This window comes from Pinus tabuliformis, chromosome 7 (assembly GCF_031772625.1).
Source record: "Pinus tabuliformis cultivar Carrire ecotype Pingquan chromosome 7, CPIR1, whole genome shotgun sequence".
Lineage (NCBI taxonomy): Eukaryota > Viridiplantae > Streptophyta > Pinopsida > Pinales > Pinaceae > Pinus > Pinus tabuliformis.
In genome coordinates, this window is record NC_142293.1 from 407,790,457 (window position 1) to 407,934,635 (window position 144,179).

The following is a 144,179-nucleotide window of genomic DNA, read 5'->3' on the forward strand; positions in this document are numbered from 1 at the left end:
GTGTGCAGTCACGTGATCACAGTATTATGGATTTAAACTTTGCACCCGGGGACTTGAGGGAAAGCGGGTTTATCCAGGGTTTTGGAGGAAAACAGAGATAGCGAAGGCTATGAGAGTATAAGGAAAACAAAGGAAAAGAAGGAAACAGACTACTACTAGCTCCTTTTCTGCATAAACACACGGCCAAGCTAGTATTTGGTCCTCCAAATGCTGAAGTATGTAGCAGAGCTAATAGGTATGAGAATAAATAGAGACAGGAAGAATCGCAAATTAACATTGTCTCAAAGTGAGTACATAGAAAAGGTGTTGAAAATGTTTAATATGCAGAATGAAAAACCATTTAGTATACCTTTGGCTAGTCATTTCAAATTAAGTAAGGAGGCGTGTCCCAAGACTCAGGAAGAAATGGCTTATATGTCTAAAGTTCCATATGCATCAGCAGTTGGAAGCTTAATGTATGCAATGGTCTGCACAAGGTCTGATATTGCACATGCAGTGGGAGTTCTAAGCAAGTACATGAACAATCTAGGAAAATAACATTAGATGGTGGTTTCTCAGGTATTTGAGAGGCACCACAAATCAAACACTATGCTTCGGTGGTTCAAACGTTGCTCTACAGGGATATGTTGATGCAGATATGGCAGGTGATTGAGATAATAGGAGGAGCACTACAGGATATGTGTTTACTGTAGGTGGAACAACTGTCAGTTGGGTTTCAAAAATCCAAAGTGTTGTTGCACTTTCAACAACAGAAGTAGAGTATGTTGTTGCTACAGAGGCTAGTAAAGAAATGATTTGAATACAAAGGTTTCTAGGTGAATTGGGTAAGAAGCAAGAGTTGGGAAAGTTATACAATGACAGTCAAAGTGCCATACATGTTGCAAAGAACTCTGCATTTCATTCCAAGACTAAGCATATACAGCGCAAGTACCATTTCATATGGTCAGTGTTGGAAGATGGACAGTTGAAGCTGGAAAAGATACACACTAGCCAGAATCCTGCAGATATGTTAACAAAAGTTGTAACCAGGGAGAAACTAAGAATCCGCTCAGCTTCAATTGGTCTTCAAGTATGATGAAGAATATGAGAAACAGCCAGGTCCAAAGTGGAGTCATTGTCCAACAAATGAAGCAGCGATGGATTTGTTATAATCAGTCTCCAAGTGGGAGATTGTTGGGTGTGGAGCTTGATTATCTTCTATATTCAAAGGTATCGGCACATTGGACCCCATCGCTGCAGGGGGGGTCTAGGGGGACCGCTGCGACCTTTTGGGAGCGCCCCCCCCCCTGGTGGGGAGATTGGGGGTAGTGCCCCCGAAGCTTAGAATAGATGTAAAATTGCCTTGTAAAAGTATAATAATTTCTAGCCAATCTAGATCGTTCATTAGGTGGATGATCTGACGGTAGAAGTTATGTTTAATTTAGGGTTTTTTGCGCTAGAAGGCAACCCCTCGCTATATATGAGGGAATTGTATTGTGTCTATGTATATCTGAGTATCTGTATTCTGAGTGAGGAAGAGACAGGAGATTAAGAGCAAAGAGGGAGTTACAATGGATCTGTTGTAGGTTGTATCTCTCCAGTTTGCTGGATAATATAATAAAAGAAGGACTGGTTGTTTCTCCATGGACGTAGCCCAAACTAGGTGAACCACGTATATCTATGTCTCTCTTTTTTTATGTGTTTTCTTTGTTTATATTTCTGCAATATTTTATGTGTTCCATTGCTCCGTAATATATAATTTTTTAACATTGACCGCAGACATCAAAAGCAAGGTTTTGGTTATTAGCTTTGTTAGGTTTATCTTATGGATATTGTTTAGATGGTTTTCTTGGATAGGTCTATGATTGAAGATATGGATCATTTTACTCTCTTTTACTGAATCATTAAATAACAATCTAATAAGAAGAAGAATTTTAAAGGGTTTTCCCCAAAGTGGGTTTTGGCAAACTGGTCTCTGACCAATCTTGGTGTCTCTATGTGTGAATGTTTTTCTTCTATTTTTCCTTTATGTTTCATTGTATTGATGGTGATGTTGTTCTTTCTACATAATTGCATATGTTGTTGAATAATTTCATAAATCTAAATAATGATATGATGCTATCGAGTAAATTTAATATGGAAATAATGAAATGCAATTATCAAAGCAAAGAATAATATAGCCCTAAGAAAAATTAGCAATGCTATAGTACCCTATCATGTGCTAATGGATTCATAGCTCCTATGGACATGTATGTTTTCATATTTGCAAACTCATTCTTATAATGGCCCTCCTTGCATATAGTGCACCAAAATTATTCACACTTCTCTTTTCCTTTTGTTAGGTCCTCCAACTATATAGTTAAAGCTTCTAGTTGCAAGTAGAATTGCACCATCATTACGTTATTTTCACTACCTGTCAAGGATGCTTCTAACTTCATAGTATTTCATAAAGCTTCAAGTTGTGCAACAAATTTGTATTTAGTTAACGAAACACATGTACGCAACAATAGACATACAATAAACTATTCCCTATGCTACATGTCTAGAGTTGGAAACAATAACAAATCCAAGAAAACTTTAAACCATTGATCATACTCCCATACTAACTCTCTAACATCACGCTAAATCTTCTTGACTTTTGCAATACACTTAGACTCCACATTTGGTTTTTGGAACTCCTTTAGCAAATCCTACATGATGTCTCCCAATGATATCCCTGTCCTCCTATCATGATATTCTTGAATTTCATATACCAGGTTAACATGTACTCCCTAAAAGTGGTCTCCAACTATGCTACATTTTTCCCATTCATCTTGCACCTACTTGACAATGTATGTTTCCTTGAACACAAGAAGATGTTTCTGAGGGTCCTTTGACCTGACATTGTTAGAATATGGCATTCACATGGAAGGATGAATGTCCATCATGGTTCTTTACAAAAATATTATATGTGATATTTTTGGCTAATTCAAAGGTACCTTGGGTTCTATATGACTACTTCCATTATCTTGACCATATTTACTATTCTTCTCACTAACTACAACAACTTACTGGATGATCTTACTTCTTAGTTTGGTGATGTGTGCAGGTTCATGGGTTTGATGCAGGACATGGCCTACACAAGGTTACTATGATAAATTGTTTCTTCTCATTCTAAGCTGAGTCAAGGGCTTCCTTCCTTGTTCATTCTTATTTTGTTGCATAATTCTTCTCTATATTCTATGTATGAAACACAACTCAGTAGGTGTTCTACACTTATTCCTTATTCCCAATATTTATTGTGTTGCCTTCTTGTTCCTTTTCTAAACTCTCTTACTATCATTCTTTCTATCTCAGGTTCTAATGCAAGTCTATCTCTTAAATCACTACAGTGTGAAAATATCGCTCCATTGCAAAACACTCTGTAGGCTTCTTCCATTATGCTTTCATCCTATGTCACTGTATGTTCTCTAACCCTTCATTTATCTTTTCTGCTTTTAGATATTTGATGTATCGACATGTTAAGATCATCTTGTGCGTTACTCAGTCTATTGTATACCTCACCCTCATTCCCTCAGGCTACCCACTCATCAACCCCTAGTCTCCCCATCGCATGCTAAGAAAAATAGCCACTCTTGGTCTTGGATTTCAGTTACATTACTCCTTTTTCATACATTAACATATTTATCTAGGTGAATAATGATCTCAAGAAACTTCATCATTATCTCTTGAAAATTTCTCTCTAAGCTGCTTTATATGAATGAGTGCCTTCTATTGAAAAGTCAAGAAACTCTCGATAGTGTTCTTGTATACTTGCAGTTTTTAATTGAGTGGCATACATGATTACAAAGATTGCGATGCATTTTAACAAAGTTTTACAACTTGTCATTTTTAAATATGAGTCCTGCATAACATTACATCATTATTTAATGAATAACTTTGTTGTACCCATCATGGTTGTTCCTATAAGTTGAGCAATGCGTCTTCACCATCCTGTGATAGCCTAGTCACTACATGTACAAACTCATCTCTGATGCTAATTTTGTTGTTAATCTGGATGGCTCCCAGAGTCCCAAGTGAATTCAGGATAACCATAGTCACATATTCTTCCCAAATAGTGTAAGAACCTAGCTGATGAATAATTGCATAAACTTGAAAGAATTGAAAAGGAAAATTGGAAGAGAGAATGAGTTCGATATCTCAATATTGATGAGAGAATCAATACATAAATCAATTATGTTAAGCTTAACTACATGCAAACACTAACGTTGACTAAATCTAAGTGTGATTTATGCTCTCTTAATGTGCATGTACACCACATACAAACATTAAAGCTAACTAATGTGTGTCACGAAGAATGTCGGCTCTCAAGCTAACTAATGTGCATGTACACAAACATGTGCCCTTAAGCATAACTTAGTTGAGTATGATGCGAGATTGATGAGTCCCAACAACAAGGCCATTTTAGGTACCCATTTAATATGCATGAAACATGAAAGACGGAAAACCTAGGGGAAAGGAAATTCCCCCCTCAACATATAATGAAAAACTAAAAGAAAAGACATTTTTTATACATTTGTGTCATTCACGTCAAGATGATCTCACAAAAAGTGAAACTTTTGCTCAATCAAAGTCTTGGCGAAGAAGTTGGTAGTCTGCTCAGAATTGGAATAGTACTGCAAATCAACGACCTCATCGTGAATCAATCCTTTGATGTAGTGAATGTGGATCTCAATATTCTTAGTTCATTGTCACTGCACTGGATCTTTGTAAAACTTTAGTGTACTCTAATTACCATATGACAGTTGGATGATGGACAATGATACCAAGATCAAAAAGGAAATGCTTTAGCCAAATGGCTTGAATAGCAGCATTGACTTCTCCTCTATACTCGGCCTCTGATGATGATAAAGAAATGGCAACCTACTTCTTTCTTGACCAAAAAATGGGGTTGGATCCTAAACTAAGTACATAGATGGAGGTGGACTTGCAATCAAGGTTGTTGCCAACCCAGTCTAAATTTGTGAACCCAATGAGATCTAAAGAATAATTTGGTGCATAATGAGTCCCATAGGTGGTTTCCACCTTGACATATCAAAGATGCACTTTTCAACTTTCTAGTGTAACTCATATGGCTTCTGCATGTATCGGGAAACTACTCTTACAACATATGAGAGATCAGGAGAGGAGTGCGTGAGATAAAGAAGATTCCCCACAAGCTAACAATACAATGTGTAATCAATCAATGGTGTGTATTTCCCATCCTCAAGATTTATCCCTAATAAAAAAGGTGTGGTTGTTGTCTTGCAATCACTCGTGTGAAATCGTGACAAAAGATCTTTAGCATACTTTGTATGAGAAATGGTAATTCTAGAACCATTCTAATTGATCTATAGTCCAAGGAAGAAATTGAGCAAGCCCATCTCTATCATAAAAAAATTCTTATGCAATACAATTTTAATCTCAACAATGGAAAAAATTGAACTCCCTATTATCAAAAGAATATCTACATATAGTATTATGATTAACATAGAGTCAATTTTCTTTAGAAAATAAACTTTGAAATTAGATTTACAGTGTACATAATTTTGATACAACAAATAGATATCCATCTTTGCATACTAGGATCTAGGTTTTTGCTTGAGGCCATAGAGATATTTCTTTAGTTTACGTATAAGAGATGAATATTGCATGTATCCTTGCTATTGCTCCATGTAGATTTCCTCCTAGAAATCACAGTGAAGAAAGGAATTCTTCACATTGATATGATGCACCTTCCACTGACTTGTTGTTGCAACGTAGAGAGCGAAATAGAATCCATTTTTCCCACTAGAGAAAAAGTTTTAACATAGTCAACATCATGTAACTGCTGAAAACCTTTGGCCACCAAACATGATTTATATTGACAAACTTGGCCATCTACTACTTGATTATTTTAGTAAACCCACTTGCATCTAACAAGTTTATGATTGGAAGGTAGGGGAACTAGGTCCCAATTCTAGTTCTCAATGAGAGTTGTATTTACCATCCATAGTTGGTTCCCACATAGGATGCCCAGTTACTTTCACATAAGTTTGTGGATCAAATGCATGCATGGATCTCGTTGTGGAGCTTCCTCAAACTAAGGTCTAGTAGCAAGATCATCTAATAAATCACTCATGTTGTATCATTTTTGCGCTGAAGGTTGTGGAGAATCTTTCAAACTGTATGAGACAGTATTATCTTGATGTTTAAAAATTAGTGGTCCAATAGGCATCGCAGGAAAAGGCTTATCTACATTAGAAATCTTATTCAAATATTATTTTCATATTCATCAACTTGTGGTGAGGGTAACTTTCTAACAAGTTCATCTACTGGTGCATGCAAAGGATCTTCTTCAAACTTTATGCTCCTTTCGAAGCTCTTCAGCGTTGATATCAAGCAATTTGTACCCTTTGAAATCATTGGAACATCCAATTAACATGCAATCCTTGCTCTAAGGCTCCAAAGCCTTTCACTTCTCTTAGGAATGTGGCCCATGCTCAAGATCTAAAAATGCGAAAATGACTGATTTCACATTGCATGCTAGTCCAAGCCTCAAAAGGTGTTTTTCTAGTAACATATTTATAAGGATATAATTTTTGGATGTATGAAGAATAGTTTATAGCTTCATCCCACAATTTTGATGGAAGAAATCTTGCATGCAACATGCAACTAGCCATCTCTTTCAAAGATTTGTTCTTCCTCTCATCCACCCTGTTTTACTATGGAGTGCAAGGAACCACGTGTTACAATCATATCCCTGCTTCATTACAAAGATTATGGATATATTTATTGACATATATATATATCAATAAATATATATGTCAACTTCCAACTTCCAAATTTGTCATTCCTCTTAACTGATTCCTTTGAACTGCCATGCATTATATCACATCTGTAAGCACAACCTGTTTATACCTTTAACAAGTAGATCAACAGAAAACTTATCAAGTAGGATTCCATTTCATCAAATAGGTTGTCATCAAGGACAACTCATCAAGTAGGTTATCATCAAGGACAACACCTAATTCATAATTCCAACAATTTTTCGTATCAAGCTTCTGATTCTGATTTGTAAGCCTTTGACCCATCATTCTGGTATTATGTTGCATTCATTATGTCACCTCTGAACTAACATGTGAATTTTGTTATAAGTGAGTTTGCATCAAGGACAACACATGCATCATAATTCCAAAAAAATTATCCTATTTGTGTTTGATAAGTGTGCTCTTTAGTAGCTATCGTCTACACCATCTATCCCTTTTTCTCATGCAACTTCACAATAAGTTGAGGACAGTCTTCAGTAGCGTAGTCCAATTTTTTGCAATAGGTACAGGTTATGCAAGGGTTAGAGCAGTCTCATGTAATGTATCCCAGTTTCCTATAGCTATAACAAATTACCAGGCCCTTTCCTCTTCCAAATCCTCTTCTACCTCTACCTTGAAATCCCTATCCTCGTCCCTGCATCCCTTGATATATTCCTAGATTATATATTCTAGGTGTGTTATAGATTGGTGTTGCAACTTCAGATCCTTCTACCTCTTGTACCTATTGCATATATGTGGTGTGCTATCTCATTAAACTTAATGCGTGAAAAGTATGTATATCATGTCCTACTAACTTGCAAAAGTCACAGAATAGTCTCTTAACCAAACTTTGATACTTCTACATCATCGGATAAGAAGTTGCTATATGTCCCTAAACTTTACAAACCTCATTCATATTAATTTGGTAGCTTAGTGAGAAATTCCAACCATGGGACAATATTACCCTTTTCGAGGGGACCAATTTTGACTATTGAAGCGCTCAATTTGGACAAGGGAAAGTATGTTTTTGATTTAAAATTCCACATGTCCATATTTGATCAAGATGGCCCTAAAAAAAACTGGACACCCTCAGAAGGCTATAAATACAAGTGACCTCGACCTCATTTGGAAAAAAATCTTGGATAATTGTTCTATTCTCTTTCTTATTTTTGGCTCACATAGGCTTGAGGCATGTCCATGGAGGAATGGGTTCACACGAAGGTGAAATTGCAGGATATGAAGCTCACATCTCTATTTTAGGGTTTTGGGTCTCATCCAAAGACATGTCACAGAGAAATATTGACTACAACCGCACGCAGGTTGGCTTATTTCTGTGGTTGTATCCTTTGAGTTACACACACTTCACATCATCCGTGTGGTTGGGACATAGGGTTTGGTTTTTCATATGACCAAAGTTTTCGTCAGTTGACCATAGTGTTTGGCAGTTGACCAGAGATAGTTATAGTTGACCACAAGCATCTAAAGCAAGGTTTTGGTTATTATCTTTGTTAGGTTTATCTTATGGATATTGTTTAGATGATTTTGTTGGATAGGTCTACGATAAGAAGAAGAATTTAAAAGGGTTTTCCCCAAAGTGGGTTTTTCCAGATTGGTCTCTAACCAATATTGGTGTCTCTATGTGTGAATGTTTTTCTTCTATTGTTCCTTTATGTTTTGTTGTATGGATGATGATGTTTTTCTTTCTACATAATTGCATATGTTGTTAAATATTTTTCTAATTCTGAATGATGATATGATGTTATGGGGTAAATTTAATATGGAAATAATGAAATGCAATTATCAAAGCAAAGAACAATATAGCCCTAAGAAAAATTAACAATGTCATGGTACCCTATCATGTGCTAATGGAATCATAGCTCCTATGGAAATGTATGTTGCATATTTGCAAATTCATTCTTATAATGGCCCTCCTTGCATATAGTGCACCAAAATTCTTCACACTTCTCTTTTCCTTTTGTTAGGTTCCCCAACTATATATTTAAAGCTTCTAGTTGTAAATGGAATTTCACCATCATTACGTTATTTTCACTACCTGTCATGGATGCTTCTAACGTGATAGTATTTCATAAAGCTTCAAGTTGTGTAAAAAATTGTATTTAGTTAACGGAACACATGTATGCAACAACAAACATACAATAAAATATTCTCTACACTACATGTCTAGAGTTGGAAACAATAACCAATCCAATAAAACTTTAAACCATTGATCGTACTCCCATAATAACTCGCTAACATTCGCTAAATCTCATTGAATTTTGCAATACACTTAGACTCCACATTTGGTTTTTGGAACTCCTTTAGAAAATCGTACATGATGTCTCCCAATGATATACCTTGTCCTCCTAGCATGAAAGTCTTGAATTTCATATACTAGGTTAACATGTGATCCCTAAAAGTGGTCTCCAACTATTCTACAATTTCCCTATTCATCTTGCACCTACTTGACATTGTATGTTTCCTTGAACACAAGAAGATGTTTCTGAGGGTCCTTTGACCTGACATCATTAAAATATGGCATTCACATGGAAGGATCAACATCCATCATGGTTCTTTACACACTTATTATATGTGATACTTTTGGTTAATTCAAAGGTACCTTGGGTTCTATATGACTACTTCCATTATCTTGACCATATTTAGTATTCTTCTCACTAACTACAACAACTTACTTGATTATCTTACTTCTTGGTTTGGTGATGTGTGTGGGGTCATGGGTTTGATGCAGGACATGACCTACACAAGGTTAATATGATCCATTGTTTCTTATCATTCTAAGCTGATTCAAGTGCTTCCTTCCTTGGTCATTCTTATTTTTTTTGCATAATTCTTCATTATATTCTATGTATGAAACACAACTGGGTAGGTGTTTTGCACTTATTCCTTCTTCCCAATCTTTAGTGTGTGGCCTTCTTTTTCCTTTTCTAAACTCTCTTACTATCCTTCTATCTATCTTAGGTTCCAACACAAACCTATATGTTACTTCACTACTGTGTGAAAATATCAACACTCTATTGTCTTCTTCCATTGTGCTTTCATCCTATGTCGATGTATGTGCTCTAACCCTTCATTTACCTTTCGTGATTTTAGATATTTGATGTATCGATATCCTAAGCTAATATTGTGCTTCACTTACTCTATTGTATACCTCACCCTCATTCCCTCAGGCTACCCACTCATCAACCCCTAGTCTCCCCATTGCGTGCAAAGCAAAACAACCACTCTTTGTCTTGGATTTCAGTTACATTACTCCTTTTTCATACAATAACAGCTTTAGCTAGGTGAATAATGATCTCAAGAAATTTCATCAATATCTCTTTAAAATTTCTCTCTTAGTTTCATTATATGAATGAGTGCCTTCAATTGAAAAATCAACGATGTAACCCTCTAATATGCTATCTAACTAGAAATTAATTACACGTGGGAATTTTTTACTCACAAAATTTACTTTTCATATTATTTCTCGATTCCATTACTATGGTGCAATAGAGCACCAATTTCCAACCTTTTTTGATAGTCTTAGCAACCACTCAACTAGAATAACAAAGAATTCAACAATGAAAATTTTGTGTAAGTTTGTAAAGGCATACTTTTGCATCCATTCTTTCGAATTTATTTTTTGGTTTCTCATATGTTTTGTTGCAAATTCATGTTCCTTCATATTTACCCACTATTTTATTTCTTCTTTAGTTTTCCTCCACATCTCGTTCAATCATGGATCCTGGTTCTAGCAAAAAAGCCATTTGTTGGAGCATATATGGCAGACTTGTGTTCAATGTGAAATAGCCAACAAAACCCCTCATACACTAGTCCTTTCAGCATCACCCATTAGCAGGTGAAGTCTCACCCAAGGCATATATGAGGGATTATAGGACCCTAGATAGATATGTAGTAAAGAAGGATATTTATGTTCTGCATTTTTCTTTAGTCTTTGCCCAATATCGTAGTCATTTAAAACCAAAACTTTAGGTATACACCTTTTTGCACAGTAAATCCATTATGTTCATCAGAAATATAAAGCATAAACAAAATTAGTTCAATACATTATGCACAGACATAGGAATAAAAAAAGATATTCATTAATATTGCAATCTCTCCATTACATTGCAATTGTCATGCCTCACAAGCTTAATAGATTAATTGTTATAGTGTGAAACCTTTACAGAAAATCAACTACATGATTAGAATAATAAATTATTTATGTCTATCACATATGCATGGCTCCTTATTACATTGTGGATTTATCTATTTATAGTTTTACATTAGGGTGCAAAGTTGACGAACAACCTACTTTCACTATGGGCAATAACTATTACCATGGGGAAAAATCTACAACCTAAGCCTGTCATCTTTCCTTCTTTCTCACATTTCATGCATTGACCCTTCCCTAAGTTTTCTACATATTATCCTTCTCTGTGGTGTGCCTATGCACAGATAAAAAAATCTTTCCTCAAAATACTTCTCCAAAATAGATCCATGATGCTAATGGGTTGGCCCATGCCGACATGCACTCCATTAAATGCAAAAATATTCTTGCTACTATGCTGAAGATAGAGTTGAGGATAACTTATGATAAAGTGGACTGGTCATTTCTCACGACGATCTTGCTTCAGATTGGTTTGAAGTTTGATGTGGTTTCCTAGATAATGGGTTGTGTGAGAACAACCAATTATGTTGTTCTAGTTAATGATGAGCCATTATATTTTTCTAGAGTTTCACATGGCACTCATCTAGGCAATCCCTTATCACCTTTTCTATTTTTACTCATCATTAAAGGATTGAGTATATTAATTATGGAGGAAAAATTAGAGCGTAAATTTAAAGGAGTAGACTTTGGTTAGGAGATGGAGATAAATCAAACTAATGTTTTTCTTTCCAGATTGGGTATTGTTGAGGAAAGGAAAATATTCAAAGGGATTTTGCATTGTTTTTCTACGACATTAGGCAGGGAGTAAAGCTTGGAAAAATCATTTTGTTTGAACAAAAACTTGGTTGAAGCCCAAGTGAATTTGATCCACGAAGTCTTTCCTCTCAGGTTTGGCTCTTTAAATGACAACTTTAAATATCTTGCTTTCTTCATAAATCCTAACAATTATCGAACTGCAAATTTGTCATAGTTTGTTAAAGAGGTGGAAAAACACACTTTTCATTGGTGCAATTAATGGCTTTCATTAGGAGGCCATATGATCGTTAATAAATTCGGCCTTGGAAAGAATATTAGTCTTTTGGTTGACTTTAGAAAAAATTCATAAAAATATTTTAGGTGCTATAAAAAAGTTATGTATTTATTTTCTTTGGAATTGAAAGAAGCATGCGAGACGAATGACACTAGTGTCTTGGAACAATTTGTTTCTTTTAAAGTCTTTGGGGTGTTGGGGCTTACATAATATGGAGAGATTTGGCCTAGCTCTTGTAGTCAAGAGTTGTTGGAGTATGTTTTTTCACAATAGATATGATGCGCTTATTTAAGATAATCCTCTTGCTTCTTCAAAATGGTGGCACATATTACTATGGAAGGGACAACGCCCCCTTAAATGTAGGTTGTTCCTTTGGTTGTTGTTGGAAGGAAAAATATTGACTTGGTATATTCTTGTTAAGCAAGGTTGGGTAGGCCCTGGATTATTTGTACTATGTCAAATGAAAGATTAGTCTACTGTTCATTTATTTATTCATTGTCCTTTTGTAGTTTATGTTTGGAAGATCCTTTTCTCATGTTTTAACCATGATTATTGTTGGAATGGAAGCTCGGTTAAAGAGTGTCTCTGAACTTGGAATCAAAGGTTTATTTCCTCTTTCCTTGAATTCCTTCCAATCTTTGTATTGTGGGGAATTTGGTTAGGGAAAAACAATTGTCTATTTTAAGACTCTGCAGTTTTATTTGAATTTATTGCAAATAATGCAAAATTGTCTTATCTTGAGCAAGTGAAACTGTTGAAAGGGAAGAAGATCAGGCTTATCAATTATATGGAGCTTCCAATTTGTATAGCATGGGGATTCTTTGATTGAGCTAGTCAAACAGGTGTTTGTGATGTAGGTATAGTCATTTTCTTCTCCCATAATCTAATGATTTAATACAAACTAGGCATAGGCCATGACCCAATTTCATAGTTCAAATCCTTGCCATGTTATGTGCCATGAGGATTTCCCTTTGGACATATATGGAAGTATTCAAATTGTATGGGGATTCCAAAGTCCTTGTGGACTAGTTCATTGGAAGAGTTTCCTTAATGGTCCTTCATTTAGAATCATGATAAAGGAAAATCTGCTAGCTACAAGAGCAATATGATGATGTGCAAGTTCTTCATACATATAGTGGAAATAATGCAATGATGTGCAAGCTCTTCATACATATGGGAAAATAATGCCATGGCGGATATGTTATCTGAGGAAGCTCTGCTATTAGATATTGGGTTAGTTTCCATACTAGAGGTGTCTAATGGTATTGCATGGTATGTTTTGTCCTTTAATTTGTTTGACCATATTCAAATATGATTTAGTTAAGTTTCAATATATTGTAAAGATCTAAGATATATCTAAGAGTTTATTTTCAACCAAGTTATTCAAGTATCAAATGTGCTACTATACAACCAAGGGATTGTACTTTTTGATCTCCCATGGAAAGTACGTTTTTTCTAAACAAAATAAATAAATGAAAATCCATAACTTGTTTGAATAATTTGTTTGAGGCTCAAGATCAAAGTAGTTTGGGTGGAGGCCTAAGATCAAATTACCATGCCAATTGGAGTAAATACATAGCTACATGGATTAATTTGGGTGAGGGCCAAGATCTAATTACCATGGTGATTGGAGTAATTTGAGCGAGACTCAAAATCAAACCTATTGAGTGACACCAAAGAGTATATGGAACAACTCGACAGTTAGTGAGCAAAATATACAATTCTAAGAAGCTTTATATCCATTGTAAAAATCCTAACAATTATTTGTAACCCATAATACTTGACATATTGTTTGTCTAATATTCAAACCTATAGGCTGCACTTTACGGGCCCATGAAAAAATTGTCAGCGAGATTGAGTTCTCGAAGCTATGTGAAGCTGGCTATGTGACCAACAACCATCCTGTATAACATATTGTTGGAAAGGTCGACTTTCCCAAGGCAACGATATTGCCTATTTCATTGAAAAGTTGACTAGACATGACTTTATATGGTAGGAGAAATCGATGTAACCCGCATTCCATAACTGCTACAGTGGACACCTTCCCAACTACACGGATTGACTTCTTAAAAGGTTGTCCTTTCTATAGTTTGGAAGAACATTCAAAGAAGCTACAAAAATTAATTGATTTCTGAACACCCGATTCCATCCTATGATAGAGAGTTTAACATTGCAAATCACAGGTAATCGGCCAAAATAGTTGACATCAGCCTAGAACATTAAACATTATTTGGCATTGAGGTTTATATCCTTACATTCTCTTCTTCCCTTCTTTTTTGTTTCGTTCAAGAAACTTGATGAACACCATGACCAATTTGGCTGAGTCTTGGGTAAATACAGTGTGAGTGACTCCAATAGTTGGCGACCAAAAAAACTTGGTAATTCTACCCTCTTTGACAATAAAATTCATCATACTATTCGGGCATCTCACTATAGGAGTGAGAATGGTCATCATACTATTCAAACATCTCACTATAGCAGTGAGAATGGTGAATCATGAGAGACCAGGACCCTGTCGTCTTTGACCAGACCACTTTCCACAACCTTGATACCAGATTATCAGAAACCATGATGTCTTCGATAAGAGTCATATTCATACCACACATAAAAGTACTAATAACACAGACCCTTTCAATAATATCAGTAGTTTCCATACAATTCTCGCCCCAAGACTAGGTGGAGTCTTTGTCGTTTTTCTCAATAACGAACCTTCACAGAACATTCGTTTATAACGAAATTCGAAATCTAAACATCAGCTTGTGCCTTTAGTCATCGAGAATGGTGACCCATGAGAGACCACGGGGGATTCACTCAATGAACCTCTGACCTATCATGTGCGTTCATGGCATATTAAACAATACCCCTAATTTGACTACATATTGGAAAATGCCCCTAACAATCATATTATTTAACCCCCTACCAATACAAACCCAATATGCCTTCCCAATTTAAAAAACCCCTACTTCCACTAGATATTTTGGTTATCCATTTTTTGTTTAACATTTTTTATACCCCTTTATATTTTTTCATTGACTTTGAGCTCCATTTTCTATACCTACCAATATAAAAGCCCTTTACCCCCTCTATACCCCAATATATTATGCCATTTTATCTTCAATATATATCCCCCAATATGAACCCACGTGGTATGGTATTGCTCCCACAGTGAAGCCCCCATGTGAGAGACCAGAACCCTATCGTCCTTGACCAGACCACTTTCCACAACCTTGATACTAGATTATCATAAACCATGCCGTCTTCGACAAGAGTAATATTCCTACCACACATAAAAGTATTGATAACACTGACTCTTTTGATCAGATCAGTGGTTTCCATACAATTCTTGCCCAAAGACTAGGTGGAGTCTTTTCCATTTTTTTCAAAAATTAACCTTCACAAAACATTCGTTTATAATGAAATTCGAACGCTAAACATCAACTTGTGCCTTTAGTCATCGATATGTGTTATGCGACAGTTACATGCCATTACAATGGATTTCACTTGAAAATGGTAGTATTTTCTATCCAATTTTTTGGGCCTGGTTGTTTTCTAGGAAATTGCACAAGATTTAAGTCTAATAATTTTTGTTGGACCAGAGTTCATTTTTACAACGATTTCCAATTAAGCTACTCCCATCAGACTATTTATTGACATATAATTAATAAATTAAAAAAAAAAAAAATTATAAGATATATATATATATCTATATATATATATATATATATATATATATATATATATATATATATATATATATATATATATATATATATATATATATATATATATATATATATAGATCTATATATATGTATATGTATATGTATATACACACACAGACTAAAAAAAACTTTAAAAAATTAATTAATAACATATAATCTATTTTTTATATATATCCCTGGGTGCAAGCTAGGACAAACCACCATGGGATTCTTGTTGCCATGGTTACAAGATCAAGGGCAACAAAGGATGGGGATGGCGTGGCCACCCTATCCCATGTGTAAAGATTTAGAGATGTACGCATGAGTAATGCAGGTGAGATCTCTCATGAGGAAAAATATTGAAAGTTGGAAAACATTGGCAACCTAGTATCATTTTTGGTGCAATATAGAAATAATTTTAATCCTTTTTGAGAGGAGGGATGCAGGCAGAACACCGGGATCAGAGAAGGAATGACATCCATCTTGTTCCAGGATGACCAAGGTCAGGCATCACAAAATGAATTCCTATGGGTATGTCATGTTTCCTTTTCCCCTCCCTTCGATTCTTATGTGTCACCCGGATGATGACAAGTTTTGTGAACAGTTCATTTCCTAGCCTCAGTACCAGCTAGTGATTTTGGGGTATGTATGGAATTGGGTTTATATGAATTTTTATTTCTGCCTCAAGGCTCTTTATCACCCTCAGTCTGTGTTTATTTATTTAGCTTGGAGAAAGGCTCGCAGTTGGAATTATGGTCCCATCCCATGCCCGACAGGTCCAATATGAGATGCTTACAATAGGGAAGATGGGATTTTATGGACTCTTTTATATGGCCCTAAGAATCATTTAGCCATGGTCGGATGGCTTATGGAACCTAGCCTTATGGAACCTAGCCAAAGGCTAGGAATCACATTGGGCAAGAATCTCTCCTTACTTTCCTGACTAAGATTGTAGAGGCCTTATTACAACACCTCCCTCCAATTCTATGTTAATTATCTTGTTTATGGCATGCTTCCCTAATAATTTACTGTACGTGGACCATCTTGGAGAAAATGTTTGGTTAATGAGATCTCCTATCATAGTAGGTTTAAGCTATCACAATTTGTTGTTTGTCGTCCTGCTAGTATAATGTTTACATCGTTAGCACTTGTTGAAGATAATTCTAAGAATTCATATTAAGGTATAGGATCTGGTGGTCAGTCTTGCTGAGAGGTGGAGGCCTGGCAGGAACAAAAGACAAAATAACCTCAATAATTAAATCAACAGAAAACGAGGAGCAACAAGCTGAAGAAGACAGGGAGCAAACTGATAATAGGCAAGGAAAGCCAGAAAAGGAGGGGGAGACAAGCACAAGTCCCAATATACACTCTGCATCAAATGGGGTCTGCAAACCAAAAAAGACCAATAACCTTAGGGTAGTAATAACTGACCCAGAGATTCAGGCATACAGAGAGCACATGGCAGAACATGTTGTCATTTGCAAATTTATGGGCATCTGGCCATCGGAAAGGACTCTTTGTCATTGGATTAGACAAAAATGGAAGCCGAGGGGGGATGTTAAGCTTTATCTGGGAACCAAGGGTTTCCTCACAGTTGTATTCTCCAACCTAGAAGACAAGGATAGAATTTTTTAGGGTGGTCCATACTTTTTGGCTTCAGCTGGTCTGTACATGCGACCATGGAAACCAAACTTCGCCCCAGAAAAAGAATCTTTCACCCAAGTCCCAGTCTGGATACGTTTGTTCTCTCTCCCAATAGATTATTGGGGTCTCAATGCCTTGAAACAAATTGGAGACCAGTTGGGAACATTTATCCAGGCCTCAGAAGCAACATTGCAAAAGAGATATACATCTTACGCCAAAATATGTGTTGAAATGGACGTTTCCGGGGCACTGCATGAGGGGCTCTGGCTGGAATACAGGGACGAGGATTACTTTCAGGCCATAGATTATGAGTAGACCCCCTTTCAGTGCCGCAAATTTCATGAACATGGGCATTTTATGAGAGATTGTCCTCTGATTCGGAAGGAAGTAGAAACCGAAACAACACAAGCCAACAAAGACAAAGAAACCTTCATAAAACCTAAGTCTAGACAGAGAGCAAATAGAAGGAAGAACATTAAAGGTAATACAGATAGAAACAACCACAGCAACTCTTTTGTGATCTTAGATCTTGAAATAGATTCGGAGGACAAGCACAAAATCCTAGCATCAGATGCAGGGCAGGATGAAAAGGAAGAACCAACCAGGGAAGGAACGGATGAAGGGGACCTCAACAATGAAGTTCAAATGCAGGAGAGAACAGAGGAAACAGAAGAAGAAACTGACATGCTCACGAGTGATGGCGGAAGTGAGGATCAAGAATGGGAAGAGGCGCTAGCTAGGGAGGGGATGAACCTACCAGTAATTGCTGAGAACTGGGAGGCCCGAGGAATAGAGAATGCACTGAAAGAAGAAATCAGGAAGGTAAACGACCTGTTCATAGCAAGGCAAAAAGCAGAATTAGAAAAGCAGAACAGGAAGCTAGGTATAGTAAAAGGCAATAGCTTCCATTCGAAAAGTCTCTTATGGAAATCATCCAGCTCGAAGCAGAAGAAAAGAAGAGGCCGTAGAACTAGTGGTGAAGTTCTACAGGAGCTAGGCATGATAATGATAAACTCAGGGAAGATGAAGGCGCTTAGCGCCTTCCAGTCCTTCCAATGAAAACTAGTTAAATATGAAGATCATCTCGTGGAATGCAAGAGGGCTTAACAACCCGGCAAAACACAGGATCTTAAAGCGGAAAATCCAGAAATACAGACCAGAGATTATGTTTTTACAAGAAACCAAATGCAGCAGCTCTAGTATCAACAGTATTTGTAGGAAGCTTGGAAGAAATTTAGAAGTTTTAGAGATTGAGAGCCAGGGACGAGAAGGAGGCCTTGCAACTATTTGGGATACAAGGGAAATCCAGATTTTATCAGCTGAGGCGAACAAACACTTGATAGCGGTGGTTTTTCAACCCACAGGTAATCCTGGTTCTTTCCTTTGTATCAACATCTATGGTCCTCAGAAATTAGAAGATAAAATTAATTTTCTTAATTCAATAACCAAACTTATTGAAAGATATCCAAGGTCTAAGTGTATATTGGGGGGTGATTTCAATATGATAACCACCCTTCTGGAAAAAAAAGGGGGTCTTAGGAAACTTAATAGGGACGCGGAAGCCTTTACAAGTTTCATTGAAATTGTCAAAATGGTAGACATATATCCCAAGAGTGGCATGTTTACCTGGAACAATAGAAGGGGGGTAGAAAGGCTGATAGCTTCTCGCTTAGATAGATTTCTAATCTCAAAAATCATTATAATGGATGGCATAACAGCAGAATCAGATATCCTTCCTAGTGGTGGGTCGAATCATTGGCCGATCTCGCTTATTGTTGAAGTTCAGGGTACTCCAAGGAATAAACCTTTCAGATTTGAAAAATTCTGGTTAGACCACCCTAACTTCCTCAAGATGGTTGAGAAATGGTGGGCTGAACCTTTGGAGGCAAGAGGATCCAAAATGTTTAATCTACAAAAGAGGTTGAAAGCAACCAAAGAAAAGATAAAAGAATGGAACCGAACAGTTTTTGGAAATATATTCCAGGAGAAAGCCATTCTAGAGAACAAACTGGAACAGATTCACAGAGATGGTGCAGCAGGCAACCACAGTGTCGAAGCGTTTGAACAGGAAAAAGTTCTTTCTCAGCAATGGCACAGAAGATGTATTCAAGAAGAGATACTTTGGAAACAGAAATCTAGAGTCCAGTGGCTTAAAGAGGGGGAGCAAAATACGAAATTTTTTCACAGGTCGGCTCTAGACCATAGAAGTGCTAACAGGATTCTTGAGTTGAAAAACAATGTAGGGGAGATATTAAAGAATCACAATGATATATCTGCTCTGCTCTCAGATCATTTCAGCTCAATTACACATGAACCGCCCACAAATAGAGAGGAGGCCATCAAGGAACTTACAACAACCATTCCTAAATCCATCACCTCAGATCAAAATTGAGCCCTTTGCAGAGAAATTTCTCTGGAGGAGGTGGAGGAAGCAATCCAGAGTATGCCTAATGATAAAGCACCAGGTCCAGATGGATTCACCATCAACTTCTACAAGGCATGTTGGAACACTGTTAAGTAGGAGGTATGGGAGGTAGTTGAGGATTCCAGACGATCAGGAACTATTCTAAAATCCCTCAACTCCACATTTTTAGCGCTCATTCCTAAGGTTGAAGAAGCAAAGACACCTGATAAATTCAGACCTATTGCCCTATGTAATGTTATCTATAAAATTATTTCAAAAGTCATAGCTAACAGACTAAAGTCGATTCTTCCTGGTATCGTTTCGGAAGAGCAGTCGGGTTACGTTGAGGGTAGACAAATTCTAGATAACATCTTGTTAGCGCAGGAGATGATTCACTCACTTCATTTGAGAAAAGAAGCAGGAATGCTAATGCAATTAGATTTATCAAAAGCTTATGACAAAGTAAGCTGGAATTACCTTGAAGCTGTTTTGGAGGCATTCGGTTTCTGCAGGACCTGGATCAAATGGATACTTGCTCTCATCAAATCTCCAAGATATTCAATCCTTGTCAATGGTGCTCCCTCAACTCCTTTTACTCCTTCGCGGGGAATAAGACAGGGGGATCCCCTATCCCCTTTCCTATTCGTAATCCTAATGGAGGGACTAAGCAGAATCATAGCCAAGAAAAAAGCAGAAGGATCTATAAAAGGTCTGCAACCGATAAGATCGTTACCGGCCACAACACATCAACAGTTCATGGACGATACCATGTTACATGGTACCCCCACAGTGAAGGAGGCTATGGCTTATAGGGGTATCCTTGATCTCTTTAGTCGAGCCTCTAGCATGGAGATTAATTTTTCCAAATCCACAATTTTCTTTTTCAACACTCATCCGGCAGTTCAAGCTCACTTATCCCAGCTTCTTGGATTCAGGATTGGCTCCCTGCCTTCGAAATATCTAGGGGCCCCCCTGACTTTGAAACCTTGGCAGAAAAATCACTGGGAGAAGGTTCTTGCCAACATGGAGAAAAAGTGCAGGCACTGGATGCACAGAGCCCTAAACCTGGTGCGTAGACTTATCTTAACCAAGGCAGTTCTGCAGGAAATTCCGCAATATCTACTTTCTATTCTTCCAGCTCCCAAGGGTATTCTGCAACAAATGAGAAACATACAAAGATCCTTTTTATGGAATGGGAATGGGGATAAGAAGAAATGGGCGTTGGTAGCGTGGAATAAGCTTTGCCAGCCAAAATCCAAAGGGGGGGCTGAACTTAGTTGATCCTTCAGTGGTCAATAGAACCTGTGGAGCTAAGATATGGTGGAAATGGATCAAAGAACCCAATTTACCTTGGGCGAGGCATTGGAAGGAAAAATACATTCCAGACTGTGATACTCAGGATATCATAAGACTACAGGAAGTCTCAGAAGGATCGTCAATATGGAACCATGCCAGAAATAACAGGAGCTTAGTACAGGAGCACAACTTTTGGGAGATTCGCAATGGAAGGCTTGCCATGTTCTGGGAAGATGTGTGGCATCAATTCCCTAAACTGGATACCCCAGAGCTTACTTTCCCCAAGAGAATAAGTCAAAACGAGGGTCGATACAGAGTCAATCAATATTGGACTCAAAGCAGTAGGGATCCGATATGGAGGGATTGGATCAATTTAAATCTTGGGAGTACAGAGGAGAACAACGAAAGCTTTCAGCAATTCAATGAGAGAATCCTCAAAAGAAAGATTCGAAAAACTGAGGAGGATGATAAGCTAAGATGGGGTTTAAAAGGTAATGGTAATTTTTCATTAAAAGAAGCTAGGGATATAATAGAAAAGGAAGAACAGGTAGAAGTCGTGCCATGGTGCAGCAAAGTTTGGGACAGCCTATTCTGGCCGAAAGTCAGGACCTTCCTTTGGCTTTTAATGAGAAACAAGACTTTAACTTGGGACAACTTGTGCAAGAAAGGTTTCAGGGGACCCTCAAGATGCCCTATGTGCCTCGTCGAAGAGGAATCTATAAACCACCTGTTTAATGCTTGTGAATGGGCAAATCAGTTGTGGAGCTGGATGGAAGGAATTCTCAGTAGTTATGACCGGGATAGAGAATCCATTCACAGAACCATTCTGAACTGGAGAAAAGACTTCTCCAATACTCTCAGAGTCAACAGCATATGGAATTCTATTCCAGGCTTCCTACTATGGTTAATTTGGAAGGAACGTAACCGCAGAATATTTCAAGACGAACACAGGAACATAGAGTTCTCTAAAGACAACATATTAGCTAAAATTCAACAGTTAATTCAAACGAAATGCAGAAAGGACTGTAACGAGAAACCTTCAACTCAGGACTTACGCATTTTGAAGTGTTTTCATCTAGAAGCCACCAGCAGCACCACAGCTTCAAGACATAGGACGCAACCATCCTCACAGATCGACAAATGGCAGAGTCCGCCGGAAGGTGGATTCAAGCTAAATTTTGATGGGGCCTCGAGAGGCAATCCCGACATGGCAGGAATTGGAGGTGCATTATGTAACCAGCATGGAGAAATTCTTCACATATATTACAGAGCGCTTGGGGAAAGGACAAATAATGAGATGGAATTTGCAGCGCTCGAGCATGGTCTGAGGATTTTAAAATCCCTACGAATTAGCAATTTAATTGTGGAAGGGGATTCATCACTGGTTATATCAATAGCTAAGAGAATTCAGGGAGGAACTAAGGCGAACAAAGCCACAAAACACTGGCGGCTCGCCAAGGTGACGAATAATATCGTAGAACTAATGGCTGGAATGAAAGTTTTAGTATTTCATGCGATAAGGCGTAAGGCGAACGGGTTGGCGGACTACCTCGCGAATTGTGGTGTGGAAAATCAGGACAGGGGGTGGGACAGCTATTGGGAGGAAGTGGACTGCCTGAACCTGAAGATGAGATGCTTACAGCTAGCACAGCAAGATCTACACGAAACCGACCGAGCTTGACCGGCGTCGGTTTCTGTTTCCGCGACCGCATTCCTGGTGTTACCAGTAACAGCTTGGGATTTCATCACGGGAGCTGGACGACTAGACAGATGCGGCGGTAGTCATTATGGCAAGAGAAGGCCAAATATGGAAATTATCAATATGGTCCATGCCACGAGAGACTCCGTAGAGTCCGCTTGCGAGGAAGGGACAGCTGGCTCAACCGTGACGAGAAGGAATGCAACTACATTTATGTTAGGTCAGGAAGGAGATGTGGGTTTTGTGCGGATATCTTTCGTATTAATAACAAAATTACATCCACTCTGCAACGAAGGGAAGAGAAAATTATGGGAAACTCCATGGACAACAGCTATTTAACGGAGAGTCGTAGCTCTGGTTCCTTCACCTCTGTTCATAGCACTGCGAGAGACTACCACTTTCCTGCCCGTAGAAGGATTCACAGCGATAAGTTTAGAGGGTATAGTATGGAGGCGGGGAGCTGTAGATGTTCGGTAGCCCATCACGAACTTCGAACTGTGCAGAACATGTATGAGACCCGAGCAGCAGCCAGGAGCAAACACAAGATCGCGGAACTAGAAGCTGTTGTGAAAGAGGAAGAAGAGCAGCGACCGGGGGGATCATTGCGGAGGAGGTTGATTGGTTACATGACCTGGGCACTCCGTCCAAAAGAGCCACTCAATATGTTCGGACGAAAGCGGAGAGTTGGAGAATCAAAAATCTCCTTGCGAAAGCCCTGGATTCAAAGGAGGACGGGAAGCAGCAATCTGGGAAGGGGAACTCCACTTCGGAGGAGCAGTTAGCAAAATTTCATGAAATCCATGAATCGCTGGATCGAAGAATTTCCACAGTGCATGATGCTGTGGAAACTGTCAACAAGAAACTGACTCTGCTCATCAGGCTTCTTCGGCAAACTCTGAGCCCGGACCCCCTGATACAGGAGCAAAAGATGAAGGAGGCACAGAATTTCCAATCCATGCAAGACATGCAGGCCAGAGTTGACAAGCATGTTCTGGATGTGGGCTTAGACACAGTCAGTCGCATTGGCGGTTCTCCTCGCCCCGGCGCGTTTCCTTAGTCTCTTTTATGGATGTCTTATGTCTTTTGTCATGGCCTCGGCTTTATGCTAGATAGCTTTGTTACTCTATTACTCTGTTCCTATCATGGATTCGGCCTTATGCTTGTTAGTAATGTTACTCTGTCTCTGTCCAAGTATTGATAGTGTCGTGGTGTTAATTAACAGGTCTAAGAGTAAGCCGCCCTGCGTGGTGTGCAACTTAGTTTTGAAAGCTTAGGGTTGGTTGTCAGCACGGTTTAAATGGTCCATCTAAGGTTCGTTCTACTTCGGCAGACTTTTTTGTAACATATTTTGTTCTATAATATACATATCTGACTTACAAAAAAAAAAAATTGTGAGTTTAGTTAGTTAATGCATGCTTGTAGATAACTGTTGCACTTCAAATAACTGAATATTCTCTCATAAATAACTCATGCATGTCTGTTCAGACAGAGACCTAGTTGAGATTAGATGGAGGGATAGTGTACTATCAATTGCTAGAATATTCCATTGTGAATATTCCTTGCATGCAAAAGGAATTCTTTCCTTGAGGATTGCGTAGTTACTTCTTCCTGTTTAGTGAGTGTGATGAGGCCAATTCACACATGTGGCTTCACTGGACCCCAAGAAAAATTGCGCAAAGAAATAGGAGGCTTAGAGGGCTTGAGGAGGACATATACAGTCTCTATTCAGTCTGTGAGTTGTATTGTTTGATTGCAAGGAGAGAAGGATAGCTTGAGAGCTGATTCTTTTTGTAACTTGAACATATTTCCACTTGTATGATAATACAAAGTTGGGGTTTTAGGCTGAGGCTTTCCCCAGGTTATTTCTTTTGTGTTACATGTGATTAATTTCTCCTTATCAGTTATATGTGTTCTATTGATCTTGCTCATATTCAATTAAGCTTTGGCATAATTGTTTGTAGAAGTAGATCAAGTGTTTTTCTTTAGTATATTGCATTATCAGGTGGTCTACAGTGGGAATTTCTACATGGTATAAGAGAAAAGGTGATCAAGGAAGAACAACATACAAGAAGGGAGAAGGGAGAAGTTTGTGATTCCTGAATATAGAAATCGAGTTCTTATCACATCCCTATTTCACTTATGGCATTCAATGGTTTAAGACTCGAATATGCCCTTGATGGAAATTCAAATTATATAGCCTAGAAGGATTGCGTGGAAGCAATATTAGAGGATAACGGTCTAAAGTAACTCATTGATCAAGAAGTCCCCAAGCCGACTGGTGCTACTAAATTGGCAGAATGGAAGAAATGTGTGGCTAGAGCAAGGAGAATCCTTTTGGAGGGAGTTTGAGACCACATAGTCTTGAGTCTCCATGGGAAGGAGACACCATTTTCAATCTGGAAAACATTGAAAGATCTATAGAAGAATAGCAGCGATCAGAGGAAGTTGGCACAGAAAGACAAGCTTTAGAAAATCAAGTGTGAAAAGGGCGACACAATCTCTACTTTCCTGAACAAGCTCACCACCTGAAAGGATGAGCTTGGAAGTGTGGGGATCACGATCACTGATGATGACATGGTGAGTCTTGCACTCCTCGGTCTTCCTAAGAGTTGGCATAGCTACCAAGACTCGGATAATGGAAGAGAAAAACTACCAGATTGGTAATGACTTTGGTTGGATCTGATGCAGGAGGAGATAAGAAGAAGCACCAGAGATGGATCCTCATCGAAGCAAGATGATGAGGAAAATCTAGGCTTAGCGAGTAAGGCAAGGAAGGGTAAAGGGAAGGTGTCCCAATCCAAATATGGTTCTTCCCATGGTAGGAAGAAGTTTGACAAATCAAAAGTGCAATGCTTTCATTGTCATGATGTGGGCCATTACGCTACGAATTGTCCACACAAGAAATCCAAGAAGGGTTCCTCTAAGGGATCTGATGGTGAGGCACTGGCCTCACAGTTTGAGCTGGATTTCTCTCTTATCACATTCATGGTTTCATCCATGGTGGGATGTGTTTGGTACCTGGACAGTGGGGCTTCATTCCACATGTTAGGTGACAAGAATATTTTCACTACCCTGGAGGAGAAGGATCTCTAGATGCAGATCAAGATGGGAAATGATGGAAAGTATTGTGTCTCAGGTGAAGGTACGATTGTGTTTCAGAGGGAGCATGGTGCTCCCCTCACCCTGACTGATGTAAAGTATGTACCAGGTCTAAAGAATAATCTTGTGTCCATTGCTATGGTAGAAGATAAAGGCTATGGTGTAGTCTTTAGCAAAGGAAAGGTATTCTTGAGGCATGTCGGCATTGGATAGACAAGGTGAATAGGGATTCGAGTTAAGAATCTCTACAAGCTGGAGGTAGATGACTGCGTTACTTTGAGTTCCAAAGCTGAGATGGTGTAAAGCCAAGATGTTGGTGAGCTATGGCATAGAAGAATGGGCCACTTGCACCATGCAGCCCTAAAGATCATGCAACAAATTTCTACCGGATTACCCAAGGGAAAACTAGAGTAGATGAATACATGCAAAGGTTGCACCTTAGGTAAGTATGCGAAATCTTACTTTCTGGATCGAGACATTAGAGTTGGAGCAATCCTAGAGTGAGTTCACTTAGATTTTTGTGGACCATTCTCTACATCCTCCATCGCTAAACAAAGGTACTATGTTATTTTTATTGAATATTTTTCTCGTAGATGTTGGATCTACTTTATGCAAAAGAAGGATCAGACCTTATTGAGGTTTTGTGAGTTTAAAGCCTTGGAAGAGAAAGAATCTGGAAAGAAAATAAAAGCCTTGCATAGTGACAATGGTGGAGAGTATGTCTCCCAACAACTTAAAGACTTATGCACTACAGAAGGAATTAAACGGGAGTTGATGACACCCCATAACCCATAGTAGAATGGGGTGAACAAAAGGAAGAATAGATCAATTGTGGGAGCAACTCGAGCGATGTTGCATGACCAAAGCCTACCACTACATTTGTGGGATGAGGCATGCAATACAACAGTATACTTGTAGAACAGAAGCCCGCACTCTATACTGGGGATGAAGACACTTATGGAGGACTATTTTGGGAAGCAACCTGATGTAAGTCATGGAGGCCTATTCTGGGAAGCAACCTGATGTAAGTCACTTTCGAATCTTTGCATCATCAGTTTACTGTCATGTGACCAAAAATGCTAGGAAGAAGCTAGACCCAACAACTGAGTTGGGAATATTTGTGGGGTACACAAATACACCCCACAACTATTAGGTGTACCTACCTTACACTCAAAGGACTGTGGTACGCAGGGATCTGAAGTTCGACGAGAAGAAAGCCATGAAAGTGTCACTTGAGAGGGAGCTCAAGTTTCATGCGAAGAAGGAACCTTCAGTTCCTAAGGAGGAGGAGCCTTAGATTGATGTGGAGTAGCCGCATGCATAGGATCCGAGAGTGGAGACATCCACTCATGCTGATACTTCCAGAGATGGGAAAAACATTCAAGGGAAGATGACAGGTTAATATTGGATGCGCGGGAAAATATGGGATAGCCATCTTCTCACCGCAGAGAGAGGAGGTCGCCCGAGTGGTACACTAGTTACATGGCCCTGGTTGGGGAGTGTGTAGCTTCTGCGCCTTCTTCATTCGAGGAGGTAGTGCAGCAATCAGTCTGGGTTGATGCAGTGGTGGAGGAGTATGACTCCATCATGCAGAACTGTGTTTGGTATGTTGTCTTAAGACCTCAGGACAAGTCAGTGGTGAGCTCCAGATGGCTTTACAAGGTAAAGCAGGTAGCTGATGGCAGTGTTGAGAAACATAAGGCAAGGTTTGCTTCCCGAGGTTTCTCACAGGTTGAGGGGATCGACTACGATGAGACTTTTTCTCCCATAGCAAGGTACTCATCGATTAGATCGATGTTTTCACTATCAGCTCAGATGGGGTGGAAGATCCACCAGATGGACGTAAAGACAACATTCCTCAATGGGACGATTGAGGAGGAGGTGTACATTGAGCAGTCAGAAGATTTCGAAACCTTCGATCCTGAGTCACATGTGTGCAAACTCAAGAGGGCTCTATATGGGTTGAAGCAAGCATCCCATGCTTGGTACACCAGGATCGACAGCTATTTCACCGGGTTGGGCTTCACCAAGAGTGAAGCAGATGTGAACCTTTACCACATCACGGTAGAAGGTAAGCCATTGATCATTGTTCTTTATGTCAATGATCTGATTTTGACAGGTGATGATCAGCTGATACAGTCTTGCATGGAGGACCTTGCAAGAGAGTTCCAAATGAAAGACATGGGTCTTATGCACTACTTCCTAGGCATGGAAGTGTGGCAGAGAGATGGAGATGTTTTTGTGTCTCAAGGCAAGTATGCCAATGATATCCTCAGTTGGTTCCATATGGAGAAGTGCAAACCCATGCAGACTCCTCTAGCTGGGAAATAGAGGAAGGAGGATGCTACTTCAGGTGAGGTAGTAGCTGCTACTATTTATTAGTAGCTGGTGGGTTCACTTATGTATCTAGTGAACACACAACCCGACTTATGATTTGCAGTGAACCAACTAAGTCAAGCTATGGTTCAGCCTACTAAGTTGTTTTAGAAGGCAGCAAAGCATGTGCTGAGATACCTCCATGGAACATCTTAGTTAGGATTATGGTACAGACAGATAGAGGGAGTGAAGCTTCAGGGCTTCACTGATGTGGATTGGGTAGGGAGTTTATTAGACCGGAAGAGCACTTCTGGAGGAATCTTCAACCTTGGCTCAGCTGAAGTTTCCTAGTACAGCAGGAAACAAAGATCAGTTGCACTTAGCTCAGCAGAGGTTGAATACATGGTTTCTAGTCAGGCTGCATGTGAGGCCATTTGGATGCGGAAGATTCTAGTGGGATTATTTTGTCAGAGGATGGATCCTATAGTGATATGCTGTGATAATCAGAGTTGCATCAAACTCTTTGAGAATCTAGTTTTTCGTGACAGGTCCAAGCACATAGATATCCGGTATCACCATCTTCGGGACTCTGTGGTCAAGAGGATCATTTTGTTGCTGTATGTTTCAAAAGAGGAACAAGATGCATATATTTTGACAAAGGCATTGTCAAAATGTAAGTTCGAGTTCCACAGAGACAGGATTGGGGTTACTGATAATCCCTTTCTTGTTGAGAGGGAGTGTTGAAAATAGAAACAAGAAATGCTAAAAATAGAAATGTTAAAAATAGCACTACTATAAATAGTAGTTCAACCAGTGTTGAACATAGCAAAAACGAATGAAAAAAATGGAAGTGCTAAAAATAACATTACTATAAATAAAATTTCGGGATACCTTCCTATTTTAGTCAGTCCCTAAACTAAAATAGTGAAGTAAAATTTGAATTTGATCTTAAAAACTATTTGTAAAATAATTAATTAATTCACCATGAGTTAATTAGTTGTGAAAAAATAAAAATGAAGTCTATGTGAGGACATGCAACAGTTTCTCCATTGATTGAGGAATTTATCCATCAGTTAAAGAGATAAGGATGAGTTGTAATTTGAGTTGTAATTAGTTGGCTCAGTCAACTGAGTCAAGTCCAGTTAGATTAATTCAAACAGTTTGTTGAATTAATTGTGAGTTCAGTTAGTTAATGCATGCTTGCATATAACTGCTGCACTTCAGATAATTGGATATTCTCTCATAAATAACTCATGCATGTCCGTTTAGATAGAAAACTAATTGAGATAAGATGGAGGCATAGTGTACTATTAGTTTCTAGAATATTCTATTGTGAATATTCCTTGCATGCAGAAGGAATTCTTTCCTTGAGGATTGCACAGTGACTTCTTCCTGTTTAGTGAGTGTGATGAGGCCAATTCACACATGTGGCTTCACTAGACCCCAAGAAAAACTGCAAAAGGAAATAGGAGGCTTAGAGGGCTTGAGGAGGACATATACAGTGTCTATTCAGTCTGTGAGTTGTATTGTTTGATTACAGAGAGAGCAGGATAGCTTGAGAGCTGATTCTTTTTGTAACTTGAACATATTTCCACTTGTATGATAATACAGAGTTGGGGTTTTAGGCTAAGGCTTTCCCCAAGTTATTTCTTCTGTGTTATGTGTGATTGATTTCTCCTTATCAGTTATATGTGTTCTATTGATCTTCCTCATATTCGATTAAGCTTCCGCATAATTATGTGTAGAAGTAAATAAAGCATTTTTCTTTAGTATATTGCATTATTAGGTGATCTATAGTGGGAATTTTTACATATTAGAGAATGATGACCTTGATGGTCAAAGTCACGGAAGTGGCACCAGAAGATCCCTTGTAGACATAAGGAGATTTGGCCTTGCTTCGTCAAGGCATATAACAATAGATTTTTGACACGAATTAAGTGAACAAACGACTAGAGAGAATTGAAAATCACATCCCATGTATTCCCGAGCAGCCAAGCAAAAATCCACTGCAAAGGATCCAACTTCAATCGAGTCATTTGATTATTAGTGTTTTTTATTTTAAGTTAGTAGCCTCTGAGCATTGTAAAGTTAGTGTTAGAGGTCAGCATGATATTTCAGTGTTTTTAATGTTACTATACTTGACCGTGACTTTTAAATTTTGGTCGGGGTATGACTCCACTAGATGGTCAATAAACTTGGTTTTCCTTTGGGCAGGTTGATACCATCTGGTTCTTTTTTGAACATGCATGTTGAATCTGCACTGAATTATAGGTTCAAATCTCATGGGAGGGGTTAACTATGACAACCACCTTTGGGAGATTAAACTATCCCCAAATACATTTGTGTGTGTATCTATATATAGATATATATAAACAAAAAAATATTTAATTAATAAATATATAAGAATTTAATACTATCATGCTCACTTGTGTCTACGAAAAGCGCACATGTAGGCACCTAGAGGTTATAGTGGTAGTGGTTGAAATGGACCACATATCATGCTGAGTATGAGACCTCTACTAAGAAAACAAAAAAACAAAACAAAACATATATAAAATTAATGTTTTACATATCACATTAAAAACTTAAATTACAAAAATTACAAAACATATTAAAGTAACATGAGAAGAATAAGTATATGTAATTATATGCATTATCAAGGTTTTTAATAAAATTAAACATGAGAGTATTTCTATATATAAAAATGTGAAATATATATAAATATAAATATTATAATCAAGAACCAACATATATTTATCTTAACTTCATATCTGCAAAGTGCCTAAAAGAATTAAATCTTTTGAGGTGCAAATTTTTCTTCATGCTTTGCACTCAAAAAGAGGTTTTCATCTTGAGATATTTGATTTCCCTAAACACTTGATGGATCAATGCTAGTTTATTTATTTATAAGAATGGATAACTAGTCACTATTTGGATGAGGTTTAGGTTTAATTTTGATCGGTTGTTATTATGAGGGTCATGTTAGGTTACCGCCAACAACTTGAAAGAAAAAATAACAAATTTTTGACTTATCAAGAACCAATATGTCTAGAAACACACCTTTAAGTGAAGTTCCATTTATCAAAGTCGACCCTCATATTCTTATTTCAAAAATCACATGTGTGGGATAGTTTCATTCACAGCTCATGTTCAAACCTCGTGGTAATGGGCTGAGAGTGAAAGTCACGTGAAATAAAAATAAACTATTTCATGGGACATATAGGCTCTACCAAGTCTTAGACCTAGTTATTTTCAATTCTCATGAGAGTTAGACTACACAGCTTGGAAGCCATAAGACATGTTAACGTACCTTGGAAACCATAGGCATGTTAACATACCTATAGGTAGTTACACCTTAAAAAACTATATTGAAAACACACTTAAGTAAATTAGAACTCACATCATATCCTTGCTTATAAATTCTACATAAACCCATCTCAAAACAATTCACAATCTCAATAATTAAAACTAATAATATTAATGAACCACCTAGATTCAAATCCTAACTATAGTTAAAATCCTAACTAATCTTCAATATGGCGATTTAACATCCCGATGGAGTTAACAATATCAAATATTAAAACTAACGATATTAATTCAACTACCTAAGTTAAAATCCCATCTAGAATCAAATCCCTAACTAATTTTGAATATGGTGGTTTAGTTTTTGGAAGACTGTCAATAAAATTGGAAAGATATATATGTTTAAGTGGACATTTTTCTTAGTGCTGCGAGGGAAGGGTAATCCCGAAATAATAAGGTAACACCGTGTATACAATTTAAGTTCAACGACCAATGCTTATTTCAGTTGTCTATTTGAATCAATGGAGGTAATGTTGGAGGCATGGATAGTCTGAAGTTTTATGCTGAGATATTTCTTAGTTTGGTGATGGAAAGGCAATGCGGAAATAATAAGGTAATACCGTACCCAATAGAGGTAATGTTGAAGACATGGATATTTTTAATTTTTATTGTGTGTTTTGATACTAATTGAAGACCCAATGGAGGTAATGTTGAAGGCATGGACAATTTCAATTTTTATTGTGTTTTTCTTTTATAATAATTGAATGTTTTAGTTTTTTAACTATTTTATATTTTGTTATTACTATTTTTAATATTTTATTATATATATTATTTTTATCCAATGAAAATAGTGTTGAATACATCAATAATTTTAATTTTGATAATGTGTTTAATAATTTGTTTTTGTTTTTTTGTTTTATATATATAATATAATATAATATGGGACATTATTATTTTTAATGGTTTGAAATACATTTACTTAAAAAAAAATTAAAGACCTACATTGTATAGATTATAGATTATATAATTCTAACAAATTTCTTTTGGATTTCAGGGAAAATTGATTAGAAAATATGTCTCATAAATTTCAAAACATAAAAAAATTAGATTATGGCGGATTATTTTACATCTAATCATTTCACACTAATGTCAATAATTAAATTTGTTGTGTGATTTGGTTCTATTTATTGGAAAAATGGAAATATGGTAAACTTGTTGTTTTCATCTAACAAATAAGATAGAAAGATGGTAAACTTATTATTGTCATCTCAATGATCATAAACCTATCATTAACTTAGTGCATGCAAATCTTTGTCATTACAATCCAACAAACAATCAAATTACAATTAGTGAATAATGAGAAAACTTTTGGTAAAAAAATCACATCATAAGTGCTTTATCGATGTGTTTCCAATCATCTAGTGTGGTTCATCGTTAGAACAAGATGAAGAATCACATATTGGCATCTTTGGAACCATCTAGTGTTGTAAGAATCACATCTTGGCATCTTTCGAACCATCTAGTGTTGTTCATCGTCACGACAAGATGAAGAATTAATTCTTTACATCAAATTAAATTAGAGACAATTAAGATGAAGAATCACATCTTGGCATCTTTAGAACCATCTAGTGTTGTTCATCGTCACAACAAGATGAAGAATCAGTTCTTGACATCAGATTAAATTAGAGACAATCAATTCTAAGGCTTATGATGTGAATTTTTACCAAAAGTTTTCTCACTATTCATGATATGGATCACTATTCACTATTCATGAATTCAATTATTAAAATCAATGAGTTTATTAGTAGCATAGCCTTATAAATTACATAGATGAAACACCCATAGGCACTTAAGCACTTTGTCATCATACATCACACTATTAAGACTTGAAAGACATAAAAATTAACTGCTTTATTATTATTATTATTATTAAAAAGAATTGATATACTAGTTGAACATATATACATTTAAGAAAATATATAACAAAATTCTTGACCATAGAGATTAGCCTCCACTTTAACATGGTGATTCTTAACCTATAAATCAACCACGTACGGTTGAATGCCACCGTGTTGAATGCACTATCTAGGTTCAAACAAGAAGTGAAAAGAAACGTGTTTGATTTATGTGCCAACTGGTAGGCAGATTTCAAAGATCACATGGTTGCTCCCTACACCCGCGACTTTGGATGATAATGGAAGTTTAAACTAATATTATTACATCAAAACTAAGATGGATTTAAACTAATATTATTATATTAAATTTGAAATTAAGATAGATCTAAATTAATACTTTTATTTTTCATAATATATTTCTTTAGACTTCATTATTACAAATACTATACTAAAAAATAAATATATTAATTTTATTACACATGTCTCACTATATTAATAAATAACATATACAAATAAGTAACCCATGCATACAAGTCAGTTTTGCTCGATCCCGGAGGGAACCAGTCAACTCAACTGCACATGCAAGAGGCTGCTCAACTGCTAGGAGAAAATGCGCATTTCTGGAAGGGATATGGGCTGGCTACCCAAGATATTTGCATAATTTTTTGGTAGAGGAGCTGACTATTGCCCAGGATTGCATAATTCTTATGCTAAGCAGCCCTGCTAGGAGGAATTGCGCAATTTTCTGGATGAAGCTTAACTCGAAAAATTGCGCAATTTTGGGGCCCATCAGGTTGCCAAACATAATTGCACAATTTCTAGAGGGAAGGTTGGTTTCCCTCCAGAATTGCACAATTTCTTGAGGGAGCTACTCAGCCTACAACTGGACTAAGTCCAAAGAAAAAAGTTGTGAGGGGAATGCAAAAAGCTCTGATGGACACGCTGTCATTCTACAAGAAATCACTGAGGCTTGTGTACTTGACGAAGCAAGACATGCTGCTATGAAAGGTTGGTAGGGAGGCTCCAAAACAAAGCTAAGGCAAAATTTTCCCTGATCAAGAGGCATGGTGTTGGGGCGCTGGTTTTGGAGGATTTGGTCAATGAGGTCATCTTCATAAGGTTGCCTCCCTCCTATAATAATATCAAGGGTACAGATTGTATGGGATCTGGTATGATACACTTCATGTTCCTCCTCCTTTTCCAACCATAGGCGTAAGTCATGCTCCAAGGATGGTTGAGCAGGAGGGTACAATACCAACTGTTTGGGAAAATGCCCATTCTTAATGGACATGTTCATAGCTCTGGAACTTATGTAAGCATCATCATTGGCTAGCCGTGGTCTTCCAAGGATGAGAGTTTATCCATTGAATTTGAAATTGGGCTAGAGAACTAGGAAGTTAGCAAGATACTCCCGAGAATCAATAGAGACCATTACATCCTCAACAACTCCCTCAGGAGCCATTGTGGACCTATCTGCAAGTTGCAACACTGTGGTGGTCTTTATCAAAGATCCTTGGAGGTTTAGTTTGAGCATGGTTTCCTTAGTCATCACATTGATGGCAGCCCTAAGATCAATCAAGGTGTGAGGGACAATGATTCCATCAATGTGTACATCTACCATAAGACTTCCAAGGTCTAGATACTTTGGGAAAATCACTCTCCCTAGCATTAGATCACACAATTGACCAATGACATTGATGATAGGGGTGTATTTCTTTCTTCTCCCATGATGTTTGAATAATTTCTGTTTTATATGCGTTTTGTAGATGGTAACATCCCTGATAGATTGGAGGAATGGGATTTTAACATACAATTTTTTCAATTCTCCCAGAAGTTTAGGCTCTTCTAGGCTATGCTAGTTAGGATGGATCAATATTTTAGGAAAAGGAAGTGGATTTTCTTGAGGAACACTCTCTTCCGTTTCCTCTTCAAGCTCTTCAGGTGGAGATGGGGGTTGGTTATCTAGGAGCACTATTCTAGACCTAAAGTTGATTTCTTGAATCTCCCCAGCATAGGTAGGGTAAGATGTCTCTTCATTGTAGACTTGTTGTTCTTGCTTGTTGTTTAGGTTCAGATTTGGTTGAGCAGGCATTCGAGGTTGCCTAGGTGGAGAAGGATGAATGAGTTGTGTTTGAGATGGAGGTGGAGGAAATAAAGCAGGAGGTTGGTTGAATTAACACCTCCAACCTTGTGATGGGTTATTCCACTAAGGATGTGTAGAATCATATGGTTGAAATGTTTGATCGGAAGTTTGGGGAGGATACTAAGGTGCATAAGGCCAATGAGAAGGTGCAGACCATTAAGGATGAATAGAATAATACCAAGGGGGCAAGGGTGCATTATGGTTCAGATGGTAATAGGAATAGGATGCACCTTACATACCCTGCTAGTATGGCCAAGGTCCTTGAGGCCTCCTTTGATTAACGTAACTTAATTGTTCACCCCCACCTTTGACTCATTGGTATACAAATTTCAATCCCGACAAATAAGGACACTTATCACTGGAATGGTTTTCCTCATAGACCAAGAAGACCTCTATAACATTTAATGGACATTCATTCCTAGGGTGCCTTCTAGTGCATTTAGGGAAAAATATAGCTAAGGCTCTCTCTGCTTCCTCTTGTATCCTTTTGATCTGCATGGTGTCCATTTGCAGAGAAAAGGTATCCATCATTTCACTTTTAAAGTCCTCCAACATTTTTCCAATTTCATTCTTGATAGATGTGGTGGAGGAAGAGGAACTGGCCAAAGCTTGACTAGACCTACCCTTCTTCCTAACAACCCTAGAATGGTTTTTGAATACTGTCTTGATGTTGTCATAGGGTAGTTGATAAATGTCTCCTCCAGACAACATGTTTAGGGTTTCCAGTATGTCCTCCCTAATTCCTCTAAGAAGGACTAACTTGAGTGATTCAGGATCAAGGGTGCATCTAGCCTTTTTCAACTGAGTTGGAACAATTCCTCATAGTCTTCCAGGGATTCATCTGGTCCAAGATTCATTCTAAAGATTTCCTCATTGGTGTATTTGGACCTACAATAGTCCATGTACTTTTTGTTAAAGGATTGTTTCATTTGAGCCCAGATAGTGATGTTATCCCTAGGTAGACCCATAAAATAGCTCAAGGTTGCATCCTTAAGGGTGGATGGGAACAACTTCAACTTCTGGTCATCAGAGGTATAATCATAAGTTCCACAGACAACAACAAACCCAAACAAAAAGGTATTCGGGTCCACTGAGGTTAAGCCATGGAAGTGAGGAAGGGAAGAAGGGCTTATATTTTTCATCCTAGCATCTCTATTAGTCTCTCTGATGGGAAAACCACCCTCGTTTTTGTTTTCAACCATGGTTTAGGTATGTTGAAGGGTTTCTTCTTCTTCTTCCCCAATAGGCTCTTAAAATATCTTAGGTTGTTCACCTAAGGGGTCCTCTAACTCACCTGCAGTTAGAGAGGGAAGTTGACAGACACCGAAGAAAACTGATGGTTGACAGTTAGATGATGTGGGGGTATTTGGAAAGGATTTCCCTAAAGTTTCTCTACTCCTAAGATGCATAAAAGAAAATTCTTCTTTTTAGTTGTTTCTTTTATAAACCAAATGCAAAACAAAAAGGAAAGCAAGAATGGCATCTATCTACTGAATGAAAAATAGAAATAAAAGAAGAAATTACATCTACCTAGACACCTCTTCGACAATAGTGCCAAAACGTGATGAGCCTTAGTATTGCAAGAATAATGCTGCAACTCCCAAGGCTACCAACTTTACTTTATCAACCTAAGGTTTCGTACAAACATATAATTGACAATTCTATATACATAGTAGATGCATCATCCTACTCATGCAATCCTCAACTAGGTCACTTGATCATTAGGGTTCCAGACTATTCCTCTACTAAACTGGAAGGAGTCTAACTACTGAAAGAAAAATGTAAGGGCTAGTCCTAGTGCATAGAAAGTAAATGCTTTTCAACTCATAAAATGAAAGTTTTCAACCTATAAATGCTTAGGAAAGGACACAAATCTTATGCTAATTTGTGGAAAGGAAACTATGTTAACTTGCACTCAATCATCTAGCTATCAGGGTTGCTTGAAAATAGAAGATTATTCTACCATTTCATAATTCAAGAATGCATGCATTGACTATATAATTCACACTTGTAGAGTAAATAAGTTCTACTTGCTAAATTCAGAAATGAAAGAACTAATGCTATATGATCTTGCAGGAAAGGAAAAGGAGTGAAGGGATTGGTCTAGGTGCACTTTTGGTCATGGAATCCAAGCTAAGGGGTCAAACTACTCCTAAACTAAGCTAGGCTATCATTGTAGGTCAAAACAGGGTCAAAACAGACTACTACAGGTATGCTACAAGATGTTGTTACAAGATTCATGTACTGCTACATGATGTCCTAAAATGATACAGGAAGTTGGCTGAGAGGTTTTGGAGGGTAAGGATGGTGAGATGAAGTGTTGGAAAGTTGTATGAAGGTTGTGGGAAATGTGGGGAAGGTGATCAACACCCTTAGCCAAACCCAGTACTTCAAGAAGGTTGGGTTTGGGCTAAGATGGTTTCTCACGGTGACCGGAAAAACAGAGATCTAGAACATGGGTTGGCAAGCATAAAAAGAAGGTGGAGAAGACCTTAATGGGGATGGTGAAAGGGCTCCTTTCCTGCAGATCCAAGAACATTGCAATAACACATGCACCTATTTCTCTTTTCATTTGCAAATTATTACAAGTCAATGTGGAAAAGATTAATTGAATTTGAAAATCTTATCTAACTAATGCTAAGAACTTGATCTATGAAATGAACTACCTTCTAAGCTACAACAATCATATGAATAAAAATAAAAAATGTAAATCTTTCCAAGAAATCATAAACAACTATCTAACCAATGCTAAAACTTGATCTATGCAATGAACATGAAATCACACTCTATTTTTGGGTTGTGATAGTGGGGTCCTCTAATCATGATCCCATGAGGGAGACGAGATAGGGTTCACTATCACAGGATTTTTGATGGAATTTACTCTACGGAACTGCAATAACTAATTTACCCTCTAAGATAAAGGAAACATGCATGAGCAACAACTTAATATATATTCTAAGCTAAAAGAAACATGAATAAACTTTAGCAATTACTCAACATTCTAGACTAATAATATAGATACAAGAGAGGAACTTCTACTACTAGGGTTGGGCCCTAACCCAAGAGCTTCAACCTTTGAGTCAACTTAGTACTGGGTCAAAAAAAAACTTCTCATTATCATTCAAAAAGTGTCAAATACATCATCAAAATAATAGTAGAATGTGCTTCAGCTCAATGGCCTCTTGGCTACAATAAAAATTTGAATCCTAATGAGTCCCTTGGCTTGTTTACTTATACAAAATTGGAGCTACCAACAAATTCTTAGAAAATGGAGATATTTGACTCCCTAACTCGAGAATAGTTGAATCTAACTCTTCTTTGACTTGCATTGGCTCAACTGTCAATGAACTCGGCCTTCTTAGCTGCCATTGCCACCAAGTTGATGAGATAGAGCGGGGGATCTTCAACTGATTGGAGGAGTTAAGGAGGTGGACCACCTCCTAAAATCTCTCTTTCTTGTCTACTCTGAATTCCTACACTCAAATCAAATCAAAATTGCTCAAATTCCTAGATTTAACACACATTAGGCCACAAGACATAACAACACATCTTTAACTCTCACACTAAGCATAATATAACGAAATTTGTAGATAAATGTGAGAAAAAAGATAATTTAATACGCTGGAGGATGGCATTGTGACCCATATAATATACCTATTGATGAGCCTCATCAAATAGTGTAGGTGTGAGCAATGAAACTCAGGTTTGTAAAAATTAAATGAATTGATGTGTGATGGGTTTTCTCCATCGAGTGACCTAACCAATTTTCTCTTATTATTTAGGAATTTCATCATGATTGAGTGACGGGAACGTGAGAACCAGGAAAATGATATCCAAGCCCTTGCTCATCCCCTAATCCTTTATGCTTACAGAGACTATGGTTTTCTTAAATTTTTCAAAACTCAGAGCATGAAGAGCTAGACAGGATTACTACAATGTTTGGTGGAGATGTGGAATTTCCAAAACCAACATTTCATAGTGAAGGGGGGAATTTTGCAGCTAGAGGTAGAAGACATAAGCTTTCTGATAGGTTCACACAGGCAAGGTGCACTAATAGTTCTAGATGGTGTGAGGAGAACTGTAAAGGACAATGTAGGTGAGTATGTGGCTCAATATTGTGGGCCACGTGTGAGAAAAATGAGCAATAAGGTACCCATCAAAGATATCTCATAGCTCGCCCTACAGACTATACTCTTCACTATCCTTCGAATACTTGGGTCATCAACACCACACCTAGCCACCAAGTCTCATATGGATCTGGCTATATGATGTGTGGAGCCAAAACTCTTCAATTGGTGTGAGGGATTACTGGAAAACATGAAATACCAGCACACCTAATGTAAGATGGGATGGCAACAACAATTTTTATATGCCAATATTATTTGTTCTTCCTGGAGTGACTTCTAATTATGAGACCATGGATGTAAGTTTGTTGACATTTGTTTTTTTACTTAAATGGACATAAAGATTGAATCTTAAGAGAATATACTCAAGATATGCTTTGTCTTAGTGCTTCATCAACAACTATCATGTAAGGGAGCGTGAACCATTTGAATTTAAATGAAAGTGAAAATAAATTTAAAGTTAATATAAAGGTCAGTTGACTTATCTATTAAAATATATTTAAATGTGAGTTGCTAAGTGTTGGTGTCGGTAACTTATTGATTAAATAAAATAATGATTGAAGTATTATTGATTTAATATGCATTGATTTAATATGTATTGATTTAAAAAGTATTGAATAATATTTTGATTTGAGAGAAATAAGTATTGGTCATATCAGCAATATTGACTATATTGATTAATTAATTAAATTTATATCAACTATATATTAATCGAATATATATCAGCTATATTGATTAAATATATTAATTAAATATACTAAAAATAATATAAAATATTCTATCTAATTAACAAACCACATATCGCCTAAATGCTTTAGCTCAATGGATTGAATATTATTTATACTTCACATAAAAAAACCATCACAAAATGTACTTGATAAATATAATTAAATTTAAACGTTTACTTTAGACATTTCACTTGCATGGACATTTCAAAAATACAAAGATAAATACAAAATAATTTTACATTGTGAGACATACTACTTAAAAGACACAATCTCCAACCACATCATTAATTTGTACACTTCAACAAGCCTCATTTATGTAGTCCCAATATATTAAATAAAATTTTATACATATGAGATGTAAACTTGCAATATATCAACGTATAAAAGTAGAAGTTAATTAAATGGATAAATTAATTAAATGATTCTTAAATTTAATGATTAATTGAGAATCTATTTATTTGAATTAATTAAATTAAATATTAATTATAAAATAAATATAAAATTTGCAATTCTATATATATAAATTTGATAATCTAATTAGAGAATGTATTGATTTAAATTATATATATAATTGTAATTAAAAGAAAAATATTGGATAAAAAAAAATGAAGAAATATACCAAAATTAAAAAGATAAAGAAAAATAAATAAAAAATATATAAAAATTAAAAAATAAAGAAAATAAAAATGAAGAAAAATGATTTTAAAAAATATTATAAAAAAGAGAGTAAATTTTTACTTGTAATAAAAAACCATTTGATAGAAGAACTTTGATAGTTACTTTTTTGGTTACAAAAGAGTTGGTTTGGTTTCTCTTCCTCTACATCATGGGATAATGGATGTCTAGGGTTTGGGAAATGGATTTATTGGGCCGTGAAATTGTAACAAACACAAGGTATGGATGTGTTAAGGACACATCCAAAGGCAAAGTATGAATGTGTTAAGAAGACATCTAGGAGGAAAGGGATTGATATTCTAATACTCAATTAACAAGATGATAATCTTGTCACATGATATTTACAACTTTTCATCCTCTTGAAACCATAGATTCATTTTTAACTTTGCACCCATTTAGTTTAAAACTATAAAAATAGTAATCGTTAAAAGATTATATAAGATACAAAATTGAATGTTTAACTTTAAAATTTCTACTTGTCCAAAAAATATGAATGTAAAACACCTTGAAGTGAGTTTCTAATTTATTTCTTTTTTTTTATCTAATTCATTCTCCTTCAACCAATAAGATGAAAAACAACGAGACAATCATGGAATTCAATATTTCTCGAAATTTTAACCAATAAGATAAAGAACAATGAGACGATCATTGAATTCAATATTTGTAGAATTTTTCACAGATAAGATGGAAAACATTGTGTGGAATTTCTAAGCACTAGTAAAATCACATTAGCCTCATTTTCTACCATTTAGCATGGTCATTTTCCACCTTTTATAAACAACATATAATTGTGCTATTATTATTATTATAAAACCTAACACATAAAACCTAATATTATTATAATAGTAAACTAACAAAACCTAAAATAAACTAGCATAAACCTAAATAATAAAATCTAAAACTTAATTATTAAAGGTAGAAAACCTAAATAATAAAAAAATAAAACTTAAAATAAAATAAAATAAATAAAGTAAACAAGAACACTGAAGAAAATGGTAATCGTCCATGAAAGAGTTGATAAGATGTTGTCACTTACTAGTTATCAACATCTTTGTGAGGTTTTTTATACTAAATGGAATGAACAAATAATTGAGTTTGCCAAGTTTCTAGTTTCTCTGATCTAGTTAATTGAAAGTTTATGAACATTTTACTCTTGTAACAATCAACAAAGTTGATATAAGGTAGCACTGTTGGAAAATTAGAAGTAGTGGCAATGATCCATCACTAAGTTTAGAAGTAGTGGCAATGATCCATCACTAAGCATTTTTCTCACCAGAGCAGATGAATTTGTTGATTGGAACTACAACCAACTTTTATTTCTTTTATTTTTTAATAAATTATAACAACGACTAGGTTCTTTTTATTTCATTTTTTAACAATTATAATGACAGCCACGTTTTATTAATTATTTTTTAATAAATTAAAGATAAGAATAGACCAAAAAAACTAAAAAACTATTCACATATTTTCTACCAGTAACATTGTCTACCTTTTGAATTTTAGTCGCTTAGAAGTAGAGTCTTTCAATGTTGTTGAATTTTCTTGACACGTGGAAAATACCGTCTTTGTCAATTATAAGTGACTTTTGATGTGCAAGAAAACTTTTCTTGAGTAACATTTGTTTGTTCTCATTGAATTGGTTTAGGCACCGACAAAAAGGGCCTGAGCGTGGTGATTTGTTTAATGTACCTTTTTCTATCCTGAACGACTTTATTGACGCATCGAAAAGGCCAGGTTTGTCTTCGGGTTGAATTTTTATTGCTCAAAAGCTTCACAAAAACTTCCTTGATGCATGGAAAAGACTGCCTTTGTCTATCGTGAGTTACTTTTGATGTGCAAAGCAAACTTTCCCTGAAAAGGATACATTTTTTCTTAGTGATTTGCTTGAGGTGTCGGTGAGAAGGGTCTGAGTTGGGTGATTTGTCTTGTGTACCTTTGTCCTTCCTGAGTGACTTTTCATGATGCACTGCAAACTTTCTAGATGGGTTGAAAAGGCTATGTTTTGACGCGTTGAAAAGGAGACTTTTCTCTATTCTAAGTGACTTTCAATGTGGATGCAAACTTGCTTTAAGGGGTGGAAGAAAAGGCTGTGATCTGGGTGATTTGTCTAGTCCATGTGTGACTATTCATTATGCACACAAACTTTCATGATGCGTCCAAAAAGATACCATTGTCTTTTCTGGGTGACGACCCAAAAGGATATAAGGAGGGTGATTTGTTTAGTCTACCTTTGTTTGTTTGAGTGACTTTTCAAGCATGGTGCAAGAAAAATCATAACATATCAACTTTAACTTGCCATTGCTTATTGGTGCACCAATCAAACCTGTCGCTTTTGAAGCTTACTTACATGTGACATTCAATCGTGCCAAAAACGTAATCAAGATAAGACTTGGGGGAGTCTAGTCTTTGTTTCAATAATTAACTTGCAACAATATTCTTTGTCAACTAAAATATTATTTGGCTATTAAATTAGTCTTTAATAGCCAACTCTCGAGCTCATGTGTTGCACAGTTTTTTAGCATAGTTAGGTTTGCGTAGTTTTTGGGTTGTGTCTCTGGGATGCCTCTCCTAAGAGCGTAGTTTCCCAGCTCAAGGTTGGTTGCTAGTCAGGACTACACATTTTCTGAGCTTAAGGTTTACTGGTAGTCAAGACTGCATAATTCCCAACAACAAGGCTAGTTGCACTCAAGATTTTGCACAGTTTCTAGGGGAAATCCTAGAACTGCTATGGGACCAAGTGAGGAGATTAACTTGTGGGTTAGAAAATCAACTAAGTAAACAAACTCAATCCAAACTAAAAGGATAAGTCTCAATCGAAGCATGAATACTAGGATCAGTGCTAAATGAGTTGTTGCCGTTAAGAAGGGAGGCTCCAAAATCAAAGCATAGGCAAAATATTGGAGGGTGGTTGTAGTTTCTACAACAAACCCTTACTATCTTGGCAATTCTTGGGAAGGCTTGTTAGAATAAAGTAGTTTACTATAGTAGATGAAATATCTCCACTAAAAACTACACTAAGTGGGAAGGCGAGAAAAATTTGTTTCAAGCTCAAGTTTGATGGTGCATTTTTAAGATAAAGGTCGAGGGAGAATTATAGTCCAAACAAGAGGCTCAAGGAAGCACTACACAACCCTAGAGGGACCTATATTTGCAAGAAAAGCTAAGTAAAAACATTTCTTAGAGGGTTACCTTAGGAGGCTAGAAATTAAAAGGCTACTAAGTGGTTCTCTGACTATCCAAGCAAGTTATATTTAGATCATAATTCTTTCTTCAATATCTCAAGATAAATGGGGCAAGTAGAGACCACTGGATAAATTTGGCAACATGATTTATGCATTGATTTCAAAGAGTGCACCCCTTAAATCCCTCCAAGTGAAAGTCATTAAGTGAAATTAAGAAGAGTTATTGTAGCAAATACAATAGGTTCTTTAACTATAATGTCTCTTCTACAATTTTACAGGAGAAAAGAGGAAAAACACAAACAATAGGCTTATAAAATTATCTATGGATTTAATAACCCGAATATGAATTCAATAACTAGAGTATTTTTTAAAAATACCCTTCACACCACCTATAGTATACTTAGGGGGATCATATGGGCCACAGAAGGAGGTACCCAAAGGAATAATGTGATGTAATAATATAATGGGTGATAATTAATAAATAAAGTGGCTAACCCACATTATGCAAGAAATCAGAAGTAGTTAGGGAATAATGTGATAAGCCCATTGTAATGGATGTATGGTATTGAGAGACCCGCGGTAATTACCAATGGTATTGTATGTATGAAGCCTATATAGAGGCTAGAGACTCTTCATTGAGAGATGTCAAGGATTGTTTTGTATTGACAGACATTAGCTTGTGGAGTGATATCCTTCCTTAAGGAGTAGTTGTATGGTGTTACCCTACCTCAAGGGTTTTGATATTAATATAGATCTTAAGTTCTATCATTTATCGTGTTATTTCTTGGGCATATTTTGTATTTTTATATACTTGTAGTCATATCTACTACATCACCACACGATGGTATCTTTCGACAACTCGAGATAGGGGATATGGTGGCTTTGCAAGTGTCGATCTATTTGGTTCTTATCACGATGGTTGTGGTGGCTTTTAAGAAGGTTTTCCATGCCTCCCTTGTTATAGACATTTTTGTGCCTAACAACATGGAGCATGAAATGCCAATAATCTGAGGGATCCAAAGTCCCTAAACATGTTGTTCTTACCCTTAGAGGAACAAGGTCTGCAAACCACAGCATTGAAAATCAGTTCTCCACCTGAAAACACTCAAAAATAGGCTATTTCTGGATCATGTCAGCTGCTCCTCCTTGTACCTGCGCTGAAGGTCAAAACTGATGAAGGCTACCTGCGCTGGGCGAGATTGGCCAAGTGGCACAGTCATTCTGCAAGGTGTCAACTGCCCAGGAAGCTTCCAAACTGACACTTGGGTCAAGGAATTCGCCTAGTGATGAGTAAGAGGGTCTTGATCTCCAAGTGGAAGCAATATTCTCCAAGTGGACTCAAGAACTGAAGATTAACTAAAGTGGGAGAGGACACTAGTCAGCTTTATGCCAGTCTCAAGATGACTCATCCTTTCTCCAAAACCCTATATATAGATCTCTCTCATGAGGTCTACAGAGGCTGGAATTTTGTGCAAGTAAGGAAGTGCTGTTGATTTGAGTATAGAGCTATTGGGTGTTTTGCTTGAAGGAGGTGAAGAGGAGATTTCTTTCAGCTGGGAGGTGTTGCTGGATTGGGCCTACTGTGGTTGTAACTCTCTCAAAACTTTACTTCTATTATCAATAAAGTATTTGAGGTTCTTCTATATGCATGTGTCTTTATGATGAATAGATGCTTGTATATTTGATTTATGCTAATCATATAATCGATTATGGATGTATGCTTCTTGTAGTTTCCTTTTCTTGTGCTTTTACAGGATCTGTGTGTAGCTGGGCCGGTGAAAGGGCAAGGAGCTAGGAGCAAGCGGCAAGGAGTGAAGACTAGATCGACTATTAGCGCAAGATAACGGTTAGTAGATCATCCTTTTCTTCCCTCTCTCATCTCATAAAGAAGAATCCTTGAATAGCTTTGCATTCAGTTGTTGCTGAGGTACTATCACCCTTAGAGTGGGATAGAGGCATTCTGCATTAGATACTTTTCCCCCCAACAAATTGGCGACTCCGCTGGGGATCGTATCTTGTTGGTTGTTTGTGGTTTTTGCTATTCCTTTCATAAACAAAGGGAGTACTGAATCGAACTGTGTTTGAATCCATCAAACACAAAGTAGAGGGCAGCTACTCTAGCTCAGTTTCTGGGCAAGTTTATGATTTGAAGAGCTGATCCACAAGGACTCTAATAAGCTCTTAGTGATAGCTTTTCATCCTCCTTTACATCCCTTAGTGTGTCCTTGACTGATAGCTTCTGATTTGAGAAAAAACTGTGAATTTTTGAGTAATCTGTGACCCGGAAACCAAGACAGACGAAAGTCTCGTTCTTCATTGCAGGCTGTACAAAGGCTGTCTGCATTTCAGCGCAGTTCCCGAAGGGGCTACCTGCACTGAAGGTCAAACAGGCAGTGTTACACCTGCTCTGGACCAGTCTTGGCTTGAGCTACTGGGGTTTCCTGCTGTGTCTTGCCTTGTTTTCACTATTGTTTTTGCTGTTTGTTGCCAGTCAGTGGGCCTATCTGAAACCATCTTCCTTTGTCATTATTCCGCCTCAGTTGTATAAAGAAACTGTATTTGTTCTTTTGTATTTCTTGTGTCATTTACAGTTTCCCATAACGAAAGTGAACCAGTCTTGCATTGACCTCTTAGATCTAGACCTGTGATTAAGTGTCGTTCTGATCTTAAGAGTTAGTTTATTTGTTGTTCATAGCTGATTGAGTTTGTCGCTTTCATTATATGGTTTGGATTTATATATTTCTAAGTGTCGAAACAAGTGAATCGTAAGGTGTCTTTCGATTTTGGACAAACTTGTTTGCTTTCGCTTGAAATTGAATTCAAAGTTATACAACAGCTTTCTTTTTGCATTTCATCAACATTAAGAAAGAGAAAAGAAATACTTGCATTGTGCATGTGCATTATGACAGTTTGCATGCTGATTTAGGAAAGTACATTAGTGTGTGCTCTATGATCTGTGTGAAAAGGTGTTATCTTCCTTCTCCCTCAGTAGTTAAGGTTTTCAAAGTTGAAAGAGTGAAGAGCTTGCTTATCATCTTAGATTGCATTCAGGAGTGTTTCTATACATCTCGTGGTGATCCATAAAGGAAAACTGCTAAACAAGATCAACCTTAAAATAAATTGAATTTACATAACAACGCATTGAAACATAACGCAAACATCTAGAGGTCTAAGCTAGAGACGTGTTCCGGCGTCGTTAAACGTGATATCTTAGCGTTGAGTGGTTGGGTGATTCCTCCACGGTGAAGCGATAAGTATCAATACGGACTTGTGCTCCCACGTACCGTCGCGTATATAATGGGATACCCCTACAGGATCAAAGCCTTTATCCATAGGAAACCATGTCGGCCGCCCTACTGATCGCAATGCAGTGAACACAGCATTCACGAAGATCGACCACTCGTACCGTAAAACGTATTCTGTGGTTTTGCGAAAGGTTTGGCACACCCTCTGCCTAGAACTCTAGAGCAGTTTCTTTTGGCCTTTTTCAAACTCTATAACTGAAAAAGTCCATCCAAGCATTTGTCACTTCGGGCTCGTTAAAACATCGAAGGAGACTAGAGTCATCTTTAGCTTTTTCTCGACTCTTAAAAAGTGAAAAAGCAAGTTGTGTCGAAGCGTCGTTATAAAATTTATTTTAAATGGAACATAATCACCTCCTATTCCTGCGTTGATCTTTAAGTTGAGAACATGGAACGCCCCAACCAAGGAACTCCACATGATGGAAATCCTGGTCCTTTCTCCTCTTGGGGAGAAGTTGGTGCGCCCCACATGGCCACATTGTCGCTTCCAGGACTGACGATTGGCCTGCATGTTTGGCTATTCTCAACTAGTGTAGTTCAGAACACCATGGTTCCTGAGCAGTCGAGTCAACAGTTAGATGAGTCTAGAGCCTCCCACCAGCCTTCTAATTCCTCTAACCCTTCCTCCAATCCTTAATCTTCAAAAGGTGGGGCTGGCAAAAGCCAAGCTCCCATGGAGAAGAAGGAAAAGAAGAAGAAAGAAAAGAAGAAGAAGGAGCCTAAGGCGACTGGGGGCAAGCAAAAGACATCTGACAAAAACCCACACATAGCACAGACCGGGCCTAAATCGCCATGTGTCATATGTAGAGGAGACCACTTCCATAGAGATTGTCCCTGTATTCCTCGGATACTAAGGGACTGGTCCCCTCGTCTGCACAATTCAGGAGCATCAACCTCTGATAGCCATGTTGATTGCTTACCGTCAACCAGCAAAAGTGAAGATTCAAGACAAAGAGGGGGAGCAAGATCCCCCTGCAGACTGTGTGAAGGCGGTCACGCAATCCACCGTTGTCCCTTCTTAGACGAAGCGAAGAGAGTTTTGGAAGATCGTCCGGTTTCTCCGGTAGTACTTCCTCCTGGATACAAAAAACTCGTTCCAAGTCCTTCGTTGGTTGAAAATACAGCTGGCCCGCTCAAGTGGTCAGTTGAAGTGTCAGTCATTGAAAATGAACCTACTGAATCCAGACCAGACGAAAGTCTAAAGGTCGATACGGCAGTTGACCCGGTACTTCCTTCAGAGGTTTCATCCTCAAATGACACCGTCACTGAAGATTCATCTTCAAATGACACCCTCACGGAAGAGAATAAGGATGACACCATCCAGATTCTTTTCATCAACACAGATTCTGATGAGCATCAGGGCAATGCACCCATTCCTTTATCGCAGGAAGGAACATCGTCAGGATCGTATCCGGCCGTGTATTCGGTCCCACCACCAAGCAACATGGTTGTGTCCTTTGATTGGAACCAACTGGGCAGACCCCGGTTACTAGCCAGTATACCATTCAGAATCATAGTCCAAATTTATAGAATGGTGATGGCTGGAACTATCATTGATGAAGGGGCATCTGTGAGTATCCTTTCCTCTGTTGCTTGGAAAGCACTGGGTTCCCCGACGCTTTTGCCTGAGATAAGAAATCTCTCGGGCTTTGATAAAGGAACCAGTCGACCATTAGGGATCCTCCCCAATGTGCCTGTTACATTGAAAGGGAAGACCGTTCAAATGAACATGATGGTCGTTCAAGGACCCTTGGATTATAACCTACTCCTTGGATGTGACTATATATATTGCATGGGAGCTATAGTCTCCTCACTCTTTAGAGTAATGTGTTTTCCACACGAAGGAAGGGTGGTCAAGCTCGTAGACCAACTTTCATTTCCGGGATCACGCATCGCAAATAGTCAAATACCAATCCTCAATGGTCTATTCACCCAAGAAATGTCTCCACCCCCAGTCCTCCTTCCCGATGAATGCGCGTGATTCGGAAAGATAGAACGGGAACCCAGGGGGCATGCATCCTGGTCTGCTTCGGGCAGAGGAAACCTTGGGTATAAAGTAGAATTTCCGCGAAAGAATATGACTAGTCCGTACCCCGTCCGTGGAAGGAAGAGGGGTTGTTCTGGAACAGGATTCTTTTGATAAGGTTACTTGTCTGACAAAGGTCATTCAACTTTGTCTAAACAGGTAGGCTACCAAAGAAAGGGATTCTTTTGCGGCAGCAAATTGTAACCATCTTTGGATAAAAGGCAAGCCTCACCCATTAAAACTAAGGTTTTAGAGGATAAGTAGGGGCAGCCTCCAAAGAAAGAGATTCTTTTGCTGCAGCAAATAGTAACCATCTTTGAGTAACCTAATGATAGACATCGCTGAAGAAAGAGTTTCATTTGCGGCAGCAAATAAAACCATTCTTTGGGTAACCAGAAAGAGGCAAGCCTCACCCTTTAAAACAAATGTTTTATCGGATAAGTAGGGGCAGCTTTGAAATTGTACCTTATACCTGGGGGCATGCAAACCTTTTGGAGTGTAAGCAAAGAGCGGTCATTGATCGTTTCCTAACTTACATAAAGAAAGGATGAGAGGGAGCATAGCTTTGGTAAGGCGCAAGCTCTATAAAAAATGGGATCTTTCAGGAGACATTCTTATCTTATGACTGGTATATCGAGCAGTTTTAGCATAAAGTTCATGCTCGTTAAAAAATAAACGCAAGATCTGAGCATTTTTAGCGTCATAGTTCATGCTCGTTAAAAAATAAACATAAGCTTTTGAGCAGTGTTTTGGCACATTCAAGCTCTTTAAAAAATGAACCCAGTACCAGTAAATAACCATTGTGATCGTAAATTTATTAGCCATAAAAGCCTTGGTCGTGTTTTGCACTTGCCACCTCCATTCCATTTGGCCGATCGTTCACCCCCATATGATTGTTTACCCATTTTGAGGAACAGCTGCGAAGAGTGATTTCACTTAGCCATCCTTGTGACACTGCCGTGATTGGAAAATTCCAACCTGTACCTGGAATCTGTTGCTATCCCTGTTTATCACTCGTTCCTCAAAAGACGAGTCTTCTTTGAGCTCTTTTCAATTGACTCGTAAAACATGAAAAGTTTGCCGAGTTTTGGCCTTCCAGCTCATTAAAAGGACCGGAAGAGCTATCCCTCCTCTAGATTTTAATCTTTTTGGACCTCAGGGATTATTGCACAAAAAGGTCGAGCGCTTGTTTTATTCGGCTCGTTAAAGTTATCGAAAATTCATCCCTTTTGTATTGTTTTATACTTTTTCGGACTTAAGGGATTAGATGACGAAAAAGGAATTTCGGAGTTAACTTTCTGTACCTTTTCAGACTCTCTAAAAATGAAAAGGACCGAGTTGTCTTTGTCGTTAGACTTGTTAAAATGATTAAATAGCGACAAACTTGTCTTTAGACGAGAACGAGTTTCCCTATCGCTAGGCTCGTTAAAACATAGCGATGGGCTTGCCCGAAGGGCAGGTTATAGAACAAGCATATGTTATCCTCCTCAAGCTTGACAAAAATAAAGAGGTACTGGTCAGAAATGACTGGGGAAAAATTGGGAGAACCTCAAAGCTTTTATGGTAGCAAGTCGCTCTTGAACATGACACTTTGTCCTCCGTACCACATCGGGTTGGGTTGTTTCATTCACCGGTCTCATCACCATGGTCTTCGCCAAACCATCCGTATTTGGGGTAATGCTACTGATCCATCACATCAGTGTCGTTATATGTTCAAGAGATGTGTTCAGAAAGAGTCAACCGTGTCCCATCCACTGCCATACATTATCCTTCATCCACCCATGATCGCCACCCTGAATCATATCTCACAGATTGTTCTCGCCTCCACTAAAATCATTAGCTCCGTTCCGTGTCATTGATGTGGGATTCATTAAGGCCCTCCTTTGACGGATCACTTCTTGTCGACTTCAGCTCGTTATCCAAGAAGTTGATCTAGGAACACCCTCCCCAGTACTTTGAAGCTTGCATGCCTCAATGGCAAGTTTCTCACTTCCGGCGACAGGTATACATCAATGACCTTCGACCAGAAGATTTTGCGTGGTGTTCGACGCCAAGTCCTTTATTCACACCACGTGAATTGTACTGCAGTACCTTAAGGATCATTGTCATTATTGGTGACTCCTCTCGCGCTTGTTAACGGTTTACATTATTGACCGGTAATCAAGCGATGTCTTTCCATGTTCGACTTCAGCGCAATTCTCACATGGATCGACTTGTACTTAGAGTGAAGATCGAATGAGATTGAAGACCCCGGATCTAGTTTCATCCATCCGGGTTGCGATATATATTCAAGAAATATAAAGACATTTGATATGTACATTGTTGCAGCAGATGATCATCCTACTCAAAGGATGATAATTTCAGCAGAGAATTATCAGTCTATCATCAGACGGTCGTCTGTCATATGTACCAAAATGAATTTATAAAGTTGAGCATGGGAATGCCCGCCTCAGCTAGATCATGAAAGTAGAATGAAAAATAATGTATTGTATTGTATTTTATTGCAGGGCACCTCTCAGCCGATTGAATGAACTTCGGATCCTCCTAATAAAGCATTTCACCCGATAAACGACCTCATACTTTAGGGGGCAACAGTTATAGACATTTTTGTGCCTAACAGCATGGAGCATGAAATGTCAATAATCTAAGGGATCCAAAGTCCCTAAACATGTTGTTCTTACCCTTAGAGGAACAAGGTCTGCAAACCACAGCACTGAAAATCAGTTCTCCACCTGAAAACACTCAAAAACAGGCTATTTCTGGATCATGTCAGCTGCTCCACTGAGCATCTGCGCTGAATGTCAACTGCTCCTCCTTGTACCTGCGCTGAAGGTCAAAACTGATGAAGGCTACCTGCGCTGGGCGAGATTGGCCAAGTGGCACAGTCATTCTGCAAGGTGTCAACTGCCCAGGAAGCTTCCAAACTGACACTTGGGTCAAGGAATTCACCTAGTGATGAGTAAGAGGGTCTTGATCTCCATGTGGAAGCAAGATTCTCCAAGTGGACTCAAGAACTGAAGATTAACTAAAGTGGGAGAGGACACTAGTTAGCTTTATGCCAATCTCAAGATGACTCATCCTTTCTCCAAAACCCTATATATAGATCTCTCTCATGAGGTCTAGAGAGGCTGGAATTTTGTGCAAGTAAGGAAGTGCTGTTGGTTTGAGTATAGAGCTATTGGGTGTTTTGCTTGAAGGAGGTGAAGAGGAGATTTCTTTCAGCTGGGAGGTGTTGCTGGATTGGGCCTACTGTGGTTGTAACTCTCTCAGAACTTTACTTCTATTATCAATAAAGTATTTGAGGTTCTTCTATATGCATGTGTCTTTATGATGAATAGATGCTTGTATATTTGATTTATGCTAATCATATAATCGATTATGGATGTATGCTTCTTGTAGTTTCCTTTTCTTGTGCTTTTACAGGATCTGTGTGTAGCTGGGCCGGTGAAAGGTCAAGGAGCTAGGAGCAAGCAGCAAGGAGTGAAGACTGGATCGACTATTAGCGCAAGATAACAGTTAATAGATCATCCTTTTCTTCCCTCTCTCATCTCATAAAGAAGAATCCTTGAATAGCTTTGCATTCAGTTGTTGCTGAGGTACTATCACCCTTACAGTGGGATAGAGGCATTCTGCATTAGATACTTTTCCCCCCAACATCCCTCAATGAACAACGATGAATAGAAACTGTGTAAACGACATAACCATGATTTTTTATGGATGTGAGTCTACAAACCCTCAATCCACATTTATACTTTGATTACCGATTGTGTAAAAGTAGCCACTCAATCGTGGCCAAACATTATTAAACATATCTACAGATCAAGGTTAATCATGATAGTCTGACTTCTCCATAGTACGTTGTGTACACTTCAAATTTGGGAACACTTTATTTATTTTTGAGACCTTGAAAATCATGCTAGAAGTCAATTTGACTAGAGTAATATTCATACAACTCAAAAGTCAAGTATTTATGTGGTGTTGGTGAGAATTTCAACCAAAGAAATACGAACCCTTTTGACCATGTCAGAATATTTTATTAACTCTATGCTTGTTTTTCAATAATTAACCTTCATAGAGCATTTGTTGAAAATAAATTCAAACTACAAACAACAGCTTGGTGCCTTTAGTCCATAGTTACCAAGTTTGGTCATATTGGCCAAAAAGGTACAAAAATTCACCAATTCTCTTCGGGATGATAATTCAATCAATTCAAATTCGATACAATGATGAGTGATTTTCATTTGAAATATTATTGTTGTCTTGATGAAGAATGCAGTGTGACTTTGAGTGTGTTTTGACCTGTGCAGTGCATTTTGGAATCTTCGAAACTAAGCAAGAAGGACTCTCGTATGAAGTGCATAAAGAAATAACTGGTGGGAATAATGGAGGGAAGCGCATGAAGAAATAGTTGGTGTAAATAATGCAAGGAAAGCTACAACTAGGGAAATGTTGCGTAGAACTTTGGTAACCCTAAGCCTTCAGTCCATCACGACGCAAAAGAATATTGCAAATGATGTGGCCAATAAGGACACGATACAAGGAAAACCCAACGAGAGCTCATAGGAGGCCATAATAAAGGTCTCAGTGAATCTAAATAACTTTTATATTGAAAAAAAAATAGAAAATGGCAAATTACAGTTGCAAATGGATAATTTTATTAAAAAACAACTTCTATATTTGAAAAAAATATAAAATAGCGAATTGAAATATAAGAAACGAAAAATACTATATTAAAAAGATTTAAAAACAACAAATTGCACTAACAAATCATTAATTCCTGTAAAAAAATAAAAAAAAAATTATATACTAAAAAAATTATAAAATAATAAACTACAATTTCGAATAGATAATTAAAAAAAAAAACTCTTATAACATTGTTTTAACTATAATATAAAATAAACTTCATAAATTTTAAATATAATAATTAATAATAAATTTTCAATATAATAATTAATGATAATTCATTTGAATTTTTAAAAATTTAAAATACAAAGAAGTATACCATCGAATTTTTGCCTTATCCGATTTTACACCATCAAATTTATTTCGTATCGAATCGAGTTCTAATCACAATTCGAATTTGGTAACCATGCTTTAGTCATCGGCATGTGTTACTCGCCACCCCAACGGATTTCACCTAATACTTTATTCATCGGCATGTGGAGCTAGTATTGGGATATTATGCTCCCATATTTTCACCTTGATGAGGGAAATGCTTTGTCAGCTTAACATAAAACCATGAACAAACGACTCCTGCAAAGGGGTTTATTTGCCGGAAAATCCCCACTAGTAAAAATGCAATTAAACTTTTAAGTTTAACTGATATTTTTTTGGCTGGGTCTAAATTCAAATATTGAATGATGTTACTATTAAAATTATGTTAAATTAAGTAATTTTGTGAAAAAGGTTTTATACTTATAATTATCTTCCTTTCAACACCTCGGATATAATATTTGAACCTAAAACCTAATATCGAATGAGAAGTAACTATTTTTATCTCAATCACGTTTTCAATACACAAACCAAACCGTTACGCAGCAAAATCTAAGAGATAATGTTGAATGAATCATTCAAGTTTAACGGGCAGGATGTCAAAAGTGACATGTTTGATTTGCACTCAACGGCCAATATGTCAAAACTGATTGGAGTTGAGGTGGAGGAATTGCTCCAATAATTACAAGTGGTTGGAATTTGGGTTAAAAAATTTCAAATTTTTTTGTAGAAACAGTGTTTGAATCTTATTTTTGATGGTGGAAATGTAAATTAAAGCAGCGATTCTTTAATATGTGGAATTCAAAACTTAAAAGAATCTATAAAATAAAACTCTAATGCCCAAGAATACTTACCTCAAGCCATCGATGTTACTTTTGCTGCAAACCAAACTTTCTGCGCAGTTTGAAACAGTCCCTTCCTCTTATAGATAACCAGTGCTCACAACAACGGATGCAGAAACACGTGATTTTTAGGCTGCACAATCTCAACACTACGCGTCATGGCTCGTGGATTTGCAGCAACCCATCTCTACTTATTCCTCCGCTGCACTACTCTGATGTGTTATAATGAGTAACAGCCTTCAAGTCTAAATTAGATGCGTGAATGTATGGATGAATAGTTGGATCATATATGTAAAACAAAATTTATATGAACAACGTTGTGCACACGGATTTCCTTCTTGTGCAGATCTCCAAACAAGTTTCAATGCAAAGGTTGTATAACAGTAAATTGCAATAGCCACACACTAATCTAAAGACAGAGCTTTCAACGCAGAATTTGTAGAGCTTCCAACAATGGCAGCATACAACAGCTGAAAGCAACAGCCATAAAAATAATGTAACACAATCTTCACGCAAGCAGAAAGAAAAGAATACAGAATATCTGAAGGTACTTCCAAGCTCTGCTTTCTCAACTTGATGGTGTAAAACTGAAGGGGATTGAGATGCAAGCTTGGGGACCAAACAGATAAATATATAGCCAAGCTTCCATCAAGCTTTTGTTAGCTATGTGTCAGGTGTTCCACAGTTCAAGGTAGAGAACTCCAGATGGAGTAATGGACCACTTTAGAAGCTTCAACAAGAAATTAATTACTGCAGTTGGTTTCCAGAAATTAAGGAATGACTGCAGTTTACTTCCATAATTGTAGGCAGCAGTTGGCAAAAATTTAATGGAGCTTAACATTCTCCCACTTGGTCCATACTTCCAAACTTAATGTCTCATATTAAACCCCATTGATAATCTGTATTAAGTAATAGATACATGAATCATGACGATAAGTCCTCTAATGACGAGTATTATCTTCCATTTATTGCTATGTATTTATTCTTATTATAATTTATGTGGCAACAATTTCTTAATGAATAAACCTTATGTTTATTCCTTGTCCTACACAAATGACTTTTCTCAAATCAACTTAAGGTGCACATAAATATGAGAAAAACATCACAATAATTAAGAATTTCATTAAAATAACATTGTCCATACAATGACAAACTACATAATGGAACCAAGTCCCATATTCATTACATGATCCTTGAATTTAAACGGTGGCATGCCCTTAGTCAAAGGATCAGCAATCATCAACTTAGCGCTGATGTGCTCAATGACCACTTTCTTTTCTTTAAAACGTTCCCTTATAGATAAATACTTAATGTCGATGTGTTTATTTCGACCCCCACTTTTGTTGTTTTTAGCCATAAAAATAGCAGTTGAATTATCACAATATATTCTCAATGGCTTAGAGATAGAATCCATAATTCTAAGCCCATAAATGAAACTCTTAAGCCATACACCATGTAAAGTAGCCTCAAAATAGGAGACGAACTCGGCTTTTGTAGTGGAAGTGACAATCAAGGTCTGCTTGGCACTCCTCCATGATACAGCTCCACCGGCCATCATAAAAATGTAATTTGATGTTGATTTGCGTGAATCAACACATCCAGAAAAGTCAGAATCTAAGTAGCCAATTACTTCCAAGTTGTCCGTCCATCTATACATAAGCATGTAGTCTTTGGTTCCTTGAAGGTACCTCATTACTTTCTTTGCAGCTCTCGAGTGGTCTAAACCTGGATCACTCTGATATCATCCCAACATTCCCACAACAAATGCAATGCCAGGTCTTGTGCAGAATTGAGCATACATTAGGCTTCCGACAGCAGAAGCATATGGAATGTTATTCATTTGTTCCCTTTCAAAGTCGTTCTTCAGGCATTGGTTCAAATTGAACCTATCACCCTTCAGAATGGAAGCTACACTTGGTGAACAATCCTTCATTCGAAATCTCTCTAAAATTTTATTAATATAGGTTTCCTGTGACAGACCCAAGATGCCTCGAAATCTGTCTCTATGGATCTTAATGCCAATGACATAAGATGCCTCACCCATATCCTTCATATCAAAATTTTTAGAGAGGAATTGTTTCACCTCATGTAGCAAACCCTTATTATTGGTTGCTAGCAAAATGCCATCCACATATAAAACAAGAAAACAAATTTTACTCCCACTAACTTTCAGGTATATACGTTGATCCATAATGTTTTCTACAAAACCGAAAGAAGAAATTACATTATGGAATTTCAAATACCATTGGCGGGATGCTTGTTCTAAACCATATAATGACTTCTTGAGCTTGCAAACCAATTGCTCACCATCACTAGAGGGGAATCCTTCAAGTTGTTTCATGTAAACCTCCTCCTCTAGATCTCCATTAAGAAAAGTCGTTTTCACATCCATTTGTTGCAACTCCAAGTCAAAATGGGCTACTAATGCCATAATAACGCGCAAGGAATCTTTCTTAGATATAGGTGAAAAAGTCTCCGTGTAGTCGATTCCTTCTTTCTGAGTGAATCCCTTAGCAACAAGTCTTGCCTTGTATCTCTCAATGTTTCCCAATGAGTCTTTCTTTGTCTTAAAGACCCATTTACATCCAACGGCTTTTGCACCATCAGGCAACTCAACAAGATCCCAGACTTCATTACTCTTTATGGAATTCATCTCTTCCTTCATGGCATTGTACCATAGTTCTAATTCTTTGCAACTCATGGCTTGTGAAAATGACTCGGGACCATTTTCGGCTTCAATGTTGTAGTCAGATTCTTGTAGATACACAACATAATCATTAGGAATTGCTGATCTCTTTGGTCTAGTAGATCTTCTTAACGTTGTATCATCATCTTCCTAAGAAGTATGTGGTTCAACTTGTTGTTCAAAAGTTCTTTGCAACTCTTGAACTCCTTGATCTACTGGAATATCGTCAGCAGCTTGTGGAACTTCAACAATTGGTTGTTAAACACCAATTTGTACTTGAGGAGTGCTATGAACAATAACCAATCTATCACTTGAAGTGGAAGGTTGAGATTCTGAATGATCCTTCTCATAAACTATGTTTCTGGTTTGATCGCTCCCACTGATCAAGTCATTTTCAAGAAACTTTGCATTTCTTGATTCCACAATCCTAGTGCTGTGAGATGGACAATAAAATCTGTAACCTTTATACCTTTCAGCATATCCAATGAAATACCCACTAATGGTCCTTGGGTCCAGCTTCTTCTCTTGTGGATTATAAATTCTCACTTCAGACGGGCATCCCCAAACGCGCATATGTCGCAAACTCGGTTTCCAACATTTCCATAATTCAAATGGCGTTTTAGGAACCGCCTTGGTTGGAACTCGATTTAATATATACACTTCCGTCTTAAGTGCTTCAGTCCACAAGGATTTAGGAAGATTGGAGCTGCTAAGCATACTCCACACCATGTCCAATAAAGTTCGGTTTCTTCTTTCTGCTACACCATTCTGGTCGGGTGAACCAGGCATGGTGTATTGGGCAACAATCCCATGCTCTTGAAGAAATTTAGCGAATGGCCCAGGTGCTTGTCCATCTTCTGTGTATCTACCATAATATTCTCCACCTCTATCTGATCTCACGATCTTAATTTGCTTGCCGCATTGTTTCTCTACTTCAGCCTTAAAGATCTTAAAGGCATCTAATGCTTCGCTCTTTTTATGAAGCATGTAGAGATACATATATCGTGAGTAATCATCTATAAAGGAGATGAAGTATCTCTGACCATGTGAGTCCATGTCTGGACTACATATATCAGTATGTATGATCTCTAATATGTCCGAACTCCTATTGGCACCTTTCTTTGACTTGTTGGTCTGCTTTCCCTTTATGCAGTCCACACAAGTCTCAAAATCAGTAAAATCCAGAGTATTAAGTACCCCTTCATTTACCAATCTTTTAATTCTTTCTATGGAGATATGACTTAGTCTCTGGTGCCATAATTTAGAGGAATCTTCATTAATAACACATCTTTTAGTGCCAGTGTGAACATGCATTGAATCATAAGTGACATTGTTTTGTAAATTAATGCAGTAAAGACCATTAGACAAAATACCATTCCCAACATAATCAGATTTATAAAATAGACTGAAGGATTTTTCTAAAAAGTTAAAGGAATATCCAAAAGGTACAAGCCTTGAAACTGAAATCAAGTTTCTAGAAAAACTTGGAACATAAAAGGTCTTCTCTAATCCTAAAACAAAGCCATTACTTAAAGTTAAATAACATGTTCCTATAACTTCCACATGCGAGCCCATCTTGTTTCCTGATTGTTGTAGGGAAAAGTATCCGACTCGGATGACCCTAACCCACTCTAAGGGTGACAGTTCCTTAGCAACAACTGTAAAACAAACTACTGAAGGTTTACTTCTTTATGAAAGCAAAAGAGGATGGAGAGAGCACTAACCGTTGCCTTGCGCTTAATGTCGAATCCAAACTCTCCTCTTTGGCCGCTTGTTCCTAGCTCTTTGTCCTTCTGCTCGCCCAGCTACAATGAGATCATGCACAATGACAAAGAAGGAAACTACAAGAGGCATGCAATCATAACTGGTTCATGGATTAGTGTAAACCAAACATGCAATCATCACAATATATAATTGAACAAAAGCACATAGAAGAACCTCAATAGCTTTTATTAATGAAGAAATAAAGGTTCTGAGAGGATTACAACCATTGCAGGCTCCAACCCAGCAACACCTCCCAGCAGAAAGAATTGCTCTTCTTCACCTCTCTCAAACAATCACCCAATAACTCAATGATGAAACCAACATCATATCATTACTTTGCACAAAATTCCAGCCTCCTGAGCTCATAGGAGAGAGCTCAATATATAGATGAATTGAGAAAGGATGAGTCAGCTTGCAACTGATGTGTAGCTGCCTTGTGTCCTCTCTCTCTTCAGTTAATCTTCAGTTGATCTTCAGTTCTTGAGTCCACTTGGTGAACCTTGCTTCCACTTGGAGAAACAAAGCCTCTGACTCATCACAAGGCGAAATACCTGATCCAAGTGTCATTTTTGGAAGATTCCAAAGCTATGACTCACTCTGCCACATGTCCAAACTCGCCCAACGCAGGTGGGCTTTGTTCTGCCTGCTTTGCAACGCAGGTACACCATGGAGCAGTTGTGTTTCAGCGCAGAAACCCAGTGGAGCACCTGCTTTGATTTCAGGATTGCTTGTTTTTGAGTGTTTTCAGGTGGAGAACTGATCTGAGAGCTGTTGGTTTGCTGACCTTGTTCCTCTAGGGGTAGGAACATCATGTTTAGGGAACTTTGGATCCCTTGGATTATTGACAATTCATGCTTGTTGCTGTAAGGCACAAAATTGTCTATAACAGATGCCCCCTAAAGTATGAGGTCGTTTATCGGGTGAAATGCTTTATTGAGAGGATCCGAAGTTCATTCGATCTGCTGAGAAGTGTCCTGTAATAAGATACAATACAATACATTATTTTTCATACATTTTTCATGATCTAGCTGAGGCGGGCATTCCCATGCTCAGCTTTATAAATACATTTTGGTACATAGAACAGACGATCGTCTGATGCTAGACTGATAATTCTTTGCCGAATTTATCATCCTTCACTGATAATTCTCTGCCGAATTTATCATCTTTGAGAAGGATGATCATCTGTTGAAATGATGTACATATCAAATGTCTTTATGTCCTGAATATATATCGCAGCCCGGATGGATGAAACTAGATCCGGGGTCTTCAATCTCTTCTGATCTTCACTCGATGTACAAGTCGATCCATGTGAGAATTTCTTGAAGTCGAACATGGAAAGACATCGCTTGATTACCGGTCAATAATGTAAACCGTTAACAAGCGCGAGAGGAATCACCGATAAGGATGATGACCCTCAAGGTACGGCAGTACAATCTACATGGTGGGAATAAAGGACTTGGCGTCGACCACCATGCAAAATCTTCTGGTCGAAGGTCATTGATGTATACCTGTCGCCGGAAGTGAGAAACTTGCCATTGAGGCATGCAAGCTTCAAAGTACTGAGGGGGGTGTTCCTAGATCAACTCCTTGGATAATGAGCTGATGTCGACAAGGAGCGATCCGTCAAAGGAGGGCCTTAATGAATCCCACATCAGTGACACGGAACGGAGCTAGTGATTGTGATGAGGCGAAAACAAACTGTGATGTATGATTCAGGGTGGCGGTCATGAAGTGGATGAAGGATAATGTATGGCAGTGGGCGGAACAGGGTTGACTCTTTACAGAACCACATCTCTTGAACATATAACGACACTGATGTGATGGATTGGTAGCATTACCCCAATTGTGGACGGTGTGGCGAGGACCATGGTTCTGCGACCGGTGAATGAAACAACCCAACCCGATGCGGACGGAGGACAAAGTGTCATGTTCAAGAGCGACTTGCTACCATTAATACTGTGAGGTTCTCCCAATTTTTCCCCAGTCATTGCTGACCAGTACCTCTTTATTTTTGTCAAGCTTGAGGAGGATAACATATGCTTGTTCTATAACCTGCCCTTCGGGCAAGCCCATCGCTATGTTTTAACGAGCCTAGCGATAGGGAAACTCGTTCTCGTCTAAAGACAAGTTTGTCGCTATTTAATCATTTTAACGAGTCTAACGACAAGGAAAACTCGGTCCTTTTCATTTTTAGAGAGTCTGAAAAGGTACGAAAAGTTAACTCCAAAATTCCTTTTTCGTCATCTAATCCCTTAAGTCCGAAAAAGTTTAAAACAATACAGAAGGGATGAATTTTCGGTTGCTTTAACGAGCTGAACAAAACAAGCACTCGATCTTTTTGTGCAATAATCCCTCAGGTCCAAAAAGATTAAAATCTAGAGGAGGGATAGCTTTCCAGTCGCTTTAACGAGCTGGAAGGCCAAAACTCGGCAAACTTTTCATATTTTACGAGTCAGTGAAAAGAGCTCAAAGAAGACTCGTCTTTTGAGGAACGAGTGATGAATAGGGATAGCAGCAGATTCCAGGTACAGATTGGAAATCTCCAATCACGGCAGTGTCACAAGGATGGCTAAGTGAAATCACTCTTCGCAGCTGTTCCTCAAAATGGGTAAACAAACATATGGAGGTGAACGATTGGCCAAATGAACGGATGGAGGTGATGGCATATAAAACACGACCAAGGGCTTTTAATATGGCTTTCAAAGGTTACATTTCTCGAGGTTGTTTACCGGTTCATTTTTTATGCATGAGCTTGAACTGCTAGGGAAAGATTGCTCACAAATTACGTTTATTTTTTAACGAGCATGAACTTCTGCACAAAACTGCTCGATTCTTGCGTTTATTTTTTAACGAGCATGAACATTGCTAAAACTGCTCGATATATGGTTTACTTTTGATTTTTACCATAATTAGCTTCTCTTTTTCATTGATAGCACTGCATTTTCCATTTGCTGCAACAAACTAGTTAGAAATGGGTAATATTTACTTGAAAATGAGATTAACTTACAATATCTACCTTGAATTACGTAAGAAAGCAAAATAAAAAAGGGTTTTACCTCTCATTTTACCATTTCATTTGCACTTTGCTTGTTGGAGCTTTGGAGGAGCCTCTTTCCCCTCGATTTTCACCAGCTGATTCCGGAGGATTCTGCGGACGATTTTCGGTGCCGTTCGGACCAGGTAGGAGCTAAACCTTAGCTCTTCATTTTCATGGTTTCCTTTTCCTGTTTTATGCCTGTTTTGCTGCTTTGTTGAGCCTCTAGGGTTTTGCCAGGGCGCCCCCTGATCAACGCAGGCACCCCATTCGAAACCTGCGTTGGGATCCAAGCTGCTTGAAGGCAGCTTGTCCCCCAACGCAGGTAGTACACTGGGCACCTGCTTTGGGGCATAAAAGCAACAATTTTTCACAGTTTTTGATGAAATTTTCGCCAGTTTTTCATCAATTTCAGGAGCTGACTCATCCTCTTGTTTGTTTTGCAGGGATTCTTGAGCAAGATGGCCCTAACATGGCGAGAACGAGAACACGAAGAAGAAGATATGATTGCCCTTCATGATCCTGTTACGGTGGGCGCATTGCGAGACTGTGGTTTACTGAAGTTTTTCCGTATCTCTAGCATGAGAGCACAGATTTCACTACTGCAGTATTTACTTGATGCTTGGGATCTTGTTAACCAAGTATTCCAGATCAGGAACAAACCCATTCCATTGACTGTGACAGATATTTACTTCTTGACTGGCCTGTCAAGGCGGGGTGCTCCCATTTCTTTATCAGGTACAGTTCGGGGGAATGATTCTGTGAGAGATTATGTTCGCCAGTATTGCAGGGAGGGGTCCCAGCCGAGCAGAGACGGCAAGGTGGTTATCCGTGATGTTACTAGCAGGCCTCTCAGGTCCATTCCGTATACTCTTGGTAGGATGGCCGGTAGCGCATCTTTACATGTTGCCAACAGGTCTCACATGCAGCATGCCTTGGAATGTCTCCAACCGAAAATCTTCAACTGGAGTGATGCAGTGCTTAGTCAGATGAAAAATCAATTGAACAAGGTGAAGGACGGGAAGCTGAAGAACTTTGGTTTTGGTTCAATTCTGACTGCCTTTGCCTTGGAGAAGATTCCTCTGATGCAACCTCAGTACATCGATCTCGGAGTGCCTTCTCCTACCGAGCCACGTATGTAGCGATGGGTTGATCACATGTCCAGGCATGCCGGTCAATCCCAGATTTCTTTCAATGCTGCTTTCTTTAGGTGGTTCGACCGCCAGGAGATGGCTTTTTCCGAGTTCCCATATGTTGGTATGGATTTCCGGGGCGATCCGGATATGGTACTGCCAGACGGTGCTCAGTGGGATGCTACTGGTAAGAACTTCAACCATATTACTGTTCATTGTTTTTATTCATAATGTTCTTGTGCTTTATTCTTTCAAGACTTTAATTAAACTCATGTGCGCTTGCAGATGTCGGTCATGTTCGTCCGGCATTTCGTCCGAGGCCACCTGTTACTGTTCCGGCAGAGGAACCTGCTCGGAGAGTTATTATCCGTGATCTTAGCGACACAGAGACCCTTACAGCTATGCAGGGGCAGGTTGAGAACCTTACCCGTGGTCTTCCGGATGTACAGGTTGACGAGTTACCTTTACCGATGCAGCAGCATACTATCGGTGTACCTAGACGATGGACCCGTCTTCTGCGCATGATCGCACATACTGTGGCTTACTATCAGGAGCATCACTAGGCTAGGGTGCCCCCTAGCATTTTGAGTTTTTAGGTCATATGACCAATTTTGTCTTGGTTGCAGAACATCATGTGTGAACTTTATGAACAGTTTATATATATTTTGATTTTCGAGTCTTATTCTGGTTGTTTTGGATGATTCATATGTACACTTTTTATGATGTGTCCTTTATAAATGTTGCAAATGTCTGTCTAACACATAGTTCGCTAATGAGTCTGTTAATGTGTTTAGATTTCTTGAAATATGTTGATATTGAATTGAATCAAATCGTCTTTCCAAGATCTTTACCCTTAGGAACATGCGATAAATAGCTGGATTACGAACAGAATATATACCATTGAGTTGTAGTACTACGAGCTGTGAGTCTAGCCTGACAATTAGTCGGCGTATGCCTCGTGCGATGGCATCAGAGAGTAGTTCAATCAACGCGCTATATTCAGCGATGTTATTCGTTGATTGCCCAATACATATACCTCTGAAACTTACTAACTCGCCATTTGGATTAAAAATGGCCCACGCTGCGGAGGATAGGTTTCGCGAACTACGACTTGCTCCGTCGGCATATCCAACACATGTCTCCATGAGGTTTGACATCTGCAACGAATGCAAAAAGGGAATCACTCAACCAGAGTAAGAACTTTGGCGAAAACAAAATATAACAAAAGCACGCAGGTTACTATTTAAGCATAGTAACGCTTGAGGTACAGCCCGTTCCGGGGCTGTGCCAGTGGAATTCCGTCGTAATCTATTAACTCGTAGGCTCCTTTTGCTAATACTCTTTTAACAATATAGGGGCCCATCCATAAGGAATTGAATTTACCTGCTCCTAATTTATCGGATTCTTGGTCATAAAGCAAGACCAAATCACCTTCTGAGAAGACACGGGGTTTGACATTTTTGTCGAACTGAGCCTTGACTCGTTTCTTATGTGCTTCATTAGCCAAAGTGGCATCACGACGGGTTTCATCCAATTGGATTAATTCCATGAAACGAGCCTCTTCTTCCGAAGTTCCGGGGAGGAGATCAATTGCGAGTTTAAGCGACGAAATTTCACACTGGATCGGTAAGACTGCTTCTAGACCGTACACCAATTGAAAAGGTGTGAAACCGGTCGCGTTTCTTACCGAGGTTCGGTAGGCCCACAAGGCTGCATACAGGATTAGGTGCCATCTTCTTTTATGAACTCTGATCATCCTCTGCAACATACGCTTCAGGACCTTGTTGATTGCTTCAACTTGTCCGTTGGCTTGTGGATAATAGGGAGTAGAGCTGTCGTGAGATAGCCCTAGTTTGGCAGCTAATTCGACCATCATGTGATTGTGGAAGTGCGATCCATGATCTGTAACTATAGCCTGGGGTACACCGAACCTGGCGACTACATGATTGAAAAAGAAAAGGGCAGCTGTTTCACCAGTATTGTCCAATGTAGGCATCGCCTCGGCCCATTTGGTAAAATAGTCAACTGCGACTATAATATACCCATGCCCCCTGGTCGAGGTGGGGTTACATTGCATGAAATCAATGCCCCATTTGGCGAAAGGCCCAACCGCAACTATTGGTTGCAGCGGTGCGGGTGGTCTTCTGGTTTTGCTATCAAAGACTTGGCAGGAATGACAACTTCGGACTGCGATTATGCAATCTTTGAACATTGTTGGCCAAAAATATCCTGCTCTTAATATCTTTTGGGCTGTAGCGAAACCTGATTGATGCCCCCCACACGCGCCTGAATGACACTCATTCAGGGCTTTTTCGGCTTCTTCATGGGTGAGACACCTCCTCAGAATGGTATCGATACCACGACAGTAAAGAGTATCACCGACGATCATGTAGTCTTTTGCTTGGTATCGTATACGTTTCTGTTCGGAGTGAGAGGTGTCAGGCCGAAACTTTTGGGTTTGGAGATAGATAATTATATCTCCATACCATTCATCGCTTGCAGATATCAGAAATAAAGTCTCGTCCACTATAGACTCTTTGGAAGTCTCGTCGTTGGACGATGATGGGAGATCGCATAATAATTCTGCGAATACTAGAGCTTTCTTTGACTTGGATTTCACAAATTCCAGATCAAACTCTTGAAGGATTGCTATCCATTTCGAATATTTGCCCTCCAGCAACTGTCGCGACAGTATATAAGTCATGGGGTTGCAATCTGACAGAATGGTAGTTTTCCTAAAGAGGATATAATGCCGAAATCTCTGTACCGCTTGAACAGCAGCGAGCGCTAGCTTTTCCACGTAAGAATATTTACTTTCTGTATCATTTAAGTTTTTACTTAAATAATATACAGGATGTTCAACTCCATCGACTTCTTGTACTAAAACCATCGCAATGGTTGTATCTGCTGCAGCTAGATACAAGTTAAAATCCCTAAGATAATCTGGGGCGTACATTAATGATGCTTTTACTAGGGACTCTTTCAAAGCGTCAAAGGAAGCTTGCGCAACCTGGTCCAAATCGAAGGGTACATCTTTTTTCAAAAGACGTGTATAACCTTTAGCAAGTTCTGCGTAATTTGGAATGAACCTCCTCAGAAAGTTTGCTTTCCCTTGGAGTTTCTGAATCTGAAGCAAATTCGAAGGTGGAGGCAAATTAATGATTGCCTGAACCTTATAGGGGTCGAGACGAATCCCATCTTTAGAGACTACAAAGCCAAGTAAACATCCAGAACCGACGCAAAACACACATTTGTGAGGATTGAGTCTTATCTTGTAGTGTCGGCAGCGTAAAAATATCGCTCTTAAATGCTGCGGATGATCAGTCCGCTTTCGTGAATGAGCTGGAAGATCGTCGAGATATGGTTGAACAATGCTCTTGATGTCATGGAAGGCGTAATTCATAGCCCTCTAAAAAGTTGCCCCTGCGTTCTTTAAGCCAAAGGGTAATTTTCGATAAGCGAACGTGCCCCACGGACATATAAATGCAGTCTTTGACTGGTCCTGTGGGCGGATATTTATTTGATTATACCCAGAAAATCCATCCATAAAGGAAAAGATTTCACATCCGGCGCATTCATCAATTATCTGGTCGATGAAGGGTGTAGGGTAGTTGTCCTTCGGACAAGCTTGGTTTACATCCCTATAATCGACGCACACTCTTATCGTCCCTTGTTTCTTCATAACAGGGACAATATTCGATACCCAATCGGTTAGAGGAACCGGGTAGATGAATCCAGCATGGAGAAGTTTCTCAACTTCTGCTTAATGGCAGCGGCTTTCTTAGGGTGCACCTGTCGAAGCCGTTGTCGAAGCGGAGTCGCCAGTTTGTTGTAGGGAAAAGTATCCGACTCGGATGACCCTAAGCCACTCTAAGGGTGACAGTTCCTTAGCAACAACTGTAAAACAAACTACTGAAGGTTTACTTCTTTATGAAAGCAAAAGAGGATGGAGAGAGCACTAACCGTTGCCTTGCGCTTAATGTCGAATCCAAACTCTCCTCTTTGGCCGCTTGTTCCTAGCTCTTTGTCCTTCTGCTCGCCCAGCTATAATGAGATCCTGCACAATGACAAAGAAGGAAACTACAAGAGGCATGCAATCATAACTGGTTCATGGATTAGTGTAAACCAAACATGCAATCATCACAATATATAATTGAACAAAAGCACATAGAAGAACCTCAATAGCTTTTATTAATGAAGAAATAAAGGTTCTGAGAGGATTACAACCATTGCAGGCTCCAACCCAGCAACACCTCCCAGCAGAAAGAATTGCTCTTCTTCACCTCTCTCAAACAATCACCCAATAACTCAATGATGAAACCAACAGCATATCATTACTTTGCACAAAATTCCAGCCTCCTGAGCTCATAGGAGAGAGCTCAATATATAGATGAATTGAGAAAGGATGAGTCAGCTTGCAACTGACGTGTAGCTGCCTTGTGTCCTCTCTCTCTTCAGTTAATCTTCAGTTGATCTTCAGTTCTTGAGTCCACTTGGTGAACCTTGCTTCCACTTGGAGAAACAAAGCCTCTGACTCATCACAAGGCGAAATACCTGATCCAAGTGTCATTTTTGGAAGATTCCAAAGCTATGACTCACTCTGCCACATGTCCAAACTCTCCCAACGCAGGTGGGCTTTGTTCTGCCTGCTTTGCAACGCAGGTACACCATGGAGCAGTTGTGTTTCAGCGCAGAAACCCAGTGGAGCACCTGCTTTGATTTCAGGATTGCTTGTTTTTTAGTGTTTTCAGGTGGAGAACTGATCTGAGAGCTGTTGGTTTGCTGACCTTGTTCCTCTAGGGGTAGGAACATCATGTTTAGGGAACTTTGGATCCCTTGGATTATTGACAATTCATGCTTGTTGCTGTAAGGCACAAAATTGTCTATAACACTGATAAGATGCTTTGCTCACTTCCCACTGGCTTCCTTAGGTTTTGTAAACCCTGCAAGGAATTCAAAATGTGAATTGTTGATCCAGAATCAATCCACCATGTGTTAATATTAACATTAACCATATTAGATTCATAACAAACAAATGAGATCAAATTACCTTTGTCCGCAAGCCATTTCTGAAATTTGGTGCATTCCTTCTTCATGTGTCCCTTCTTTTTACAAAAGAAGCACTTGGAATCCTTCTTGATATCAGCTTGGGGAGGTACTTTACCTTTCCTTTCCGATTGACTTTAGATTTTCCCTTTCCACCTGTTGCTAGCATTGCACTTTCTCCTAGTTCCATCACTAGTCTCTCTTCCTCTTGAACACACATGGTCATCAGTTCATTTATTGACCATTTATCCTTATGTGTGTTGTATGAGATTTTGAAAGGTCCGTATTGGTGCAGAAGGGTGTTTAGGATGTAGTGCACCAGGAAGGACTCCGATATTTCAACCTCGAGTTTCTTCAATTGAGCCACAGTGTCCCTCATATGCATGATGTTCTCGCGCACACCTTTCACACTGGTGAGCCTTAGGGATGAGAACTTCATGATTAGGGTGCTTGCTAGTGCCTTGTCTGAAGTGACGAATTGATCATCAATGGCCTTTAGCAAGTCTCGAACCTTTTCATGCTGATCAACGGAACCACGAATACCAGCTAAAATTTTAGTCTTAATGAACATCATGCTTAGACAATTGGATCGCTCCCATCGTTCATAAAGCGTGATGTCCGCTGTAGTGCTGATATTAGTGAGTGCCGGTGGTTCATCTTTCCTAATAGCATAGTCTATGTCCATCCACCACAAATGAAGGAGAATCCTCTCCTTCCAAACCTTATAGTTATCTCCCTTAAGTTCAGGGATATCACAACGAATTTCAGAGAAATTTGCAGGTTGTACAACTGCATCAAAATTAAAAATCACATGCTTATGTTAAAATTGAGGCTTAATAAAATTTCATGTTTTACTAGTGTAAATCATGCTCAAAATTGAATCTAATGACATAAAAAATTGCCTGTGGGCTAAATTTTTAATTCAAGCAGATTCAGTTATTCCTAGTTTTGAACTTTATGATAAAACTATTAATTCATAATTCTTGTGGGTAAATTATCAAATTTTATCCTAATTAATTACATAAATATAATAAAAATTCCCATGGGATAAAATTTATTATATTTAGTATAATTAATTACAATTTAATGTCTAAATAATCTTTATGTGATCATAACCAAACATAATATATAATTTTATTTAATTTGAGATGATGTGGCTATTCTCTAATTAATTAAAATTATATGGATCACTAGACATTATTTCTTATAAATTGCATAAACAAAAATATACACAATAATTCACATTTCATACTAAGTGAAATCGCATATACACATTTTAATATGAAGTAATTTAAAAATGTAAAAAGCCGAAACAATTACCACACTGACGAAACACTTAAAAAATTATAAACAAATCTTAACCAAAGTAAAAATAATGTTTTGTGAAAAGAATAAGTCAAAATGATATTTTAAATAAACTCCATATTACTCCATACTAATATAACCAGAACTATAAGTGACATTCCTTCTTGTTAGCCTAAAGTCTAGAAAGTTTTATGCATGAATGAATAATTTATTTTTTTTTTGTTTTTTTTGAAATATTACGGTCAGACGTTTAAACCGTCCATCCAATGGGGAGAAGAAAGTCCCACGGTTTCCATCACATGTCGACTTGTGTTATATTGACCCAAACAAAATGAAGGTCGGGGTTAACGTAACCTCAGCTACTTTATTGAAATAATTGTAATCCAATTGAGTTTATAACCCAAATAGATGGTCCTCAAAATTTAATCTTGTAAGGGGATGTCAAATACCATCTTGTTTTGACAATAATCAATTTTCTGATCCACATATTGTAATATACTGAAAAGCTTAAAAAATTGTCGATTCCAATAAATATCAGTATTACTGTAAATTAAGGCAATAATTCCTCACAAGATTAAATTTGCACACATCAAGGCAGAGATAAATTAAGGCTCCACTACCAAATGTAAATCAAAGCAGTGATTCTTTAATATGTGGAATTCAACACTTAAAAGAATCTATAAAATAAAACTCTAATGCCCAAGAATACTTACCTCCAGCCATTGATGTTACTTTTGCTGCAAACCAAACTTACTACGAAGTTTGAAACAGTCCCTTCCTCTTATGGATAACCAGTGCTCACAACAACGGATGCAGAAACACGTGATTTTTAGGCTGCACAATCTCAACACTACGCGTCATGGCTGTTGGTGGATTCGCAGCAACCCATCTCTACTTATTCCTCCGCTGCACTACTCTGATGTGTTGTAACGAGTAACAGCCTTCAAGTCTAAATCAGACGCGTGAATGTATGGATGAATAGATGGATCATATATGTAAAACAAAATTTATATGAACAGCGTTGTCCACACGGATTTCCTTCTTGTGCAGATCTCCAAACAAGTTTCAATGCAAAGGTTGTATAACAGTAAATTGCAATAGCCACACACTAATCTAAAGACAGAGCTTTCAACGCAGAATTTGTAGAGCTTCCAACAATGGCAGCATACAACAGCTAAAAGCAACAGTGGTGAAAATAATGTAACACAATCTTCATGGAAGCAGAAAGAAAAGAATACAGAAAATCTGAAGGTACTTCCAAGCTCTGCTTTCTCAACTTGATGGTGTAAAACTGAAGGGGATTGAGATGTAAGCTTGGGGACCAAACAGATAAATATATAGCCAAGCTTCCATCAAGCTTCTGTTGGCTATGTGTCAGGTGTTCCACAATTCAAGGTAGAGAACTCCAGATGGAGTAATGGACCACTTCAGAAGCTTCAACAAGAAATTAATTACTGCAGTTGGTTTCGAGAAATTAAGGAATGACTGCAGTTTACTTCCATAATTGTAGGCAGCAGTTGGTAAAAATTTAATGGAGCTTAACAGGAAATGGTTTTAGCAACATCAAAAACGTTTAAGACAACTAAAATTTTGAAGTTTAACAACTATGACTTAAATTTATAAAATTCTTTACCAAATATTTTCTAAATATAACCAAAATTTCCATAACGTTTCCAGCAACTCCTCTACCTCATTAGGCTAAGGCTATATGATTGAACCCTCCCAATGTCCAACCATTGGACAAATGTTAAAGATCATATGTTTGCAACGTTTGGCGCGTAAGGAAGTTTGCAGGCAGTTTCTAGAAATGAAAGCTCACACCGAACAGAGTTTGACAAATATCCCTGCTCGTAAAGAATCCTTTTGATGAGTCGATAGAGTTTGCGTGCAACTTCTGAGCAATGAAAGTCACACTAAAGAGAGCAGGTAGACAAACGATTATAAGTTTAAATTTGATTTTTTTATTAGTTTAAAATTTTTATTTGATTGTAAAATTTGAAAAAGAGTTTATATCTTAAAAGATTTAATTTCTCTGATCTTTAAGATAAATCTATATTAGTTTTGAATCACAAACCAATAAAATCTTTTAATTATAAGAAAATTTAAATTTGAAAATATATATATATATATATATATATAATTTAAATTTAAATTTTCTTATAGTTAAAATATTTTATTGGTTTGTATATATATATATATATATATATATATATATATATATATATATATATATATTACATGTGAACTGACCATATAATAAATTATATAGAATTATATATTACGTAGGATCAATAATCATATTTTTACTTAACATTTGTTAAATTTATATTTATTAAGTAGTGAATGAATTACATATTTTTTATTAAAAGTAATTTTGTTTTATTATCTTTATATATAAAATAAAATTTGATGCAAAAGTGGAAATTGAAGTAAGTCTTACATATTTTTTATTAAAAGTAATTTTGTTTTATTATCTTTATATATAAAATAAAATTTGATGCAAAAGTGGAAATGGAGGTAAGTCTTTGTTTATAGTGGATATTGATTTTTTTAGTAACTTTAATTTGTTAGTATAAGTATTATTTTATTATTTTTAAATCTAAGGTTATGTGACAACATCCCCTTCATATTGTGTTGTACCACTTGGCACAATAAAAACTTTAATTTCAAAATTTCAGTGATCACTATTACATGAAATACAACTATTTCATTAAATACAACTCAACATGTCTCCAAACACTTGAACCCAAACAATCAATCAATCAAACTAAAAAATCCTTTAACAAGTAAAATTTTTGTATTACCACAACTTACTATAACTAATCAAACTACAACTTACTATAACTAATCAAACTAAAACCCTTTAACAAGTGAAACTTGTGTATTACCACAACTTGCTTTTTTCAATTAATTTTAATCACTTTAAATTTTATTAAAAATTTAATTAATTTGAATATTTGTTTAAATATTCAACATATTTATACACTCAAAAAACAATAATTCTAATCAGAAACCTAGTAACGTCAAATTTGAACACGTCAGAGCTCTTCAAAGGGCCTCTGGCCTCAAAGAAGTAGGAGAAAATTTTACCAAAAAAAAAATAAAAAAATTGAATTTTGTCATTTTAAAAAATAATTGGAATAATATTATAATTTTTTTTAAGAAGGGTTGTTAAGTTGTCAATTTTTTTTTAAATTCCATTTTTTTTTTCCGAAATCCAGACTTTGGAAATTCCAATTTCAACTTTCAGTGCATTCTTTGTGAACTTGTGAATTTCCTTTCTCAACTGATGTTAAATCTCATTTCAGAAACAACAGTTTCCAAATTCCAAGTTGCTCCCATTTCAAAAACAACAATTTCCTTTTGAGTTGTTTTTTCTAGTTGCACATATGATGCAACATAGCGAATTTGCCTACATAAAGCAAGTTTTGATGACGATTTACATTGGAGAGGAGCGTAGATTCATCATTCGGGAGGCACTTGTCAAGCAAGGTTTAAGCACGATTTATTCTTGGAGAGGAGCACATTCAACAAACTTCATAACATACTGGATTTCATAGAATTTCACATTGTCCTCCAATATATACATCTGGGTACTATTGTTTCTACGATATAAAGGAGCAAGACTGAATACATATAGATCTGTAAGTTACTCATTCTGCTTTGATATCTATATTTTTCACTTATCATGATTTGTGTAGAAAGAGTTGGTGTTTTTCAGACGAATTTATATATTCTTCTTAATAGCCGAGAGTTCCTTTCTGGGTTTCTTGGGTAAGTATTTAAATTGTGTTTGGACTCTTTCCACGCGATTTTCCTTTCCTCGCTTCAATACCCACATTTCATTTTTTCTCTTTTCTATGATCCATGCCAGAAAATAACATACAAAAAAGCGGGACCATTTTCCCTGCAATTACTTCAATACCAACATAGGGAACCTTTGCCTTTTCATATTTTAGTAATTAAATGATGAATTTCATATTATGGATTTTGAAATTATTTTAAACAATTGGATTGTTCATAGATGACCGTCACCTGATAGATTTGATTTTTTGGCTCCTCTTCCATACTTGCTTCGATGGTTCAAGCCCAAAACTTCTAATTTTATAATCTAACTAACATAAACCTAAATGTATACAGAGAGCCGCTAACTACTTTCTGTTAATAATATTTTCTCCAACTAAACTCTTTTGGTTGTTTTAGGGCATTCCATGATTCGACCTTTCTGTGTATGCCTTTAATCTTTTTCTGCTCGGACTTCATGGCTCTTGCTGGTATTCTTGCCTATTCCCATTCTTCTTTTTTAAAGTTTTTGATCTCCTCATGCTTAGTAGGACAATCGTTTACCCCATTTAACTTGAAACATGACCCTTTTCACCTGATAAGAAACACCAACAAAAATGAACGTAAAATTGAAAAGCAATGGGCATTCAATTATTCATCTATCATTTTCTTTTTAACTTATATTATAATCACAAAATATTTTAGAAACAAATAAATAAAATCATTAACATGATCTAGGACTCTTTCCAAGTGGTTGAAGGGATCTAAAATTGGCGTACTTTTCGCCTCCCTATATTTTGTAAAAGGTCTATAGGGGATAACTCTCTCATTTGGTTCAATAATGCAGTTTATGCTTGCATAACATTTTTCACATTCATCCCCCTCTTCCCATCCACAATGTTTAGTCAAAAAGAACTGGGCTACTTTCTATATTACATGAGTTGCTAGTTGGAAGACAAACCAAGGAACTTCTCTTAAAGAGTGCTCATGTCCTATGTATTCATGTTCTTCGTATTTAGGCTCTCCACAAATAATAGGAACTAATTTCAAGATCAAGTTTCTGTTTCACCACAATTTCATACATTTCCTTCAGAGACGAATCAAAGGACCTCAAATATAAAAGAATAGTTTTTCCTTTTAAATGGTCAACCCCACAAGAGGTTACCTAAAATGGTCACACCAACAAAGTAAATGAGCACATTAAGAAAAATTAAGATGAAATTTTTGAAATGAAGTAAGAAATTACTTTACACAGAGAGACAAATAGAATTACTGACAAAATTTTCAATTCGGACTATTCAAGTTGATCTTACAATGGTGAACATCAATAAAATAAAGGAGCGCGATGAGTAAAATGAAGTAAAAATTGTTTTATATAAATAGACAAATAGAATGAGTAACAAAAACTCAAAATGTGTGCATACTTGCCCCGATGAATATTTCTTTCCAAAGATGGGATCGTTGTTGTCCTGCATTTTCATAACAAAATATGCATGCATTAGAGAGTGACATGTAGTGAATTTCACAGTTCACACCACAAATCTTATGAAACCAGCTCACAAAAAGAAAGAAAAGATAGTTTAACTCCTTAGAATTCAGCCTCTTCGAGGGGGCAACCTCCTTTACTTTATACAAATGAACAATTCTTGGATGATTCAAATGACAAAACCTTCTTTCTATATATAGGAGTATAAGGAGTCACAATATAACCCAACCGACCTAACAATAATAATATAAGGCCACAAAAATAACAACAGAGGGATTCTATGGGGCATAGTAATAACAATATGGGGACAATAGGGGCACAAAAATATTAATAAGGGATACAACTACAATAGTAATGGGGTAATCACTAGTATTATAGGGACCTAACATGCCCCTCTCCTTCAAAAAAGTGTTTTCCTCAATGCTTGAGTAGTTCTGGATGCTTCTTTATAAAATTCTCATCCTCCCATATCGAATCTTCAGCGGATAAGTTCTTCCACTTGATGAGATACTCTGAAATTGATAGATTTCGTAGCTGTTGAGTTCTTATTTCTGTGACTACTTTGGGTTCCTATATAGTTTTTCCTTCCTCGTCAAGTTCTAGCAATATTGTTTTAACTGGGAGCTTATCACCTATAACCTTCTTTAAGCATGAAAGATGGAAACTGGGTGCACTTGAGAAGCTGCAGGAAGCTCCAATTTGTATGCCATAGTACCAATCTTTTGCAACACCTTGTACGGACCATAATACTTTGGTGATAATTTATTATCCTTCTTATCTTGCTTGAGGTACATTTGTTTATATGGTTGTAGCCGTAGGAATACCCAATCACCTACATCAAAACTTCTTTTACTACGATTTTGATCTACCTGTTGTTTCATTCTATTTTGTGCCAACACAAGGTTATCATTTAAGAGTTGGAGGACTTGTTGTGGATGTTTGATGTGATGTTCCACTGCTTGAACCTTAGAATTTTCTCTTAAATATGATGTGATGGATGGTGGCTGATATCCATAAAGTGCCATAAATGGGGTCATTTTTGTTGTTGTATGGAAGGAAGTGTTATACCAACATTCAGCCAGAGGCAACCACTTGAACCATTGTGTTTGTTTATCAGATACAAAGCAATGAAGATATCCTTCCAAACATTTGTTTACTATCACAATTTTCCCATCAGATTGAGGATGATAAAATGAGCTATGAGCTAACTGAGTATCAAGACAAGAAAATAATTATGTCCAAAAATTTCCAGTGAAAATGGGATCTTTGTCACTTACAATAATCTCTTGATTTCCATGTAGCTTTTGAATTGTTTCCGTAAATGCAGTAGAAATTGTACTAGCTTTAAATGGATGTGATAATGCACAAAAGTGTGAGATACTTGTCAACTACCACCATGATGACACTCTTTCCCTCAGACTTGGGTAAACCTGTGATAAAATCCATTGAAACCTCCTCCCAACATTGGCTTGGAATGGATAAAGGTTGTAATAGACCCGGGGCCTTAATTGTTTCAACTTTATTTTGTTGGCAAACCAAACATTCCACCACAAACTTTTGAATATCCGATTTAAGGCCATCCCAAAAAATTTCCTTCTTAACCCTGTGGTAAGTTTTTAAAAATCCTGAGTGCCCTCCTAAGGGAGAAGTGTGCAATTCCATAAGAATCTTTTGTTTGAGTTGGGAATTCTTACAGAGGTATAAGCGATCTTTGTACCATAATGAATCATTTTGCCAATTAAATGTATCAGATGTACTGGAATCTTGTTGTAACTTTCGAATAAGTTCCCACACTTCTTCATCATTCTTCCATTCCTCCCTTCCTTCGTTTATCCAATCTCGTTGGATAATAGAAATGGCGCACATCGATGCTTCCACATCCTTATCCTTTCTTGACAATGCATCTGCCACCACATTTTGCTTCCCTTTTTTCTAGATGATTTCAAAGTCATAACACAACATCTTTGTGACCCACTTTTGTTGCTCTTCAGAGGATAATATTTGTTCTAAAAATTATTTAAGGCTATCATGATCCGTTTTTACCTTGAAGTGTCTCCCCATTAGGTATGGTCGTCATTTCTTAAGTGCATGTAGTATTTACAACATTTCCTTCTCATAAATAGCTTTGTGTAAAAAGTTTCCCTTGATTGGACGACTTTCAAAAGCAATGGGTCTTTCATCTTGCATTAAAACAACACCAATTCCATTTCTTTAAGCATCACATTCCAAAATAAAGGTTTTTATGAAATCCGTCGTAGCTAAGACCGGTGCTTGGCACGTTGCCTCTTTAAGTTGTTCGAAGGCCTTTGTTGCTTCTGGAGTCCATGAAAATGCATCTTTCTTCAATAATGTTGTTAGAGGTGCTACTATTCTCCCATAATTCTTAACAAACTTGCTATAATAACCTGTTAACCCGAGAAATCCTCGCAGATGCTTTATGGATGTGGAAATTTTCCATTCCTTAATGGCTTTAATTTTGCTAGGGTCTACCTTAACTCCTTCATGAGATACAATATGACCCAAATATTCCACCTCTTGTACTCCAAAGAAACATTTGGATCTTTTTTCATATAATTATTTCTCCTCCAATAGTTGTCACACCCTGTCAACATGTTCAACATGATCCTTCCAAGACTTGTTGTAGATTAGTATATCATAAAAAAATACTAACAAAAATTTTCTAAGGAAGGGTTTGAAAATGGAATTCATCAAACCTTGAAATGTAGAAGGTGCATGGTAAGGCCAAAAGGCATGACCAAAAATTCATAATGACCCTAATGAGTTCTAAATGTTGTTTTTGGAATGTCTTCAGTCTTCATTCTGATTTGATGATATCCTGAACGAAGATCCAACTTGGTGAAGTAAATTGATCTATGCAATTCATCCAGTAATTCATCAATGACAGGAATTGGAAACTTATCTTTAATAGTGAGCTTGTTGAGCTCTCTATAATCTGGACACATGCGCCATGATCCATCCTTCTTATGCACCAATACTACTGGAGCAAAGAAAGATCTTTGACTAGGTTGAATTATACCAGCGTCTAGCATTTCTACAACCATACGTTCAATTTCACTCTTTTGGGCATAGGGATATCTGTATGGCCTGATGTTTGGAGGAACACTTCTTGGAATCAGATGAATAGAATGATCATGATCAAAAATATGTGGGAGACCTTTGGGAGTCTCAAATACCTTGGAATGATTGTCCAAGACTTTTTGGAGATCTGGATAAATAAATGATTCTGATGTGGAAACATCTAGCGAACATAATTGTGCAATTGCACCTCTTTGTTCCTTTTTTAGAAGCTTTGTCATACTGTTAAAGCTGATTATCTCTCCCGGTTTCCCTGCAATACCCCTTAATTCAACTTCCTTTCCTTCCGAAGAAAATTTCATGAAAAGTTCTTGAAAATTAAAAGCTATTGTACCCAAGGATTGTAGCCATTGGACTCCTAGTACAACATTAACACCTCCCATTGGAATGGAAAGAATTGGGCTAGTCAATACATATTCTCCCATGGATAGCTTGATATTATGGAACTTTCCAGAGCAATTTATCATTCCTCCATTTGCAACCATCACTTAACACTCTGGTGCAGGATATAGGAAGAAATTCAATTCTTTTGCTACCTTACAATGAATAAAATTGTGGGTATGTTACACTAAAAAACGTCACCATGACTATTTGCAGTTAGTATGGCTCCATCCACTGTCATACTATCCTCCTTGGCAAGTCTCATGCCTCTGCTCTCCATGTCAAACTCCAAAAATGAGAGAAAAGTCATTTAAAAGTCAATTATCTCTGGTATGCAGTTTCTCTTGGCCTTACCTGCGGGTACGCGACTCATATTCACAATACCTGCGTATTTGTACGCTCTGTATGTAAAGGGGTGGGTGCGTACCCCTGTAAAAGGAAAAAGGCGCGAGTTTCATCTTAAAAAAGTTACTTGTGGTCATTTCTAGAGCATTCTAGAAGATGGTTTGACGTGTATGAAGCGCCTCCAGATGGTTCATGCACCCAAAGAAAGAGGAACTTATCCCATGAAGAGGGGAGCTATCCCATTGAAAGAGGGGCTTATCCCATTCATGGTGGAGCTAATTATCTTCCTCTAGAGCACTATAAATACAGGCATTGGGCCAGAGGGAGGGAGAGGTTGAAAGATGAACATTCCTAAGGGTAGATGTTGCTAGAATTAGGACTTCCTTGTATAAGCTTGTGAGGAGAGATTACCATCTTTACTTGTTGTATTTGGAAGTGGGTGAGCTGATCAGAGTAGAGGAGGACCCTTGTGGACCCTGGGAGGAACTTGCACAACACCAAGGCTCAGGTTGTAATGGTTTCTTTTGTTACCTTTTAATGCAAATAAGTCCATTCTTCTCAATAACTTGTTATTTATGAGTTGTTTCATATACTCGTTGGTCTATATGTTAAATATGTTTTATTTTATGTGATATTCAGGTGCTATTTAATCGTTTGATTGTTAGTGAATGCAGGTTTCGAAGAGAAGGAGGAGCTCATCCGGATCAACGAAGCTGGACTACTACAACAGCGTTGGGTTACACGTAAGATCTAAAACACTTGATTTCTCATAGTATAAATGCATATTTAGAGAAGGATTGTTCCTATTTGTCTTGTTTGTCACTAGAAAGTCTTAGGCTTCTAGGGAGGTGGACTTTGTCCGCAAAGTGCACTCATTCCCCGTGACAAAATGGCGACTCCGCTGGGGAATCCATGAATGTGTTTGAGTTCTTTTTTATTTCATATTTTGATCTGAGAAAAATCGCTTTGTTTTGTGGTTTTTGGCTGTCTGACTGCGTGTTTGGGTGGGTTAGCTTAGGGTTAATTTAGATTTCCATTTTTCTTAGTTTTGCTAGATGTACGCAGGCTCTGAGTTCAGCACAGTGCGTACTTGTACGCACTGCTACTGTGTGCACAGAGCGTACCCGCACCTGTGTAAACAGGTTGCCTGCGTACCCTGTGTAAAATTGAGAAAATTTCAATTTTTGCTTTTTGCTCTTTACTTTTTGCTTTTAATTTGTTTTTCCTGCCCAGATCCATTGGTTTACTGTCAGAGATCTTCACCTGAACTTGTTCCGTTAGTGTCGAGGGTTTTGGTGGAATTCATAGAGTTTTTTGCCTTAGGGTTTGATTTTTAACTGGTCTTGTAGTGACTTTGGCATTAGAGGTTGTCAAACTTTGGATCTCCCTAGTTTTGTTCAACCCTCTTAGGAGTCGGGCCTGTCATAGAATTCGCCCTTGTGAGAGACCTACCTGTTGTGTCTTCTCTTTGCAAATCTCGAAAAAGTTTGTTGCTTGAAGCTATGAATTTCATTCTTGAGAAAAAAGAACAAAAAGATTTCGATTCTGTTTTTTGATCAGTTTATGATTCTGCATAGGCTGATCCTTAGTTAAACTTTGATTGAGTAAAACATCCAGGAATTATCTTTGTACGCTTTTGTCCTCATTAGTTTTACTTTTAGGTAAATTTCCCTTTGATTTGCTTTTGAGTGAATTTGATTTGATTGTCTTAGATTTGTTAAATTTGATTTTTGATAAATAGTTTTTACATGCTTTATTAATATAGAAAAATATAAAAATTCTTTTGGAAAAAAGTTTGCTTTGGTAGCATTTGTAGTCTTTTGAAGAGAAAGGAAATTTCGTGAAGTAACTAGTGGTCATGAGTTGTGCATTTTGAAAAGATAAAGAGAATTGTTTCTTTGATTGTCTTTGCCAAGAAAGTTGTTTTCTATAAAATTTGCATTCTCTCAACTCTCTTAGCTAGGAGTTTCACTGAAAAAGAAAAGTAGTGTAAATCATCTTAGGTGCATCTTTGTAGTGGATTTTGAGTCAAGTCTACACACCATCAGTTTCATCTCCACTACCTTTTGTCTTAAAGAAAAGCCATAAAAATTAACGGTTAAAGTAAAATCAACTTAGTAACTTTTTATTTACTAGGGCTCTGAAACACCAATATAGATCAGGCTAGTGTCTTGGAGTAGGAGAGTAATTAACTCTCCAAGACAGCAAAACCAAACAAGTAGCTCATCTTGTGGTAGGATAAATCCAATTGTTGCATTTATACTCTGGGAAAGCTCCTCTTAAAGGAGAAGCACGAGCTCGTGTCCGAACCAGTGAGGGGATCAATCCTCCCTCGTTGGGAACGACGCCAGACACGCACGTATTACAAACGGTAAACCATGGATTAACCATTGTCGAGGAGCTAGGGGTCACTTGTCGGTAAACCTTGGATTATTGTCAAGGAGCCGGCAAGGGGATTGAGCTTGATACTCTGCCCTTGCGTGCTGTCGGAGGCTAGACTGTTCCCCCAGGTGTATTTGTTGTTGTTGGTAACCTTAGTGACCATTATCTTTAGGATTCTACCGAGGTGACGGTGGAGGGAAGATCCCACTGTACCTGGAGCAGACGTCGGCTAGACTCACTTGGATTTTCTGGGGGGTTCACTTCACTCGAGACGGTTTAAGTGGAGGAACTTGGTCCAGTCTATTAATTAAGCAGGTTGCCGGGGTAACTGTTCCACCCACCCCTTCTGTACTGAATTCGGCAATGTTGGGTTTCATCACCAACTACTGTTTTCGGTCCAGAAGGCTACTGTTTGTGCATGGTTTGATGCCCTAGATTCTTTAGGCGTGTGATTCAAATTTGTTTGGTTCTTTAGAGACTTTAGGTCGTTTGCTTTGAGATTTTATTTTGTTTGCGTGTGCAGTAGTTAAAAGTTTTAACTGTGGCAGAATTACCGAGACAGTTTCGTAGACTTCGGGGCCAGTCTCCTGAGATTGTTACCGTGGCTGATCTGTTGAGGAAATCCCGTAGAATTCGGGGTGAACCTCCTGAAGACATCCCGGAACCTTACGAAGGTTTAAAAGTCCTTGTAACTCCTCCTAGTGGCAGTAAAGTAGGATCACCTGAAGAAGGAGAGTCGTCATTGGTAGTCCATCCAGATTACCAAGGTCTAGAAAGAGGTTATAATCCCGAAGCTATTGCAGTTTCTGAGCTTGCTGGTAGTTTTTCATCTACTAGTGATATAGGCGAAGAACCTGGAATATCTGAACCTGTTACTCCAACTTCTAGTGCTCCTTATTCACCTAGGGTCGAAAGAGTCATCACCGAAGATCTTCCTTCTAGGTTGATAGCTATTGAAGAACTTGCTCCAGAAGAAGAAGTAGGCATCCCTATCCCTGAAGATCAACCTACTATTGATCTAAGGGAGCGTGAATCTATCTTTTACAGTCCTCCTAGAAGTACTACTTGGTATCTTTCGTTAACTAATTATTTGGACAATTCAGGGTCAAGGTTTTCTCCACCTCGTACTCCTTATCCATCCGGAGGCATTTATACTCCTGTAAATATGTCTGGTCAGTCGTCTATGTTTACTCAATCTCCTGAATCTTTCTTGTATGGTGGTCCTTCTGTTCCCTCTGGATATCAGTCACTTTCTGGTACTTTTGCGGGAGCATCTCCTCAACCCATTGAACATGGGTCATTAACTGGAAATAGCGGTAATCAACCATTGGGTGTAGGAGACATTTACATGATGTCAGGTTCAATTCCCGGTTCTCAACCTCAAGGTGGCCAGTTACCGCCTGGGGGGCACCCTCAATTAACGCCTGGGGGGCAACCTCAAGGTACACAAGTTGTGTCTGGGGGGCAACCTCAAGGACAGTATGTACCCATGGTGAAATACATTCCTCAAGGTCAACCCCAGCCTCAATATGTACCCCAGGGTCAACCTCAGTATCAATTCATGCCTCAAGGTAAACCCCAGTATCAGTACTTATCTCAAGGGTTTTCACCCCAAGGTCAGTACTTGAGTCAAGGTTTTCCACCCCAAGGTCAGTACTCAAGTCAAGGGTTTACGCCCCAAGGTCAGTATTCGAGTCAAGGTTATCAACCACCTCAATGTCAATCTTATGTTCAAGGTACGGGAATTTTACCTCTCAATTATCAATCCTATCCTCAATCTGGCTATGGATCTCAATATACTCAACCTGTTATGGGTCAATACCCCGGAATGAATGTAACGTGGGTTCCATCGCAAGTTCAACAAGTGTTGCAGCCAAGCGTACAGTTGTGATCTCCAACTGGAAAACCTTTAGTTTCTGGTTCACCCCAGCAACCAGTCCAGTCTAATGTTCAAACTTCTGTACCTCCGGTAGTTTCTCAGTCTGGGCCAACTGCACCTAGTACTCCATCCCAAACGACTGCAGCAACTGCCACAACATCTGTTCAATCTACCCCACTTACTTCTGGAGTATCGACAGCTCCGGTTTCTACTGTCCCTGTATCTACTCCTCAGACATCTTTACCACCGTCTGGATCCACGATTCAAACTACAGCTCAGATGCCTGTAGGACAACCTGGTTTGAGTACGGTTGTTACAACTCAACAACAATTTGCTTATCAATCGTACCAGCGACAGTACCAATACGGGACTGCTGTCCAGCAACCGGTTTACCAGTATCAACCGTATCCTGGGTACACTTATCAACAACCACAACAACCCTAGTACGGTCTGATTAATCCTGGTTTTCCGGGAGGATATAATATCCCGAACGCGATTCCTATTCCTAGTTATCCCGGATATCCTCCTCCTGGAACTGGTATTGTGACCCAGAGTTCTAGAGATCCTAATCGGCAATTACCGTTTATCGCAACTTTGGATTTACCCGACTTGACGCGCCTAACGAACGATCCAATCAATTATCTTCCGTTCTGGCTGCCAATGCCAAATAAGTTACCTAGTGATATACCCAAGTTCGAAGGTAAGTCTGGAGAGGATCCGTCAAATCATGTGATGACTTACCACCTCTGGTGTGCTTCAAATTCTATCTCGGATGATTCGATCTGCTTACGTCTTTTCCAGCGTACGCTTATTGGTCTCGCGGCCAAGTGGTACATTGAGTTACCACGGTCCTCTTTTTACAATTTCATCCAGTTATCTACCTCCTTCCTAACTCATTTTCAGTTGCCGGTCAGATATGATAATGGTACTGAGTTATTAACTTCGCTAAAACAATCGACGTCCACTTATATTTCGGATCATATTCATGAATGGAGACGTCGAAGACGTTTAGTGAAAGTTTTTATCCCGGACCAAATCTTAGTTGAATGGTTTGTAAAATCATTGTTACCAAAGATTACTAAAGATGTAGCTAAGGCTGGAGTAGTTACTGAGGAGCAAGTCATTGCTCAAGCCCAGTACCTTGACTTAGTTTACACTTAGTCGGGTACGTTGCATGAGAAGATCCCAGATCTTCCTAAATCGAATCAAATCGCAGCTGCTCCTTCGGGGTCTCATGCTGCTGATGGCATGATTGGTACGATGAATACTAAAAGTAAGAAGAAATCCTCAAAGAATTCTTCTCCAATAATAACCTTACCAGACTCCCTGACAGGAGAGTCTTCTCCTGAAATTACCACCGACGTTCACGCTGTAGAGTCATCTACAGCTAAATCAAAAAACGGTGGTAAAAAGAAAGGTAAGAAGAAAGAAAAAGCAGACAAGGCTCCAAAGGAGAAAAAAGAGAAGTCGGAATCTAACGACGAGAAGCGCAAACCTCGCTATCCTTGTTTAATTTGTGAAGAAGATCATTTCACAAGAGATTGCCCTCATCGGGCCGAGGTTGTGAAAATCGTTAAAGGTTCCCCAACTCCTACTATTTTGAAAGATCCATTTCCAAAGCAGGAGAGTAAAATGATAGGTTCTTCCTCGAGTGCCAGTGAAGAACCCATATTGATGATGTCTCATGTACGGATTGCGACTCGATCGCAAGATTACGGTAGTAAGAGTCCTGTTGATGGAAAAGAAGCAGAATCTTCTCATTCTAATCCATCAACCTCAGCTCCCGGTTCCGATCCACTACAGATCGAGAAACCTAACCCGGACTTAGTAATCAAACCGCCCGCCAGGGGTATACTTCGAAGGTCTGCTTCCAATCCACATGCGAGAGCAGCTCAGAATTATAACATTGTTGAGGACTTAGCTGTTTCACCCTTAGCAATGTCGGCTTTGGAAGTGCTGCAATCATGTCCAGCACAGCGCAAGTTACTTTTGTCGGCTATAGGAGCTGTTGATATTCAGGATCCGAACCTGATAATCTTTGATCTAGAAAATAGTACACCGCGTCTCCCTCATCAAATGGCTTTCCAGATTCCTGTGATAGTAAAAAACAGGCCTATTCATCGGACTGTAATTGATGAAGGAGCTTCTACGTGTATTATGTCGATTCAATGTTGGAGATCGCTTGGTTCTCCTTCATTGAACCAATCCCCGACGACTCTTAAGGCCTTTGATGGCCGTGGGTTCCATCCGTTTGGCATTCTACAGGATTTGCCTATAGGGGTTGAAGGAAAAACCGTTAGTCTGGATGTGGAAGTGGTTAATGCCCCTCTAGACTACAACCTTCTCTTGGGTCACAGTTGGTCTTATGCTATGACAGCAGTCGTCTCATCGGTCTTCAGAGTTATAAAATTTCCACATAATGGCAAGATCGTGACAATAGACCAGCTGGCTTACTTTTCATCCGACCCAGCCTCTTCAGAGAGTATCCAGCATGTCGGTAAAACGACTATCCCTTATAAGGATGTTGGTGTAGGATTAGTTAAAGATTTCGGTTTACTAGGAACTTTTCCTTTTCCTCCAATCAACGCAGACCCTTCATTTGCTTTCATTCATATGATTACTTCAGACACTATTATTTACGATGATCCTTGGATTGTCCCATCTGAATCTGAGATAGACTCATTCGGTGATGCTATGCCTTTGAGTCCATATGAAATTGCTTACGAAGCCCTTTAGTCTTTTTCCGACCCGCGTTCAACCCAAACTGACCAAATGAATGTGGTCGGTGAAGAGTCACTTTTCACATCAACCTCAGAACGGATAGCGTTTCCTAAAGTTGTGTGATCTGACGAACAACTTCGCAAAATCCTAAGTGTAGACGATCTACCATGGGAAGATCTCCATCATAGATCTTCATTTTTACCTGAGGATGATGAATTCGAAAATGATTTCTCATCAATCTTTACAGCTGAATATGTCAAGGATGCTCAGAATCCCATGAAACATCCTGATTCAGAGTTGAATTTGGGAAACATTTCCCAAACTATTGCCATTGACATTTCAGTCAAAACCGGAAATGCCTCGTGTACACAGTCTAAACTAAGCACACAGTCTACAGTGTGCTTAGTTTACACTAAAAAATGTCACCATGACTATTTGCAGTTAGTATGGCTCCATCCATTATTATACTATCCTCCTTGGCAAGTCTCATGCCTCTGCTCTCCATGTCAAACTCCAAAAATGAGAGAAAAGTCATTTAAAAGTCAATTATCTCTGGTACGCAGTTTCTCTTGGCCTTACCTGCGGGTACGCGACTCATATTCACAATACCTACGTATTTGTATGCTCTGTATGTAAAGGGGTGGGTGCGTACCCCTGTAAAAGGCAAAAGGCGCGAGTTTCATCTTAAAAAAGTTACTTGTGGTCATTTCTAGAGCATTCTAGAAGATGGTTTGACGTGTATGAAGCGCCTCCAGATGGTTCATGCACACAAAGAAAGAGGAACTTATCCCATGAAGAGGGGAGCTATCCCATTGAAAAAGGGGCTTATCCCATTCATGGTGGATCTAATTATCTTCCTCTAGAGCACTATAAATACAGGCATTATGCCAGAGGGAGGGAGAGGTTGAAAGCTGAACATTCCTAAGGGTAGATGCTGCTGGAATTAGGACTTCCTTGTATAAGCTTGTGAGGAGAGATTACCATCTTTACTTGTTGTATTTGGAAGTGGGTGAGCTGATCAGAGTAGAGGAGGACTCTTGTGGACCCTGGGAGGAACTTGCACAACGCCAAGGCTCAGGTTGTAATGGTTTCTTTTGTTACCTTTTAATGCAAATAAGTCCATTATTCTCAATAACTTGTTATTTATGAGTTGTTTCATATACTCGTTGGTCTATATGTTAAATATGTTTTATTTTATGTGATATTCAGGTGCTATTTAATCATTTGATTGTTAGTGAATGCAGGTTTCGAAGAGAAGGAGGAGCTCATCCGGATCAACGAAGCTGGACTACTACAACAGCGTTGGGTTACTGGTAAGATCTAAAACACTTGATTTCTCATAGTAGAAATGCATATTTAGAGAAGGATTGTTAATATTTGTCTTGTTTGTCACTAGAAAGTCTTAGGCTTCTAAGGAGGTGGACTTTGTCCGCAAAGTGCACTCATTCCGCGTGACAAAATGGCGACTCCACTGGGGAATCCATGAATGTGTTTGAGTTCTTTTTGATTTCATATTTTGATCTGAGAAAAATCGCTTGTTTTTTGGTTTTTGGCTGTCTGACTGTGTGTTTGGGTGGGTTAGCTTAGGGTTAATTTAGATTTCCATTTTTCTTAGTTTTGCTAGAAGTACGCAGGCTCTGAGTTCAGCACAGTGCGTACTTGTACGCACTGCTACTGTGTGCACAGATCGTACCCGCACCTGTGTAAACAGGTTGCCTGCGTACCCTGTGTAAAATTGAGAAAATTTCAATTTTTTCTTTTTGCTCTTTACTTTTTGCTTTTAATTTGTTTTTCCTACCCAGATCCATTAGTTTACTGTCAGAGATCTTCACCTGAACTTGTTCCGTTAGTGTCGAGGGTTTTGGTGGAATTCATAGAGTTTTTTGCCTTAGGGTTTGATTTTTAACTGGTCCTGTAGTGACTTTGGCGTTAGAGGTTGTCAAACTTTGGATCTCCCTGGTTTTGTTCAACCCTCTTAGGAGTCGGGCCTGTCATAGAATTCGCCCTTGTGAGAGACCTACCTGTTGTGTCTTCTCTTTGAAAATCTCAAAAAAGTTTGTTGCTTGAAGCTTTGAATTTCATTCTTGAGAAAAAAGAACAAAAAGATTTCGATTTTGTTTTTTGATCAGTTTATGATTCTGCATAGGTTGATCCTTAGTTACATTTTGACTGAGTAAAACATCCAGGAATTATCTTTGTAGGCTTTTGTCCTCATTAGTTTTACTTTTAGGTAAATTTCCCTTTGATTTGCTTTTGAGTGAATTCGATTTGATTGTCTTAGATTTGTTAATTTTGATTTTTGATAAATAGTTTTTACATGCTTTATTAATATAGAAAAATATAAAAATTATTTTGGAAAAAAGTTTTCTTTGGTAGCATTTGTAGTCTTTTGAAGAGAAAGGAAATTTCATGAAGTAACTAGTGGTCATGAGTTGTGTGTTTTGAAAAGATAAAGAGAATTGTTTCTTTGATTGTCTTTGCCAAGAAAGTTGTTTTCTATAAAATTTCCATTCTCTCAACTCTCTTAGCTAGGAGTTTCATTGAAAAAGAAAAGTAGTGTAAATCATCTTAGGTGCATCTTTGTAGTGGATTTTGAGTCGAGTCGACACACCATCAGTTTCATCTCCTCTACCTTTTGTCTTAAAGAAAAGCCATAAAAATTAACGCTTAAAGTAAAATCAACTTAGTAACTTTTTATTTACTAGGGCTCTGAAACACCAATATAGATCAGGTTAGTGTCTTGGAGTAGGAGAGTAATTAACTCTCCAAGACAGAAAAACCAAACAAGTAGCTCATCTTGTGGTAGGATAAATCCAACTGTTGCATTTATACTCTGGGAAAGCATCTCTTAAAGGAGAAGCACGAGCTCGTGTCCGAACCAGTGAGGGGATCAATCCTCCCTCGTTGGGAACGACGCCAGACACGCACGTATTACAAACGGTAAACCTCGGATTAACCATTGTCGAGGAGCCAGGGGTCACTTGTTGGTAAACCTTGGATTATTGTCAAGGAGCCGGCAAGGGGATTGAGCTTGATACTCTGCCCTTGCATGCTGTCAGAGCCTAGGCTGTTCCCCCAGGTGTATTTGTTGATATTGGTAACCTTAGTGACCATTATCTTTAGGATTCTACCGAGGTGACGGTGGAGGGAAGATCCCACTGTACCTGGAGCAGACGTTGGCTAGACTCACTTGGATTTTCTGGGGGGTTCACTTCACTCGAGACGGTTTAAGTGGAGGAACTTGGTCCAGTCTATTCATTAAGCAGGTTTTCGGGGCAACTGTTCCACCCACCCCTTCTGTACTGAATTCGGCGATGTTGGGCTTCATCACCAACTAGTGTTTTCAGTCCGGAAGGCTACTGTTTTTGCATGGTTTGACGCCCTAAATTCTTTAGGCGTGTGATTCAAATTTGTTTGGTTCTTTAGAGACTTTAGGTGGTTTGCTTTGAGATTTTATTTTGTTTGTGTGTGCAGTAGTTAAAAGTTTTAACTGTGGCGGAATTACCGAGACAGTCCCGTAGACTTCGGGGCCAGTCTCGTGAGATTGTTACCGTGGCTGATCTATTGAGGAAATCCCATAGAATTCTGGGTGAACCTCCTGAAGACATCCCGGAACATTACGAAGGTTTAAAAGTCCTTGTAACTCCTCCTAGTGGCAGTAAAGTAGGATCACCTGAAGAAGGAGAGTCATCATTTGTAGTCCATCTAGATTACCAAGGTCTAGAAACAGGTTATAATCCCGAAGTTGTTGCAGTTTCCAAGCTTGCTGGTAATTTTTTCATCTACTAGTGATATAGGCGAAGAACCTGAAATATCTGAACCTGTTACTCCAACTTCTAGTGCTCCTGATTCACCTAGGGTCGAAAGAGTCATCACCGAAGATCTTCCTTCTAGGTTGATAGCTATTGAAGAACTTGCTCCAGAAGAAGAAGTAGGCGTCCCTATCCCTGAAGATCAACCTACTATTGATCTAAGGGAGCGTGAATCTATCTTTTACAGTCCTCCTAGAAGTACTACTTGGTATCTTTCATTAACTAATTATTTGGACAATTCAGGGTCAAGGTTTTCTCCACCTCGTACTCCTTATCCATCCGGAGGCATTTATACTCCTGTAAATATGTCTGGTCAGTCGTCTATGTTTACTCAATCTCCTGAATCTTTCTTGTATGGTGGTCCTTCTGTTCCCTTTGGATATCAGTCACTTTCTGGTACTTTTGCGGGAGCATCTCCTCAACCCATTGAACATGGGTCATTAACTGGAAATAGCGGTAATCAACCATTGGGTGTAGGAGACATTTACATGATGTCAGGTTCAATTCCCGGTTCTCAACCTCAAGGTGGCCAGTTACCGCCTGGGGGGCACCCTCAATTAACGCCTGGGGGGCAACCTCAAGGTACACAAGTTGTGTCTGGGGGGCAACCTCAAGGACAGTATGTACCCATGGTGAAATACATTCCTCAAGGTCAACCCCAGCCTCAATATGTACCCCAGGGTCAACCTCAGTATCAATTCATGCCTCAAGGTCAACCTCAGTATCAATTCATGCCTCAAGGTCAACCCCAGTATCAGTACTTACCTCAAGGGTTTCCACCCCAAGGTCAGTACTTGAGTCAAGGTTTTCCACCCCAAGGTCAGTACTCGAGTCAAGGGTTTACGCCTCAAGGTTAGTATTCGAGTCAAGGTTATCAACCACCTCAAGGTCAATATTATGTTCAAGGTACGGGAAATGTACCTCTCAATTATCAATCCTACCCTCAATCCGGCTATGGATCTCAATATACTCAACCTGTTATGGGTCAATAGCCCGAAATGAATGTAACGTGGGTTCCATCGCAAGTTCAACAAGTGTTGCAGCCAAGTGTACAGTTGTGATCTCCAACTGGACAACCTTTAGTTTCTGGTTCACCCCAGCAACCAGTCCAGTCTAATGTTCAAACTTTTGTACCTCCAGTAGTTTCTCAGTCTGGGCCAACTGCACCTAGTACTTCATCCCAAACTACTGCAGCAACTGCCGCAACATCTGTTCAATCTACCCCACTTACTTCTGGAGTATCGACAGCTCCGGTTTCTACTGTCCCTGTATCTACTCCTCAGACATCTTTACCACCGTTTGGATCCACGATTCAAACTACGGTTCAGATGCCTGTAGGACAACCTGGTTTGAGTATGGTTGTTACAACTCAACCACAATTTGCTTATCAACCGTACCAGGGACAGTACCAATACGGGCCTGTTGTCCAGCAACTGGTTTACTAGTATCAACCGTATCCTGGGTACACTTATCAACAACCACAGCAACCCCAGTACGGTCCGACTAATCCTGGTTTTCCGAGAGGATATAATATCCCGAACGCGATTCCTATTCCTAGTTATCCCGGATATCCTCCTCCTGGAACTGGTATTGTGACCCAGAGTTCTAGAGATCCTAACCGGCAATTACCGTTTATCGCAACTTTGGATTTACCCGACTTGACGTGCCTAACGAACGATCCAATCAATTATCTTCCGTTCTGGCCGCCAATGCCAAATAAGTTGCCCAGTGATATACCCAAGTTCGAAGGTAAGTCTGGAGAGGATCCGTCAAATCATATGATGACTTACCACCTCTGGTGTGCTTCAAATTCTATCTCGGATGATTCGATCCGCTTACGTCTTTTCCAGCGTACACTTATTGGTCTCGCGGCCAAGTGGTACATTGAGTTACCACGGTCCTCTTTTTACAATCTCAGCCAGTTAGCTACCTCCTTCCTAACTCATTTTCAGTTGCCGGTCAGATACGATAATGGTACTGAGTTATTAACTTTGCTAAAACAATCGACGTCCACTTATATTTCGAATCATATTCATGAATGGAGACGTCAAAGACGTTTACTGAAAGTTTTTATCCCGGACCAAATCTTAGCTGAATGGTTTGTAAAATCATTGTTACCGAAGATTACTGAAGATGTAGCTAAGGCCGGAGTATTTACTAAGGAGCAAGTCATTACTCAAGCCCAGTACCTTGACTTAGTTTACACTTAGTCGGGTACGTTGCATGAGAAGATCCCAGATCTTCCTAAATCGAATCAAATCGCTGCTGCTCCTTCGGGGTCTCATTCTGCTGATGGCATGAATGGTACGGTGAATACTAAAAGTAAGAAGAAATCCTCAAAGAATTCTTCTCCAATAATAACCTTACCAGACTCCCCGACAGGAGAGTCTTCTCCTGAAATTACCGCCGACGTTCACGCTGTAGAGTCATCTACGGCTAAATCAAAAAACGGTGGTAAAAATAAAGGTAAGAAGAAAGAAAAAGCAGACAAGGCTCCAAAGGAGAAAAAAGAGAAGTCGGAATCTAACGACGAGAAGCGCAAACCTCGCTATCCTTGTTTAATTTGTGAAGATCATTTCACAAGAGATTGCCCTCATTGGGCCGAGGTTGTGAAAATTGTTAAAGGTTCCCCAACTCCTGCTGTTTTGAAAGATCCATTTCCAAAGCAGGAGAGTAAAATGATAGGTTCTTCCTCGAGTGCCAGTGAAGAACCCATATTGATGATGTCTCATGTACGGATTGCGACTCGATCGCAAGATTACGGTAGTAAGAGTCATGTTGATGGAAAAGAAGCAGAATCTTATCATTCTAATCCATCAACCTCAGCTCCCGGTTCCGATCCACTACAGATCGAGAAACCTAACCTGGACTTAGTAATCAAACCGCCCGCCAAGGGTATACTTCGAAAGTCTACTTTCAATCCACATGCGAGAGCAGCTTATAATTATAACATTGTTGAGGACTTAGATGTTTCACCCTCAGCAATGTCGGCTTTGGAAGTGCTGCAATCATGTCCAGCACAGCGCAAGTTACTTTTGTCGGCTATAGGAGCTGTTGATATTTAGGATCCGAACGTGATAATCTTTGATCTAGAAAATAGTACACCGCGTCTCCCTCATCAAATGGCTTTCCAGATTCCAGTGATAGTCAAAAACAGGCCTATTCATCGGACTGTAATTGATGAAGGAGCTTCTACGTGTATTATGTCGATTCAATGTTGGAGATCGCTTGGTTCTCCTTCATTGAACCAATCCCCGACGACTCTTAAGGCCTTTGATGGCCGTGGGTTCCATCCGTTTGGCATTCTACAGGATTTGCCTATAGGGGTTGAAGGAAAAACCGTTAGTCTGGATGTGGAAGTGGTTGATGCCCCTCTAGACTACAACCTTCTCTTGGGTCGCAGTTGGTCTTATGCTATGACAGCAGTCGTCTCATCGGTCTTCAAAGTTATAAAATTTCCACATAATGGCAAGATCGTGACAATAGACCAGCTGGCTTACTTTTCATCCGACCCAGCCTCTTCAGAGAGTATCCAGCATGTCGGTAAAACGACTATCCCTTATAAGGATGTTGGTGTAGGATTAGTTAAAGATTCCGGTTTACTGGGAACTTTTCCTTTTCCTCCAATCAATGCAGACCCTTCATTTGCTTTCATTCATATGATTACTTCAGACACTATTATTTACGATGATCCTTGGATTGTCCCATCTGAATCTGAGATAGACTCATTCGGTGATGTTATGCCTTTGAGTCCATATGAAATTGCTTACGAAGCCCTGCAATCTTTTTCCGACCCGCGTTCAACCCAAATTGACCAAATGAATGTGGTCGGTGAAGAGTCGCTTTTCACATCAACCTTAGAATGGATAGCGTTTCCTGAAGTTGTGTCATCTGACGAACAACTTCGCGAAATCCTAAGTGTAGACGATCTACCATGGGAAGATCTCCATCATAGATCTTCATTTTTACCTGAGGATGATGAATTCGAAAATGATTTCTCATCAATCTTTACAGCTGAATATGTCAAGGACGCTCAGAATCCCATGAAACATCCTGATTCAGAGTTGAATTTGGGAAACATTTCCCAAACTATTGCCATTGACATTTCAGTCAAAACCGGAACTATTGAGAACATTCATATAGGTGCCTCGTGTACAGATGATGAAATTCAAACATACAAGGCCCTATTTCAAAAGTTCCATGACGTGTTTGCCTGGTCCTATGAGGAAATGCCAGGAATTGATCCCTCCATTGTTGTTCATGAAATCAAGACTTACCCGGACGCTAAACCCGTTCGACAACTTCTGCGTCAGATACACCCTAGGAAAGCAGGTTTCATTTATCCGATCCCGTTAACGGATTGGGTATTGAATATTGTTCTGGTTAACAAGAAACAAGGAACAATAAGAATATGCATCGACTATAGGGATATCAATCGAGCTTGTCCAAAAAACAACTATCCTACACCCTATATCGATCAAATAATTGATGATTGTGCCGGCAGTGAAATATTTTCCTTTATGGACGGTTTTTCCGGTTACAATCAAATCACTATTCTACCTGCCGATCAACCAAAAATGGCCTTCATTTGTCCTTGGGGGACATTTGCTTACTGCAAATTACCTTTTGGACTTAAGAATGCCGGAGCCACTTTCCAATGGGCAATGTCTTACGCGTTTCACGACATCAAACACATTGTGCAACCGTATCTTGATGATTTGCCTGCTCATTCTTTACGTCGAGCTGACCACCTTATCCATTTACGAGCTATTTTTATGAGGTGTCGGCATTATCGAATTCGGTTGAACCCACACAAATGTGTCTTCTGCATAGAAGTGGGATGATTGCTAGGATTTGTCGTTTCAAAAGCCGGTATCCTTGTCGATCCCTCGAAGGTAGAAGCTATCATCAAATTGCCTCCTCCTTCGAGTTTGCGCCAACTCCAAAGTTTGCAGGGGAAAGAAAACTTTTAACGTCGATTCATTCCTAACTACGCCGAGGTTACAAAGGGTTTCACCCGGTTGTTGAAACAAAATGCTCAATTCTCTTGGGATGAGATAGCTCAGGAATCTTTTGATGCGCTTAAGCACGCGTTGACCCATGCACCGTTGTTGCATCCTCCCAACTACAACCAGGATTATTTTTTGTATCTCGCCGCCTCCCACTCCACCATTGGAATGGTCTTAGTTCAGGAAGACGAATTCAGAATGGAACATGTGATCTATTATCTTAGTCGGACGTTAAATCCAACCGAGCTAAAGTATTCACATGTGGAAAAGTTGGCACTGGCAGCCATTCAAGCTGTCTAGCGATTTCGTCATTACATTCTTCTCCATAAAACTACAGTGATTTCGGATTGCAACCCTATGATCTATATTCTGACTAAACAATTGCTAGGGGGCAAGTACTCCAAATGGATCGTTATCCTGCAGGAGTTCGATTTGGAGTTTGAAAAATCCAAGTCTAAGAAATCCTTAGTTTTCGCTTAATTAATGTGTGATTTCCCACGTGCTGATACGGATACAGTGGCAGAGGAGCCCATTGCGGACGAATCTTTGTTTCTTATCAGCACTTTAGATCCGTGGTATGGGGATATAATTGTCTATCTCCAGACCCAATCCTTTCGGCCCGAAATCTCAAAGTCGGAATGTCGAAAGATTCGATTCCAGTCCCAACAATACAAAATCATTTGGGATACTCTTTATCGTCGTGGGGTGGATCTAATTTTTCGACATTGCTTAACTCATGAGGAAGCTGAGAGGGTTTTGAATGAGTGTCACTCTGGAGCGTGTGGCGGTCATATGTCTGGGTATGCCATAGCCCAAAAGATATTGCGCACTGTTATTTCTGGCCGTCTTTGTTTAAAGATTGTATTATTGCGGTCCGAAAATGCCACAACTGTCAGGTGTTTGATCGAAAGATGCGCGCGCCACCTGCTCCTCTCCACCCTATAATTGCTGTTGGTCCTTTCGCCAAATGGGGCATCGACTTTATTACTTGTAACCCTCACTCGGCCGGGGGGCATGCGTATATCATCCTTGCGGTTGATTATTTTACTAAGTGGGCCGAGGCGATGCCTACATTCGAGGCAGATGGCAAGACAACAACAATTTTCGTATTCAATCCCATTATTGCTAGGTTTGGTGTCCCACAAGTGATAATCACTGACCATGGGCACCATTTTCGAAACATTATGATGACAGAACTTACAGGCTAGCTTGGTTTACGTCATGATAGTTCTACTCCTTATTATCCCCAAGCAAACGGTCTGGTTGAGTCTATCAACAAAGTTCTAGTTATCATGATTCGACGGATCATCGGTATTCATCGGTCGAATTGGTACAACATGTTATTCTCAGCGCTTTGGGCATACCGAACCTCAGTGAAAGCATCAATAGGGTTCACTCCTTTCCAACTAGTTTATCGTTTGGAAGTCGTGCTGCCCATTGAATGCGAAATCCCATCACTGCAAATGGCCATCGAATTTCTCCCAGCTACTTCCGAAGAGGAGAAGTGTCTGTTATACTTAGCTAAATTAGATGAGACTCGACGTGAAGCTGCCTTAGCAATCGAGACTCACGCAAAATGGATGAAAGCTCAGTATGACCAGAATGTGACCCCTCGGAATTTTTCGGAAGGAGACCTAGTGTTGTTATATGATCAAGCTAATGATAAGTTAGGTGCTGGAAAATTCGTTCCTATGTGGCATGGGCCCTACATTGTTAAGAGAAAGCTAGCAAAAGGGGCCTATGAGCTGGTAGAATTTGACGGGGACTCTTTGGGTAAACCCAGAAATGGACTTTACCTAAAGAGGTATTATGCTTAAATGATGGGTATGGAGATTTTAGTTAAGATAGGTTTTGCTTTATAGCTGGTATGTGTGCTTAGTTTAGACTGTGTGCTTAGTTTAGACATTGTTGCCATTGACATTAAGAACATTCATATAGGTGCCTCGTGTACAGATGATGAAATTCAAACATACAAGGCCCTATTTCAAAATTTCCGCGACGTGTTTGCCCGGTCCAATGAGGAAATGCCAGGAATTGATCCCTCCATTGTTGTTCATGAAATCAAGACTTACCCGGACGCTAAACCCGTTCGGCAACGTCTGCTTCAGATACACCCTAGGAAAGCGGCTGCGATTAAAGCAAAAGTCGAGAAGCTTTTGAAAGTAGGTTTCATTTATCCGATCCTGTTAACGGATTGGGTATCGAATATTGTTCCGGTTAACAAGAAAAATGGAACAATAAGAATATGCATCGACTATAGGGATATCAATTGAGCTTGTCCAAAAGACAACTATCCTACCCCCTATATCGATCAAATAATTGATGATTGTGCCGGCAGTGAAATATTTTCCTCTATGGATGGTTTTTCCGGTTACAATCAAATCAATATTCTACCTGCCGATCAACCAAAAACGGCCTTCATTTGTCCTTGGGGGACATTTGCTTACTGCAAATTACCTTTTGGACTTAAGAATGTTGGAGCCACTTTCCAACGAGCAATGTCTTACGCGTTTCACGACATCAAACACATTGTGCAACCGTATCTTGATGATTTGCCTGCTCATTCTTTACGTCGAGCTGACCACCTTGTCCATTTACGAGCTATTTTTATGAGGTGTCGGCATTATCGAATTCGGTTGAACCCAAACAAATGTGTCTTCTGCATAGAAGTGGGACGATTGCTAGGATTTGTCGTTTCAAAAGCCGGTATCCGCGTCGATCCCTCGAAGGTAGAAGCTATCATCAAATTGCCTCCTCCTTCGAGTTTGCGCCAACTCCAAAGTTTGCAGGGGAAAGAAAACGTTTTACGTCGATTCATTCCTAACTACGCCGAGGTTACAAAGGGTTTCACCCGGTTGTTGAAACAAAATGCTCAATTCTCTTGGGATGAGATAGCTCAGGAATCTTTTGATGCGCTTAAGCACGCGTTGACCCATGCACCGTTGTTGCATCCTCCCAACTACAACCAGGATTATTTTTTGTATCTCGCCGCCTCCCACTCCACCATTGGAATGGTCTTAGTTCAGGAAGACGAATTCGGAACGGAACATGTGACCTATTATCTTAGTCAGACGTTAAATCCAACCGAGCTAAAGTATTCACATGTGGAAAAGTTGGCACTGGCATCCGTTCAAGTTGTCTAGCGATTTCGTCATTACATTCTTCTCCGTAAAACTACAGTGATTTCGGATTGCAACCCTATGATCTATATTCTAACTAAACAATTGCTAGGGGGAAAGTACTCCAAATGGATCGTTATCCTGCAGGAGTTCGATTTGGAGTTCGAAAAATCCAAGTCTAAGAAATCCTTAGTTTTCGCTGAATTAATGTGTGATTTCCCGCGTGATGATATGGAAACAATGGCAGAGGAGCCCATTGCAGACGAATCTTTGTTTCTTATCAGCACTTTAGATCCGTGGTATGGGGATATAATTGTCTATCTCCAGACCCAATCCTTTCGGCCCGAAATCTCAAAGTCGGAACGTCGAAAGATTCGATTCCAGTCCCAACAATACAAAATCATTGGGGATGCTCTTTATCTTCGTGGGGCGGATCTAATTTTTCGACGTTGCTTAACTCATGAGGAAGCTGAGAGGGTTTTGAATGACTGTCACTCTGGAGCGTGTGGCGGTCATATGTCTGGGTATGCCACAGCCCAAAAGATATTGCGCACTGGCTATGTGTGGCCGTCTTTGTTTAAAGATTGTATTATTGCGGTCCGAAAATGCCACAACTGTCAGGTGTTTGATCGAAAGATGCGCGCGCCACCTACTCCTCTCCACCCTATAATTTCCATTGGTCCTTTCGCCAAATGGGGTATCGACTTTATTACTTGTAACCCTCACTCGGCCGGGGGGCATGCGTATATCATCCTTGCGGTTGATTATTTTACTAAGTGGGCCGAGGCGATGCCTACATTCGAGGCAGACGGCAAGACAGCAGCAATTTTCATATTCAATCACATTATTGCTAGGTTTGGTGTCCCACAAGCGATAATCACTGACCATGGGCGCCATTTTCGAAACATTATGATGACAGAACTTACAGGCCAGCTTGGTTTACGTCATGATAGTTCTACTCCTTATTATCCCCAAGCAAACGGTCTGGTTGAGTCTATCAACAAAGTTCTAGTTATCATGATCCGACGGATCATCGGTATTCATCGGTCGAATTGGCACAACATGTTATTCTCCATGCTTTGGGCATACCGAACCTCAGTGAAAACATCAACAGGGTTCACTCCTTTCCAACTAGTTTATGGTTTGGAAGCCGTGCTGCCCATTGAATGCGAAATCCCGTCACTGCAAATGGCCATCGAATTTCTCCCAGCTACTTTTGAAGAGGAGAAGCATCTGTTATACTTAGCTAAATTAGATGAGACTCGACGTGAAGCTGCCTTAGGAATCGAGACTCACGCAAAACGGATGAAAGCTCAGTATGACCGGAATGTGACCCCTCGAAATTTTTTGGAAGGAGACCTAGTGTTGTTATATGATCAAGCTAATGATAAGTTAGGTGCTGGAAAATTCGTTCCTATGTGGCATGGGCCCTACATTGTTAAGCGAAAGCTAGCAAAAGGGGCCTATGAGCTGGTAGACTTTGATGGGGACTCTTTGGGTAAACCCAGAAATGGACTTTACCGAGAGAGGTATTATGCTTAAATGATGGGTATGGAGATTTTAGTTAGGATAGGTTTTACTTTCTAGCTGGTATGTGTGCTTAGTTTAGACTGTGTGCTTAGTTTAGACTGTGTGCTTAGTTTAGACAGTGTGCTTAGTTTAGATAGTGTTGCCATTGACATTGAGAACATTCATATAGGTGCCTCGTGTACAGATGATGAAATTCAAACATACAAGGCCCTATTTCAAAAGTTCCGCAACTTGTTTGCCTGGTCCTATGAGGAAATGCTAGGAATTGATCCCTCCATTGTTGTTCATGAAATCAAGACTTACCCAGACGCTAAACCCGTTCGGCAACGTCTGCGTCAGATACACCCTAGGAAAGCGACTGCGATTAAAGCAGACGTCGAGAAGCTTTTGAAACCAGGTTTCATTTATCCGATCCCGTTAACGGATTGGGTATCGAATATTGTTCCGGTTAACAAGAAACAAGGAACAATAAGAATATGCATCGACTATAGGGATATCAATCGAGCTTGTCCAAAAGACAACTATCCTATGCCCTATATCGATCAAATAATTGATGATTGTGCTGGCAGTGAAATATTTTCCTTTATGGACGGTTTTTCTGGTTACAATCAAATCAATATTCTACCTGCCGATCAACCAAAAACGACCTTCATTTGTCCTTGGGGGACATTTTCTTACTGCAAATTACCTTTTGGACTTAAGAATGCCAGAGCCACTTTCCAACGGGCAATGTCTTACGCGTTTCACGACATCAAACACATTGTGCAACCGTATCTTGATGATTTGCCTGCACATTCTTTACGTCGAGCTGACCACCTTGTCCATTTACGAGCTATTTTTATGAGGTGTCGGCATTATCGAGTTGGATTGAACCCACACAAATGTGTCTTCTGCATAGAAGTGGGACGATTGCTAGGATTTGTCGTTTCAAAAGCCGGTATCCGCGCCGATCCCTCGAAGGTAGAAGCTATCATCAAATTGCCTCCTCCTTCGAGTTTGCGCCAAATCCAAAGTTTGCCGGGGAAAGCAAACTTTTTTCATCGATTCATTCCTAACTACGCCGAGGTTACAAAGGGTTTCACCCGTTTGTTGAAACAAAATGCTCAATTCTCTTGGGATGAGATAACTCAGGAATCTTTTGATGCGCTTAAGCACGCGTTGACCCATGCACCGTTGCTGCATCCTCCCAACTACAACCAGGATTATTTTTTGTATCTCGCCGCCTCCCACTCCACCATTGGAATGGTCTTAGTTCAGGAAGACGAATTCGGAACGGAACATGTGATCTATTATCTTAGTCGAACGTTAAATCCAAGCAAGCTAAAGTATTCACATGTGGAAAAGTTGGCACTGGCAGCCGTTCAAGCTGTCCAGCGATTTTGTCATTACATTCTTCTCCGTAAAACTACAGTGATTTCGGATTGCAACCGTATGATCTATATTCTGACTAAACAATTGCTAGGGGGCAAGTACTCCAAATGGATCGTTATCCTGCAGGAGTTCGATTTGGAGTTCGAAAAATCCAAGTCTAAGAAATCCTTAGTTTTCGCTGAATTAATGTGTGATTTCCCACGTGCTGATATGGAAACAGTGGCAGAGGAGCCCATTGCAGACGAATCTTTGTTTCTTATCAGCACTTTAGATCCGTGGTATGGGGATATAATTGTCTATCTCCAGACCCAATCCTTTCGATCCGAAATCTCAAAGTCGGAACGTCGAAAGATTCGATTCCAGTCCCAACAATACAAAATCATTGGGGATACTCTTTATCGTCGTGGGGCAGATCTAATTTTTCGACGTTGCTTAACTCATGAGGAAGCTGAGAGGGTTTTGAATGATTGTCACTCTGGAGCGTGTGGTGGTCATATGTCTGGGTATGCCACAGCCCAAAAGATATTGCGCGCTGGCTATTTCTGGACGTCTTTGTTTAAAGATTGTATTATTGCGGTCTGAAAATGCCACAACTATCAGGTGTTTCATCGAAAGATGTGAGTGCCACCTGCTCCTCTCCACCCTATAATTGTCGTTGGTCCTTTCGCCAAATGGGGTATCGACTTTATTACTTGTAACCCTCACTCGGCCGGGGGGCATGCGTATATCATCCTTGTGGTTGATTATTTTACTAAGTGGGCCGAGGCGATGCCTACATTCGAGGCAGACGGCAAGACAGCAACAATTTTCGTATTCAATCACATTATTTCTAGGTTTGGTGTCCCACAAGCGATAATCACTGACCAAGGGCGCCATTTTCGAAACATTATGATGACAGAACTTACAGGCCAGCTTGGTTTACGTCATGATAGTTCTACTCCTTATTATCCCCAAGCAAACGGTCTGGTTGAGTCTATCAACAAAGTTCTAGTTATCATGATCCGACGGATCATCGGTATTCATCGGTCGAATTGGCACAACATGTTATTCTCAGCGCTTTGGGCATACCGAACCTCAGTGAAAACATCAACAGGGTTCACTCCTTTCCAACTAGTTTACGGTTTGGAAGCCGTACTGCCCATTGAATGCGAAATCCCGTCACTGCAAATGGCCATCGGATTTCTCCCAGTTACTTCCGAAGAGGAGAAGCGTATGTTATACTTAGCTAAATTAGATGAGACTCGACGTGAAGCTACCTTAGCAATCGAGACTCACGCAAAACGGATGAAAGCTCAGTATGACCGGAATGTGACCCCTCGAAATTTTTCGGAAGGAGACCTAGTGTTGTTATATGATGAAGCTAATGATAAGTTAGGTGCTGGAAAATTCATTCCTATGTGGCATGGGCCCTAATTTGTTAAGTGAAAGCTAGCAAAAGGGGCCTATGAGCTGGTAGACTTTGACGGGGACTCTTTGGGTAAACCCAGAAATGGACTTTACCTAAAGAGGTATTATGCTTAAATGATGGGTATGGAGATTTTAGTTAGGATAGGTTTTGCTTTCTAGCTGGTATGTGTGCTTAGTTTAGACTGTGTGCTTAGTTTAGAGAATGTGTTTTTCGTCGTTATTCTGGCTTATCTTGGTTTTACTCTTGATATTGCAGATGTCGATGCCTCTCCAAACGTACATTGGATTTGTTGATGGTGCTTGTCGTAGTACACGGAATATCTCTTCCGCAGCCTGGGTTATCTATTCGCCCTCTGACGAGTTAGTTTCTATGCATGGGGTGAGCCTCGGTCAAACAACAAACAACATTGCAGAATACAGTGCAGTGATTGAGTTATTATCTGAATCTATTTCATTTGGGATTCGGAGTTTGATAGTGAGGTTAGATTCTGAACTCGTTGTATTACAGCTTAATAGAGTCTATGCCATTAGAAATCCAGTGTTATTAAGATTGTTTTTGAGGGTGCGTCTCTTGGAACGTGAATTTGATTACATTGAATATCAACATATTCCAAGGTCTTTAAACACATTAGCAGATGCAATTGCGTCTCGAGTGTTAAATAGATATTTGCAATAATTGTAAATTTATAAACATTCCATCACACATGTTTAACAAAATAAGCCGGTAATAATGATATATATAGATAGAAGTGTGTCAAAAAATATACATCGTCTTCGATCATAGGTTTAAAACACGTTATGATCGGCAAAAATGATAAGTGCAAAAAATCAAAATGTCACATGTGTCTACAAAGTGACCATCCAATCACTCGTGATGCTCTCTATAAGACACCACTGCACGGGCCACTCTACATAAAAACCTCCTAAAAGGTCCCGGGACTGCAACCACATAGCGTTGAAGTCTGATAGGAATATCGTCTATAGTGGTCTCTAGTATACCCGCCGTCAGACGCTCTAGATCCTGCTCCAACTCAGCTAGTGTCTCTGCGGCCACGTCCTGAGGGGCCGGTGCCGGTGCAACTGGTTGTCTCCTCTCAAAAGCCCGGAGATTGGCTGGACGCCGTGGGCCTACATCTGCATTTTGAACATTTTTACTGTCAGTTTGAGACGATATATATAAAAAACAAAAAAAAAATAGATAATTTAAAAACTTGTGAAAAATGAAGTACCTCTCTCATCCCATTGTTCTCCCTGTGGAAGAACCATGTCCGGATCATTCCGAAAATCCATTCTGGCATAAGGAAAATCCTGAATAGCAAAGACCTGATTCTCCAACCAGTGAAAGTAACCGTCAGGAAATTAGACAACTGTCGCGCCCTCATCAGGATGCCGGGCCATTACCGCAACCCATCTCGTCAACTTAGGCTCCCGAGGAGCCCCAACTGGAACAGTAAGCTGCTGGGGGATCAGCATAGGAACTCTCTCTAGGGCAAAGCTCACAACAAAAGGCACATATCCAAAGGTCTTCAATTGTCCGTTCTTTGCCCTAGTCAGTTGACCTTTCACATTGGCCACCACGGCATCGCACCAGTTGAAAATGGTGCCTCAAAAGCAATCTACAGCCATCCGCATTTGGGACCTGGTGGCAATGTGCAAGGCGACTGCGCCGCAGAGTCTGATAACTGTAAAGGCTACTACCATAAGTTCAGGACAAGATATGTATTTGATCTCTATCCCCTTCTCCTGGTTTTGATTATTGCACCACTCTAGCCGGAGACTAGCAAGGGATTGGCCACCCGGCCTAGTCCCGAATAGAGACAGTTGCTCGCCCCTGTTAGGCAAGCCAGTGAGAAAATATATGTCGGAGGGTTCTATCTCGAGCTGGTGCTCTCCGATGTAGAAGCATTGGTCCTGAACGTTCCACCTTTCAACCAGCCACTCTAATAATGGCACCTGGGCCCTCATGCCAGGTATGGCCCAGTACTTGTAGAGACCGCATGCCTTAAAAGCATCAATGGAAGGTTGATGACCTATTGCGGCTAAATCAATGTCCCCGTGTTCTCTTTCATGCCAATCTAGCATGGTGAGTGATCTACACACCAAAAAATAATAATTAGAATTCATTAAAATAAATTTGGTTGGTTAAATTTAGGGTTTGGGGTTTGAAAATCCGCGTTTCACGGGGTACGCACCCCGCGTTCAGAAAATAGAGCAGGGGTACGCAACTGTTCTGAAGGTGGGCTGCATACTCCGACCATTTTCCTATGTAGGAAAATGTCGAGGTACGCAGGTCACCCATGGGGCACCTGCGTACCCCGAAAAGTGGACCCTAAAACCTAAAACCCTCTAAAAAATCAAACTAAAACTTAAAATGAAATTCTAAATGGATGAAATTGAGGAGGAGGATGTTGTGCAATACCTGAAAGAGACGGCGCTCGATTCCGACGGTCGGATTCTCCGCAATGTCCACGGGAAGTTTCTTATCAAAATCTCTTTTCTCTCCCTCAACAGTAAAATGGTAAAAATGACATGGTAAAAAGTCTTTTTATAGGTTTTTTGGATAAATGAATGTTAAGTTTGTTTATTTTTCACCGTGAAAGGATATTTTTCAATGTATTTTTGCCCATCTTAAACAGGTATGAGTAATGTGTTGTTTTGTGTAGGACAAAGGGGACTTTAGGGTAAATTATCATTTTTCATGTCAAAGTCATCTTTTAAGCCCTTTTCTAACTCCTAAAACATGAAAAGACTGCCGAGCATTTCTTTTACACTCGTTAAAATGGAATTAAAAGACGGTCTTCTTATAGCCCTTTTCCGACCGCAAAAACGCGAAAAAGATTGCCGGGTTTTTGTCGTTTCAAACTCGATATTGGAAATAAAACGACGTGTCTTTGATCGCTTTTTACTTTTCAGGTCAACGACACTAAACATGAAAGTACTCCTTGGTCGCAAGATCAAGCGGTTCTCTCGGGTATGATTTTATACTTTTTCGGGCTTGAGAGACACAAATTTACGAAAAAGTTCACCTTGGAGTCTTCTTTAGTTTTTTCAGACTCTCTAAAACTGAAAAACGCCGAGTTTCTCCTATACTGGACTCGTTAAAATTTCACAGTAAAGGACCTGTTCGATTACAAACAGGAACGGACCACTCCTTCTTAGGGTCCGAATCTAAACTAAGTTGGACTTATCCGAAGGATGAGCTTATAATCAAGCATATGTTATCCTCCTCAAGCTTGTAAAAAATAAAGAGGTACTTGCCAGAAATGGTGGGGGAAAAGAGAGAAGAATGAACCTATTTGTTATCCTTTGTTACAGAAGAACCTTATCACGGCTCTTGAACACGACACTTTTCATTCACCTGTGTTGGGAAATCCTTTGCCTAAAAATTGATCAAACCACTCTGAAAGTCTTCAATCGTTTCTGGGTATTAACTTTGGGTCAATCGTCACCAAGCCATCTGTCGTGTCGTTATGTGTTCAAGAGGTCTCTGCAAATAAACCATTCATATGCAAAATACTTGTCATCCATTTTGACCATCCCTGAGTCAGTCCTTACAGCAACATTTCTTCAACTTGAACAATGATTTCGTGTTGTGGGCTTGCCTGCAACGGATCGCTTTCTATCGACATCGGCACATTATCTAGAAAGATGACTTAGAGATCGTCAGTACCTTGAGGTCTGCATGCATCAATGGCAGGTTTCTCGCCTTTGACGACAGTTTACATCATTGACTTTCGATCAAAGGATTCTGTGACGTGTTCGACATCAACCCATTCATTCAGATTTCATGGATTGTACTGGGTACTTTGAGAACCATTGACATCACTGGTGGTCTCTCTCAAACTTGTTAACAGTTTACATCATCGACTGGTAATCAAGTGGTTTCTACCATGTTCGACATCAACTCATTTATTCGCATGGATAGAATTGTACCAATTCGGGAAGTAGAAATGAAGACCCTGGATCTAGTTTCCACCATCCAGGCTGCGAGGAGTTTTGTATTCCATTATCTAGTAGACTAACCATAAACAGATGGCTGCGTCCATACTGTGTCTACAAGAGTTTATGATTGTAATGTACTGCAAAATCATTCCTGTATCAGAGCAGTAGTTAGATTGTTAGTTAAAGTTTTCAATCTGAGTATGGGAATGCCTACCTCAGCGATGATATCATCTTATATATGTATTTTTTGTTGAATATTTGCAGGTTCTGACCAGGCTCTCCGCAAGATACTCCTTGAAATGATAAAGTGCTTCACCCTTCCTAGATCATATAAAACCCTAATCTACTACAAGCTTCGCACTTTAGGGGGCAATCTGTTACACTAAAAAATGTCACCATGACTATTTGCAGTTAGTATGGCTCCATCCACTGTCATACTATCCTCCTTGGCAAGTCTCATGCCTCTGCTCTCCATGTCAAACTCCAAAAATGAGAGAAAAGTCATTTAAAAGTCAATTATCTCTGGTACGCAGTTTCTCTTGGCCTTACCTGCGGGTACGCGACTCATATTCACAATACCTGTGTATTTGTACGCTCTGTATGTAAAGGGGTGGGTGCGTACCCCTGTAAAAGGCAAAAGGTGCGAGTTTCATCTTAAAAAAGTTACTTGTGGTCATTTCTAGAGCATTCTAGAAGATGGTTTGACGTGTATGAAGCGCCTCCAGATGGTTCATGCACCCAAAGAAAGAGGACTTATCCCATGAAGAGGGGAGCTATCCCATTAAAAGAGGGGCTTCTCCCATTCATGGTGGAGCTAATTAACTTCCTCTAGAGCATTATAAATACAGGCATTGGGCTAGAGGGATGGAGAGGTTGAAAGCTGAACATTCCTAAGGGTAGATGTTGCTGGAATTAGGACTTCCTTGTATAAGCTTGTGAGGAGAGATTACCATCTTTACTTGTTGTATTTGGAAGTGGGTGAGCTGATCAGAGTAAAGGAGGACTCTTGTGGACCCTGGGAGGAACTTGCACAACACCAAGGCTCAGGTTGTAATGGTTTCTTTTGTTACCTTTTAATGCAAATAAGTCCATTCTTCTCAATAACTTGTTATTTATGAGTTGTTTCATATACTCCTTGGTCTATATGTTAAATATGTTTTATTTTATGTGATATTCAGGTGCTATTTATGTTAGTACTCTGGACACCACATATCTCCACAATGGTATGCTATTGTCCACTTTGGGCCTAAGCCCTCATGGATTTGCTTTTGGACTTACCCCAAAAGGCCTCATACCAATGGAGATATTTGTCCATCCTTATATACCCATGATCCTCCCCACTTCTAGTCAATGTGGGACTTTGGTCGTATACCCAACAATCCTCCCCTCGAACAAAGGACCATCGAGCCTCCCCTCAAACGATTATCCATCCGTCCACTCTCTACCAACTAGGATTCTCCGCTCCAATGCGTTGGAAGCACACGCCTTACATGGAAGCACCACCTGCCTCGAGAGCTTTCTCTTCCCAGGTCAACTTCTCTTCACCGTGTTGGGACTAGGACACGTCCATGAAGAATCTGGAGCACACCGCCTGTCTATCTGAGCTCATCCATGGATCCCATCATGATATTACCGGGGCCCACCACCTTCGTTCGGCATTCCGAGAATTCATCCACTTGGCTAACTTTGGGGCATGGCTCTGATACCACTTGTTAGTACTCTGGACACCACATATCTCCACAATGGTATGATATTGTCCACTTTGGGCCTAAGCCCTCATGGATTTGCTTTTGGACTTACCCCAAAAGGCCTCATACCAATGGAGATATTTGTCCATCCTTATATACCCATGATCCTCCCCACTTCTAGTCAATGTGGGACTTTGGTCGTATACCCAACAATTTAATCGTTTGATTGTTAGTGAATGCAGGTTTCGAAGAGAAGGAGGAGCTCATCTGGATCAACGAAGCTGGACTACTACAACAACGTTGGGTTACAGGTAAGATCTAAAACACTTGATTTCTCATAGTATAAATGCATATTTAGAGAAGGATTGTTCCTATTTGTCTTGTTTGTCACTAGAAAGTCTTAGGCTTCTAGGGAGGTGGACTTTGTCCGCAAAGTTCTTTCATTCTGCGTGACAGGGTACTTCCTGAATCAATCAACACTATTACCTTTTTCTTCTTGATTTGTCCTTCTATCTTGATGGTTTGAGGAGTGGTAATTCCAGCCAATGCATTACAATATATGGTCGGATTCATTTCTTCTTTATCTAGGCTTTGTTCCTGGAGTATATCCTCTTCTTTTGACCTTTCTTGCTCCTTTTCTTCTTCCTCTTCACAATTTATGTAGAATAATTTCTTCTAGCACACTTATGACCTTTAGTGTATTTGCTATCACAACTGTAACAAAGCCCTTTTTCTCTTTTTTCTTCCAATTGTTGTGTTGTCAACCTTATAGGTTGTGGAAGATTAGAGGCAACAACACTTCCATATTTATAGTTGTGAGTGGTATGCTTCCTGGTTCCCATAATTTTTCTTTCCATTTTTCTTGCTAACCTGAATGCCTTCTCTAATGAATCAGGTTCCCAAAGGCGAACATCATGTTGGATATTATACTTTAAAGTCCCTATGAACACATCAATCCTATGCTCCTCTGGAATATTTTTTACCCTTATGTTCAATTTTTGGAACTCCTCAATGTGCTCCATTATTGAACCCTTTTGTTTGAGACTTATCAACTGGCTATAAAAAGTGTTGCTTTTTGTATCCTCATAATGTGCTACCAATTCCTCTGTAAAAATTTCCCAAGTGATGATTTGTTTACAAGAGGAAAGCCATTGATACCATACAAACAGATTTGGTTCCAAATATAAAGTTGCAATATGTACCTTTTGTGTCTTTTGCACATTATTGAGATCGAAAAATTGCTCCATCTGTAATATCCATGTTGCGGGATCCTTGCCATCAAACTTCCTCATATCGATTTTTGGAATATGGTGGGTCTATGATCCAACATTAGAGTCTATGAAATCATGATTAACATTTTTTTTGTTCTCATCATGAGTTTCCTTCACTACCATTTCACCATTAGTAAGCATTTCTTGTAGAAACTTTGTCAAACCTGTCTTCGAATCTTCCATGCCTGTCTTCAAATCGTCCATCTTAGCTTCCATGTCCTTCATCTTGGTTTCTACGCCTTTCTTTAAATAGTCCATCTTAGCTTCTACGCCTTTCTTTAAACCATCCATCTTAGCTTCTACATCTTTCTTTAAACCATCCATCTTAGTTTCTGTTGCTTTTTGTGCAAGTGACACTTGTTGCACTTGGTCTCGTAATTTTGATATATCATGTTGCATTTCTTCCTCTTCTTCATGAGTCATGCTAGAGCTTTTATGTTGCTTACTAGGTGTTTGCATTTTCTTTCCTCGGGGCATCAATTACCAATAATAATGCTTTACTATGCCCTTTGACTTCCTTCAAACCAATTTTTCAAACCAAGCTTATTAAAAAATTTGAAAATAACTACACATATTTTTTGACCTTGTAGGAGCTTGATATTGAATCTGAAGTATCTTTGTAATTTCGGATCATCCAGTTCTAAAATTGCCACCTGCAGTAGCCCTCTGTGTCCTCTTTCCAGTGCCACCAATCTGATCGAAATTGGATTCTCCAAGGAAGAGTTATGCCAAATCTCCCACAGTGACCTGATTATAGACTAGTTCAGTAGAGCGAACTTGTACGATGTGCCACGAGTCACTGTTTTGACATTTGGCTCTGAAAAATATATACAAGAAACTATAGTTTGTCCTCTTTCTATACCTTCTTACAAAATTTCAATCCGATGCGCAGAGAGAAGGTTATTATTATTTTCCCCAGGCCACCTGTTTGGAATGTAATTCAGGAGTATGCAAAAATACCAACTTCCTCAAATCATATCTCCGCACATATAGTGCAAAAAGCTCTGAAATTTGGACCTGAGGTTCTGTGCGATTTCACCTCAAATGGGTTTTTTTTTTAGCTTCTGAACCATCACAGGAAATAAGTTATAGCGAAAATGCCACGATGACCTATTTGGAGTAGCGAAGCCTTAGAATCCAAAGCTCTGATACCAGATGTTATGAAACCGGCTCACAAAAAGAAAGAAAAGACAATTGAACGCCTTAGAATTCAGTGTCTTCGAGTATAAGGAGTCACAATATAACCCAGCCAACATAACAATAATAATATAAAGCCACACAAATAACAATAGAGGGATTCTATGGGGCACAGTAATAACAATATGGGGACAATAGGGGCACAACAATATTAATAAGGGATATAACTACAATAGTAATGGGGTAATCACTAGTATTATAGGGACCTAATAGCAAAGGCTTGGTCTTCAATGTTGGAGGTACTACACACCTAGGACCTTCATTACTAGCACATGCAGATACTTAGTTAGAGCATTCACTGACATTCAAGGCTTCAACATTGGAATCTTCACTAGATTGAGGCATTTGACTGTTCATGCACGCATGAGACTACATGCAAGATCCTTTCTACATGATTTACTCCCTGATTTGGTCCTCCTTTCACTCTGCAACTGGGTAGTTCTTCAGCATGATTTACTCCCTGATTTTCTCCTCCTTTCACTCTGCAATTGGCTAATTCTTCTGCATGATTTACTCCCTGATTTGCTCCTCCTTTCACTCCACAACTAGCTAGTTCTCTCTGGAACTTGTTGTAGCTCTCGAGTCCTCTCATTGATCACCACTATGTTGCATTACCTTGGTATCCTCACCCAGTGATGCTATATCATGAGCATTGTAGCCTATTTTCTGAATATCAATAATTCTTTTTGTTCTCTCAACTTTCTTTTAGTGTTTTTGCTCTACAAAGCTATGTATTGAACCTTTACTAGCTAGATTCATCTGTGTAGGTTTTCTAACACATTTAAATGGTATCAGAGCCCACAAGTTGCTATATAAATGGCACACCATTAATTTATTTTGCAAGTATTACAACTTGGAGATTGAAGATCGATAGAAAAATGGAGTTTCCCAAAGAATCAGTCCTAACACCGTAAAACTATCAAGAATGGAAGGACCAAATGGCTCGATACCTTCGTCAGAAAGGGTTGTACAGGATTACCCTGGATGCAGAAGTGGAACCCACTTCAACCATAGATAAATCCAAGTACATCAATCGCATGGATGAGGCCCATGGATCCATATGCATGTGCATCTCCCCAGAGTTGCAGTTTCATCCATCTGCCTACAGTACTCCTAATGAGATTTGGAAAAAGGTTGAAGAACTCTAGGAGAAACAATATGAGATGAAAGGACATCTACTCGAAGTGGAGCTACTCTCATTGGATCCATGGAACTATGATAGAATTCAAGACTTCTTCACCAAATATAATGATCTATTACTGCAACTCAAGGGTTGTGGAATTTACAAATCCAAGGAGGAGAGTCACCAAGTTCTCTCTATTATATCAAAGCTCAGACTAGAATAATTTTTCTTTGTGTCTACGTTTCATGTAGTAAGGCTCGCAACAAGTAAATCATACACTATGCCTTCTCTCAAAGAGTACATGGATTCCCTCACTTTTGAGCAAGATAAACTCATTGGCATGGGGAAAATCAAACCTCCAAAAACACATGCACTTGCTGTGCATGATGGCAGCCACAGTAAAAATCACAGATCTGATTCAAATTAGAAAAATCGGTACAAAAAAGACAATGGAAAAGTGCATTCCCATCCAAAGAAGGAAGGGTACACCAAGCCCTTCAATCACTGCTCTGGCTCCAGAAATGGGAAAGGGAAGAAAGGAGACAAATGCACCTACTGTTAGTGAGGATTCCATCCGGAATCCTCTTGCATGAGGAAACAAATTGACCAAATGGAAAAAATCCTTCAGAATCACAACTTTGGGGACCACATCCCTCAGGGCGCGAAGAAGAAAACTGAGGATCTGCCACATGGGTAAGGTAACTATCTTCATGCTTTAGTTGCAATTAACTCTTCCCCTAATGCATGGATTATAGATTCTGGTGCATCACATCATATGGCTGCTGCAAAGGAAGTCTATTCCTCTTTGGATGCATGCAAAGGACCTCCCATCCTCATGGGAGATGACTAATTTGATCACTGATCGTGATGTTAAAAGCAAAGCACATGCTTGAACTACCGTAATAAGTCATAAGTGGCATCTTTGACTAGTATGCTTAAAAGCAAACCACATGCTTGAATTGTCGTAATAAGTCATAGGTGGCATCTTTGACTAGTACACAAATGGGTTGAACAAAAGTAAGGATCACATGTCTTCTTGGCATGCCCAGTGGCCCACGACTTTTGAGTCATAAGTAAGATTTCATGTAGCTCTGAGGAATTCAAAGACATATTGAATAGACCAAGGTACAGTGTACACAAACTGCCCTACTCATAAATACACTTCCTCGCCTGTCTGCTTAGCCTCGTTTATTTATCTTCTTCAAGTCCCTAATTCTGCAACATACTGTTCCTACCTATGACAACACTCTTCCATCTTATTGCTGCTGCTTCATATTCTTTCAACAGTTTACCATACAGGCCTTTCATGGGTAGAAATTTGGGATCCATAAGTGTGCTCATCATCACCACCCTGAAAACACTCTTCCATCTTATTGTTGTTGCTTTGTATTCTTTCAATAGTTTACCATACAGGCCTTTCATGGGTAGAAATTTGGGATCCATAATTTTTCTCGTCATCACTACCCTCTTAACATGGAATCTTATAACCCCCTTCGAAAGTCGTTACCTGGGTAAACACTATCCAGCTTTAACACTTTGACAATGGTTGTCTGACACAATTTTATATCAAAAATTTGAATTTGGCTTTATTAGTTTTTTTCTAACAGATGAATGTGTGAATTTTATTTTTCCTTAGTGTATATTGGGAAAGAGCCAGTAAAACAACATGTCCCACTCTTTCACATCCATTCTCTATTTATTTCCTTTATCATGTACGCAACATATATATATATATATATATATATATATATATATATATATATATATATATAGATATATATATATATATATATATATATATATATATATATATATATATATATATATATATATATATATATATATATATATATATATATATATATATTTATTGAATGTCATATTTTTATAGTTAATCTATGTGTATATGTATAATTTCATCGAGGTAATTCGATTGTGATGAAGATACATCTTGCAATAAGGTATATAATATTGTATAAATTTGGATTACATTATACAAGTTAAAATATACACCATTTAATTTAAAATTAAATAGCTCATACACCAGTGTGAGATTGGCTACTGAACTATTTGAAGAGTCCTGGATGACCATAGATTAATTTCCTAGCCTTGCGATGTGGGAAACTGGTCCTCAATATATATATATATATATATATATATATATATATATATATATATATATATATATATATATGAAGTGATTTGATTTTATGTAAAGTAACGTGTTTTTGATGGATATGTAAATGAAAAACCATATGGATTCTGTTCCATCATATATTTTTAATTTATAGTTAGGACATTTTCCAATAAAAGAGTCCTCGTTTGATCTCTAAAGGAGGGCGGAGACATGTTTATTGCAGCCCAATATAAGTTGTGTAAAATGGACAATGTCTTAAAAAGATAATCGACATCTTAGTGAAAAATTTGTAGTATTCTTATACTAATTAGGTGGTGCAAATTATATGGTACAACTACTTTTGTAGTAGAGTCTTCAGGTAAGAATGTTTCATTAACAAAACTTAAATTAACCTACAAAATAATGAAAAGAAACATAAAAAATTATAATATTATATTTAAATTAAATTATATTATATTTAAATTAAATTATAGTTTAAAAATAATTGTGAGTTGGAAATGTGTTGAAATGTGTTGGACATACTAAGAGGAAGGATGAATAAGTATTTCATTCAATTTCTATATTAAGAAATTGCTATTTTAAGCTAGTGAAAATATTTCACAATAAGAAACTCAAGGTATACCGAATACGCTAATCCTCAAATTTTCGCTTCAATTTTTACAAAATTCAATTCTTTCAAGGCTCCAACCATGAATGAGAACTCTAATCCTCTCAATCTAACTGTAATCCTCTCAATCAATCCTCTCAATCTAATTGAGGATCCCTCGAGGCTCCCTCGTGATCGTGATCTATATATGAGGACTCCAATCCTCACAATCTAATTAAGGCTCCAACATGATCTTTATACGATGACTCCAATCCTCACAATCTAAATATGATGACTTCAATCCTCTTAAGCTAATTTAGGCTCCAACCTTCCCAAAATATTTTCTTCAAGGTGTCTCAAAGATACTCCAATATCTCTTCAGTAGATGCTCCAAGGATGACTTCAAGTCTACTCCAAAACTACTTCAAATTTGATTCAAAAAAGTATTATAGGGTTGCTTTAAAAATGTCTTCAATAAAAAGTCTACTCCAAAGCTCTTCAAGTTTGCTGAAAGAGTGTCTTCAAAGCTCTTCTAGTATGCTCCAAAGCTCTTCAAGTTTGTTGAAAGAGTGTCTTCAAATCTCTTCTAGTATGCTCAAAGGTATCTACCAAATATTGCTCCAAAGTAGCTACAAGGCTACTCTGACATGGTTCCAAGAGACTACTCCAAGCATGCTCTAAGGTTTGCCTCAGGAGGTCACCAAGTTCTATCCAAAAAATGCATTCAAGTATGCTCCAAGAATCATAAAGAACGCTACAATTTTTTTTTCTTCAAAGTGATTATATGAATTCTTCAAAGCATTTCAATGAATTCCTTTAAGGCAACTCAAAGATATCTACAAGCTCTTGAATCACTTCATTTTTTCCTCAAAGATTTCTTAAGAACTTCTCAAAATTGTCACCAAGGAAAGCTCTTGAATGCCTCCAAAGTAAGCACAAAGTACACCTAGAATCTAAATCACAAGTGGGCCAAAAAGAAAATTCATTTATGATTGAAAGCCTATCCCCAGGAGCCTGAATTACAGGCCTGAATCAATTCTAAAAAAATCCCTAGTTGTAGGGCCAAAAATATTGGTTATAGGAGTCGAGCTTTAGACAGTTGAATTCGACCTTCCATAGGCCTGAATTTCTCCACATAGCCGAATTCTAAACTTTACCTCTGGACGAATATGAGATGTTAAGAGGCTGAAATTTGAGTTGTAAGGTGGTCGAATTATGTGATAAAGATAGACTTAGTTCTTAGCCTTCAATAGGTACTAAGATATGTGCCACAAGAAACCAAAATTCAGGAATAGATTTGTTAAAGAATATATCATAACATGTTTGGATGAACTTGCCAAGAATCTTCAAACCAAAACAAAAATAGTAATCGAAAGAATTCTTCCTTTCATCTCTTTTTAGGTTCATGACATACAAAATTTTTTTCCCTTATTCACAGGTTTGAATTCTTCTACACATTCTTGGTCACACTAGTGGTTGAAATGGAGGAGAAGTGTCCTGTATTTATATTAGTTCAATCACATTAACTGAATTGACATGTCTATTGGGGGAGGGCCAACTTGTTCAGGTAAGGTCGATTTGGATGAAGGCTTGGACAAAGAGTTAAATAGATGGTTTTTAGAGTTAAGAACTGAATTTATCCTCATTGGAGAGGATTTAAGAGGCATGCAATAGATCATTAGAAAGGGATTAATATGATCTTTAAGCCTGTGATAATTTCCTCTTCAATTGGACATCCCTTTGACATCAATAACAATTATTTCTTTCAACAATCTCCCCCATTTATTATTGATGGAAACAATCACCTCATCATGTTACTCCCCCTGTCATCATGTTCAATAGCAAAGGGATGCTCCCCTATCTACAAATTCCTGTCAGTTGATCCCCTTACTAAGGATTGCTCCCCATGAGCATGTTCTTCCTCTTTACATTTGGAGGCTTAGACAAACAACGTTATTGTCTGGTGAATTTCTGTAATATCCCTTGTGACTTGACTTAAGACTTTTAACAAACTTCCTATCAGTCGATCCCCTTACTAAGGATTGCTCCCGATGAGCTTGTTCTTCCTCTCTACTTATGGAGGCTTAGACAAACAATGTTATTGTCTCGTGCATTTCTGTAATATCCCCTGTGACTTGACTTAAGACTTTATTAGTTAAATTTAGATTATAGTTAAAGCAAGTATTTCAATTTATTTGTTATTCTAAAATTAGGAATGTTTAGTTTAAGTTGGAAACAAAAGCACTGGAAATTAATTGTATAATAATCTTGATAATATTCCAAGGGTTACTGGGAGAGTTAAAATTAGCTAACAATCAGTAAATAGTTGGAAAAGTTAGTTACGTCCCAAAAAGGGAAATCACAAAAGAGGAAAATTTCCTCATTCATTATGGATTCTCTTTCTAAGGAAACAAAAGGAAGGAAGGGTTCCAGAAGAATGGTTAGAGAGAAATCCCATTAATTTGGAAGAGAAAGGAGATTTGCTGAGAGTTCAGAAAATAAAGAAATGGTTGGAGATCAATGACATCATTCCGATTCTCTTAGGTGGGGTTATTGTGGAGAAAAAAACTCGAACTTCCAATACACTAGTGCGAGATAAATGTTGGTGAAACCCTAAAAGAAGCATGACATTTCTTAGGGTTTTGCTGAGAAACATATTGGTACATTGTTATTCTGACTGGAAAGGAAAATAACTCGAGGCTAGCTAGTCGAGCTGCTAGCTTATGGCTTAGTGGCTTGAGGAAGCCCTTAGCATATTCCCCATTCCCTGAAACTTTGAGATAAGTATTTAAACCCATCAATTAGAAAGAAAAATAGAGAATTCAAAACTTATTATGCTGGTAAAACATCTCTAAATTTTATGTATATATATGCATAGAAATAGTATGCAATGCACAATTGCAAGTACCAAACGCTTGTGCAGGAAGGATATGAAATAAAGAAAAACAGGTCTAGCAAGTACATCGTTGGAAGAGCATTAAATTATTCTTTGGGAAAGGTAAAATATGGTGGGTACAATTTGGTATTATTGATACAGGACAACCAGAACTAGTGTAGTAGCATAACTGTGCAGGACGAGAACTATTTAGTAGTGCAAACCCATTTTAGTGTAAAGACTCAATTAAAATTTATATCAAGGAGATGATTAGCTTGTACCTAAGTAAAAAAAATAAAAGAGACAAGGTTAGTGCCTTACTGTCAACGACTATTGCCTATTGTTTAGCACAATCCCTAACATTAGAAAAAGATTACAGAACCAAAACAAGGGAAAGGAAACTCTATCGAGCCCATTTCAGGGCACAAGAGGGGTGCTAGTTAAAATTTTAAGTAGGCTTTTGCATACATGATAAATATATTTTCAAATGCATGAGAAATGATGCACTATAAATCTTGAGTATGATAAACAATGTAACTAAAAAATAGTACAGGTTGAGCAAATAATGAACTATTTATTGACGGCTATTTCCACCTCATAAAAGAAAAGAAGAAAATACAATGACTAAACTACATTAAACCCTTAGTCCATAAATAGTAAGGGTTTATTATAAATTGATAAAAAATAGTACAAGTTTAGCAAATAATGAACTATTTATTGACGATTATTTCCACCTCATAATAGAAAAGAAGAAATTACAATGACTAAACTACATTAAACCCTTAGTCCATAAATAATAAGAGTTTATTATCAATTGATAAACTAGCACAACCATATATACAACCACATTTTCGAATGTGGTTGATATACCCCGATAGGCTTATATCAACCACATTAATAATTATTATGGGTATTTAGGATTATTAATAATTATATAAATAACTATATAGAATTATTAATAACTACTCCAATATATTAACAACCAGATTATTTATATATACTACTATATAAATATTATATTAATATTATAATATATATTAATTAATAATAAGAATAGCTCATAATAATAATAATATTAGATTATCATTATATTATTTAAATAATCTAATAATATAAAATTATTAAATAATAATAATAATAATAATTGATTATAATATTATATTATTATAATAATATACAAATATAATTAGCATATTATCATAATAATATAATCAATATTATTAGGAGTCTATATTAATATAATATTTATATAATAATATATAGAAATAATCTGGTTGTTAATATTTATATAGTTATTAATAATATTCGATTATAATATTATAATAATATTATATTATTATTATATTATTCTAATAATATACAAATATAATTTTTTTTTTATCACGTAAGTGTGGGACGTTCTATTAATCTAGTAAAAATACATAATTTACAAATTGCAGTCCCGTGAGAGTACAACAGACAGCAGAGCAGTCAAAAAACCGAACCCCGCATCCAAAACCCTGCGAAGTCAAAAAACCGAACCCCGTTTACTCTGGACAATAAGAAATAAGTAGACCAATTGGTCAAGCTTCCGAACCGGCCAGTCACTGGACCCGCACTGAACACGGGCCCACAACAACCCACACCAAACCAACCATATGGACCTGACTTATTCTCTATTCCAACCCTCTAAAATTCTTTCTGGTCCGAGACACCATGCTGACCTGCACGATCAAACATACACCATTGATCTGTCGTCAATGATCCAATGGTTTACGGAGATATCAGGTGGACAAGTCACACAAGGGATAACCATTTGATGAGAGTGGTATTCTCTCACCTCTTCCTGCTATGTGTCACACATTGAGTGGAATGAGAGTCTTCCTCAAAGAAACTCGATACCACTTAGGCCCCACCTGATAATCCTCTTATGGTTTTAGAAAACAACTCCTCACGGAGTAACTCCCATGCTCTTTTGCCAAGAGGTAACCATTGATCTCGCGCATTGAGAGATTGTTATGTTGTCCTCCCACCATCACTGTTAGTCCCAAAACACCATTAACAATTCCACCCAAAGTTCTGTTCCATGGACAACCCACTCTATAGGACTCCCTCAGTAGTTCCGAAGGAATACTACGCTGTGGTTTGCAACCCAAACCCCAAGAGGGTGGACAATTTAAGGTTCCCTGTCCTCCCTCCTGTCTTCTGTACCAGCTCAGTCCAACCTATGAACCCATAACTCTATATCTTAACCGCCTGGTAGAGAAAGTCCTCCAATAGTTTGCTTGGGGTTACAAGATCCCATTCATACCGAGAATCCTTAGCCTTGTTGGTGACTCCCTCATTTTCCAAGCGATCCACTAATATGTTAGATTTCCTCTTCACATGCACAAAGTTGACTGTTTTTAAGGTTTGCAGATGGAAGTGGGTATGCTGAAAGACATGCAAAAGCCTCCAGTGCTTAGAAACTTTGTCTGCAGAAGTACCATAACATGTTTTCTTGGTCACTCTAATAATCAATTATGAATCTGCTTCTATGATGACATTATGCAAATTAGAAACTAACAAGATTTCCAAGCCTTGTTCTAGTGTCATGAGCTCCGCCATGTTGTTAGTAGCCTTGCCCAAGTGTTCATGGAATATTTTCTTTATTTGACCCTGTTCATCTCTTATAACCCCTCCAAAGCCAGCTAACCTTGGATTGCCTTTAGATGCTCCGTCTATATTAACCTTTAGGATGCCATGAGGAGGAGGCTACCAAATATTAATATTTGCATTAATTTGTCTTACTCCCTTGATTAAGCCCCGTGGGTTTATGGATTGGAGACCCAACTGAATAAGAATGCTCACCTCTTGGGCCAGAGGAGGATCCTTAGGAAGATTCCTTAGCAGGCTTCTTATTGTATCTTTGAGCTGCCCCAATATTTGAGCAATTATGTATTTGGGCTCTCTTGCTTTGTCTTTGAAGATCCGATTGTTGAGCTCTTTCCAAACATTCCAGATAACAAAGCCTGGTACCAGAATCTAGGCTTTATTAATGATTTCATTCCCTGAGAAATTTGCCCGCTAATTATTTAAGGTGTTGGAAATGTTGGGATTGTCCCTGTATATTTTCCTAAAGATTAAGGCCACCCAATCCCAAAAATTTGAAGTGAAGGGACATAGGTTGAGAAGGTGATCCATTGTCTCATTTTGGGAGCCACAGAGATAGCATTGAAAGGGGCCAATAAAGCCTTTTTTTTAGATTCTCCCAAGTTAAGATTTTCCTTTGCTGCAATAACCAGATAAATAACTTTATTTTCATCCAGTGGGGGCTTTGCCATAGTTTCTTCCAGACTAGATTAGGATTCGTATTGTTAAATCATGTTACTTCCTGTTTAGCTTCTTTGAGGTTGAAGTTACCTTCAGTGTTCTTTTCCCATATTAATTGGTCAGGTAAGGAGGATACCAGAATCCTTCTATGCTCTAGCTCCTGGGCGAGAGTTCTTGCCAAGGCTTTCAAAGGACTATAATCATTATGGCCCAGATCCCTCCAAGTCCTCCATTTTCCATTATCCCCATCCTGGTACCAGAAATATTTAACCATAATCAACCCTTTGTTTTCTGTGTCTCTCTTGATATAGGATGGGTTCCTGTTGCCAATTTTCCTCCCATAAATCTTGCAAGGTTCCCTGCTCGAATTTCCCAGAAGCTGTGTAGCTGAACAATACTTTTATTCTCCCAGGCCAGATTCCAAATATGGGAGCCCCCTATTTGCCCTGACATTCTAATGTGATTCTTTTCCTACCAGTACTTGGCATATTTTTGTTTCCATAGCTTAACCCAGGGAGCTACCAATTCCTTAATCCATCTCCACCAAAGTTTGGCTCCCGAAACTCTACTAAGAGTTTCAAGGTCATGAAGCCCCAAGCCACCATGGCTTTTGGGCTTGCATATCTTGTCCCAGGCCACTAAGGCCCAATTCTTTTTTTCTTCACCTCTGCCCCACAGGAAATCCCTTTGTATACTCCTAATCGGTTGCATAATGCCTTTAGGAGCATGAACGGCTCATAACATGAAAATGGGAATAGCCTGCAAGACCGCTTATGTGAGCACCAAGCAACCTGCCAAATTTAGTGACCTGTGTGTCCATTTCCGGACCTTATCCTGAAGTTTGTTGATTGTTGGCTCCCACACACTCTTGCTCAAAGGCTTATCAGTAAGAGGTATGCCCAGATACTTGGAAGGTAGCTGTTCCCTTTGAAACCCAAGAATTCAAGTAATATTCGTTTGAATAGGAATATTGATATTAAAGAAATAAACTTTGGATTTGTTAAGGCTTACCTCTGTGCCTACTACCATAGCAAAGTCATTTCGGATATATTTGATCTCTCTAGATTCTCTGACTATGGGTATACCCTGTAGCATCATATCATCCACAAATTTCTGATGAGTGTTTGCTTCTCCATCTTCGGTGAGTTTGATACCCTGGATACATCCTTCAACATTTGCCACTTTGAACGCTCTATCTAGCCCTTCCATCATGAGAACGAAGAGGAAAGGTGAGAGTGAATCTCCCTATCTGAGACCTCTGGATGGAGTGAAGGTTTTTGATGGAGCTCCATTGAGCAATATAGAGAAACTGGTCGTGGTGACAAGTGCCATAACACATCTTATCCAATTTTGGTCAAATCCATAGGCCCTTAGAATTTCTCTTATATAATACCAACTTAGTTTTTCATATGCTTTCGCTAGGTCCAACTAAATGATCATACCAGATTGTTTGTTTCTTTTGAGAGAGTGTACCACCTCATGTGTCTGTATGATGTTTTTGATGATTTGTCTTCCTTCCACATAGCCTGTTTGCTCCTCCGAGATTAGAGATGGTAGAAGGGGATTGAGCATATTGGCTATCACTTTGGAAATGATTTTGTACACCACATTACATAAGGCTATGGGCCTGAAACCATCTGAAGTCATGGAATTTTCCTATTTTGGGATCAGAGTTATGAAGGAAGAATTAAGAGCCTTTAGAACCATTTTATATTTTATTGAGTCTTCCATAACCTCAAGGATATCCTATTTGATTGTTTCCCAATAGGCTTTGAAAAAGTCCACATTGAACCCATCCGAGCCTAGGGATTTTCCATTTTGTATTTCATTGATCACTACACTGACTTACTCTTCTGACACTGGCCTGTTAAGATTGTGGTTATCTTCTCTGGTGACCAGTTGAGGGATGTTTTGAGTGAATTGTTCAATGAACCTGGATCTGTCCTCCAAAGGTTCCTCTGCTATATTGATGAAGTGTTGTACAAGGATTGATTCCATATCCTTGTGAGAGACAAGCTCTATTCCTTGAGAATGTTTGAGCTTGGTGATTCTGTTATGTGCCCTATGAGTAATGGTGGATTTATGAAAGAATTTTGTATTCCTTTCCCCCTCCCTAATCCACTGTATCCTTGATTTCTGCCACCAAAAAAATTCCTCTTGCAAGCATCGCTCTTCCCATTCTTCCTTCAAAGAGTCACTAAGCTTTAGCCGCTCCTCAGTAAATCCATCTGTGATGTTTATCTGATTAATCTCCTGTAGATTCTGCTCCACTTATTTTTTTTCTCTGAAAATATCCCCAAATTCCTTTTTGTTCCACTGTTTAAGTTTGGATTTGATGTATTTGAGTCGCTGATGGAGCATAAACATTTTAGTGCCTTGGATGTTCATATCTTCTCTCCACCATTTCCCAATATTACTAATGAATTCAGGGTGAGAAAGCCAGGCATTTTCAAACATGAAAGGTCTATTTCTGGGCGTGCCCATAAATGTGGCTTCCAGCTATACCAGCTGGTGATCCGATCCTCCAAAGGGAAAAATATAAGCTTTCATGGCTGGGCCTGCGAGAAGGAGGTCCTCTAAAATAATAAATCTATCCAGTTTGAAAGCAACTTGAGCTGCTCCTCCCCTCTTGTTGTTCCAGGTGAAGGTTCCACTTATTGTTTTAGTGTCCACTAGCCCCATGTTCATTATAAAATTCTGGAAAGCCAGGAAATCTCTTCCTAGCTGTATAATACCTTCTTTTTTCTCTGAGAGAGATCTTATCATATTGAAATCTCCTACAACAATCCAGGGAAAATTGGGGTATCTAGCTTTGAGATCCTCAAGGGAGATGAGAAGCTTGAGTTTTTCTGCTTGCTTTTGTGGTCCATAAACATTTGCTATCATGCAAACTTCCTTATCCCCTATAGGTTGACAAACCATAGAAAGATAGTTCTTGGATGCTTCAGCATCCATGATCCCAAATTTATGTGGATCCCACAGTGTGAGAATCCCCCCCACCGAGTTGTTTGCTTTAACCTCTAAGTACTCATAGTTGATTAGCCATTTATTATGAATTTCTCTAATATTTTCCATCGAACATTTTTTTTCGTGAATAAAGATCATATCTAGTTTTTCTTCCTTAATTTTGTGATTGAGAGTCCTTTATTTCCTTTTATTTCCTATGCCTCTTATATTCCACGTTGTGAGCTTCATTAAGAAAGATTAGTAAAGGAGTGGATGGTAAGATCTTTCATCTTATCTGAATTAATCAATAGTTTCCCATAGTCATTGAGTAGCTCATTCTATCTTTTCCTTCATCCTTTCCTTCCTGAGTTCTTTGACGATTGTGCTTGTACATTTTCCATTAAGATGACTCCATTGTGCTCTTGACTTTCATGATTTCTTTTGACTACAACTCCCTTTTCTTGTGATCTCCATAGAAAGCACTGTTGTACCTTGTCATAGTCCTCCCTTGGCAGGGAGTCTACTACTATAGTCATCCATTGTTCCAGAAATTTTTCTAGATCTAGATTTTCTTTATCTAGAATCTCCTGTAGTTCAAAGTCCTCCGTTCCCGCTTCACTTGGAGTCATCTCCTAGCCCTTACTTATCTCCATGCAGCTCGGTAGGTCATCCTTTTGTTGTTTATCTACCATGATGTCCTCCATGTTGTCTTCTTTCTCCTTTTCATTGATTCTGTTCTCCATATCCTAGACTATTTCCTTGGTCCCCTCTTCTTCCTCTAAGATCTTGAACCTACTGTGTCTTGACTGTATATCCTCATCCATCTTCTTTTATGGAAGTTTACCACCTTTCCCTCTGCTCCCGACCTTGGTGAAACCCTCCTAATTCTTATCTTTAGCAGTTTTCGCATTTCCTTGCATATTATTTGCTTGGCGGTCTCTGAATAGATGCCCATGTTACATGACATTTTCGACACCTAAATGGGATGTGCTCATAGTCCATCGTTTGCACCCATTCTTCATCATACACCTCTATAATTATTACTTCCAGAAGAGCTCCATATAAGTCCATTTCCACACAAATCCGAGCAAAGGAGGTGTATTTTGCTTTCAGAGTTGCCTTTGAGATCTTTAGGAAGTACCCCAGCTTATTTCCTATTGTTTTTAGAGATTCTAGTAGCCAATAATCCAGAGGAAGGGAGTATAGTCTAATCCACACCGGTACTGATGTGAAGGTTTCATGCTCTGGGACAAAGTTCATCTTCCATGGCCACATGTAGAGTCCTGCTGCAGCATAGAAATATGGACCTCCTTCGAACACTTTGTCCTTATCCTCTAATCTCATGAACACCACTGTAAAGAAGCCCTTAGATCCCAGATGTAGGTTTATTTCCCCCTTAGTCTTCCAATGACTCCTTATCCATATATGTAGCGCCCTCTCCATCGGCCATAGCCCCATAAACTTACAAATGATCGCATGTTCCATCATGTGATCCCTATGTGCTTGAAGCACAAGATCGCTCAATATGAACCATGGAAGGGTGCTTGACTTGGGTTTGAATACCCCCGTTGTCCTTATGGAAGGATGTTTTCCATAGCTTCCTGCATTCTCCTTCTCTCTATTTGTTTCCAGTTTATCCCCTTCTTGTTCCTGAAGTCCATTTCTTTCCAATGTTCCTTTGCCTTTCGCTTCTGCTACATTTTCCAGAGGTTTTTTAAAGTGTTGCTTTCCTGCTTCCTTATTATTTCTTGTAACTACCTGACCGTAGGAGGGAGCCACACTCCCCCATGCACATCCTGCCATGCTTCCGATAGTCCAAACCCTAGCGCACCTTCAACCCTAACTCTCATGTCGTCTTAGTCTCCTAATTCTTGCCCAAATGTCTACAAATATAATTATTATTATAATAATAATATAATCAATATTATTGTAATAAGAACAATAAAGACCAATTATTTATTATTTATGATAATTAATAACTATACAAATACTAACAACTATATTCCTATATAATTATATATTTATGATTATTGTATTAATATTATTATAATAATACAAACTCATAATAATATTATTATTATTATTGTTGTTGCTGTTGTTGTTAGGCTTTAGTATTTTTAATATTTATCTTAAGGTTTGTATACATAGGGTTAATTATTATTACTATTTAGGATTATTAATAACTATATAGGATTATTATTAACTATTAACAACAAGATTATTTATATATGTTTACTTTATAAATATTATATTAATATTATAATAATTATATAAACTTGTAATATATATTAATTAATAATAACAATAGCTCATAATAATATGAGGTTATCATTATATTATTTAAAAAATCAAATAATAAAAAATACTAAAAATTATATTGTATTATTATTATAATAAAAATACATATATAATAATAATAATATTAATATTAATTAATAATATCAATATTCGATTATAATATTATAATAATATTACATTATTATTATATTATTATAGTAATATACAAATATAAATATTATTATAATAATAATATAATCAATATTATTGTTTACGACAATTAATAACTATACAAATAATAGCAACTATATTCTTATATATTTATGATTATTATATGAATTTTATTATAATAATATAAAATCTATCATTAATACCATATACCCGAGCAATTTATGTCATAAACCTAATGGATTATAAACCCAAAGAATCTATTTAAACACTCGTTAATATTATAAACACTATCAATAATATTATATGCTAAGAATATGAACCCTTAGATTAATAAACCCATGAAATCCTCCGCCCCCTCCTAATTGGGTGAAAATGAAGTGAAAATGGCCATTTTAGGCTATTTCTTAGGTCCCCGGCTAGGTCCGGTCCCCAGCTTGGGCGTTTAAAGTAGCCGTAAAACGTACGCAAATGGCCTTTCAGACGGGAATAGAGACATAGATGTGCTTCGGAAGCTTTATCTTTTCAATTTACTTATTGGGTGGGGGGGCATTGGTCGCGTTTGATAATATAAACCTAAGGAACTAAAAACATCAAGGGATTAATACTGAAAGCCTAAAAAACCAAAAGGATTAATAATATAGCCCAAGGTATATAAAACTGATGTAGGGATACTCTGCACATACCCACAGTATGCATAAAAATGCATAAACACATCTGTCCCACGTATTTAACTCTCAAAGGAGTCAAAACATCACCCACAAATGGTTAAGGCCCTATTTTATTAGTTTCTTTATATCAAAACACAATCACACCACTAAAACGTCCTCTCGGAACTTTAATCAACCTTTGAGCCTTCATATAAGACTTTATTGAAGTCTTTCATTAAACCTTACTATCGTCGCCTTAAAACCTTCATAACCTTTGTTTATGACTCTTAACCCCATGTATATAACATTTTCCTTTATGAACCATTTGTTATATATAATTAACACATGAAAACCCTTTATCGACGTTATTTCCCTTATAACCCATTTACAAAGGAAAATACATGCAAACCATACCTTTTCTGCTTTTCGTATGGTCTTGGCACACTTAACAAGGATCACCTTTATTGTTATCGCAACTTTCCATTCCCATGGTCATTTTAACACACGACTCCATCTCCTCTGATATGCGATTAACATAACGGACATGAATTCATATAAGCCGCCCTTAATAAATCTTTGGGTCCACTCTTATCGCATACCCCAATACTCTTTACCCTAATCAAAATACACTAGGAAAATGTGCAAAAACACTTAGCAAATCCGTAAAGTGGACTTGGAAACTATAAAAGTTTCCCTATACCCTTATCGGGTCTACAAGTTTGGTTACATCGGCACTTTTGAGTGAATGGGGTCCAACCATTGAAAAGATCGATTGCGATAATGCGATGCATCATGGACCGTCGGATCGAGTGTCTAGATCGACGGTCCAGATGCGATTGGTGATTGCATATCGGGGAGGTCAACGACTAACAGTTTATGAATGTTGCGATAGTGTGATGTGGCGAAACACTAATACGCCAAAAATGATAAATCTGCGAGAGGAGGAATCAGAAGTCGGGTGTTGGCAATCGGAGTTGTGAAAAGGTCAGAAGTGCGAACCTGATTGTCTTAATAGATGCGGGTGTATGAATTTTGAAGTCCGAACTAAGTGTTCGGAGAAGATTTTCATGCTTTACCCGTGTATTTCCCATATTCCGATAGATGAATGATTAAAGGGGTTTTAATTCTTAAATGCCTATATGTAATGCTTCCGATAGTATAAAAACCTCGATAAAGTTATATGGTTTCAATTTAATGTAAGTCCATGGTTGAATGGCTCAAGGCCTAAAGAAATGCTTCCAATAGGCTTAGTGGGCCATAACCCACAAGCCTTAAGATCGATATTTTTTTAAGGAAAGGGATTTTGGTTAACCCCCAAGATCTCTTTTCATTAAAAACCTAAGATAAAAAAAAGGGACTAATATTATAAACCCAAGGAACTAATAAACCCAATGGTTTAATATTATAAACCCAAGGAATTATTGAACACGATGGATAAATATTAAAATCCTAAGGGATCAAGAAGTGCAAGGGATTGATATTACAAATACAAGAGATTAATAGAGATGACCGTGATTGATATTATAAACCCAAGTTAATAATAGACCCAAAGGGTTAATACTAAAACCACAAGGGATTATGAACCTAAGGAAATAATATTAAACCCAAGGGACTAATATTATAAACCCAACATTGGTAAACCCTAATATAAATATTAGAAAGACTAAAATAAACATGGTTTATTTTCATGGTGAGACAATCCTTGTCATGATGTCACATTCAACCATCGTTGGCCATGGTTGTCTATGATTGACTATGGTTGACCATAATCGATATTATAAACTTAAGGGAATAATAAACCTAAGGGATTGATACTATAAAGATGACCGTGATTGATATTATAAACTCAAGTTAATAATAAACCCAAAGGATTAATAATAAAACCCCAAGGGATTATGAACCCTAGGAAATAATATTAAACCCAAAGGGACTAATATTATAAACCCAACATTGTTAAACCCAAATATAAACACTACAAACACTAAAATAAACATGGTTTATTTTCATGGTGAGTCAATATTTGTCAAAAATGCGACATTCAACCAAGGGACTAATATTATAAAACGAACATTGGTAAACACAAATATAAATACTACAAATACTAAAATAAACATGGTTTATTTTAATGCTAAGAAAATTCTTGTCACAATGCGACATTCAACCATGGTTGACAATGTTTGGCTATGATTGACAATGGTTTACCATGATTTATATTATCAACCAAAGGGAATAATAAACCCAAGGGATTGATATTATAAACCCAAATGAATAATAAACCCAAAGGACTAATATTATAAACCTAATATTGGTAAACCCAAATATAAACATTGCAAACACTAAATTAAACATGTTTTATTTTCATGGTGAGACAATCTTTGTCAAAATGTGACATTGAAGCATGGGACTAATATTATAAACCCAACATTGGTAAATCCAAATATAAATACTACAAACACTAAAATAAACATGGTTTATTTTGATGGTGAGACAATTCTTGTCACAATGCGACATTCAACCATGATTGACCATGTTTGGCTATGATTGACAATGGTTTACAATGATTGATATTATAAACCAAACACAATAATGAACCCAAGGGATTAATATTATAAACCCAAATGAACAATAAACCCAAGGGATTAATACTAAAACCCTAATGAACAATAAACCCAAGGGATTAATACTAAAATACCAAGGGATTATGAACCCAATGGAATAATATTAAACTGAAGGCCCTAATACTATAGACCCAACGACATTGAAGCATGGGACTAATGACATTCAACCATGATTGACCATGTTTGGCTATGATTGGCAATGGTTTACAATGATTGAAATTATAAACCAAATGGAATAATGAACCCAAGGAATTGATATTATAAACCCAAATGAACAATAAACCCAAGGGATTAATACTAAAACCCCAGTGAACAATAAACCCAAGGGATTAGTATTAAAATCCAAAGGGATTATGAACCCAATGGAATAATATTAAATCGAAGGGCCTAATACTATAGACCCAACAATCGTAACCCCAAATGTAAATACTACAAAAATCAAAATAAACATGATTTAGTTTGATGGTAAGAAAATCATTGTCAGAATGCGAGAATCAACCATAGTTTACCGTGATCGATACTATAAACCTAAAGGAATAATAAACCCTTGGGATTAATATGAGAAACCCAAAGGAATAATAAAACGAAGGGATTAATGCTAAGACCCCAAGGGATTATGAACCCAAAGGAATAATATTAAATCCAAGGGACTAATATTATAAACATTAAAATAAACATGATCGACCATCATAGATTTACATATTGAGACAATTCCTATCACAATTCCATGTTGGGCGATGGTCGGCATTATAATAAACTATGTTTGACTTGGGAATAATAAACCCGAACGATTGATATTATAAACCCAAGGGATTAATACTAAAACCCCAAGCGATTATGAACCTAAGGAAATATTATTAAACAAAAGGGACTAATAATATAAACCCAAGGGAATAATGAACCCAAGGGATTGATATAATAAACCCAAGGGATTAACACTAAAGCCTCAAGGGATCATAAACCCCAAGGAATTATTAATATTAAAACCCCATGGGGTTATGAACCCAAGGGATTAATATGAAAAACCCAAAGGAATAATAAACCCAAGCGATTGATATTATAAATCGAAGGGATTAATACTAAAACCCCAAGGGATTATGAACCAAAGGGGATACTATTAGAAAGAAGAGACTAATATTATAAACCCAAGGGATTGATATAATAAACCCAAAGGAATAATAAACCTAGGCGATTCATATTATAAACCTAAGGGATTAATACTAAAACCCCAAGTGATTATTAACCTAAGGAAATATTATTAAACAAAAGGGACTAATGATATAAACCTAAGGGAATAATGAACCCAAGGGATTGATATAATAAACCCAAATGAATAATAAACCTAAGGGATTAACAATAAAACCTCAAGGGATTATAAACACAAGGAACTATTAATATTAAAACCCCAAGGGGTTATGAACCCAAGGGAATAATATTAAACCGAAGGGATTGATATAATAAACCCAAAGGAATAATAAAACCAAGGGATTAATATGAGAAACCCAAAGGAATAATAAACCCAAGTGATTGATATTATAAACCGGAGGGATTAATACGAAAACCCCAAGGGATTATGAACCAAAGGGAATACTATTAAACAAAAGGGACTAATATAATAAACCCAAGGGATTGATATAATAAACCCAAAGGAACAATAAACCCAAGGGATTATTTATTTTCATGGTGATACGATCATTGTCACAATGTGACATTGAACCATGGTTGGCTATGATTGATAATGCTTTACCATGATCGATATTATAAACCTAAGGGATTAATAAACCCTTGGGATTAATATGAGAAAGCAAAAGGAATAATAAAATGAAGGGATTAATAATAAGACCCCAAGGAATTATGAACCCAAGGGAATAATATTAAATCCAAGGGACTAATATTATAAACATTAGAATAAACATGATCGACCATCATTGATTTACATATTGAGACAATTCCTATCACAATTCCATGTTGGGCCATGGTCGACACTATAATAAACCATGTTTTACTCAGGAATAATAAGCCCAAGCGATTGATATTATAAACCCAATGGATTAATACTAAAACCCCAAGCGATTATGAACCTAAGGCAATATTATTAAACAAAAGGGACTAATAATATAAACCCAAGGGAATAATGAACCCAAGGGATTGATATAATAAACCCAAGCAAATAATGAACCCAAGGGATTAACACTAAAACCTCAAGGGATTATAAACCCAAGGAATTGTTAATATTAAAACCCCAAGGGAATAATATTAATCCCAAGGGATTGATATAATAAACCCAAGGGATTAATATGAGAAACCCAAAGGAATAATAAATCCAAGTGATTGATATTATAAACCGAAGGGATTAATACTAAAACCCCAAGGGATTATGAACCAAAGGAAATACTATTAAACAATAGGGACTGATATTATAAACCCAAGGGAATAAAAATGCAAAGGATTGATATAATAAAACCCAAAGGAATAATAAACCCAGGGGATTATTATTTATTTTCATGGTGAGACAATCGTTGTCACAATGTGACATTGAACCATGGTTGGCTATGATTGACAATGCTTTACCATGATCGATATTATACACCTAAGGGAATAATAAACCCTTGGGATTAATATGAGAAATGCAAAGGAATAATAAGACGAAAGGATTAATACTAAGACCCGAAGGGATTATGAACCCAAGGGAATAATATTAAATCCAAGGAACTAATATTATAAACATTAAAATAAACATGATCGACCATCATTGAATTACATATTGAGACAATTCCTATCACAATTCCATGTTGGTCCATGGTCGACATTATAATAAACCATGTTTGACTCTGGAATAATAAACCCAAGTGATTCATATTATAAACCCAAGGGATTAATACTAAAACCCCAAGCAATTATGAACCTAAGGCAATATTATTAAACAAAAGGGACTAATAATATAAACGCAAGGGAATAATGAACCCAAGGGATTGATATAATAAACCCAAGGGATTAACACTAAAACCTCAAGGGATTATAAACCCAAGGAATTATTAATATTAAAAAGTTGAAGAATGAAGAAAACCAATAATTTGGTATTATAAACCATTGGGAATTAATAAACCCAAGGGAAAAATATTAGAAACCTGTTGTGCTATATAAGAACCCTCCCCATTTCAAAATTTTTATATAAAATTTTAAACAAGAAATGGGTCCCTTTTTTTAGTAAACTTAACTAAAATCAATAGTTTTAAATAATAAGTCATTTTTATTTTAGGATAACTTCAATAACAATTGTATTTTGTAAAAAATCTATATGATACATGAAAATCCTTATGATGAGGTCCGATCCAATGTAAATGTGAAACAAAACCTTGTCATAAGATAAAGTATAAATGAAACATATCGCATCGCGCACATCCTTTGGCTAAAAGATGGACTTAATGTTTCCTTTGGCATTCCCCGATGCAATAACACAATCAGAAAGTGCATATCGCAAATTTCTTAAGGAAATATTCAATGGGGTGATACAACTCCACCTATGCGACAAGCCAATCACAATTGCGTATCGGTAAGCTCCCGAAACACATAACGAATGCCCATTTGAGATCCGTCGATGCGATGATACATGAAAATCCTTATGATGTGATTCGACCCAATGTAAACGCGAAACAAAACCTTGTCATAAGATAAATTATAAATGAAACATATTGCATCGCGCACTTCCTTTGGCTAAAAGATGGACTTAACGTTTCCTTTGGCATTCCTCGATGCGATAACACAATTGGAAAGCACATATCGCAAATTTCTGAAGGAAAAATTCCATGGGGTCATACAACTTCGCCGATGCGATAAGCTGACCGCAATCGAATATCAGTAAGGTCCCGAAACACATAATGAATGCCCATTTGAGATCTATCGATGCGATTTCATCATCATAAATAAAGGTGTGCTTTTCAATAAAGTGGAAATAGTACAATTAAACGAATTCTTGTGAGTTTTAAGAGCATAAATCATTAGTAAATGAGAAATAAATGATTTATTGATTTCTTAAAGATTATCCTGCGTCCCTATGACAACTCACTCTTTATCAAAATCAAACCTATACGAAGGAAATGGCTAAAGCATAAAGTTGGGCCTATCGATCTGCGATATGTGATTATTTCTAATCGTTGATCGGGAATGTCACGATATTTACTTTAAAGATCTGTTATTCAAATGTGCAATGTGAAATATCATTATGAAATTTAAGTATCATGATTGGTAGTTACAGAAATCATTAATAAAGCAGTTATGGTTGAATCATTCAAGGATTTCATCCGTGGTAACATAATATATAAAATTGATATCACTTATTGCACTTAATTGTTGTTAATCTTGTGTATTGTGCATTAGCTTGGAACAGATTTCTCCTCTGTTACAATCATCTGTTTCTTTTGCAGAGTAAGTTTGAATTCATCAATTCAGCAAAAATGTCGAAGAAATGAAAGAAAGTAAAGGTTCCAGTCTTAACCAAAGAGGAACCAATAAAGAAGGCCTTGATAGTTGATACTACCTACATCGGCCTGGGCAAAGCTTCATGGGAAAGCACATACAATTTATTGGAAGTTGAAGATCCAGAAGAAATTGAAGAAGAAAAGGGAACAGCTGATTCCACTGACAAATCATAGAATACTCTTAAGGATTTGGCCAACTATTTTCTCCACAGAATAGCTACTTGCGCTAGAATATTACCCTACAATGACTTAGTTAGATGGGTAATCGAGAGTATCAGCATAATAGACAGAGAATTTTTTACGGCTGATAGGATGCTCGGGTCATTCAGAGCAGAAGATATCAAAAAGATGTACCATTTTCCAAAACCACAGGAGCATTACAACAAGGCATTTGTAGAAGCCTTTGCCAAAGAAAATGACGTGGAATCAGATCCTATCAGGCAGTGGAGGCATTACCCAAAAACACAAGCATGAATCATTTGGTATGTATTCCGTTGACTCCTTAGCATCTACTTACTACTATGCTAGTGGTATAATATGTAGACTCTTTGGAGTCTCTGATTCCGCTACGTTTTCAATTGAAATGGTTCCTCTAATGGAGGCAGTGGTTAACTCGTATATCATGGATTGGGCAACCATTTTTTCTAATAAAATGGCCAACCATATCCTCGATTATAGAAGTAACAGGTTCGTGACCACCGGGGTAATACCCCCATTTTATATGAGTGCCTACATTATGGACACTACCTATTTCAATTCTGATTACCCCATTCTAGGTTGGAAATGGACTCCACAAGACCCAACCCCAATTCACATATATCATGAGGAATTGTGGAAAACCCATTATAAAAGCCATCATTATATAATCTGTCATGGTTTTGTCTTGCATGTTCATTATGCTATATTTAATAAATCCACTCCTCAGTTATCTGATGAAGCCAGTGTCAAATTAACATCAATTAGTAGTTGATTTGGTAAAGAAAAGTTCACTTACAATAGACTTTTTGGTATCACTGCTGCTCCACATGTTCTCCCCTTATACATTCTCGATAAAATATTTGCCAGGGAAATATCTTATGAAATCACAGAAGCAGGAATGTCTATAAACCTAAAGGAGTCCAAAAAGAAAATGTGGCCTTCATTCTCCCTCCCATTTGGTACTTTCACAATGCATGACTTCAACATGCAGAGAAAGAAGCAAAGAAAATAAAAGTGCTAAAGTTAGCAATCATTCCAAAGAGGAAATATGATCCAAAAGCAATAGCCTATAACTTCACCTCTCATGTCAAAATTTCCAAGTTTGAACATGAGAAAGATGATTTTGATGATTTGTTGACCTCAGCTGAGTTATTTTCTCAAGTAAAACATTTTGTAAAAATCAGATTGGGAGTAGAGAGAGTAGAAGCATTTGTAAAGTTCAGAACAAAGAGGTTGCAAACTCTACCAATGGACTTATTAAATACCACCTCTATGCTGCAACATGAAGGCCAAAGTGAAGGAAAAACTACCCAAAAGATTCTTGAAAAGCAAAAGAGCCCTGAAAGGTAGAGGACAAAGCAAGGAACTAATGAGCTCCTTGATACTAATATAAATATTGATCCAAATTTAATCAAGGAATGGGAGCAATTCAATCTACTCATAAGAAACCCAAAGGACTCCCAAAACCTTAATACACCAAAACCGCCCGCAACACAACAGCCTGAGGTCATTATTGTTCCAATTGAAGCAATAAGCAACCTTCCCAAAATGCAACAGGATATAGAAATCATTCCCGAAAATCCCACAGAACGGATTGTACTAAAAAAAGAAGAAATACCACCCCTTGATGTATTCTACAGTCCAAAGCACAGGGCTGTAGTGTGATGCAGGAAAGTGTTCCTTCTACAAACAAAGGCAACCCCTCTAGCCCTAGAGTGGGTCTAGTCACTGCAAACACAAATCAACAATTGTTTTCCTTAAACAGTCATCGTTGGAGGCCTACCTCAAACTGGTGGTTGATGAAGTTCCGTTGCGCTGCTCCAGCTTCCGTTTCCTTCTCCTCAATGAGCAATCAACATGAAGCAACACAAGAAAACAACAAAGCACATAACCGAGAAACAACAATGATCTATTTACTCACAAAGTCAAGAAGTCATGAGATACGAAGTAAATTACATACATGACATAGGAAAACATCATTGATTGTATTAATAATGAATCAAGAGCAAGCTTACAACCAAGTCTTGACATCGCAAGCCTTCTCAGAGGATCCAGCGAGTATGTTTCTCAAGCATTCACTCTCCAAGGATAAATCTCCCAACATACAATGTCTCTCTCTCACTCATAAGTTTTAACACAAACTTAAGGGCACTCCACAACCTTCCACAAGCTATCAACAATCCCATAGTTGTCACACTCACACCAATTATCTATCAAACTCAAAAGCACTAGCAGCACTACCCAACCAAAAGAACTAGCAGATCATAGCAAATGTGAGTGCTTTAATAAGAGAAGGAGTCTCCATGAAATGTGGGAGGAAGAGCTCATCCTTAAGGAAGGTAGCACAAATGACAGAACTACCATACCAGAGGGGGAAGGGTGACCCAAACTATCCCAACAACCTGGTCTGGAGGCATCCAAAAGGCTGACTGTTGAAAAAAATTCGCCCAATCTAGATCGTCGTGGGCCATAAACTAATTCTCCGCAACGACATCGCTAGGAGGCAATGCATGTAGCCCCATCATCGCTAGATATAACTCATAACCTCATGTCGAGTCTAGAAATATGACCATCGTGGGAAATAGATGTACACCTGTGATGGAGTCACGATGAGAACGTTATGGACATGGGAACGTCACGTATATTAAGGTTTTACTCACGACGAGGTAGAAACTTAGGGAATGAGGGTCATTGGCAGCAACAGAGAGCATTTGCTTAATCTCCTTACATGAGTGGGAAGATATGAACATGTTTATTTGACACATGACACAGCAGAAGGACTCAGATGATGACAATGACAAATTACTATGTAACAGATGCCCCCTAAAGCGTGAAGCCCAAGAGAGTGGGAGGGGTGGAATGCTTTACAAAACTATCTGAACGGGAACCCCTTGAAGATCGTGCAGGCGCAAGTACAACTGATATCTGTGACAGTGAAATACATATAGTCTAGGCATGGGCGCAGCCATCCAGAAGACATATGAAACCTAGTCTATGGTATGGACACAACCATCCAGTTAATAAGACCACAATAATGACAAAGGTATGGTCTTAGCCATCCATGAAGACTCAGGCATGGTCATAGCGATCCATCAAAGAGTCATATATGTAATCACGAACCAATCCATGCAACTTGAACATATGTAATCTTAGTTCAGGGTCTTGAAATCCAACCAAGAAGAGTACAAATTCTATCATGTGAACAGATGTGTTGAAGTCGAACATGATAGAAAGTCACTTGATTATTGGTGAATGATGTAAACCTGTAACAAGCATGAGAGAAACCACCAATAATGTCAATGGTTCTCAAGGTACTGTCCAATACAATCCACTAAGTGTGAAAAATGAGCTGGAGTCAAACACTCGTGGAATCACCCAATCAAATACTAACGAGGAAAGTCTGTCTTTAGGCACGAAGAACTTGCCATTGAGGCATGCAAGCTCCAAGGTAGAGAAAGGGATCTCTAGATCAATCTCCTGGATAATGAGTTGGCATTGACAGGGGACAATCTGTCACAAGAGGGCCATGATGTTTCCCCCATCAACGACACGAGATAAGAAACAAGTGGTATATGGTGAAATAGAGTATCAGAGGAGGAGGTAAGGGTGTGAACTGCAGAAGGATTATACTCTTGAACATATCGGTTACATGACCCTGGAACGTGGTAGCATTTTGATACCAAGGGATCGGGGGCTCGATGGAGGGAACATGGATCAAATGGAAAGAGGCAAAATGGCAACCCAGAACCATGGAAGGCCAAATGATGATGGATGGATATCCCAACCCGACAAGAAGCAAAAGTGTCGATGTTCAAGAGTGACTAGCTGCTGCAGATAACCAATGATGACTTCCAAATTTCCCCCACCATTGCTGATGAGTACCCCAATTATTTTTGAAAACAAGCTTGAAGGGGATAGCATATGCTTGTAATATAAGTTTGACCTTTGATTGAATCCAACCTAGTAATAGTTTAACGAGCCCTAGGGAGGAGAAGCTCGAGTCTCGTCGTGGTGACGAGTCCACTGTCGTCAGGATTTAACGAGTTCGACATAGGTAAAACTTGGAGTCTTTTTCATGTTTTTGAAAAAAACACAGAAAAGAAAACTCCAAGAGATCCTTTTTCGTAAATTTATGTCCCTCGAGCCCGAAAAAGTATAAAATAATACTCGAGAGAACCACTTGACCATTACGATCAAGGAGTACTTTTCGTAATTAGTGACCTTGATCTGAAAGAGTAGAAAAGTGATCGAAGACACGTCATTTCGTAACCAATATTGAACTTGAAACGAAAAAAGTCCAGCAATCTTTTCAGATTTGTACGGTCGAAAAAGAGCTCAAAGTGGACCACCTCTTATTTCGTTTAATGAGTCAAAAGGAATAACTCGGCAATCTTTTTGTATTTTAAGTCAGAAAAGAGCTTAAAGAGGACTTCGCGGAAAATACAGACCAAGTGTATACAGATCATGATATGGGCTAGCCATCTCTATTTCTGCACAAAACACTACACCATAAGATCCATTTGACATAAACAGATTATACATGTGGAAATTGGGTCAAAACCCAAAAAAAACCCTAATTAAAAACCCAACATAAACAAAAAACGCACACCCTATAGTGTAATTTCTAATTTTCTCAAAAAACACTATAAAAAGGGGGGTGTGGTAATTCTATTTTTTACATTTACATCGTGCATTTTTACCTTTGGCATTTTGGAGTACAAACCTGAGCGGACTTCCAAAGTCGATTCCAGCATCAACGGTCCACAGTTTCACCTGAAACCTTCTCCAAGTAAGTAAATTCCTCCTTGCGGGGAATTTTAGTAGTTTTTTTCATGTAATTTGGTGTTAGATAGGTGGTTTCAGGAAGATTTTCAAATCCGAGTCCGCCTCTCGGTCATCGCGGAAGATACGCTAGAGTTACGATGACCGAGCATGGTAACATGTACCACCATCAGGATCGTCGCGGGAGATGGATGTACTCTTTTGACGATCATGGGGAAAATGAACTATTAACCTTGAGTCATCGTCGTTGTTTGGAAAATAGCCACGACGGCGCCGTAAAGTTGAAATTTTTTATAATTTATGGATTTAAACTTATGAAAAGAGTTCTAATCCATTTTTCCTTCGACACAGGGCAACATGGCATTTGTATGGCAAGAAAGAGCTCACAATATCAATGACGAACAAGCATTTAATGATCCCGAGTGCCGAAGAGCTTTACTTGCTTGTAGGTTATTAAAATTCTTCCTCACTCCACATCTTCAAGCACAACCCGATTTGTTAGAGTTGCTAATTCGCTCTTGGAACCTGACGGATGTAAAGTTCGTCATCCGGGGCAAAGACAATGAGTTTGATGCTATGGATATATATTTCCTGACTAGATTGTCTCGTCATAGCGAGAGGCCGATCTTAGAGGGCCAACGAGTCGGCATCAAATCACTAGACATGTTGATAGCACGGGTGTGCCCATGGGCATGCAAATCAAAATCTAGCGGGAAATTGCAGATCCCAATAGTAGAAGACCTGACTGTCTGCTCGATTTTATTCATGGTGACGAGAGTAGCGGGATGTCAAGCCCAACATGGGGCAACAAAGATGCATCTTTGGTTAGCTCTTAATTGCCTTAACCCGACCATGTACAAGTGGGCTGAATCAGTGACCAGTAACATGATGAGGCAGCTCACAAAGTGCCATCACGGAGAGGTGAAGCAGTTCGGTTACGGGTCTATTCTGATCTTGTTCATGCTGGAGCAAGTGTCATCACCTCAGTTACAGGACATGGACTTAGACAGACCTAGACCGCGGGAGACCCAGATCACTCGCTAGACACATGTCATGCTGTGAGCGGGTGGCGGCCAACCAGTGTCATAGGGGACACTATTCTGATAATGGCTAGATCGTCAGATAATCTAGGTCGAGGATTGGCCATATGCAGGTATGGATTTTCACAGGGATCCCAACATGATGCTTCCTTCTAGCGAGCAGTGGGACGATGGAGGTAAAACACTTGATCACACTATTTTTATATTTTGTTTTTTATGATGTTTGGGATTTTATCATGCATATGTCTTAATGATGTATCTTATATTACTTGCAGATGTGGGACCAGAGAGGTCTGTGGGACTAGCTCCGGAGGCACGAAGGGATCCACAAGGCATCAAAGAGTTAGCCTTGGTTCCCCCAGCTGGGAATTCACTGGAGACAATAGCCCGTAATCTTTAGGGCTTGACAGAGGGGATCCCAGATTACAGGGAATCGAAGAGGTCCCCATAGAGTATCAGATACACACAGTAGGAGTTACACCTAGGGTGCATAGACTCTTGAGATGAGTTTCACAAGTAGTGGTTTGCTACAGAGAGCATAACTCACTGCAGTAGATGCCTAGGTTTTATTTGCTACTGATTTTTTTAAGAGACATATGTCTCAGATGTACACAGACTATTTTTTGACATATACACTTATTTTTTGAGCGCTATATATATATATATATATATATATATATATATATATATATATATATATATATAGACACACACACATGCTATCTTATGGTTCATTATTGTGTCTAAATGCTTCTATACAATGTTTGATTACATGTTGCATAAATGCCTGTCTAATATATGATTTGCTAATGCATCATTTAATGTGTTTAATCTTCTTGGAATGTGTTGATATGTAATAAAATCAATTTTTTTTCCCAATAATTTAACACGTAAATACAACCTTAAAATCCGATGATCTCTGACGGAATAATGCCCGTTAAGTTGGTGGACAACAAGTTGAGAATCTAGATTCACAACCAATGCACAAATATCGAGGTTAACTGCCTCGGTTAGTAATTCAATAATAGCATTGTATTCATCGATATTGTTTGTGGTGTTGTTATCACTCAGATTTCCTTTGAAGTTGTTGGGAAGAGGAAAGGGGTCCGAGGTAACCACAAACCAACTTTTAGATACAAAATCTAGCCAATCTGTATCCAGAGAGGGCTCTCTCTTTAAGTTTTAGCTTTCTTTTGAAAGATATTAGGCTAGTTGTGAAGTTTAGGATTTTTGTTTGAGTTTGGGTGGTGACATTCAATAGGAGAGGGGTAGGACTAACTAGTTTAGGCCATTGGGCTAATGGAGTAAAAGAAACTAGCTTAACTGGATTATGTTTCTTAACAAAGGATGGTTTCATAGGGCAAGATGGTCAAACAGGGAACAAATAAAGACTTAGAATAAATGGAATGGTTTCAAAATGGGTGAAGGGCAGTTAAGAATCCTTCAACCTATTTGAAAAGAGAACTTGAATGATTACTAATAAAGAGTAGTTAAGTATTCTTTAATAAATAATCAGAGTGAACGAACTAGAAAACAAGAGTAATTAAGATTTCTCTGTTTATCATAATTCAGAAGAAAACATAGAGAATCATAACGATTGAAAACAGAGAGCAATCAAGCATATTCCGAATTACTCTTTTTCGTTTATCATTCAGATATGAAACATAGATGATATAAGAAATAAGGAAAACATTAAAACACAGGGTATAGAGAACTTATTGATCCGGTGTTTGATTCAAGAAATCTGTGGAAAGTCCCTTGCATCAATTCTTTATCCAGCAAGCCATACAAAGTTGGTCCAACAGCACTTTATTCCAAAATAATCAATATTACAACAATGTCTAAGAATCCACCCCAAATACTTCAAATGGGGGTATATTTATACAAAAAATTTACAACAAAATATCTCATAACAAAGTGAGATATAAACTGGGATGACTAATCATATCTGTCAAGAAAATAGGGCCAGAAGACCTCGTAGATGACAGATAAGGCAACTGAATGGTTTGCTGGTCCCTATTCTTGAGAATATGTGGGAGTTAGGCTCTATGATTTGGCCTCTTGTTGTCCTTAGTGTAATTATGTTTTGGCTGCTCTATTTTGATCTTCCGGCTGATACACTTTACCTACATCTGATACTCTTTACCTATTGATCTCTTTTCATCCTCTTTTACCCTTTTGACTGGAGTAAAAAACAGAATTTACCATTTTACCACAGATAAATTAGAAAATTTCAAGCATTTCTTCCCACCATTTTGGCTGTGGTATTCTCGTTTTCTAAAGTTTTCTGAGGGTTTCATTTGTTTCTGTATATCTAAAAAATGTGGGCTGAATTGGGAACAAGTGTTTCAGCTCATGCTTGACATAGAATAAGTTCTCTAGGCTGTCATAGAAAACTCGGTCTGTGGGGAGTGCTTTTATTCCTGATGCACTTGTTGATGAACTAGCTTGATTGCCAACATATTTATTCAATTTATCTACATAATCTCTATGTTTCATTAATATATCATTAATCACTAAAGGACTTGGTAGCCCTTTATTCTACAAAATAGCAAACTTCTCCATGAAAGCATTAATTCCCACCTGCATATCATGACATCTTCTTTCCAAATTCCGCATCAAATTTTTCTTGGTCAACACCCTTTTAATCTCCAAAATGGTTTCTGTTCTATCTGTGATGCCACGTGCTTCCAGCTTTTCACTATTCTTGGTATTCAAAAAATGTATGAGCATTTCGGCTTCATTAGGCGTTTGTCCTAATTGTGCTTTTGTCTTTTGAATTTCTTCCTGTACTGTCTTCACTAGATCAATCTGCTCAAAAATTACTTTAATGGATGGCCAAACATCATTTATGGATTGAGTGATGTTGGCCCAAAGAATTTTCTTGATTTCTACCAGAGGCTTGTCAAAAGTGAGATCTTTTTCTAATGTTTTCACTTTATTTTCTAATGCTTTAATCTCCCTTGTTTTTTCCACAATGTTTATCTTTGAGAGATCATAGTTTCTTTCCATCTTAGCAAACTATTCTTTTACCTATTTTAGCTCTGAAACCTATAGTTTCATGTCTTCCATTGACTTTATTAGCTCTTCTGTGCTCAAATTGGTGCTGCTGCCCTGTGTTGTTCCTGTTGTTGATGTACCTCTGACCACCTCTGCTGTGGCTACTGGGATGTTTGGAGCTAGTGCTGTTCTAAGTGTAGAAGGGGTTGCTATTGAGACTATTGGTATTACATCAGGAGGCTGAGAAGTTGACTCTCCCTGCTTGTTCTTCTGTGCTTTTTCTAATTCCTTCTCTGTTTCATTCAATCTTTCATTGAGATTTAAGAATAGATCCATCATCTCTTCTTCAGACTTTCACTTTATAAACTCAGTAGTCTGTGGATTCCTTGAAGGAGGCAACTTTAGCTGTTTCCTTAAGGCATCAATATCTTCATCCTTCTTTTTGATTAAAGCTTCTATACCCTTCACATCTTTAGGATCATGTCCCAAACCAATGATGATTTATTCTAATGCTTTTATTTTGTTATCTTTAGCCTGAGAGGAGGTTTTTTCTAAGTTTAGTTGGGCAGTTGTATTATACAAAGAATTTTGTAACCTATGGGCCATCATTGCCTTACCAATCAAGGTTGAATAGACCATTTCTCCAGTTTGCTTATGCAGTTCAATTTGATCCATAGGATGAATATCCTTTGCCAAGACTTCCAAATTTGTTCTGAGGTAATCTGCTGTTGATTGAGGTTGTTGTACCTTTGGCTTGAAGTAGCTCATTATCATCTTGCCTTCTTTAATGTCATAGGCTGACATTAATCTTTGCTGATTTGTGGGGGCCATTTTTAAATATTGATTGTAAATTTGAAGCCTCAATGGATCATTCCTGGCCTTTATTTCTGTGAATGTTTTCTTGATATCTGAGGCCTCTTTACCTGGTGGCCTGAGGGATGATACTTCTGCACTATGTTGTCTTTCTAGCTCTTGCCTCTGTGAGCTAGTGGATGTTCCTCCTGTTATCACTCAGGTTGTTCCCCAGGAAAATTTTAAGGAGGGAATACGACTGAGGTAACCACAGACCAATCTTTTAGATGTAGATTCTGGCCAATCTGCATCCAGAGAGGGCTCTCTCTTTATAATTTAGCTTTGTTTTGATGTATGTTAGGCTAGTTATGAAGTACAAGGGTTTGTTTGGTTTTTCTATGGTGATATTCAATAGAACATGGGTGTAAATATGAGAAGTTCAGTCCATTGGGCTAATGGAGTCTACGAGGATGAACTGTT